At 46.6% G+C, this 133,548-nt stretch overlaps 6 protein-coding genes across 6 annotated transcripts in view; 4 read left to right on the top strand and 2 right to left on the bottom strand.

Annotated features, from left to right (window-relative positions):
- Positions 1-29,807, top strand: part of NTNG2 (netrin G2) — a 56,196-nt gene extending 26,389 nt beyond the window's left edge. Inside the window, exons 4-7 of the mRNA XM_081967341.1 lie at positions 6,470-6,490; positions 25,411-25,578; positions 26,305-26,442; positions 26,873-29,807. Coding sequence (XP_081823467.1) covers positions 6,470-6,490; positions 25,411-25,578; positions 26,305-26,442; positions 26,873-27,096 — 551 coding nt within the window. The 3' untranslated portion in view covers positions 27,097-29,807. The remainder of the gene's footprint in view (positions 1-6,469; positions 6,491-25,410; positions 25,579-26,304; positions 26,443-26,872) is intronic.
- A 1,693-nt stretch (positions 29,808-31,500) lies between these two features.
- Positions 31,501-67,824, bottom strand: SETX (senataxin). The gene is made up of 25 exons (XM_081967192.1): positions 67,670-67,824; positions 63,177-63,357; positions 61,341-61,548; positions 60,002-60,111; positions 59,014-59,233; positions 58,193-58,309; positions 57,687-57,858; positions 56,240-56,330; positions 51,437-55,270; positions 50,905-51,007; positions 49,844-50,017; positions 49,062-49,288; positions 47,794-47,961; positions 46,313-46,463; positions 45,129-45,230; positions 44,445-44,560; positions 43,725-43,796; positions 42,783-42,932; positions 42,117-42,224; positions 39,781-39,968; positions 38,588-38,680; positions 37,155-37,319; positions 36,024-36,122; positions 33,233-33,320; positions 31,501-32,651 (listed from the first exon to the last, which is right to left on the bottom strand). The coding sequence occupies exons 2-25, from the start codon at positions 63,354-63,356 to the stop codon at positions 31,998-32,000; spliced, it is 7,590 nt and encodes a 2,529-aa protein (XP_081823318.1). The 5' UTR covers position 63,357; positions 67,670-67,824; the 3' UTR covers positions 31,501-31,997.
- A 456-nt stretch (positions 67,825-68,280) lies between these two features.
- On the top strand, positions 68,281-80,572 carry TTF1 (transcription termination factor 1). Its single transcript, XM_081967241.1, has 11 exons — positions 68,281-68,411; positions 69,783-70,813; positions 71,699-71,928; positions 72,525-72,710; positions 73,486-73,564; positions 74,386-74,516; positions 75,612-75,822; positions 76,278-76,364; positions 76,877-76,942; positions 78,114-78,199; positions 78,900-80,572. Exons 2-11 carry the CDS (start codon positions 69,789-69,791, stop codon positions 79,109-79,111), a joined length of 2,313 nt encoding a protein of 770 aa, XP_081823367.1. The 5' UTR covers positions 68,281-68,411; positions 69,783-69,788; the 3' UTR covers positions 79,112-80,572.
- A 947-nt stretch (positions 80,573-81,519) lies between these two features.
- CFAP77 (cilia and flagella associated protein 77) lies at positions 81,520-122,579 on the top strand. Its single transcript, XM_081967313.1, has 6 exons — positions 81,520-81,966; positions 102,020-102,119; positions 103,005-103,233; positions 112,246-112,351; positions 114,534-114,635; positions 122,301-122,579. Exons 1-6 carry the CDS (start codon positions 81,772-81,774, stop codon positions 122,424-122,426), a joined length of 858 nt encoding a protein of 285 aa, XP_081823439.1. The 5' UTR covers positions 81,520-81,771; the 3' UTR covers positions 122,427-122,579.
- Positions 122,580-130,073: 7,494 nt separating this feature from the next.
- Positions 130,074-130,583, top strand: BARHL1 (BarH like homeobox 1; the record flags this gene model as incomplete). Its single annotated transcript, XM_081967096.1, has 1 exon — positions 130,074-130,583. One exon carries the CDS (start codon positions 130,074-130,076, stop codon positions 130,581-130,583), a length of 510 nt encoding a protein of 169 aa, XP_081823222.1.
- Positions 130,584-132,166: 1,583 nt separating this feature from the next.
- Positions 132,167-133,548, bottom strand: part of DDX31 (DEAD-box helicase 31) — a gene marked incomplete at its 3' end in the record, with an annotated part of 32,892 nt that continues 31,510 nt past the window's right edge. The window contains exon 20 of the mRNA XM_081967095.1: positions 132,167-132,488. Within this exon, the coding sequence (XP_081823221.1) occupies positions 132,167-132,488 (322 nt within the window). The remainder of the gene's footprint in view (positions 132,489-133,548) is intronic.

Below are 133,548 nucleotides of genomic sequence, written 5' to 3'. Positions count from 1 at the left end.
AAAATTCTTGCTTCCTTGCAAGAAATGTCCAAAACCAATTCTCTTTCACTAAGCGACACCAGAACGGCAAAAAAACGATGCCAGACTATTGTTCTGCTTGGCACAAGAAAGTTTTCAGCCAGACTGATTGCAGTATGATTGTGAGCCTCTCCTTTAAAGGACATGTTATTTTTACCCCTCCTATGCTAGTCCTTCCATCCTGCCCCTATTGATCTAATAAGTAACAGGAGGAGGTGCCAGGCATGCGACAGGAATAGAAACCAAAAAGCCCATCTTGGGTGAGCAAGGGCTGGCACATCACCAGCAGAATGGAGGAATCCAAGGTGATGGGGAAGAAAAACTAGTTGTTGTGGCCCACCAGCAGCCAATGGAGCTGTGAGGAGGTTGGGAAGGAAGATGGGCCAGTCCTGGAGTCTGGGGAAGGCTCTGATGAGGGCTCTGCCTTCGGAGTCAGACATCAGTGGGGCAGAAGAACAGCTGGAGCCTGTTCCCAGTGTGCGCATGCGCAGAAATGGCCCCTCCCAGAGGAAATAAAAGAGGAGCAAAAGGGGAGTGGAGTTTGCAGGAGACCATTAGTTCGCTTAATCCATTCATGATTCTCCAAGACACCTTGGCAATTTTTGCAAAGATCGGCCTGGCAGCTCTCCAAGCCAGATAAGGTCTGTGACCGTAAATCCTCCCTCGAAAGACTTTTCTGGATGTGAATGAGCAGAATCCACAGTCGATTAATAAAAGGGGTTTTTGTCAGGACCAGGAGTTATAGTCACAGACCTTCTTTGGCTTGGAGAGCTGCCAGGCCAATATCTGCAAAACTTGGCCAGGAGTCTCGGAGAGTCACGAACCAATGAAGCGAACTAATTGTCTCCTGCAAACTCCACTCCCCTTTCGCTCCTCTTTTATTCCCTCTGGGAGGGGCCATTCATCGTCCACCTGTGGCCGTACTCCCAAGTCAACCCCTGTTCTTTAGCTGTTCCCTTCATCTGGCAACTCTGCGCATGCACACACTAGGAACAGGCTCCAGCTATTCCTCTGCCTCACTGATGTCTGACTCTGAAGGCAGCTGATAACTGTCAGACGGCCCTGGCCCCCTCTCTGCCTCCGACACAGAGCCCTCATCAGAGCCTTCCCCAGACTCCAGGACTGGCCCAGGTTCCTCCCCAACCTCCTCACTGTCCGAATCTGCTGCCAACTACACTGGCCGCTGGCAGACCACAACAAAATGATCATCTCCTCCTTATTAATGTGTAACATCCCAAAGGTGACACGTTTCTCCAGATGTGACTTGATGAGAAAAAAGAGAGGTGGCTCAGGTGTCGGTGGCAAGTCCCAAATCTTATTAAGATCCTGCAATGAGCCTTCGTTAGAACAGTGATGGGGGGAAAGGAAGGGGGGGGGAACGAGTTAATATTTTATCTCTTATATAACCTGGAAAACACAGAGTGCTTTTTTGTTTCATCTTATTTGCTGGTTGTGTGTGATGTTTCTTTCTCCCCCCCCCCCTCTCCATGTCATCTTTGCTACTGATCTATCGGGAACGGTAAATTATAGTTTGTTCTCGGAAACGCGGCGCGAAGCGAAATACGGATGGGTTGCGAAGGGATCGACGCTGAGTGTTAACAGGCCCCCGTGCAACGGCGAGGAATTGTCTGATCGTTGTTTAAATATGCATTGATTATTTGATTTGGAACAGCAATTATCTGTGTTAAGAGACGGCGGACTCCCGAGGAACTTGTCAAATACGGGGAGATAAGGGGACAGCGCAATGAGACGGAACGAAATCGGTTAAGGGAGGGAGGGGGACATCTACTTTGTCTGGTTGTGCATTCTCCACGCAAGCTCCAGATTAGGGATGCTTGAGCTGTAATTAAGGAGGCCGGGCCGAAGGCGGAGAAGATAGAAAGAACTTCCTTTAGGAAGAGACGGTTGATGGTTCCAGCTGGAGAGAATTGCTTGAGACGGGGACCACGGTAGCGGACAACAAAACTGGAACTGAATTTGGGGGGTGCAGCACTTGTTGGCTGTGTGGTTGTCTCCAAATTCCACGACCTGAGGTGGCCGTTTTAGTAGAGGGTGATCAATTAAATCTTGGTTGTCTAAGATCTCATGAGGTTTTGGACCTCATAATTGGTTGTCGTTCCAGAGAAGTCCTCCAGTTAAAAGTTCCTTGCCATCTATCCATCCATCCATCTCCATCCATTTTATCTATTTATCTATTTATCTATTTATCTATCTATCTATCTATCTATCTATCATCTATCTATCATCTATCTATCATATTCATACTGATTCTGTCTCTCTCTCTCTCTCTCTCTCTCTCTCTCTCTCTCTCTCTCTCTCTCTCTCTCTCTCTCTCTCTAATAATATTCATAGAGTCTGTCTGCCTGCCTATCTGTATCTATCCATCCATCCATCCATCCAGCTATCTAGCCAGCCAGCCAGTATCTTCTCTATAATCTATCTGTAATCCATCTATCCCCATCCATTTTATCTATTCATCCACCCACCCACCTATCTATCTATCTATCTATCTATCTATCTATCTATCTATCTATCTATCTATCATCTATCTATCATCTATCTATCATCTATCATCTACCTACCTACCTACCTGCCTACCTACCTACCTACCTACCTCATCTATCATTTCACTCTCTCATCTATCTATCATCTATCTATCTATCTATCTATCTATCTATCTATCTATCATCTATCTATCATCTATCATCTATCTATCTATCTATCTATCTATCTATCTATCTATCTATCTATCTATCATCTATCTATCATCTATCTATCATATTCATACTGATTCTGTCTGTCTGTCTCGCTCTCTGTCTCTATCTATCTATCTATCTATCTATCATCTATCATCTATCTATCTATCTATCTATCTATCTATCTATCATCTATCTATCTATCTATCTATCTATCTATCTATCTATCATCTATCTATCTATCTATCTATCTATCTATCTATCTATCTATCTATCTATCTATCTATCATCCAGCCATCTTGGAATTAAATCCCAAACAAGCAAAGTCCGTGGTCCCCAAAGCAAACTGGTAAAATTGACACGGTTCTTCTCATCTATATAAATGCGCATCATTTGCAAAACTGCACAACGACACAATTAAACATTTGGCGTAATTAGAAAAGAGGCATAAAAATGTCAACCGTGTAATTACGAAGTGGATGCAGTTTTGCACGTTGGCATAAATTCTGTCAATTCTCCCCGGGATAATCCGTCCGCCCCCAAATTGTCAATTAAAAGAAGATGTCATTGAATTTCTATACATTTTTGTCTTTTCAAGATAACCTGTTTCCCCTCGTTTGGAAGATCTCTCAGGATTTTGACCCAATGATGGCAAGATTAATTTGCTGTTCCTATAATTTGTTGCGCATGGATTTGCTGTCAATGAACTATTTGCTCGCCTGTCTAACTTTTTTAGAGAGCAGCTCACGGATGTCATTCTTTTGTTTAGATCTGGTTGTTTGGGGAGGCATGAAATAGGGACTCCCACACACACACACACACACCTGACCCCCACAAAAACACAATTTCAAAGGGACATACAGCTATTTCAAACATGGCTGAGCTCCTCTTCCTTAGAGGATAATGGAATTAACAGAGTTGGAATGGATCTTTAGAGGTTTTCCGGAGTCTCACGGAGTTTTTTGAATATTGCATGACTTCCATGAGGCCGGTGCGGTCTAGAGGGAAACTTGCTCCCAAGGGCCTCTGCCAAAATAAGGAGAATGTCAGGGTTCCAAATAGCATCCAAAAGTAAATCAGAATCTGAGACAAAGTATTGCTCAAAGTTCCAATTTATAAAGAGAGCCATGTTGGCACATCTGGGAAAACCCGAATCTGAAAGCTTCCCGGTTTTTTCCCACCCAGTTGAAAGTTCAAGATCTTGCCCCCACACCCACAAGTCCATCACATGGTCCAATCCCTCACTACCACAAAGACAGAGTTCACCCATCCAGGTCCGGTCAGGTGTAGAGACAAAGGATGACCTTGGCTTTCTGGAAAGAATTTTGTTATGGCTAGACATAGCGTCTAACTCCGTACAATCCCCCACTCCCATTTTCCCACAATAGAAAAGGCATAGCAGAATAATAGAAAGTCTGGCAAGCCAAAGATCCAAGAGGAATATGGTTGCAGGCCTGAGAGAGAAACTTTTAACTTGGTTTTCCTAAACGCATCCCTAAACTGCAGAACTTGTCATACATTTGAATCAACCAGACAAGTGGCTGTCCAATCTATTCATGAAAACCTCCAGGGATGGAGAACCCACAACGTCTGGAGGGAGGTTGGATAATAACAGAATAACAGAGCTGGAAGGACACCTTGGAGGTCTTCTAGTCCAACCCACTGCTTAGGAAGGAAACCCTACCCCACTTCAGGCAAATGGTTATCCAACATCTTCTTAAAAACATCCAGTGTTGGAGCATTCACAACTTCTGGAGGCATGCTGTTCCACTGGTTAATTGTGCTTGCATCTTTCAATTTATATTGTTTTGATTTGTTTCCTAGTATGATTTGAGAGCTTATTAGTAACCTTGACTATCACTAAGTTTAAGGTTGAAACTGTGGGGGATTTGAGGATGTAACAATAGAGGCAGGTAGAGCATTCCAGGCATTGACCACTCTGTGGCTGAAGTCGTATTTTCTGCAATCGAGTTTGGAGCAGTTTCCCTTGAGTTTGTATCTATTGTTTGCCCGTGTATTATTGAGGTTGAAAGCTGAAGTAGTCATTGATAAGTAGGACGTTGTAGCAGACAATTTTGTGTACTACACTTAGGTCCTTCCTAGGCGGCGTAGTTCCAGTTGTCAAGCCCAAAATTTCGAGCCTGGTGGCACAAGGGATTCAATTGTGAGCAGAGGAGTGGAGGGCTCTTCTCGTGAAATACCTCTGGACTTGCTCAATTGTATTAATCTCCGATATACAGTGTGGATTCCAGGCAGACGAGCTGTATTCAAGGATCGGTCTGGCAAAGGATTGTCCAATAGGACTCCAAGATTCCTCTCGCGGAGACTTTTATGTTGCCAGTTTTTTCCCCCCTAAACTTTCCTTTTTAGTTTTCGGAGACATCTTGGCTTTAGTTCCTGAGAGTTTGCGCCTTCATTCAAATGCAGGTCCCTGCTTTGGATGTTCTTCTATTTAATGACTTCTGAATGCTTTTCTGTTTTAATATTTCTGCGACGCCAGTGCAAGCTGCTTTGAGGATTTCAACTCAAAAGAGTCTTGGCATACATTTTTAAATACCTCCGCAGATAGCTCCGAGGGTCACACCTCCTTGCTCTCTTCTGTTTCCCCCTGCAGGTGTAAATGTAATCTCCATGCCAACCAGTGCATTTTCAAGGAAGGAAGTCTCCAGTGCGAATGTGAACATAACACAACAGGGCAGGACTGTGGCAGATGTAAGAAGAATTTCCGGAGCAAGTCTTGGAGGGCCGGATCCTACCTTCCCCGTCCCAACGGTTCTCCTAACGTGTGTAAGTATGGCAGGAGAGACAGCTATGAGCTGAAGGCCACCACCAGAAGGAGAAGCATTATCTCCTTGAGGTGTAGCCTCATCTCAACCACCAAAAGCCAAAGCAGTTCCATGGGAAGCCAGCAGGGATGGAGACAGGGAAGGAACTTCATGCAGGGATGGGATTCAGCCGGTTTGGATCGGTTCAGGCAAACTGGATGCTGAGTTTGCATCTGGTTCACTGAACCAGTTGTTGCAAGGACCGGTTGGCCCCACCTGGCCCACCCTTCCCAGAAGTCTCCACGCGGCCCGTCCATCATGCCAGGTAAGTACAGGGCCTGTGTGAAAGTCCAACCCCTCTGCTCAAGCAGGAGACTCTATCCCATTTCAGGCAGATACGCAACGTAATCGGAATAGAGCTGGAAGGGACCTCCTGCCTATGCAAGGGGTTGGACTAGAAGACCTCCAAGGTCCCTTCTGACTGATATTCTACATCTATCTATCTATCTATCTATCTATCTATCTATCTATCTATCATCTATCTATCTATCTATCTATCTATCATCTATCTATCATCTATCTATCATCTATCTATCTAGGTATAGGGTTTCCTGCCTATACAGGGGGTTGGACTAGAAGACCTCCAAGATCCCTTCTGACTGATATTCTACATCTATCTATCTATCTTCTATCTAGGTGTAGGGTTTCCTGCCCATGCAGGGGATTGGACTAGAAGACCTCCAAGGTCTCTTCCAACTCTGTTATTCTTAATAATCTCCATCCATTGTTTCTGCTTTGGAGGAGAGGTGTACCCCCTCTTCTTTGTGGTAGCCCCTTAGATAGCAGTCTTTTAATTAATTGATGGATGGATTAAATTTTTATGCCGCCCGTCTGTCCTACAATTGGACTCTGGGCAGCATAATTAGGCTCCTGTCTGGACTCCTTATCTTTTTTTGACTGTCTCCTTCTCTCTCTTTTCTTCTCTTCCAGGTGCAGCTCCAAATTTTGGCAGTAAGTAAAACGAAACGATTTTTTTTAAAAAAAAAACAAAAAAAAAACACCCTCCCAAAACCGCCAACCCAACTTGAAATGCGGGAAGGCTCGCTAGCACGGTCCCGGCGGATGCCGTTTGATGACAAAAAGGAGCTTAAAAAAAAAGTTTTCCCCGTCCCTGTTTTTCAGTCTCCGTTAACATCTGTCGAAGCATAAGTCTGCCTCTCTAATTGTGCCTCGTTTCCCCGCCTGTCAAACCTCCCTCTTTAAGTACAGTTGGAAAGCTCATTGTCTTTGTCGTGCCGGTGTGTTCTCTTTACCCCCATGAGGTTTGTTAGCAAGGCGTAGAGGAAGGAAATAAAGTGTTTTTCGAAGAATGCTAGGGAGGGAGGGAGGGAGGGAGGGAGGGAGAGAGAGAGAGGGAGGGAGGGAGAGAGAGAGAGAGAGAGACGGAGGGAGGGAGGGAGGAAGGAATGGCTGTTCCTCATCGCCATCTTAAGAGCCTTGCAGGCAGTAAATTAAATTCTTATAAATCAGAGAGACTGCTTTAGATGACTGAGGTCCCCAGCCTTCGGCTGAGATGTGCGATACTTAGGAGTGAACCTAAGAATCCTCGCTATATGACCATCGTGAAGCCTGGCAAGCATTATTGTCTTTTAATGACCCCATAATCCCTTGTGGGGCGGAGTCTGGGCGACTGAATGAAGCTGAGTGTTTACTGCCCTTCCTGTTGCCAATGAGGAGTTTTGTTCAGCAGATACATTCTCATCGTGCCTGGAGAGAGAAATATCTGCCTCTACCTAGGATCGAACCCACAGAACTCCTGATTGTGAGGCAGGAGCTCCACCCCTAGGCCAGTTGGATAATGAAATCATCATCATCTTCATTTAACAATCCCACAATCCCTTGCAGGGTGGAGTCTGGGCGACTGAATGAAGCTGAGTGTTTACTGCCCTTCCTGTTGCCAGTGAGGAGTTTTGTTCAGCAGATACATTCCCATTGTGCCCAAAGAGAGAAATATCTGCTTCTACCTAGGAACAAACTCACAACCTCCTGATTGTGAGGTGAGAACTCCACTGCTAGGCCACTGCACCATTGTCGTGAAGCCTGGCATGACGGTCATAAATTGGAAAAATAGGTAAAGCAGGTTCTATTGACTGCATCTTCTTAATCTTTAGAGGTTTGAGGTTTAAGTCATTCAAATATTGGTGTGTTCATATTCTCCAATCAATACCACTGGACTCAAATCATTATCATCATGATAATGGGCAGGAGAGCCAATATAGGTAGTCCTTGACTTACAATAGTTCAACATAGTGACCATTCAAAGATATGAGAGCACTGAAAAAAAGGGATTGATGATCAAAATTCAGATGCTTGGGACCTGACTCATATTTATGACAGTCACAGCGTCCCCTGGGCTCATGCGATCCCCTTTTTGACCAGCAAAATCGGTGGGGGAGCCAAATTCACTTCACCACGTGACTCCCTTCACAACGGTAGTGGTTCACTTACCCACGGTGGCGAGAAAGGTCAAAGCGTGAGGCGAAACCATCATAAATACGAGTGAGTCGCCAAGCGCCTGAATTCAGATCCCGTCCCCACAGGAATACTGCAATGGTCGTGAAAATGGTGATAAGTTATTTTTTTCAGTGTCGTCGTAACTCCAGTCACTAAACGAACGTTGGTAAGTTGAGGGCTACCTGTGTTTCTCTTGTGTTTCTCTGCTCCCTTAAAAAAAAGAAACAGCAGTTTTTTGCCAAGTTAACTTCAGGATTATCCACTCACAAGGCTTTTTTAATTGGCTGTGGAAAATAATTTGATTGCTGGGGGAAAGGCAATGACAGGGAAATGAATTCCTTACATCTCCGCCGGAGTTTTGTTTTTGCTTCTAATGCGTCTTGCTGAAAAAGACCCAACTGGCTAGAAGGAGGCGATCCATTAAATCCTTCGCACCGCCACATTAATTTGCAAATTACGATGGTTGAGATTATACACCCAATTGAAGCCCGAGAGAAAAAAACAAGCTTGACAGTTACGGAGCGATGAGAACATTTGAAGGTTCCAGCGGACTCAAACAAAACTTTCATTTATTGGGGCTTTCAGACTCATTGGACAAATCGAAGAAGCGGCTTCGATTCCTCACCGCTCACTGAAAGCGCCCCAAAGTGTTTCGGCCCAATTGGGACTGGCGCCTGAGCTTGCTTTGCAGAAGCGCCTGAACGTTTTTAAGGAATCGGACTCGATTGAATCCCATCCTGTCTCGCTTTAGAACCAGATCCAATTGATCGGTTTTCCAATTCCCGTTGGTGATGGGATCGGGCTCAGTTCGGGTAGTAAGAATCCAATTGCGGCGTTTTAGGGGCTGCTCTTCGTTTCTAGGTCGAGCTTTGGCTAAAAGAGATCGCCTGGGAAATTTGGGTTTCTTGGATTACATTAAAGAAGCGACTCAAAGATTTCCAATAGCTCAATTAACAGACGAACAGGGTTGGAAGGGTGCCTTAGAGGTCCAGTCCCCTGCTTAGGCAAGAGACCCTATGCCATTGCAGACAAATGACAGATAATCCTAACAGAATAAGAGAGCTGGAAGGGACCTTGGAGGTCTTCTAGTCCAGTCCCCTGCTTAGGCAAGAGACCCTGTGCCATTGCAGACAAATGACAGATAATCCTAACAGAATAAGAGAGCTGGAAGGGACCTTGGAGGTCTTCTAGTCCAGTCCCCTGCTTAGGCAAGAGACCCTGTGCCATTGCAGACAAATGACAGATAATCCTAACAGAATAAGAGAGCTGGAAGGGACCTTGGAGGTCTTCTAGTCCAGTCCCCTGCTTAGGCAAGAGACCCTGTGCCATTGCAGACAAATGACAGATAATCCTAACAGAATAAGAGAGCTGGAAGGGACCTTGGAGGTCTTCTAGTCCAGTCCCCTGCTTAGGCAAGAGACCCTGTGCCATTGCAGACAAATGACAGATAATCCTAACAGAATAAGAGAGCTGGAAGGGACCTTGGAGGTCTTCTAGTCCAGTCCCCTGCTTAGGCAAGAGACCCTGTGCCATTGCAGACAAATGACAGATAATCCTAACAGAATAAGAGAGCTGGAAGGGACCTTGGAGGTCTTCTAGTCCAGTCCCCTGCTTAGGCAAGAGACCCTGTGCCATTGCAGACAAATGACAGATAATCCTAACAGAATAAGAGAGCTGGAAGGGACCTTGGAGGTCTTCTAGTCCAGTTCCCTACTTAAGCAAGAGACCCTATGCCATTCCAGACAAATGACAGACCATTGTCATCCTTCAGTCTCCAAAGATGATGGTATTGTGTTCTGGGAAGAGGTCAAAGCTGGAGTGTCCTCTCCAGAGCACGAGGCCTGGGTAGATTGATATGGAGGATAGACTGTTATCCAAGCAGCAGGTCTCCCCTCTCCATGTGGTTGAAATAGTCCAATGGAAGGGCAGAGCCGATACAGTTGGTTCCAGCTGCGTCGCAGGAGTTACCAAAACATGGTTGTACACAGTCACGAACTGCTTCCGGGACTCCGGCTCCGGATTTTGCCTGGAGGTTGACTCCTGAAGCCTTTTCCAGGAGTGGATGCAGCCACAAGGCAGTGGAGGTTTGTCATCGGAGTTTCCCTTCTCCTAGAACAGTGGTTCTCAACCTGTGGGTCGGGACCCCTTTGGGGGTCGAACGAGCCTTTCACAGGGGTCGCCTAAATCCATTGGAAAACAGGTATTTTCGATGGTCTTAGGAACCGAGACACCAATTTTATAGTTGGGGGTCACCACAACATGAGGAACGGTATTAAAGGGTCGCGGCATTGGGAAGGTTGAGAACCACTGTCCTAGAAGATGGCTCGGCCGCTTGATCTGCCGTTGGGGCGTAGAGCCCTCTTCCACCTTCCAAAACCGTTGACCGTCTTCTCCCGTAACCCTGGGAAGGGGCCCTTACGAGGTGCTCCCAGCCGGGCCAGCTGGACCAAGGTTTTTTAAGGAGGTGTTACTCCTCCATCACTCACCCTTTGTCCTGGCTTGTGACAGGCAGAGCCTGGCTTCCCAAACGTTGGGCCCAGGATGGCGGGTTTAAACGATACTAATAACAGAGTAAGAGAGCTGGAAGGGACCTGGGAGGTCTTCTAGTCCAACCCCCCCTCTCCCTCCGCTCAAGCAGGAGACCCTATACCATTCCAGGCAATTGGTCGTCCAATCTCTTCTTCAAAACATCCAGTGATGGAACAGCCATAAATTCCGGAGGCAACGGATTAATTGTTCTCATCGTCAGGACATTTCTCCTTAATTCTAAGTCAGAGGTGCGTTTCTGCCAGTTTGGCCCAGATCGGGCGAACTGGTAATGGGAGTGGCAGGAGCCTCCGCTCGCCCGCCTGGGACGCTTCTGCGTGCATGCACCCGAGCGAACAGGTAGTAACAAAAATTGGAAACCCATCACTATTCTAAGTTGCTTCTCTCCTTGATGAGTTTCCATCCGTGGCTTCTTGTCCAACCCTGAGGTGCTTTGGAGAATAAGTTGACCCCCCCCCCTCCCCTCTTCTTCTTTGTGGAAGCCCCTCAAATATTGGAAGACAGCTAGCAATAGTCCAACAAGCAAATTCTTGTTCGCGTGATACAACTAAAGGGTGTTACTGACAATTCTGTAAAGAGATGTACGTTTGCTAATTTTGCAAGAACTAAGCCGTGTCTTTTAAGAAGCATCTTTTAAGGACACCGATTGAGTGGATTGGTAGATCAGTTTGCTAATCTCCAATAGGATTCAGGTAGTCCTCAACGTTCTGTGGTCCAGTGAGTTTCGCCCCCTTTTGTCACTTGCCGTGCGATGGTTGTTAAGTGAGTCACGGCAGAGGTGAAGTGAGTATCGTTGATTGTGAAGCAAATTGGGCTTGCCCGTTGACTTGGCTTTTTGGAAACCACACACACAGATGGGACATTGCGACCGTCATAAATACGAGTCCAAGACTCTCCATTTTGATCCCATGACTACGGGGAGGCTACAGCGATCCTAAGTGTGGAGAAAAACGACCCCTCTAAGTCACTTTTTTCCCGTGCCGTCGTAACTTCAGACGGGCCCTAAACAAAGGGTCCTAAGTGGAGGAGGACTACCTGTAGTAGATGAGTAGACAAGATTAGTTGATTCATTTCCCAAGGCTGCAGAACCTACTTCCATCTGTCTTACGGGATTGACGTTCTGATTGTTTATTTATTTTTCCCCCCCTTCTGCCATCTTTATTTCTCTCTCTGATAGCAAAGGAGCCGCCCAAGCCGGTAAATAGCCGTCCAATTATCGTCCTTACAACTAGCATTTCCCAAACCACGATTAGCGCCACCTACACCACGGAATCCTCTCGGGTGCCCACCGCTCCCCTCGTTACAACGCAGCAACCAGGTGGGTGCTGAGCGTAGTTTGAGACTCCCGTCCCTAGACGAGTAGATGTAGCCTAGCTCTGAGCTTCCTTTGCCAGCTTTGGCTTCCTGCTGCACAGGTTGACCCACGTCGTGTCGGTGAGAGAGGTAAGGTGGGAAGATGCCGACACCCCTTCCCTCCCCTTCCCATGGCTTGCTAGTCTCTCCCCTCCTCGTAGGGGGATCGATGGGGAGGGCTGGATTTTTAAAAAATTGGGCTGTTGGCTGGGGCAAGGCTTCCCATTTATCAACGGGAGAGCTTGTGCCCTGGCCCAGCTAATTAATGAAGGGGAGATCAACCGTGTGCATAACCCATTAATAACGCCCCCTCCACCCGTCCCCGCTGGGGAGCAGGTGCATGGTTCTCCAAGAAGGGCTGTATTAGCGGTGGAAGAAAAGAGGATGGAGATAGATAGATGATGATAGATAGATGATAGATAGATAGATGATAGATAGATAGATAGATAGATAGATAGATAGATAGATAGATAGATGATAGATAGATAGATAGATAGATAGATAGATAGATAGATAGATAGATAGATAGATATGCATGGATGGATGGATTACAGATAGATTATAGAGAAAATACATATGGATGGATGGATGGATGGATGGATGGATGGATGGATGGATGGATGGTCCTTACTCTTTCCTGCTGAGTAGAAGGTACACTATTCTCCAAGAATGAGTTAGGAGTTATTAGCAGTGGAAGAAAGGAGGATGGATAGATGGATGGATGGATGGATGGATAGATAGATGAGAGGGAGAGAGATTGAGAAAGATATACAATAGAGATAGACGGATAGATATACTGGGGGGGAGACATATCAATAAAAGAGAATATTTGTATCTCGGGGTTCAACCGTATGGTCTTTAGTGCTCTTTGAGCTTGGTCATTTTCTTGCCGACGTTTCCTGACCCAACTAGGTGACATCATCAGTGCTAGGAACGTGACTTGCTCCCTCTTTATATACAGTATCTCTGAGCTTGGCTGTTTTCTGATGTTTGGTAACCTCAGCACCAACCCAAGACCATAGAAATGGAAGCTTCCTTTTGCAGAAAGGTTTGTGAGTGGAGACAATGAGTGGATCACGATCGGTGGGCCTTTTGATAACTGGAAGCCTTGTCATTGGCCAAGGTCAAAAATGGAAGCCATTTTGAGAGCATGCCCATTACCTGCTCACTAATTTCCCAATAGATGGGAGAAGTCTTCCCTACTATAATTCTTCTGAGTAATAGTGGGGAGGGGCAGAGAATGTCCATCCAACTTGAGCCATAGCATTCTGATTATTCAAAAAAAGGGAGAGAAGAAAAGGAGGAAGAAGAAGGAAAAAAGAAGAAGCATAAAGTTGGTCGAATGTGGTATTTATAAAATCTCTTTCCCCTAGAGACGCCCTTTTCTGAAATAACCTGCGCTAGAACAGGCTACCAGCTGTTTTCCAAAGCTTCAGAAAGAAGGCGGAATAATAAAAGCGAACACATAAATTGCAGCTCAATCGATAAAATTAATCCTTAGCTCTGTTTTTCAACCAATCACACCTCAAACTTCGGTGGTTACGAAAAAAACGGTCCCTGCCCATTAATCATCTGAAGTGGAATTGATTTATCTACCAGCTAAAGGAGTTACATCGTGCAAGACCCATTAAGTTGCAGGAATTGGCTTCGATATTGCATGCAAATTAGTTTTGATAGATTATGTGCCATCAAGTTGATATTGAGTCTCAGTAATCACAGCCATAGATTTTCATCAGGATGATCTGTCCCTCACTGGTCCTTCACATCTTCTTCCAGCGTAACTTCTCTACTTTGGTTGTCCTCTTCTTCTCCTTCCTTCCTTCTACCAAGCTTCTAGTTTTCTTCTTCTTCTTCTTCTTCTTCTTCTTCTTCTTCTTCTTCTTCTTCTTCTTCTTCTTCTTCTTCTTCTTCTTCTTCTTCTTCTCCTCCTCCTCCTCCTCCTCCTCTTCTCATTTCTTCCATCGTTCCTAGCATCACTGCCTTCTGTTTCCTTAATCAGCTTATTTTTAATTGTCAGTAGTGTTATCAATGATGTTGCTAATGAAATTTCTCTCTTTAAATCCATAAATTTTTTTGTTTCTTCTTCTTCTGTATCTTGCCATCTGGGGTAGATTTCCCCTCCATTTAATTCCTCTTTCAGTATTCCACTCTTTCCATTTCCAGAAACAAACCAATCATCATAAATATCAGCAAATTTAATTTCTTTATGGTCATTTTCCTCTTCGGTTTTTAGGATTCTAACCTCCACTGTTCTTCATATGTTTTAGCCTCCAATCCCCTAATCCTTATTTTTATTTTATTTTCTTCGAATTTCTAGACCGCCCCCTCTCCCGAAAAGGACTCGGGGCGGTGTTGCTCTTTGTTGCTCTTCTCTGCACTCTTTCCAGAGTCTCTGCATCCCTTTTTACACCGTAGCGACCAAAACTGAATGCCGTATTCCAAGTGTGGCCTTCCCAAGGCCTTATAAAGTGGTATTAACTCTTCAACGTGATCTTGATTCTATCCCTCTGTTGATGCAGCCTAGAACTGTGTTGGCTTTTTTGGCAGCTGCTGCACACGGCTGGCTCCTATTTAAATGGTTGCCCACTAGGACTCCAAGATCCCTCTCGCAGTTACTACTATTGAGCAAGGTACCACCTATACTGTATACTGTGCATCACTTCTCCTGATCTAGATGCTATCCCTCTGTTGATGCAGCCTAGGACTGCATTGGCTTTTTTGTTTGGCAGCTGCAACACACTGCTGGCTCATCTGATATGAGTCGATACCTTTCAACGGGGAAGGAGTAGCTCTGCTTCATTCATGCTACTCCTATTCCCTATTTGGCTTTTTTTTTAAAAAAAGTGGCGTCTTTCATTTCAACTCTTCACAGACTTTGCTTTCTACTTTTTTAATTTCTCAACCTTTATGGCTGTTGAGAGGTAGCTGATCTCTTTCCCACCCTCTGGAGGCGATGCAAAACCCATCCCTAAATGTCTGTGGGATTCCTGGCTTGGCAGCTCAGGGCTCGTTTGAATTAATAAGGCTTTTCGCTCTGTATAAGCTGAACTGGGGAAGGTGTGTATGCAAAAAAAAAGCGAAATGCCTTCAGGGCAGCTTCTTTTATTGTAACTCTAATTAAGCCCTTGCCAATTTGTGCTGGGCCATCTCCCTATCCTAGTTGAAAGCCCCATTAATATCCGTGGGTTGCCGTTTTCCCTTCATCCAAGTTCATTAAAATATGGCTTTAAAAAGGGGAGAGGAGGAGGAGAGGAGAGGAAGAGGAAGAAGAGGAAGAAGAGGAAGAAGAAGAAGAAGAAGAAGAAGAAGAAGAAGAAGAAGAAGAAGAAGAAGAAGAAGAAGAAGGAAGGTTGAGAAGAGGAAGACAAAGAGGAGGAGGAGGAGGAGGAGGAGGAGGAGGAAGACAAAGAGGAAGAAGAGGAAGGAGGAAGAGGAGAAAAGGAAGAGGAGGAAGAAGAGGAAGAGAAGGAGGAGGAGGAGGAGGAGGAGAAGAAGAAGAAGGAGAAGGAGAAGGAGGGATTCCTTTTATTAAACAAATGTGAATTCCCTCATTCACAGCAAAGGCTGTCTTTCAAAGGAGTATTTATGACTACAGACTTCATTTAGCTTGGAAAGTTGCCAGGTAAGTAATTTCCCAATGAGGTGCTGTGCAAGGAAAGGCTGGGCACAGAGTCTCTGAGATTCACGGACAGATCTTCACACTCCTGAAACGAATCTAACGACCGACCGACCGAATTGTTTTCTGCAAAAGCCCCCTCCCCTTTGTCCCCCTCGCCACATGACCACGGAGACGTCTTCGGACAGCGCTGGCTCTTCGGCTTTGAAACGGAGATGAGCACCGCCCCCTAGAGTCGGGAACGGCTAGCACGTACGTGCGAGGGGAACTTTGATCTTGACCTTAAGTCCTGAGTGAATACCATGAACATGGTTTGGGGGCACAGTCACTGTACCATAATTGCAATTTTGTCTTTGCAAGAAAGGACCACTTCTCCTGGGGTGACCTCCTTGAAAGATGACACCACCCCAGGCAAGACTGATGTGGACCCAGAAGGTAAGAAATACCTGCTGTGGCCAACTTTAGCTTCCTGTAGGAACTGGGCCTGGTAGCAAAAATATCTCCTTTCTCCTTTTCCACCTGCTAGTGTCCACTCTTCCTTGCTTCCTGCTCTATGGTGTGTTGATGTGAGCTGACATGGCTAGAGGGAGCTTCAGAAGCAGTGGTAGACCTCACAAAAGATGGTGCTAATGCTAGGATGTTTTGAGAAGTAGAGAAGGTATTTTCTCCATCACAGTGTTTCCACAAAGGAAAGCCAAGCGATGTGTAGATTAGGAGATGTTGACTTGCTTTGTGCAGTGTGTTGTGTTGTGCTGATAGATGTGGCTTCCACGATAACACGACCTTAAAATGCCTTGGGAGAATGTCAAATTGCCTTTATGCGTCAGGAAATATGGATCAACACGGCGCCCGTATAAATGGTGTTGAAGTCCATCTCTCCACACTTGTCAACTTTGAAGACTCGTGGACTTCGACTCTCAGCATTCCTCCGTCAGCCACGCTGGCTGGGCAGTTCTGGAAGTTGAAGTCCATCAAGCTGCTAAGTTTGAAGAGCCCTGGCCTTCACCCTTGCAATCGTTCTGAAGGTTCAGGTTGTCTTCCGGGATGGTCATAGCTCAAGAAGAGCCAGTTGGGTGATCTCCAGAAGCTCCGAACGTTGGCATGTGAGGTTCTAAACATTTGGAAGGAACCACCTTCTTCACCTATTATCAAGTTGCAAAGTATATAGATCAGGTGATTTTATGGGCATCCGAACTTTATGATTAACCCATTCCATTCTCAAGATGTAGACACCAAAACAGGCTGCTTTCAATCATGAATGAGTGAATGAATCCTCATTGCAAGGACTGGCACTGAGCCGTAAGGGTGGCTCAGCGGCTAAGACGCTGAGCTTGTCGATCAGAAAGGTCAGCAGTTCGGCGGTTCGAATCCCTAGCGCCGCCTAACGGAGCGAGCTCCCGTTACTTGTCCCAACTAGCCGTTCGAAAGCCTGTAAAAAAATGCAAGGAGAAAAATAGGGACCACCTTTGGTGGGAAGGGAACAGCTTTCCGTGCGCCTTCGGCGTTGAGTCATGCCAGCCACGTGACCACAGAAACGTCTTCAGACAGCGCTCTCTCTTCGGATTTGAAATGGAGATGAGCACCGCCCCCTAGAGTCAGGAACGACTAGCACATGTGTGCAAGGAGAACCTTTACCTTTATAAACCAGGATGGGACAGCTTTTTTGCTTGTCTGGTTTTAAGGATGGCTAAATTTAAAAAAAAATAGGTTGAGGTTAACTCAATTTAATAGGTGTATTTTGCCTTTCAACACTCTCCTTCTCCCAAGGCAGACATGTTCGGCCATGTCACTTTCGTTAATGGTGGCACTTCCTGGCTGTCTGCAACTTTTTTTATATAAAAAGCTGTTTGTGAATGAACCTCCAGGGAACATTTCAGTTAAGAGATGTCTTAGCAAGCATCGAGGGGGTGAATCGCAGGCCAGATGTGAGGTTCCTGCAATGGTCATAAGCACGAGGACCGGTTGTAAGTCAACTTCTTCAGTGCCACTGTAACTTCAAGCAGCCATGAAACGCAAGGTTGTAAGTCAAAGGCTACCTGGATTCAGGTAGAGCTACCAGATTGGCCTTGCAAATGTCCAGTAGAACAGGGGTCACCAGCTGGTGGTCCATGGACTACTGGGGGTCCAAGAGAAAATGTTGGTGGTCTGCAGAAAAATTATTTGTGTTTTTTGTATTGCACTAAATCAGGGGTCCTCAAACTACGGCCCCTGGGACGGATACGTGCAATGGACGCTTGTCTTGCTGCAGAGAGTCTCCCCCTTTGGGGTCTTTTTGTGGGGGTCGGAGGGGGGAAGAAATTCCCACTTGGGGTCTGCTTCAGCCTCCTGGTGGGGGGCTTTGGGCGAAGGCTGGAGGGAAGAGCCGCTGGTGGCGAAGAGCCAGAGGGCCTCATTCCAGTGGGACTGCATCAGGGCCTGGAACTGGCTGACCATCTCAGCCCGCTGAGCCTCCAGGCGCCGGTACCTGGCCTTGCACTCCCGCAGGTCTTCCCTCTGCTTGGAAAGCCCATGCTCCTAGTCCTCAGTGAGGTGCTTCTTCTGAGCCTCCTTCTCGGTCAGATCCAATTTGAGCTGTTTTGCCAACTCTTTCTCCTGGTGGATGCTCAGCTCCAGCAACTGCGTCCTGTTGGGTCCCTAAGGAGCCCGAGCGGGCAGGCGAGAAATGGCTGGGAGGGGAGGGGCGAGTAGAGGCCAACAAGACACCCCTCGACATGAGGGACATCAAGTTGGCCACGCCCACCCAGTCACATGACTACCTAGCCACGCCCACCCAGGCGGTCATTAGACAGGTCATACTAAGTGGTCCACGGGATTTAAAATTATGAATTTAGTGGTCCTGAAGTCCAAAAGGTTGGGGACCCCTGAACTAGAGGGCAGCAGGGAACTATAAAAAGATGCCCCCTAGTGGTTGGTAGGAGTAGTGAAGGCTAAGAACAAACTTTGTTAAACGGAACGCCTCTATATTTAGCCGTGTTCTAAGCAATCTATCGCAGGTTTTCAACTCACGGGTGACAGAGAAGATGAAAAAAAAGGAGAAATATGGCTGCAACGCAGCCAGGTGTTCAAATTGCAGGCAAATATGCTTTATTTAGAAGCAATTTCACAAGGCGTCATTTCCAAACACACTCCGAGTGATCTAAGGGCAGATGTAATGGAGCACCTTGGCATCCTGTTTTGACACATTCAAGGCTAATTAGACGACACTTTGAATTTTTAACCAGCTTTCTCTCCTGCATGGAGTGGTTTCCCAAATTCCCCCCGGGGATAGGCAGGCGGATGGGTGGGTGGTTATGATAATGGCAGTCAGGGTCTCCTACATGTGGGGGGGGGGAGACAATGATGCTCTTCGAAGACCAGCTGCAGAGGCCGATGGCTGCCTCCTCTCCTCCCTGCCTTTAAATAAAATGCTAAATCAATGGAAATCATTCGAAACGGGTAAGATTTCGGCCATTGTAAGGGAAAGTTCTAAAACATCTCAGGTGAGAAACCTGCAGGGTGATAAGAAGGCTGATCTTGAGAAGTGGAATGGAATGGAATAGAATAGAATTAGAAAGAATAGGAAGAGGAAGAGGAGAGGAGGAGAGGAGAGGAGAGGAGAGAGGCGAGAGAGAAAGAAAGAGAAAGACAGAGAGAGAGAAAGAAAGAGTGAAAGAGAAAGAGACACAGAGAGAGACAGAGAAAGAGAGACAGAGAGAGAGAGAAAAAGAAAGAGTAAAAGGGGAAAGAGAAAGAGAGTGAAAGAGAAAGAGACACAGAGAAAGAGGCAAAGAGAAAAAGAGTAAAAGAGAAAGAGAGTGAAAGAGAAAGTGAGAGAAAAAGACAGAGACAGAGAAAGAGAGAGACAGAGAAAGAGAGAGAGAAAGAGAAAGATACAGAGAGAGAGAGAAAGAGTTAGAGAAAGAGAAAGACAGAAGAAAGAGAAAGAGAGTGAAAGAGAAAGAGACAGAGAGAGACAGAGACAGAGAGAGAAAGAGAAAGAGTGAAAGAGAAAGAGACAGAGAGAAAGAGAATGAGAAAGAGTGAAAGAGAAAGAGAAAGAGAGTGGAAGAGAGAGAAAGAGATAAAGAGACAGAGAGAACGAGTGAAAGAGACAGAGAAAGAGACAGACAGAAAGAGACAGAGAGAGAAAGAGAAAGAGTTAGAGAAAGAGAGAGGAAGAGAGGGAGAAAGACAGAGAGCGAGAGACCTTTTCCAGCGCACAATTCTGTTTTTCCACCCACGCTTTTGGGCGAGCACCGGCTGGCTGATGCTCAGCTGGGGCGCGTGGTTTATGTGCTGTCTCATTCAGAGGCTTTCAGAACAGGAGCGCTGGCAGCAAGTCGTCTCGGGGAAGAATAAAAGCTGTCAGGCCCTGATCACAGGGTGATCAAAAAAAGATACCCAGGCAGAGATTGGCAGGCAAGGTGTACCGCAGCGATGCCCAAGTAGCCCGGCATCTGTTCTTCTCTCGTGTGAATTATATCTTGCAGCACGCACCTGTTCTAAGGATGCCAGGCGCCAGGGGGACACCCAATTCACCTCCAGGCTGCCCGATGTTTTCAATTTCCTTCTGATCTAAAGAGGCGACTAGAAATCAGGACAGGATTTGTGAGCGAGCCCTTTGAAGTCCAGAGTGAGAGAGGTTTTATTTTCTTGGGCTCCAAGATCACCGCAGGTGGGGACAGTGGCCAAGAAATGAAAAGAGGCTTGCTCCTGGGGAGGAATGCGATGGCAAATCTAGACAGCATCCTAAAAAGCAGAGACATCACCCTGCCAATCAAAACCAAGGCTGTGGTTTTCCCAGTTGCAATGTACGGTTGTGAAGGTTGGACCCTAAGGAAGGCTGAGCACCAAAGAATGGAGGCCTTTGAACTCTGGTGCTGGAGAAAACTCCTGTGAGTCCCTTGGATGGCAAGGCGATCCAACCGGTCAGTCCTAGAGGAGATCAACCCTGACTGCTCTTTAGGCGGCCAGATCCTGAAGAGGAAACTCAAAGACTTTGGCCACCTAAGGAGAAGGAAGGACTCCCTGGAGAAGAGCTGAATGCTGGGAATGATGGAGGGCAAAAGCAGAAGAAGGGGACGGCAGAGAAGGAGGTGGCTGGATGGAGTCACCAAAGCAGTCGGTGTGAGCTTCAATGGACTCCAGAGGATGGGAGAGGACAGGAGGAACGTTGTCCATGGGGTCACAATGGGTCAGAGATGATTTCGCAACTAACAAAAAAACCAGTGAGAGAAGAAGGACGCCTCTTGTGACCCTAGATAATTTTGCCATGGGGCTTGATGAGGGAAGAGGGGAGGGCACAAGGAGCCAGAAAGTCAGCCCGGCCAACTTCTCCATGGGCTCAATTTTCAAATTGGCCAGGAAGGAAAGGACCTTGAGGAGATAAGGATCGGGCGGTGCAAAGGTCGCGCCTCGCCTTCTGGGTTGTGGGAGAAGCTTGGGAGAAATGGATGACATTATCCTCCCCTCTTTCTCTACCTCCCAGGGGGCATTAAGAGAGACAGTTTGGTCTAGTGGTGAAGGCACCAGGCTGGATGGTGAGTCCTACTCCCATCTTAGGTATGAAAGTCAACTGGGTGACTCTGGGCCAATAACTAGGAGATGGGGAGTTCTAGTTCCGTCTTAGGCTTGAAAGTCAACTGGGTGACTGGACCAATAACTAGGAGATGGGGAGTTCTAGTCCCATCTTAGGCATGAAAGTTGACTGGGTGATTTTGGGCCAATCACCAGGAGATGGTGAGTTCTAGTCCCGTCTTAGGCATGAAAGCTGGCTGGGTGATTTTGGGCCAATCACCAGAAGACGGTGAGTTCTAGACCCACAAGCCAGCTGGGTGACTTTCAGCCAGTCCCTCTCGGCACAACCCACCTCACAGGTCTGTTGTTGCAGGGGGGAAAAGCAAGGAGGAAGCTGGGTGGAATACGTTCCTTGCCTTGAATTATTTGCAAAACTAATGAAGGTTGGATACAAATGAGATTGACGAATTAACACGGAGCAGCTGTCATAATCCTAAGAATTGTGGGAGCACTTGGGGTTCAGCCGAATTCAGAGGGAAGGATGGAGCGGACGTGTCTTAAGCAGTTGCTCCTCCTGCCCACGAGATGCCAAAGTTGGCACTTCTAAGAGCCCGATGGGTGCCAGAACGGACTCTAATGGAATTACTGCAGTCATAAAAACTGCTTCAGGTAGCAAATGTTAAGGAAGGCAATGCCAGGAGAAGAGGGCAGCTAGGGTCACCAGCTCTTGGCTGGCGTCTCTTTCCTCGCCCTGTGCCAGCAGCGTAGTTACAGAATCACAGAGTGGGTAGGGACCTCGGAGGTCTTCTAGCCCAACCCTCTGCTTAAGGCAGGAGACCCTACACCACTTCAGACAAATGGCGATCCAACATCTTCTTAACAACTTCCAGTGTTGGAGCATTCACAACTTCTGGAGGCAAGTTGTTCCACTGATTAATTGTTCTAACTATCAGGAATTTCCAGATTCCAACTCAACCTCTTTTAGAAGATTCATAGGGCTGGAAGGGACCTTGGAGGTCTTCTAGTCCAACCCCTTGCTCAAGCAAGAGACCCCACACCATTTCAGACAAAGCGTTGTCCAATCTCATCTTCAAAACCTCTTCCTTTCGTTGCATAAATTGCCTGTTTTCTGAATGTCTCCAAAATCGGGCTTCCCCCCCCTCAAATGTACAGACCGTCCTCAACTTAAACCCTTTCATTTAGGGACCAATCGAAGTTGCAACGGCACTGGAAAAAAGTGACTGGGGACCTGTCCTCGCACTTACAACCTTCCCGGCATCCCCATGGTCACATGAGCGAAACCTGGACGCTAGGCAACCAGGGTGTCTCTTTCACACTTATGATCGTTGCAGCATCCCCACGGTGATCAAAATCCAGACGTTTGGCCACTGACGCATATTTACGACGGTTGCATCCCAGGGTCATGCGATCACCATTTGTGGTGATCTGATCAAGTCCCTGGGGGCTGTCGGATTTGCTTAATAACCATCTGATTCACTTAACAACTTAAGAAAAACCTTTATCTATTCGTTTAGCACAACGGTTGTCATACAGGTAGTCCTTGACTTACAATCGTTCACTGAGTGACTGTTCACCATTACGCCGCTGAAATAAGTGACTTATGGCTATTTCCCCTCCGCCACAGTTATGACCACTGCAGCATCCCCGTGGTCATGGGATCAAAATTCAGACCCTTGGCAGCTGTCTCGCGTTTAGGACGGTCGCAGGCGAACTTCTGACGAGCAAAGTCACTAGGGGAAGCTGGATTCGCTTAACGACCGTGGTACAAATTTCGCAAACGGCGGTGATTCTCTGTGGCAAGAAACGTCGTAACGTGGAGCAAAACTCGCTTCAACAAATCTTTCACTTAGCGACAGAAATGTTGCCATTCTAAAAATTCTTAGCTAAGAGCAGAGGAAAGAGATATTCCCACCCCTCCAAAAGAAGAATAATTACAGTATTTTTCGGAGTATAAGATGCAGCAAGGTTTTGAAGAGGAAAAATTTTTTGTAAGTTTTTGCACTCTGCAAACATCCCAAAAACGGCCCGTTTTTCGCAAAAAACGGCCCGTTCTCCCCCCCACCAACAAAAGGCATGAATAGCCTCTAGGGAGCTTGCAGAATACTCCTGGGGAGGGGGGGCAAAAACAAGAAAAAAATGGCCCATTTTCTGCTAAAACGGGCCCGTTTTTCATTGTAAAAAAGGCATGCATAGCCTTTAGGAAGCTTGGGGGGGGGTAAAATTGAGCAAAAAGCGGCCCATTTTTTGCTCATTTCTGCCTTTCCCAGCCCCCAGGAATTCCCTGAAAGGCTATGCATGGCCAGTTTGGTGAAGGGGGCGGGGTATCGGGAGGCAAAAAATGCTGTATTCAGCCTCTTTTTTGAGAGGAAAAGGTGTGTCATACTCTGAAAAATACAGTAAAAGGAGAAACCCCAGTTTGACAAGAGCTTGTGTTTGTGGACAAGGGGAAGAGGACGAGAGAAAAAATATATTTGTTTTGGGTGGGTGGGTTTTTTTTTTTAACGTTATTCTCAAGTTTTGCCCGAGATTTCCAGAGCCATCGAGGTCAAACCGGAATCGGAGGTCCGGATTCCTATTGAAACTTTTCCAGGTAAGACTTAAGGACAGGTAGGGCAGCCAAGGTGTTGAAATGGAAAAACCGGCGATGTGTCCAGAGAAAATGGAGCCGTACGGTCTCCTTTGCTGACTATTTTGATTTCTCTGATGTCATAAAAGTCTGACGGCGGGTGGTGCGGTGGCCTGGAGGTGGAGCTCTCGCCTCACAACCAGGAGGCTGTGAGTTCGACCCTAGGTAGAGGCGGATATTTCTCTCTCTGGGCACGATGAGAATATATCTTGCTGAACAAAACTCCACATTGGCGACAGGGAAGGGCATCCGGCCAGTAAACACTCAGTTGCCCAGACTTCACCCCTGCAAGGGTTATGGGGTCATTAAACGAAGATGATGATTTCATTATCGCAACCAGGAGACTGTGAGTTCAATCCTAGGTAGTGGCAGATATTTCTCTCTCTGGGCACGACGGGGTTCTTGCTGAACAAAACTCCACATCGGCGACAGGAAGGGCAACTGGCCAGTAAACACTGAGTTCCATTCAATTGCCCAGACTCCACCCCCACAAGGATTACAGGGTCGTTAAAAGACAACGAATAAAGTCTGATGGTGGGAGTTCATTGGAGCTCTGTTTCTTATGTGTAGGAAACTAACATGTCCTGCCTTAACATGTTACGTGTTCCCTGAAAGTCTGGGTGAAGAACGTGAGGATTTATCATCTTGTCTTATTTGAGTTTTGAGGGAACCTGGTTTAATTCTCATTTGTTCGTTCTCTCTTCCTCCAACTAAGGGGAAGAATTCAGCCTAAACCTTAGAATAATTTTGTCTGGAGGTCACATCAAGAATTTTCTTTTAAGATAATTACCTTGTCTTGAGAATGTTTTGATGGCAAATCTCTTGTTTTAAAGCAAAATAGCCTCATAACCTCGGCCAAAAGGCCACTCTGTCTCATGTTGGCCAGCCGTATATCGTGGGAGGGGGATGGAGATGCAAAGATGACACGATACAAGTGGAGAGAAGAGTCTAACATCCCTTCAACTGATCGTCTTAAGACACTGTTCTGGCCCAGCCTTAGCAGAAGCAAGAAATAGACTCCTTGTCACGAAAAAAACCCTCTTTATTTACCTCTTGTGAATTAATGCCATTCACCCACCGAAAAGGCCAAGCAAGAGTCCTGCAAAGAGTTAACAGCAGCAACAGACCTTATCAGTTCCTTGCGATAATTGCAAGGCTGAGAGCTCCCAGCCGAAAGGCTGCAAATTAAGTTCTGGCAAGCAATCTTTGTGGCACGAAACACAATGAGCAAAATCTTCAGAAATACGAACTGTTGTCTCCTACAACAGTCACTCCCCTTTCCTTCTATTTATTCCCCAGCCAGGGAGGGGCCATTCAGCATCCACATGTGCCTTGCTTCCCAAGTCGACTCCTTGTCCTCCGTTGTTCACCTCTCCTAACAGCTCTGCATAGTCTTTGAACATAGTCTTCCTCAGGTCAAGGCTGGTAGGATGTTTCTTTTAGAGAAGCTGCAAACTGTGGGGAGGAAAAAAAACACACAGGCGTGGCCCTTCTGATTGATGGCTCCCTCAAATGTCTCCCAGATGTGTCTTCTCCTCCTGCCTTGCTTCTTTTGTCTTTTCCTGAGTTTCTCAACAAAGCTATGGGTGAAAGAAAACCACCCAATGGAAAGTATAGATGGGTGTCTCCACAGCTCGGTTCTAGGAGCTCCAGAAGGTGTGTTTGATTTCTCAACTAGCTTTCACACAACCTGATGAATCAGTCCATGTTCTTTCTCTCTCTCCTCCCCCCCCTCCCTCCGCCCCTGCGGCTTTGCAGACTGTGAATGCTATGGACACTCCAACCGGTGCAGCTTCATTGATTTCCTGAACTTGGTGACTTGCATTAGTTGCAAGCATAACACCCGGGGACAACACTGTCAGTACTGTCGGCTTGGCTACTTCCGAAATAGCTCCGCGGAGCTGGACGATGAGAACGTGTGTGTAGGTGAGTAGCCGCGGAAGGCGCCAGAGTGGAAGAAGCCTTCTCGGATGAGAAGCGAAAGGTCTTCAAAGGAAAAAGAGAAAGCCCAGCTGCCTCTTGAAAAGATAATAATAAAAACACCAGGGCAGCTTCATATCTGTTTGGCAACGTTCCAGAGCCATGGTTGACTTCTGGTTGCATGATCAATCAATCAATCAATCAAACAATCAGAATAGAGTTGGAAGGGACCTTGGAGGTCTTCCAGTCCAACCCCCTGCTCAAGCAGGAGTCCCTATACCATTTCAGACAAGTAACTGTCCAGTCTTTTCTTCAAAACCTCCAGTGATGAAGTACCCACAACTTCAAGTAGCAAGCTATTCCATTGGTTAATTGTCCTCCTCCATTCCAGGTTGCTTCTCACCTTGATTAGTTTCCATCCACGGTTTCTTGTCTTGCCCTCTGGTGCTTTGGAGAATAAGTTGACTTCCTAGTCTTTGTAGTAGCCCCTCAAATATTGGAAGACTGCTTTCGGAATAATAGAGTAACAGCGCTGGAAGGGACCACAGAGGTCTTCTAGTCCAGCCCCTGCTCAAACGGAAGGGTGATGTAGGATGGCGAGTACACATTATCGAAAACTTAGGAAGAGAGTTTTCAGAGTTGCTCCCCAGTCTCATCACCGTCAGAATTAGGGAGAACTTCCTCATTTTCCCTGCCTAGATCTGACTTTCCTGCAATCTTTGTTTCTTCCAGATTGCAACTGCAACCGAGTTGGCTCGCTGGCTAACCGTTGCAACGACACCGGCTATTGCGAATGCAAAGATGCGGGCGTGACAGGGCCAAAATGCGACGATTGTCTGCCCGGCTACTACTGGAGGCAAGGTTGCTTGCGTAAGTATGTCCCCCCTTTCTGAAGGGAGATGGGGGAGTTGATTTGCTGGATCTGAATCCAGTCCAATTTGAAACAAGGAGGCCCGAAGGCAGCGTTTCTCGACCTTGGTGATTTTTAAGACATGTGGACTTCAACTCCCAGAACTCCCCAGCCAGCAGGATTTAAGATGAGTGGAGTTGAAGTCCATACATCCTAAAGCAAACTTTAGGCTGGGAAATTCTGGGAGCTGAAATCCACATACCGTAAAACATACTGGCTAGGGAATTCTGGGGCTTAAAGTCCACTCATCTTAAAGTCACCAAGGTTGAGAGATATTGTCTTTGAACCCATCCATAACCGTCTCTCATTCCTGACTCCATGTGACTCAGTTCTCCCTCTCCACTCTGGCTCCCGACTCCTAGCACTTCCAACGCCTCCCTCTCTCCACAGCCAACGTCTGCGACGACGAACTCTTGATTTGCCAAAACGGAGGGACGTGTTACGAGAACCAGCGGTGTCTCTGCCCGCCGGGTACAAAGGGCATCCTGTGCGAACAAACAAAGTGCGATGGGGAAGACACAGAGTGCGACTCGGTCTCCACGACGTATCTCAGCCTTTCGGCCTTGGTGGCCAGCGCGGTGAGCTTACACATGCAACAACTCTTGGACCTCTGAAGGACAAAGGAGGAAAGTGTTCAAAATCCCAGGCTCGAGCGGAAGCGAGGAAGGATTGGGACAGCGTGAAAATGTTGGGAGCTCAGAAGAACCATCATCCAGCCGAGAAGGTGTCTCTTGGTCGTTGTTGGCCAAGCATTGAAGGATTCAACAGAAGTTCTTGAAGAATGTCAGATCTTCGGTTGGACATAAGTTGGAGGAATATACAGATACTATCCGTTATGGGGTCCACCAAGCCAGGAAAGGATGCCTCAACAGGACTTGGGGGTGGGGGGAATTGCAAAGTGTTTTGCCATTTTCCAACTACCTTTTCGAGTGAGAAATTGTCCAGAGGTCTCCTCGGGACAGGGGTAGCTTCCAAAAAGGGGTGGGCTTGGGGGCAAAACGCCATCAATTATCTTGCGTTTATGTTGCACTACTCTTTCTCTTCCAAATCTCTTCTTCCTTCAAGCCCGATTTTTTTTAGGAAGATGTTGAGGAAATCGGTTAAACGGAGGCTGGCAAGTACAAAATTGGGGGGGAAAAGAACTTTATGGGGCCTTTTTCCTCTTTTGCTCAGGCCTCAAAGGATAACGAGGCCTAAAAGAATCAAGTTGCTGAATTTATTAAGTTTTCCTTTCTCTTCCTTTCTTCCTTTTTGGACTTGTTTTCTTTGGTTAAGAGTCTTCGGCTTTCAACACTGGTTTTTATTACGCCAAAAATACACCGCATTCCTCCCAAACTTTGCCGAACAGATTACCGTTCAATTTTTTTTTCTTTTTGGTAGAGAATTACGTTTGTTGGAATTATCGATGTCCTAAAGAAGAGTGGGGAAGGGGAGATAGAAAAACAAAAACCAATCAGGTGAACTGCTGCAGCCTTTAGGGGGGAAAAAACATTTTACCTGAAATATTATGGTGTTATAATCCATTATATAAAAGCAACTTATTAATTGCTGATAGGTCTCGGATTAATTTTTCTCTTCCAGCGCTGCAGATTTAACTCTTGTTGGTTGGTGGGCATCCTTCCAAAAAGATTGTGACAAGGACGAGTAATTTCGCGTTTCCTGATGCTAAAGATGGAATTGGGGGTTTGTTGAAAGGGGATTTCCTTTAAACAGACTCGCTTTCCTTATTATGATGGTTAGGTGCTCCTAGTTTTTAAACCAGGAACCAACCCTCTTTTTAGCTGCGAGAGGAGAACTCTTTCAGTCTGGATGTCTTTCGATAGGAAGGCAACAAACTCTTGAATGCGCAAGGGATGATCAAGACAGGATTTGAACCCCATGCCCTGATACTGTCGAGCTGATTAGAAGAGAAGAATGGAGAGAAGAATGGGTGTTCTGATCTCGGCTTCCCCAAAAAGCACAAAGCAGATTCCTGGTCCCAGCAAAACTCCTCTTATTAAACGAATGTGAATTCCTCTTATTTCACCTTCAGCAAACAGTCTTTCAAAGGTGAATTTGACCTTATCTAGCTTGGAACGCTGCCATGTAAATATTTTCCAAGCGCGGTGCTGTGCAAGGAAAGACTTGGCACAGAGTCTCAGATTCACGGACAGATCTTCACACTCCTGAAACGAATGAATTGTTTCCTGCAAACTCCACTCCCCTTTTGCTCCTCTTGTATTCTCTATGGGAGGGGCCATTCATTGCCCACCTGTGGCCTTACTCCAGTCGACCCGTTCTTTAGCTGTTCCCTTTGTCTGGCAACTCTGTGCATGCACACCTGGGAACAGGCTCCAGCTGTTCTTCTGCCTCACTGATGTCTGACTCTGAAGGCAGCTGATAACCGTCAACCGGCTCTGGCCCCCTCTCTGCCTCCGACACAGAGCCCTCCTCTGAACCTTCCCCAGACTCCAGGACTGGCCCATCTTCCTCCCCAACCTCCTCACTGTCCGAATCCGCTGCCAGCTCCATAAATCTATAAATACAGAATAACAAGGAGTTTGAAGGGATCTTGGAGATCTTCCAGTCCAGCCCCATTCAAGCAAGAGACCTTATACCATTCCAGACAAATGGGTTGTCCAATCTCTTCTTAAAAACCTCTAGCGTTAGAGCACCCAGTGTCTGGAGGCAAGTTGCCCCACTATATCTTAAAAGTAGGCAAGATTGGGGGGGGGAGGGGTAGAATAACACCAAGGCAGTGTAGTAATAAGACTGGGAGCCTTGGGTGAGAAAAAATCCCCAAAATTCATTCACGTCACCCTATTTTGCACAATTTGCACACAAACCCTAACCCTTATCCCTAAGCCCTCTCGCTCTAACTCTGTGAAGTGGTAACGGCACGAAGGGAGGTCGACGTTGAAGTGAATCGCCCGGTCTAAACACGACAGGAATTGGTTGCCAGATCTCTGCAAAAAATCATAAATAAATAAATGAAATCACAGGGAATCCAGCAAAATTTGCTGGGTTGTGGTCCTTGAGGGAAAAAAACAACCCAAATCCCTACCCCTCAACCTTTGATGCTTTCAGTTCCGCAGCCTGAATAAGAGATGCAAAATTCAGTTCTCCGTGCCCTAATTCTGCATCATATAGAAGGATGCTTGGGAGGGAGGGGAGGGGAGGGGAAACACGGGACGAATCCGAGCCTTGAGAGAATTTGTTACAGGTAAATAAATTGCCTTAGAAGAGGATCTGGGGTTTGCTTTTAGGTGGATTTCAACACCGCCGTTTGCACGGGAGAAGGCGCTACTGCGGAATTGAGAAGCACTTTGCAAAAAAAAAACAATAACCACTACACACTGATGTTCTAACAGGAAAATTATTATATGACATTGATAAGTGTTCCGTCATCTAGTCTCAAAATTAAGCGAATGAGACTCATAAGTCTACAGATCCATCCCAAATTATGGGCTTTTTTAAAATTTAAAGCTATCAAGAGACAGGTAGTCCTCGACGTACGACCACAGTGGAGGCCCAAATTTCGGTGGCTGAGCGAGACGTTGGTTAAGTGAGTTTCGTCCCATTTGATGGGACTTTCTGGCCTTGTTGGTTAAGTAAACCACTGCAGTTGTTGGCAACCGGATTGTTAAGTAAATCCGCTTCCCCGTTGACATGGTTGGAAAGGGGGGGGGGGGAATCACGTGATACACACACACACACACAGACCCCAGGACTCTGCAACCGTCATAAATACATGCCAGTTGCAACTTGCCCAGCGTCTTGAGTTTTGATCACCTGACTGTGGGGATCCAGCAAATGGCCCTAAGTCATTTTTGTAACTTTGAACGGTGCCTAAATGAGCGGTTGCAAGTTGAGGACTGCCTCTCTCCCCAAAATAAGCCCTAGAATGTTTTATGCCTGCCCCTAATTAGAAGCCCTTACCCAAAAATAAGCTGCCCATTCCGTCCGGTTGCTGACGGTGCTCCAGCCAGCCAGAAGTGAAGAAGCTTCTTGGATGAGAAGTGAAGCGTCTTTAAGGAAAAACAAAAGTCCAGCGGTCTTTTGGGGGGGGGGAGCACTTTGGGGACTCCAGATCTATAGGAGATACTCTATTTGCTGTGCAGAGAATGGGGATTTAGGTGTAATCCGAGAACTATTAGGCGTCTTTGTTCGGGAAAAATTGGCCCACAGTTAACTAATTCACTTGCTTCTATGCAGCAGGGCCCTGATCCAAAGCCCTGGGGGGGGGGATATATCACGTAATTCGCTCTCACTCTAATTCACAAGTCCTTAACTCACCCTCCCGAAAGCACGAATCAGAAAAAGCCAAGTGTATTTTTGAAAATACTACCTGAATTATTTATTTAGGGGAAAAGGGGAGAAAGATCTTTAAAAAAAGGTCTATTTTAATGTATTTACATTTAGCTTATTCATAACAGAAGGGTGTATATATATGCAATATATATATATATATATGCTATATATATATTGTGTATATATAAACACAAACAACTTTTTTTATCAAACCAAGAAGGGTATATAGATATATAGATAGATGGATATATATATATATATTTATAAACAGAAAGAACTTTTTTTTATCAAACCAAGTGAAAATGCCCAGGGTTGAGTGGCAGTGAGAATTAAGCAACCTGGTTGGGACCCTCCTCCCCCAAATGTTGAGGGTGAAAGAGGCCGGGGAAATGTAGATTGCAAACTGCCAAATTGCAAGATTTTAATAAAAGATTTACCACAGAGTAGTGGGGCAGGCAGAGAGAGGGACTTCCCCCCCCTCTTCCCCAGACAAGTTGAGAAGGTAACCCAAATCTTTCCATAACTTTGCAAAAAAAAAAACACACAACAACAACCCAGAGGCACTTTGATCAGAAAACGGGCGAGGGAGGTGAAGAGAATTTTGCAGAATCTCTCGACCAAGTTATTTTGTTACTTGCAGCGCAAAGGCTTTTCCGAGCCCATGTCCGCTACAGCAATTCTCCCACAAGCCCCCCCCCCCCCCCCCGGCCCGGAATTGAACAGGGCAAAGTTGCCCCCACACACCCCTGTTGTGTTTTGTGCATCCCGAAGAAATCAGCCATCCAATAAGCAGGATGTCAGGCCTGGGATGGGAGGGCTTGCTGAAGTAGGAGTGGGGTGGGTGGGTGGGTGTCCCAAGCATACCGGCACAGTGACTGACGGAAGTCCTTGATTGATGGGCGCCTGCACGGCTAAATAGGACACTATACACATGGAAGCATTTAATGGGCACTCTAGAGTTTCCTGGCCTCTAAAAAATAAAAGATTTCTTTGCTATACAAATGTACATGGCCTCCTAAGGCTTACAGAGTTTGGAGTTCTTTCAATATATGGCTGTCTCAAGGCACATATGCCTCGTGTCAGGACATTTATGCATACAGACCCAGGTGTGCAGAGACTCTCTCTCTCTCTCTCTCTCTCTCTCTCTCTCAAGACTTGCAGGCAAGAGGTGATGGGAAGACTCGAATACAAGACACCTGGCAAGGAATGGAGGGGTCTCGGGAGGTCAGAAAGTGGTGCGTCTCTTCTTGGGCTCGGTAGAATCGCCCTTCTCCTGGGGCACCTCCAGTATCCTCCGGGGATAACTGGGGTGGGCTTTCCAAGTCGGGAGGGAGGTCTCGGTGGAGGGGCCTCTGCTCGGCAGAGGGGCGCTAGGCACGGGTCCAACGCGGCTCGACGTTTCCCCCAGAGTGCTGGTGGAATTGCTACGGCTCTGAGCGGTCCAACGCCCTGAGGGTTTTTGCACCGGCGAGGGTCCCGAGGCAGGAGCCTGACCCTCCTTGCAGTCGGTGGCTTTTAACCCCGACTCCGCTCGTCGGAAGAGACGGGGGTCCTGCGGTCTGTCCTGGATTGGTTTCACCTGGGTGACAGGGGGCGGCCGGTGGTTTAGCGTCTCTTGAGGGGTCCTTTTGCCGGCCGGAGTGGGAAGGGAGACCGGAGGGCGCTGGGTGTCTGGGCTGGGGAGGGCCTGTGGTTTGGCTCCGCTGAGGGCCGCTGGGGCTTCTTGGCCGCCTCTTTCTAGAGTTGCCTTGGCGGAGTGGGAAAACGGCCGGGATTTGAGGATTTTCATGGCGCTGGCTTTGTACGTGTTTTTGGAGGTCTGGATGATGTTCCCCCTCCGTTGGGCGTCCTGGATCATCTCGTTCCAGTCTCTGTTCTCCTGCAAAATGGACAATGGGAGGAAGGTCACAGGAAGTCTCCAAGCTCCAGGGTCTCCAAGCCCAGTGGAGTCTCTAAATCCAGCCCTTCCCTTCTCCAAACCTCCCCGACCTTATGGGGCACCCAGCTCTTTTGCGCGGGGACAAGACCCCTTTATCGCCCAACTGTCTAGGACAGGGGTCGGCAACTTTCAACCCTCAAAGAGCCACAAAGGTCCTAACCGGAAGCCTCCTGTTCAACTCTGGAGTCGACCGGAAGTCCAATTTCCCCACCATAGAGTCTCCTCCTAGGGCGGCGTCCTTTTTCCTCTACCCGTCCTAACCGAAAGCCCTCTCCATTGTGGAGCCGAACGGAAAACCCACCCCTTGTCATAGAGTCTCCTCCTGGCGTGCCCTGCTTCCTCACCCACCCACCCAAACGGGAAGCTCTTCTCAAAATTGTGGGGCCCGACTGGGGACAGGGAGCCGCAGCCGAGGGATGGAAGAGCCACATGCGGCTCCGGAGACACAGGTTGCGGACCCCCTGGTCTACAAAAGAAATTTCACCCTCCGGTAAAGCTTCATTTCGCCCTTTTCCACTTACCATGAGCGTTTTCAGCTTCCCAAGAATGAAAAGGCTGTATTTGGCTCGGGTGATGGTGACATTCAGACGCTGTAGGCTTTTCAGAAACCTGGAGAGGGGCAGCGAAAAGGGCACCACAAGGTGAAGCTTATTTATTTATCCATTCATTCATTCATTCATTGAATTTATATTGCCGCCTAGTCGCCCAAGGCGTCTCAAGGCGGCTTACAGAATATAAAACCACATTTAAAAACAATAAAACTAATAAAAAGAATCAAACACATTGATATAAAGGAAAAGGTTCCCCTTGCACATACGTGCTAGTCGTTCCTGACACTAGGGGGCGGTGCTCATCTCCGTTTCAAAGCCCAAGAGCCAGCGCTGTCCTAAGTCCCCTTTTTTTGAAGCAGGTCATAACTTCAAACGATCATTAAGTGATCGGTTGTTAAGTCGAGGACTAGCTATAAATTTTTACTGATCATCGCTCTAGCCCATGATGGGCTAAGGACGCGTTTTCTGGATGTACCAACCCCAAGGGTGACTATGATAGCGGTGCTCCAATATCTCAGGGGCTGCCACAAAGAAGAGGGAGTCAAGCTATTCCCCAAGGCACCTGAGGGTAGAACAAGAGGCAATGAGTGGAAACTAATCAAGGAGAGAAGCAACTTAGAACTAAGGAGAAACTTCCTGACAGTGAGAATAATTAATCAGTGGACTAGAAGGCCTCCAAGGTGCCTTCTGTTACGCTGTTATACTGCATACACCTAAGCGGAGACTTACTCCCACGAAACTCCATGGGGGGAATTTGCCCAAGGTTCCATTTTTAAGCTGCCTGCCTTGGAGTTTGGCGGCCGCTTATTGGTCTTAATTTTGAAACCCGGGTCGCCATGACTGGAGATGGCAGTGCGGGGGGGGACGGGGACACGGAGTGCAGGAAGGCGCTGGATTCGTTTCGCCAGCCGAGACCTTGAAAGACCTTCCCCACACAAGGCATCTAGAGACTTGACGCTGTTCTGATTCATGCACAAACAACTCTTATTAATATTTCACGTGGGGCCTGAATATTTCATCCGTTCCAAAGGTGACTTGCGAAACGGGAACACGCTTCCCCCCCCCCGCCCCCTTTCTCGGAGGAAAGCTGTTAAACCAAAGCTAAAAGGCAAGGACTTGTTTTTGAAACGGGGGGGGGGGGGGGACTGGTCTGGCCTGAGGGGACGAGGTTCTCGGGACGGAGTTGTTGCAGGCGGGGATGATGGATCGGAAGCTCACGGGAGGACGGAACTTAAAAGCTTCCTGAAGAGGCTTTTATGAACTTTCGAGGAAGTTTGGTCCAGTGGGTAAGGCGTCAGGACAGAGGAGAAGCCTGACGCCAGGAGATGTGAGCTCTAGTCCCGCCCTAGGCATGAAAGCCGGCTGGGTGACTTTGGGACTATCACCAGAGACTGGAATTCTAGTTCCATCTTAGCCATGAATGCTGGCTGGGTGACTCTGGGCCGATAACCAGGAGATATGAGCTCTAGTCCCACCCTAGGCATGAAAGCCGGCTGGGTGACTTTGGGACTATCACCAGAGACTGGGAATTCTAGTTCCATCTTAGCCATGAATGCTGGCTGGGTGGCTCTGGGCCGATAACCAGGAGATGTGAGTTCTAGTCCCACCCTAGGCATGAAAGCCGGCTGGGTGACTTTGGGACTATCACCAGAGATTGGGTGTCGATCCCTGTCTCTCTCTCTCTGTCCACCCCCTCATCCCCACCCCACAGGTTTGTTGTGGTGGGGAAAATAGGAGTAAGGTACGTTGGATAGGTTCGCCACCTTGAATTATTTATAAAATTAATAAAGATGGGATATAAAATGAATTCCCTAGGCTAGCTAGAGAATTCTGGGAGTTGAAGTCCACCCATCTAAAAGTGTCTCTGATTGACTGCTGAGAGGTTGCCCAGCCATAAATTTCATTTACTACTCTTCGTTGCCACCTGGTGACCACAAAGCTTTTGATTGCTACAGGTGGTGGCAGGGAGGGCTTCTGAACCTAGGAATGTGGGGACAGCCCTCCCCGGAAGTAGAGAGGGGAGGGCAGTTCTCTGACCTTGAGGAACTCAAGGAGAAAACATTGGTTCTCCCTTAAGAACAGGGTGGTCTCCACTCCGCTGTTGTTTGGAAGAGTGGTAGGGACCTTCTGGTCTACTCAGGAGGTGGAACGGGACAATCTACTTCCTTTCCATCCAGTCTGCCCTTCCTCTCCTCCTGTTTTGGAGCCTTTTCCTCCCTTCATTTTATTTTATTGGAGCCTTTAGGAGTCGGGCGCCATTCGAGTTGATAACAGAGAATGGAAAACTAAAAGTGGATCAATTCAACTTATCGTGTCCCTGATCCTAGTGATGTGTCCGAGCCAGGGAAGGTCATCGCTAGCCGTCTAGCATGGAGTGATCGTTTTGGAAACCTCTGAGAAAAAACCCTGGAGAGTGAACCCGTAAATACCCAAGCGATTTAGAGAGGGAAGGGACTGAATGAAACTTTGGGATTTGCCAGAATTCCCCAGCCAGTTGGGGCATCTTAAAGCCTGCTGGCTGGGGAATTCTGGGAGTTGAAGTCCACATGTCTTAAAAGTGGTCCAGCTTGAGAAAAAAAAACCATTCTAGACATACACAAGGATAAGAGAGTTTTGCTTCATTCTATTCCAGAATTGGGGCTGAAGCCCCTCCAGCTGTCCAGGAGTAAAGCTTAACGTGGACCCCCCCACCCCACCCCATCCCTGCAGTAAAATGGCACCAAGTCCTGGCACTGAGGGGGTGGGGGGGGGGGAGACCTACCCAATCGATCCTTGCGGGCTGTTTGCCCGCACACAGGTGACAATAATGCAATCTTTCTCGCGGCCTTGGAATCCGTCCACGGTGTCAATTTCCCCGACACTGGAGAGGGGGAGGGGAGGGGGAGGAAATAACAGGACAGGACAGGAGGATGAGTCAGGAGGATATTTTTAATCCACACCCCACCTCCAAAACAAAAAAAGTCAGAAACCCCAAAAACCCTCTTGGAAAACAAGGGAGGAGAAATGAGTAATAATCTTAATTTAGGAGATTTTACGATCACATGGGATGGGGATGGGGAGGGGAGGAATCAGGAGGTCAGCTGAACATTAAAAAAAAGCACACACAAAGGTAGTCCTTGATTTATGATAACTGGGACCAGAATTTGTGGCAAAGCAAGAAAGTTGTTGTTCAAGCGCCCAATTTTATGACCTCTTTTTAACCAGTCGTTAAGCGAATCACTGCACTTGTTAAATGAGTTAAATGAGCCGGCAGGGAAGGCCGCCAAAGAGGATTACATTACATCACACACACACACAGACCCACAGGCAACCGTCATAAATGTGAACCAGTTGCCAAGCGAGTGTGAACCATGCGACCACAGGGATGGTGCAACGGTTGCATGTGTGAAAAATGCTAAGTCACTTTTTCTGGTGACGTTTGTTACTCTGAACGGTCAGTCAATGAACTGTTGTAAGTCAAGGACTACCTGCATTCCATCATTTATTTATTTATTTATTATTTATTTCTTAGCGCTTATAGACCGCCCCCTCTCCCAAAAGGGACTCGGTTCAATGATCCCATAATCCCATTTGGGGGTGGAGTCTGGGTAACTGAATGGAACTAGCAGAGCGTTTCACTGGCCGGATGCCCTTCCCTGTCGCCAGCGCGGAGTTTTGTTCAGCAGATTTATTCTCATCGTGCCGAGAGAGAAAAAAACATCTGCTTCTACCTAGGATCGAACTCACAGCCTGCTGATTGTGAGGCAAGAGCTCCACCTCTAGGCCACCTCGCCACACTGCTAGTACCTGTATTCCATGCTGTGATAAAAATAAAGCAACTACCGCTCAGGGCATAGGGTAATTAGATGGAGGGGATGGTGCAGTGGCCACCATTCAAGCTTCCTGTCCTCACCTGTTTTCTCCAAATTCTTTATCCAGCTGCCTCTGTATCCTCCTTTTCTGCGCGTTGTAAGGGGTGATGATCCCAATCTGGCGCGAGCCGATATCCTTCTTCTTCCCTTTAATGACCTTCATGAGTTCCGCCAACAGCTTCACTTCTTGGGGGTTACAATAGGAGCTGAACAAAGGGAAAGGGGGGGGGGAGATTTAGAGGAGAAGAGGGAGGGAGGGAGGAAAAGAATGAGGGAGGCATAAATTAAAAGTTGTAAAGTAGATCGTGGGGATGCTGCAACAGTCCCAAGTGTGAAAAAACGGCCATAGGTCAACTTTTCTCCAGTGCCGTTGTAACTTCGAACAGTTGCTAAACGAACTGTGGTAAGTCCAGGATGGCCTGTATTCTAAACTCGATGTCATTGTCAGGCCTGCAGCCATCTTTTCTTTTGGATCCTTGGCCTGCCACACTTTCTATTATTCTACTATGAATTTTCTATGGTGGGAAAATGGGAGGTGGGAATTGTACGGAGTTAGATGATATGTAGCCATAACAACATTCTTTCTAGAAAGCCAAGGTCATCCTTTGTCTTTGCACCTCTGCACCTGAACTGGAATTGGATGGGTGGAAGCTGCCAGCATGGCAGTGGAAGATTGGACCACGGGATGGGCTTGTGGGTGTGGGGGGCAAGATCTTGAACTTTCAACTGGGTGGGGAAAACCAGGAAGCTCTCAGATTCGGGAGCCAACATGGCTCTCTTAATAAATTGGGACTTTGAGCAACACTTTGCCTTGGACTCTGATTTACTTTTGGATGCTATTTGGAACCCTGACAGTCATATAGTATGTCTTGTTTTAATTGTGAGGCTTCCCACGTGAAGAAACCAATCACAATTTGGGGCCAGAATTCCCCTCGTTAGGCCAAAGCACCCGATTTTGTAACCTTTTCACACCACAGTTATTCGGCCAATCGCTGCCATTGTTAAGGAAATCCTACAGATGCTGAGCCAAGCCGTCACTTGCCAGAAGCCAGCTGGGAAACTCAGACATGACAGTCAGGTGACCTGGGATTTTGCAACTGTCATAAGTACATGCCAGTTGCCGAGAGTCCCTATTTTGATCGAAATGATCCTGAGGATGCTTGCGACGGTGGGAAGGGCGAGAACCGATTGCAAATCATCTTTTTCAGTGGCTGTTGTGCCTCCAAACGGCCACTGTACGAATCGTTGTAAGTCAAGGACTACCTATGCATGAACGTTTGTTGAAAGGGAAGTTTCCAAAGATGATATCGACCTATTTGAGCAGGGGGCTGGACTAGAAGATCTCCAGAGTCCCTTCCAGCTCTATTCCATTCTAGATACTATTTCCTTGCTGTTGCATCTGTGATTGTTAACTTTGCTTAGTTGTTGCACCTACCAGAGGCAGACAAGGCATCAATCAATACAGACAACTTACTCATTCTCTCGTTCTTCGCGGCTGTCTAAGACATCAAAGAGCAAGTAGGGCTGGAAAGGCCACGCCAACGAGAAGCGATCTTCCGCTATTTTCCTGCCATGGGATTAAAAAAGATGCAAAGTAGAATTACGGATTTTAAACCAGGTCGTTTTTCAAAAAGAGATAGCTGAATGGCCAATTTTTTTTTAGCTTGTCACACAAACACAAAAAAGCTTGGAGAAAGTGTGCAGAAATATTGCAATGATTGAAGCCCAGGAAGTGTTAGGAAGAAAACTTAGACTGGTTCCATTACTATTTGACTGGGGAAAAATAGGGAAGGAATGGAAAACACCATTCCAGGCTTTCAAAATATATCAATTAGTATAAGGTAAAGGTAAAGATTCCCCTTGCATATATGTGCTAGTCGTTCCTGACTCTAGGGGGCGGTGCTCATCTCCGTTTCAAAGCTGAAGAGCCAGCGCTGTCCGAAGACGTCTCCGTGGTCATGTGGCCGGCATGACTCAACGCCGAAGGCGCACGGAACGTTGTTACCTTCCCACCAAAGGTGGTTCCTATTTTTCTACTTGACATTTTTAACGTGCTTTCGAACTGCTAGGTTGGCAGAAGCTGGGACAAGTCACGGGAGCTCACTCTGTTACACGGCACAAGAGATTCAAACAGCTGAACTACCGACCTTTCTGATCGACAAGCTCAGCATCTTAGCCACTGAGCCACCTCATCCCTCAGCAATTAATTATAGCTCCGGTCAAACTTGTGAAGTCAGGTTTCCTAGTCTGGCCTATCTCAAAAGGCTGATAATTTTCTCATTGCAACTTAGAAAAAAAATCTACTTTTTTTGGGCAAGATTGTCTATTCAATTTTTTTAAAAAGGGGAAAAGTTAAAAGACATCAGAAAAAAAACGGAATTGCTAGATGAAGATTAATGATGGTGACAATTTTACATACAAGACTACCCCCCACACACAAAATAAATAAAATAAAAGCTAGGGCAAATGATCAAGACAGAACAACGTAAGACATTTGTGACATGACAAAAAGGAAGGCACTTTGGGGCTGTCCAAACACCCCTTATAATAAAATAGGCAAAAGTGACACATTTGGGGGGGGGGAGGGGAAGCAAAGATCTGGAATAAAAAGGACATCAGACCTACTTTTAAAAAACTCATTTAAGGAAGAGTCTTAGAATTGCCTACCTGTCAGTGGTCAAGACCCCTTCGTAGATATATTTGGATGGAAAAAGGCAGATTTCTGGGTGCATCCGATACTGAACGGTGAGCTGAAGGACTGGAAACTTTCCAGAGATATTTTCTTGGTCTTGTTCCTTGAGATGCTTGCAGAGACGGCCTATCAGCGACTGGTCGTATCTGTAATCCTGAGCTTTCTAACAGCATGGGAAGACAAAGACATTCAGAAAGGGTGTTCTGACTTAGGCTTCCCACAAAAAGCACAAGGAAGAATCCGACAAAACCCCTTTTATTAAACGAAGGTGAATTCCTCCCATTCCCATTCAGCAAAGGCCTGTCAAACAGTCTTTCAAAGGAGTATTTATGAACACAGACCTCATCTAGCTTGGAAAGCTGCCATGTAAATATTTCCCAAATGAGATGCTGTGCAAGGAAAGACTGGGCAGAGTCTCTGAGATTCACGGGCAGATCTTTCCACTCCTGAAACAAATCGAACAACCGAACAAACGAATTGTCTCCTGCAAAAGCCCCCTCCCCCTTTCGCTCCTCTTTTATTCCCTATGGGAGAGGCCATTCACCGTCCACCTGTGGTTTTACTCCCAAGTCGACCCTGATTCCTAACATGTTCTTTTCTCCTGGCAGCTCTGTGCATGCGCACACTGGGAACAGGCTCCAGCTGTTCCTCTGCCTCACAATTCGTTCCTTCAGTCGTTGTTTCAAGAGTGGAAAGTTCTGTTTGTGATTGTAAGAGTTAAATGCCAAGTTTTGCCTTGCCCTGCGGTTGTAAACTAGTTATCTGGCAGCTCTCCGAGTGAGATAAGGTTCGTGTTGATAAACACTCCTCTGAAAGACTGTTTGCTAAGTCTTGCGTACTGTGAATGAAAGGAATTCAGTTTTGTAAATAAAAGGGTTTTTCCAAGACTTTGCTTCTTGCTTTCTAAGGAAGCCTGGGTCAGCACAGAGCAAACATTCTTGATCTAAGTTTTCGTCGTCTTTTCCTGCCCAAAAAGATAGGATTGGGTTCAAAACAGACTTAACAAAGGCCACTAAACTCCAGATGTACAGGTACACTGGCTCAGAGACCGTAAGTTAAGCTTAATGTCTTCCACCTTAATAGCTTCCCCCCAAAACGGCTGGCTACCAGGGAAATAAAAAAAGCTCCTGCAATTATCTCATTAGTCAAGCATCCCTGAATTCCAGACCGTGAATTCCCCTGCATGTTTTACCGTCTCCGTATCGTTGATTTGATTAGAAAGGAGGCGGGGAAGCAGTCCCCCCCCCCCCCGCCCAGTAATGGTGAAGGCGGTGACAAAGAACTAAAAGCAATTAATTTAATCCTGCAATTAATTTGAAGGCAGCCACGAAGGCGGTCTGTAGAGTGTTAGGAGCTGATTAAAAATAATAATGATGTTGATAATATTATCCCCACTGGAGGTAAAAGGTGGGAATATTATGAAGAGACAAAAAGCAGAGCTGGCCACTTTGGGAAATAAGAAGGGGGAATTCAGAACCCCGACACATCTGGGTGGTGGGCTGGGCAGAGCAGCCTGCAGGAAAACAGCTGTTGGCCAGGAAGAGAATAGAATAAGGCCATCTAGTCCAATCCCCTGCTTAGGCAGGAAACCCTATAGCATTTCATACAAATGGTTATCCAATATCTTCTTTAAAACTTCCAGTGTGTTGTGGCCCCCAGCAGCCAGTGGAGCTGGGGCAGATTCAGACAGTGGGAAGGTTGGGGAGGACGATGGGCCAGTCCTGGAGTCTGGGGAAGGCTCTGATGAGGGCTCTGTGTCGGAGGCAGAGAGGGGGCCAGGGCCGTCTGACAGTTATCAGCTGCCTTCAGAGTCGGATATCAGTGAGGCAGAAGAACAGCTGGAGCCTGTTCCCAGTGTGCGCATGTGCAGAGTTGCCAGACGGAGGGAAGAGCTAAAGAACAGGGGTCGACTTGGGAGTAAGGCCACAGGTGGACAATGAATGGCCCCTCCCAGAGGAAATGAAAGAGGAGCGAAAGGGGAGTGGAGTTTGCAGGAGACAATTAGTTTGCTTAATTGGTTTGTGACTCTCCGAGACTCCTTGCCAAGTTCTGCAGATATCAGCCTGGCAGCTCTCCAAGCCAGATAAGGTTTGTGACTGTAAATCCTCCCTTGAAAGACTTTGCTGGATGTGAAGGAGCAGAATTCACAGTCAATTAATAAAAGGGGTTTTTGTCGGGACAAGGAGTTTGCTTCATGCTCTTGGGAAGCCTCGTTCAGAATAAATGTGTGGGAGCACATTTACAACTTCTGGAGGCAAGAAGTTCGGCTTTCTTGCACATCTGGGGATGTCTTAAAGGGGCAACTACGTACCAGGGACTTGATGGTGGGAGGCAGCTGTTTGGGGTCACCGACCAGAACCAGCTTCTTACAGCCATGAATCAGAGGGATGAGGGTTTCGATTTCACACGTCTGTCCCGCCTTTTAACAAACAAATAAACAAACAAAGTACCAGAGTGGGAAAAATAGGTTAGAAATTGCGAGGAGGAGATAAGGAACAAGCACAAATGGAAAGACAGGTAGTTTTCGGTTTATGGATGGCCGCTTAGCGACTGTTCAGAGTTACAATCAGACCATAAAAGGTACAGGGAAGTCCTCGACTTACAACAGTTCACACTTACTGACCGTTCAAAGTTACTAAGGCACTGAAAAAGGCAAACCGGGACTGTTTTTCATACTTATGATTGTTTGCAGCAACCCCGCGGTGATGTGATTTACATACGGCCCCTTAGCAACTGACTCATGTTGAGAGCTTCCGATGAGCCACATCGACGGGGAAAGCAGCTACACTTAACAACTGGGTTACTAATTTAACACCTGCAGCGATACGCTTAATAAACGTGGCAATGTGGGTCCAAATTCTTTTAGCAACCGTCTCGCTGGGCAATGGAAAGGGCTTGGCTGCAAGACGAGGACTGCCTGTACACGGGAGGTAGCTAATTTTTCCAAGGTGTAGTGGCCCCACGGCCGGGGTCTTACCTCGTCCACAATCACGCAGCTGACAGGGTCCCCGCCCAGCCTCCGGAAAGCCGATTTCAGCAGCACCCCTCCGCTGGTGCTCAGGGTGCAGCAAATGATATGGGATTCCAAAATGATGCTTGCTTTCAATTCCTGAGATCGCCCGCGAGCCTAGGATGGAAAAGAATCCATTTTGGTGCTGGGGGGTCGGTCCGGGATGAGTAACAGTCATGCAGTCGTAAGTGGGAGGAGATGGGCGATAGGAACGATGAGAAGATTAAAAGTAGTGCAGACTTAGTGAATAGTTTGACAGTGTTGAGGGGATTATTTGTTTAGCAGAGTGATGGCGTTCGGGGAAAACCTGTCCTTGTGTCTAGTTGTCTTGGTGTGCAGTGTTCTATAGCGTTGTTTTGGGGGTGGGAGTTGAAACAATTTATGTCCAGGATGCGATTTCCTGAGTTTACTTTGTGTGCTGAACTATAAAGTGAGGCACCAGGTTCAGATTCACTTAATATCCACGTCTTTAACTGTAGTAAATCTTAACTACAGATTCGCCTCATAACAGTGGCAAAGAAAGCGTTGTAAAATCACTTAACAACTGCCTTGCTTAATGTGGATGCAAGTCGAAAACTACCCCTAGTGGCTTCCTCAAATGACTCAATCCAGGGGCTGAACTGGCTGGCAAAGATTCACACTGTGCTAGCTTAACCAGGATAATTCAAAGCTTGATTCCATTCGGATCAGGGACGGATCAGCGTCCTAGATTCCTCTCTATCCACCATTGCCAGAAAGACAGATCTGCTCCAGTGGCTGAGGCACAATCAAGACCAAAATCAGTTTAAAACAACGACAACAACAACACCAAACTCAGCCCACTTCCTAATTCTCCCAAGGCAAAAAAGGATTTGGATTTTTCTGTTGGAATGACAAACTGTTGCGGATTCTACGGATGTCGTTGCTGACCTCTTTGAGTTGAGAAGCCAAGCGTTGCCTCTCCTTCGAGAGCTGGCAGATTTCGTCCTCCAATTGTTGTTTCTGAAAGAAAACAAATAAAAAAACAATCCTTGTTTTTTTCACAACCGAGACTAATCGTTTAGCCAAGCCATGTTGGTCAGTTCCTTTCAGAGAACATCAAGGACCCGATTCTCCTCTCCCCACTTCTTCTCCTCCTCTCCACCAAACCCCATTCTCTTCTAGCCCTGATGATGTTACCTAGCTGGGTCATGAAATGTCTGCAAGAAAACAATCCAGCTCAGAGTACCAAGGACAATGTCTTCCTCCTCTTCCACTCCACAATCCCCACTCCCTTCTAGCCCTGATGAGGATACCTAGCTGGGTCATGAAACATCTGCAAGAAAACTACTAAGCTCAGAGAGCACTAAAAAGCCCACAGATTTTGGCTTTTTAGGGGAAAGATGTAGAAATGACGAAGTCTATCTGAAATTTCGGAAGCTCTTCCCAAAATACTATTTTTACCAGCCTAATAAGAGCCTGCTATGTTTACCGTCCAAATCTCTTCCCCAGACTTATTCCAACGACCAACTAACTCTGTTTCAGTGGTTTAGTGGGGGGCGGGGGGGTGTTTCCTCCCAAGAGACTGTTGGTGGAGTCAGAAGCCCCCACTCATCTACTGCCACTATGATCCCAAAGCTAACTTTTCCATCTGGGATCTGGTGGGGTTACCTTCTCCCCCTTCTCGCTTCTGTCCATGGCCCGCAGACGAGAAAGCGCGTCCAACCGCCGATCTAAATCTTCCTTCTTTTTTTGGAGGTCTTGGTCTTTACCGAGCATGGCTTTATCTACAGAATCAAACAGGGAGGTTGGAATTTTTGGGGTGGGGTCCTAATTTTGAGCGGTCACTAAATGAACTGTCGTAAATCGAGGACCGCCTGTATTCAAGAGCCAAGCCAAGTTTTACATGCAAATCTGGTTTCCGATTCATCCATATCTTTATTCCTAAATTTATCAGTTCCTGCTTTTCTCCCCTTATCTCCTGTTAAGAGATCTTTCCTTCTTTAATAGTTTTACTTACTTCTATTCTTCCTGTTCCCTCTGGAACATTTTGATTTAGATTCAAGGATTTATGATCCTTTTTCTGGATCTCTAAATGGTTTGCGGGGATATTTCTACATAGTAGATTCCATTTGGTTGAGTATTATATCCTAACAAACATCGCTCTGCTTTTCCGATGCTACGTTAAGAGCGAAGTGGCTGGGGCCTTTCTGTTATCCTTTGTCCCCTCAGCCGCGAGGGGAAAATAATAATAAATAAATAAACAGGGCTGCCAAAATAGACACCCGGCACCATCCAATTCCTAACCCAAGAAAGGAGCTTGAGGAAAAACAGTCAACACAATTTCACACTCACTGATCTTGCGATCAATCTGATCATCCAAGCTGAATTTCCGGACTTCGCTGTTGATCGATTTCTGTTGTCCTAGACGGACCAGGTTGATGTCACCACAATTCCCTAGAGGTGACAAAAAGGCAAAAGAGTTGTGTTATTTCTCAAGACAAGGGTTAGCAGACACCAAAATCCTATGTTGTTTGCCAAGGTATCAAATTTTAGAAATAATTAAGTAAATTGCAATAGCACTGTATTCTAACAAGGAAGGAAGGAAGTTAGAAATAGCAATAGCTCTTAAGACTTATATACCGCTTCATAATGCTTTACAGCCCCTCTCTAAGTGGTTTATAGAGTCAACCTCTTGCCCCCAATCAATCTGGATCCTTCTTTATCAACCTCGGAAGGATGGAAAGCCAAATCAACCTTGAGCCAGTCAGGATTGAACTTCTAGTTGCGTTCATTTTGTTCATTTCACTGGGGTGATGTCTTAAGTATGAAAAAGGGCCAAAACAAACACAACACATCCTTCTTTACATATTGTAGAAAGTGTATCAGTTGGTTACAAAAAGGCTTTTGTGCATCTCTTCCACAGTCAACAAACATAATTCATATTAACTCAAGTATTTTAACTCATATTTATACATGTTACCGTCATCATACCTCCATTTTCATTTGACTATAATTGTTTAAACGTCCTTCATCATAAAATATACCAAGATTTAATACATAACCACAAACTGGCATTTCATCTACTATTTCTAAAATCCTCCAATGACACTGAATCCTTACGTCCTATTCTAGCTAAACATCCATAATATTTAATAAAGTTTTCTAATCCTCCTTTCCAAATCACTGTTTACAATTTACATCCAGTGGCCTTATGTTGTACCCATACCTGTATATACGTTATCATTATCCCTCCTTTATTTAACTATATCCTGCATCATAACATTTTGCCCCTAATAATCAAGACTTAACTGTATCTAACTTAGTTCTTTTTTGTTAACTTTTTTTGCTGCCATTGTAACTTTGAATAGACACTAAACAAACCATTGTTAAGTCAAGGTCTACTTGCATGGCAAACTGGCATAACACATAGGGTTGTTTCGATGCCTTAAGCCTTGTGCGGCTTCTCCTATTGTCTCCCACGACAATCACAAAGAATTCAAATTAAAATTTGGGGGGGAGGGGAGTCCCGATCATACCTAAAGCGTTTTTCTCCCGGAATTTTTTGAATTCCAAAATTATTTTTTTCATGAGGTTATCGATGGCTGCATTGGAAGGTGCGCACACCAACACGCGGTTCGTCTTGATCTTGGCGTTCAGCCTCTGGACGGAATTCTCCTTTCCTGGTCTCTGGAGATTAAAAACGAGACATGGATGTTGGGTTTCAAGCTTTTGTGAGATACGAAAGGAACAACATGTTGCCAAGGGAGGTTTATACAAGATTTATTAAGAAAGCAACTAGAACATCAATGCTACAAATGGAAAAAGATGATAAGACCGTGCTATTGCTGGAGGGATACAGGTTGATGCAATGAAAATTTATAATAAAAATTAAGCTAAATTTAGTTTACTCATAGTATGTATAAAATGAAGCGACAATAGCTATAGTTAAATAATGATTAATAATGACAACAACACATATAGATATATCAGTTTGATCATATGAAATTTTATAAAACAACACATGGAGATTATGGGAGGAGGTTTAAAAGTTTTATCTAGAATATGTTATAAAGATATATTGTGATTGGATGATTTTAGGATGATTTAATGGAATGTTATCATATAATCCTATATCTAGATTTATGAATATTATATATAAAGGACGTAAAAATAATTATAGTCAAATTAAGGTTGAGATATAATAATTGTGATATACATGAATATAGGTGAATTTAAAATATGCGATTTGATATGAAAAGCAGGTGGTGACTATGGAAGAGATGCATGGAAATACTGTAACCAACTGACATACTTTCTACAATTTGAAATGGAAGAGGGGTTTTTATGTTTGTCAAACACAAATAAAAATTGTTTTAAAAAAAACGAGACGTGACAGTCTTGGCTTTGGAATATAAACGTAAGAAATCATAAAACTCTTTCAAATATTTGCGCTGGGAGGAAGGCAATAGCAAACTACTCGGGCACCGATGCCAAGGAACCTATGGGTACATCCATACGGGCAGTCCTCAACGTACGACCACAACTGAGCCTGGAATTTATGTGGCCAAATGAGAAATTTGTTAGCTGAGTTCGGCCCCGTTTTACGATCTTTTGTTGCAGATTTGTTAAGCGAATCACAACAACACCGTTCTTAAGTGAATCTGGCTTCCCCATGTCAGAAGGTCGCAAAAGGGGTCATGTGACAACCCCCACCTCAGGACACTGCAACCGTCAAATATGAACCAACCGCCGAGCATCTGAGATTCAGTGCACTTCAAATGAGTATAAAGATTTATTGCAAGCTTGAGGTCTCCACAAGAATCTGACCAACTAACAGTTAAGGGAAATGAGCGGGAGATAAGAAAGGCATTCAAGGCGGACTGGACTTATATCTCTTGTGGGTGACTTATGACATGTTTGACTCCTTCTTCGGGCTCAGCCCGGTCATCCCCTGCACCACCCTCAGCTCACCTCAAAAGGACCATCAGAACCTTCAAAGGGGTTCCCCACGGCCTACCTCACCAAGGATGCGGTGGAGAAGTCCAACGATCACCTTCGACTTTCCCGTCCCAGGTGGCCCATGGATTAAGCAGACCTTGGGCGAAGATGGATGCAGGGTTATCATGGCGTAAGCACTTTCAATAGCTCGCCTCTGCCCTTCATTGAAGTCCTTCATGTAAGGAAGCTGGGGAGGGAATAGGGAGGAGGAACAGAATCGTACCAGGACATCAGAAGACACGCTCCATTCTCCATGATGTCTTCTCCCCCAACACACCCAGGTCTGAATCCTTCCTTTCTCCAAATGGCAGGAGAAGTCAAGTTTGGGGAAAAGAGTGTCTTATTTCATATAAGACACAGATTATGAGAAGAGAAAGCTGGGGCTTAATGGTTTATACCGCCATGATATAAAAAAAAGTTGTTGAGACTCTAGAACCATGATGGTGGCCAAAGTGGCACACGAAGCCATGTCACCCAGCATGTGCAGCCTCGCCTGTTCGTCTTCTGGGTTTTTGGTGCACGTGAGCACATGACGATCAGCTGACCTTCATGTACGTGGCAGTGCCCAAAACCAGTGTTTGCATGCATGCCAAAACCGGGAAGTTCGGCTTTTCCGGAGCGTGATTCCTTCGCGTGTACAGCAGTGCCAAAAACCAGCCTGTGCATGTGCGTGCCAGCTAGCTGATCATCAGGTGCCCATGTGCGCTAGAACTCGGACATTCGGCTTTTCCACAGCGCAGCCTCAACAAACACACTTGCATGTGACATTTCCATGCAACCTTTTTGGCACTTGGTGCCGAAAAGATTCACCATCACTGCTCTAGAAAGAGGGCAGAGAAGAGCAACAAAGACGATTAGGGGACTGGAGGCTAAAATATGCAAAGAACGGTTGCAGGAACTGGGTAGGTCTAGTTTAATGAAAAGAAGGACTAGGGGAGACAGGATAGCAGTCTTCCGATATCTCAGGGGCTGCCACAAAGAAGAGGGAGTCAAGCTATTCTCCAAAGCACCTGAGGGTAGAACAAGAAGCAATGGGTGGAAACTAATCAAGGAGAGAAGAAACTTAGAACTGGGGAGAAAATTCCTGACAGTTAGAACAATTAATCAGTGAAACAGCTTGCCTCCAGAAGTTGTGAATGCTCCAACACTGGATGTTTTTAAGAAGATGTTGGATAACCATTTGTCTTAATGATTTCGTGCCTGAAGAGGGGGTTATGCTAGAAGACCTCTAAGGCCCTTCCAATTCCGTTATTCTCTTATTCTGTGAACAGCCATTCACATTCTTACCGATTTCTCAGACTCGGTGTTCAAATCTCTCGGGGAGAAGTAGGGGGCGCTTGGAGACAGGATGGGCGCGGCTAACGGGCTGCGATTCAGCATCAAGAGGGCCTGGAACCTCCGGTGGGTTGTCGCCAAGGAGCTGACCACCATGCACTTCACCTCTTTCTCGACGCGCGAGAGATTTCCTTGAGTCTGGATGGAGAGGTGACAGGTGACCTGTTGCTCCTTCTTTTCTGTTTTTGGGAAAACAGACCAACAAAGAAGATTTGCTCAGGCATCACGCTTAGGCAGAACCTGTCGACGTTAGGACGAAAATCATGGTTTGATCTTCCAAGCGCTTAATCAGAATTGGTCAATGTTAGGACACAAATCATGGTTTGATCTTCCAAGCGCTTAATCAGAATTTGTCAATGTTAGGACACAAATCATGGTTTGATCTGCCAAGTGTTTAGTCAGAACTCGCCAGAAGACAAATCATGGTTTGATTTTTCAAAGCGCTTAACCAGAACTCGTCAGACAAAAATCATGGTTTGATTTTCCAAGCACTTAAAGTCAGACCTTGTCAACATTAGGAACACAGTCATGGTTTGATCTTCGAAGGAGGCATTTTTTTACGGGTGGAGAGAAAGAAGAACTAGGGTTGTTGGCCATACCTGGAGTTATTCGTCGTAAAACTGGGATATAAAGAAATAAATTACAATTCTTCGGACCGCTGCTAGAATAGACTTTTTGTGACATCAAAAAAAAAAAAAAAAAGTCCCTCAAATCAACAACCCAGAAATACTTACTAGTATTATGGATGGAAGGCTGAGAAAAACGAGTCACGAAACCAACATGCCGGACGACACGGTTCTCCCCATCTCGTTCATCGTAGTAGAACCGCTTGTCAGACACTATCAGGAAAACTAAATCATCTTCTTTGGGATATTGCTGATTTGCTAATTCATGCTGGGAAATATTAGCTGGGGGGAGGTGGAGAGAAGACAAACACAGATGATTGCCCAGTTCTATAGGCAGTCCTCAACTTAGGACCACAATTGAGCCCAACATTTCCGTGGCTAAGCAGAACAAGTTGCAAAGTGAGTTATGCCCCTTTTTTGTGGCCTTTCTCACCACTGTGGTCAAGTGAATGACTAAGAAAGCTAAGATCGTGGCATCCGGCCCTCTCAATTCCTGGCAAATAGATGGGGAGGAAATGGAGAAGGAGGCTCAGCAGAAGCACCTCACTGAGGACTAGGAGCATGGGCTTTCCAAGCAGAGGGAAGACCTGCGGGAGTGCAAGGCCAGGCTCAGCGGGCTGAGATGGTCAGCCAATTCCCGGCCATGATGCCGTCCCACTGGAACGAGGCCCTCCGGCTCATCTCCACCAGCAGCTCTTCCCTCCAGCCTTCACCCAAAGCCCCCCACCAGGAGGCCGAAGCAGACCCCAAGATGGAATTTCTGCCCCCCTCTGCCCCTCACAAAAAGACCCCGAAGGGGGAGACTCTCTGCAGCAACACAAGCGTTCATTGCACGTATCCGTCCCAGGATGCATAGATTGAGGACCCCTGATTTAGTGCAATATAAAAAATGCAAATCATTTTTCTGCAGACCACCAACATTTTCTCTTGGACTCCCAGTAGTCCACAGACCACCAGTTGGTGACCGCTTCTTTAGATTACAAGACACCTCTGTGTCCTAAAGTGAGACGTTTTAGGGCGCTTATCTGTTCAATTTTATTTAAGGCCGTTTTGCTAACCATTCGGATTTTTTTCCCCCCCTAATCAAATTTCTCACTTAGCGACATCAATTTGGGGCTCAAGCTGTTATTTGTCTTTATCTCTTTATCTCACATCTTTTGTTTCCTGACCTGTGAAATCTGCTTTGTTTAAGTCCATGTTGAAATTCAGCAAGGTCAAATGAAAAGGCTTTGACTCTTTCAGCTTGAGATTCTCCAGCCATTCACACGTGACCTGGAAACGGGGGGCGGGGAGGGGGGAAAAACCCACATTGGTTTAACGTTATCATTTGTGGACTTAAAATGCACACAATCCTCGACTTACGGTCACATTTAAGCACCAAATTTCGGTTGCTAAGCAAGACAAGGTATTTAGCTCCCTTTCTACAACCTTCCTGGACGCAGCGGTGAAGAGGATCGCTGCAGTCTTTCAGTTAGTTACATGGCTGGGAAGCAAATCTAGCTCCGCCAGTGGACTTTGCTTGTCAGGTCGCAAAAGGGAGATTGCGTGACCCCTGGGACACTGCAGCCGTCGTAAATATGAGCCGCAGCTCCTCAAGAAAGTCCAGTTTTCCTTTGGGACAACCATGACCCGGAGGATTGAGAATCTCCAGAGACATTTTAAGACATCGCAATGGTCTTGGGAGCAAAGAAGTCCGCTTACCTCTTCAAAGGCGTTGAGCATCATCAACGGGAAGAAGATCTTAAAATAGTCGTCGTAGTTCTGAAACTTGACCGGGACAGAGATAACAAGGGCCTGCAAGAGATGGTTTGGTGGTCCAAACTCCTTGAAGTTCGCAAACATGTCGTAACTCCACTTCAGGATTTCTTTGGTGAAAATGCTGTGGTCTCTAGGCTGGTTGACTCGGTCAAAGGATGGGCGCGGTTCCCGACCGGTGTCAGCGCACGGAGCGGTCATCTTGTTGGCGCTACCCGCAACGTGGAGGTTTGGGATGCCGTGGGGCTGTGCGGAGACGTTGTTCCCATTCCGAGGGCAAAGGAGGTTGGCCAGAGTTAGCTTGGCCCTCACGTCATTTGCCTTCAAGGCAGCAATGAGGGTTGGGTGGGGTTTGGCCTTCTCCGGGGGGGCATGCGCGGCGCTGGTCTCGAGGTCTTTGGAGAGGCTGGCAATCCGCGAAGAAGCACTGGAGCTGAAGATTTTCTTGGTGGAAGGCTTGGGCAGCACGCACGGCTTGGCAAAGACGTGGTCCAGAGGGTTAGGCAGAGAATGACCTCGGCAGAAGGGACCTGCTCCTTCCGCCTTTAGAGGGCATCCGAGGTGCCTGCACTTCTCAACGGCCTGAGGTGGATCCTGTAAGGTTGGGTGGACATCTAAGACTTCTGGGCAACTGCTGCTTTCCGTTTGGGAGCAAAGCTCCATGTCCACCGGATCTCTCTGGGTGAGGAACAAGTCATCCTCATTTTCTCCTGGGTCAAGATCCTCCTTCAAGCCAGGCGCATCCTCACTCAAGTTCTTGGAAGAAGAAGCCGAGTTGACCCCACCAACTTCACTTGAAGGGCAGGCGCTCCCTGGAGCAGAGGTGGAACACCCTGGAACATCTGATTCGGGCTCGACAGTCTCCTGCCTTGATGGTGGAAGAGCCTCTTCTCTCTCCACGGCTGCAGAGTGGGACCCATCATCCTCTCCTGAATGCTGTGGCAGAAATTTCTTCAAGTGGTGAGAAGAACTGCTGGGCTGGCTCGGCTTTCTTTTTAGATTGTCCACTTTCTTCTTGCCAGAAGGGTCCACAGGTGGCTTGGGGAAAGTCTTCTTGGCTCTGGGGAGGTCCCCCACTTTCTTCCTCTTCTCGGATCTTGACTGTCTGAAGAACTGGCGTTCTTGGCTGGCCAGCAGCGCTTTGCTCCGGACGACCATCCGTCGAGGTTCAATCAGTTTGGCCTTCCTGCTCTTCTGGGGAAGCTGCCCGGCGCTTTTCCCATAGCTGCGCAACTGGGCGAGGACGTCGTGGGAACGCTGGGAGAGCTCCGCGGCTCTGCGGGGTTTCTTCTTCAGGCCCAGCTTTTCGACAGTGGACGTTGGCTCGGGAAATTGGTGAACTTTATCAGGAGGGACCACGAAAGGGCGAGGCGATCCAGACGGCGTGGCCTGAGCCGATTTCTTTTCGGCCACGGGCCTTCTTTCCTCAGGACTCTGTGGAGTGGTGTTGAGCCACTTGGATTTGGCCAAGCTCTTCTTTGGCGCGGGAGTCGATTCCAGAGATGGGGTCAAAAGTCCAGCAGGCGTTGAGGGCGAGGGTGGCGCAGGGGAATCTGGACTCTGTCCGGGAGGCTCCCAACCGTCATCGTGCGTGGCTGTGAAATACTTTGAACAAACAGTGGTGTTTCCCTCTCCGACATTCCCCTCGTCGTCCTGGACTGGAAGTTTCGGTTTGATTTTACCGCCTTTCGCCTGCTGTTCCATTTCTTGTTCGGCTTTTTCGATAACGTCATCCCCAAGGACTTCTGTATCATCATCCCGCTCGCTACGGCGCCCCGCCAGCTCCAAGTCAGACGAGGTGGACCCGCCAGCCGTCTTCCCTGGAAAAACATCCGCCTCTGCCGCCTTGTCCAGCTGGCTGTCATCTTGCCAAGCGGAGTAGACCTCGTCTTCGGTTTCAAACTCAAAGCACTGGGATTCACATTCCCCGTACATGAAGGGAGAACTGGACACGGTTATGACCTCTTGCTCGTTGGACTTGGGGTCCTTCTGACGGGACCCGTTCTCGTCTTCTTCTTCTTGGCTCCTCCGGCTCAAGTTGACTTTGTTCTCTTCTTCGTCGGAAGACGTGTCCGAAATGATGATGACCTGGTTCGAAGGTCCACCTGCTTCAGAGGACAACGTGTGAGTTTCGCCCCCAGAGAGAGACCTCAACGCCCCTTGAACTTTCCTTTGAATAGGATTCTGGTAAGTCAAGTTACTTGAATGCAATTTGCCCTCTCTGTTTACTTCGGGCTCCGTCGCTTGGGCCATCGATTTCTTTCTCACCAGCTCCTTCCTAATCTCCGTCAAGGGGACATTCAGATCATCATCTGTGCTACTTTCTTCTGAATCTTCTCCACTTTTCCAAGCGCTCTTAAACTCGGCCAAACTGTCTCTGGGTTCCTTCTTTATGGAAAGGATTTCGGCGTGGAAGCCGTTCTCCGAACTTGGTGCCGGTTTGCAGGGCAGACCGCCGGATGCGCTGCTCCCATCTCTGGACGTTCTTCTCGTCGCCCCTTCCCAGTGATCCTGCTTTTCCTCCTTGATGGACGGCTGCTTTTCGCTCTCCGGCCCCAACAGCCTCTTCCTATTCTCCACGAACTGTTTTAATTTCAAAGTGAAGTCCGCTTTGTTCGACTTAATTTTCTCGGCGATCATTTTTGGCATCTGTTTTCCTTCCAGAGCAGAACCGGTAATTCTGGGCTTTTCTTCTTTCCCGTCGGTGTCTTTCTTTTGGAAGTCTTTGTCAAAACTGCTCTGGTTTAGGAAGCTATTCTGGTTCCCCAGTGTCGAGTGGAAGTTCCCACTGTTCTGGGTGGGGGCCCCTGTTGAGGTGGAATGCAACATGTGGTCCTCATGTATTAAGCTCTGTTTATGTTCCTGCTTAATGTTGGTCAAACGGAACTCCGAATTTCTCTGACAGCTTTGCTCTCCACAAACTGCTCCTTTGCCTTCCTCATCCAAGCTGCATTTTTTCTCGGACAAAGTTCCTTCTTGGAAAACTTCAGCCTGCCTTCTTGACGATTGATAGACGGAGTGTTCTTGGGGAAAGTATCCTGGGCTTTTCCCCCCTTGTTCTCGGAAGAGGCTGGTCGGACAGTCTCCATGGGAGGAAGCGCTCGACGACTTGGTCCAGAGGCTTCTTATGATCTCAATCAAGGTGGTCTGTAATTCCCGCGCCTGTTGGGGGCTCAGCTTCCAGTCTTCGCGGCTGCGCCGAAGCAAATTCAGCTCGTCCAGGAACGGGGAGGCCTTCTGCCCCATCTGATAGCCTTCCTTTAGGAGAACCCGGATCAAATTCATACAAACAGACTGTATAGAATCCGGTTCCCACAAGGGGACTTTTGTGAGGCTTCTGGGTCCGTTTCTGGCCAGGTCCCCCTCAGCTCCGCTGGCGAACGCCATGCTCGGAAGCCCGGCGCACGTCACCACCACCTCCACCCAGTTTTGAGAGCTGACCCACAAAGTGTTGAAGCATTTCTTCTTCCAGCTGAGCTCCACCACCGTCACGAGGATCCAGATGAAAAACTGAGACACTTTGTCGCAAGGCGGGACGGCATGGTGGAGGACCTCCTTGACCTCGGAACACAGGTGCTGGATGACCACCATGCTGTAGGCGACGCCCAGCCCCTTGAGGTCCATCAGGGAATGGACGAAAGGAATGAACCAGAGGAAAGTGCTGTGGTGCAGACGCATGTCCCGCCCGATGTCGTACTGGAACATGTCGGTCAGGGTCTGCATTTCTTCATAAAAGTTGGGGCAGTAGTCCAAGCAAGCGGTAGTCTTCAATCGTGAGTCCTGAAATATAATCCAGACCAGGCGTCACCAACCTTTTGGACCTCAGAGGGACCCCTAAATTCATAATTTTAAATCCCGCGGACCACTAGTATGATCTGCCTAATGATCGGGTGGGCGGGGGTGGCTAGGTGGTCATGTCACTGGGTGGGTGTGGCCAACTTGATGTCACTCATATCCAGGGGCACCTCGCTGGCCTCTACTCGCCCCTCCCCTCGCAGCCCCTCCTCGCCTCCCCGCCTGGGCTCCTTAGGGCCCCCAACAGGAGCAGGTTTTGTAGCTAAGCAGCCACCATGAGAAAGAGTTGCCACAACAGCTCAGTTCAAACTGGATCTGATCAACAAGGAGGCTCAGCAGAAGCACCTCACTGAGGACTACGATCATAGGCTTTCCAAGCAGAGAGAAGACCTGCAGGAGTGCAAGGCCAGGTACTGGCGCCGGGAGGCTCAGCGGGCTGAGATGGTCAGCCAGTTCCAGGCCATGATGCAGTCCCACTGGAACGAGGCCCTCCGGCTCTTCCCCACCAGCGGCTCTTCCCTCCAGCCTTCGCCCAAAGCCCCCCACCGGGAGGCCGAAGCAGACCCCAAATCAAAATTTCTTCCCCCCTCCGACCCACACAAAAAGACCCCGAAGGGGGAGACTCTCTGCAGCAACACAAGCGTCCATTGCACGTATCTGTGCCAGGGGCCGTAGTTTGAGGACCTCTGATTTAGCGTAATATAAAAAATTGAACTTTTTGGCACACGATTCTCAATTCTGGCAAAATTATATAATAAAATTATACCTTTCTCAACAAATGGAGCCAAGGATCGTTTTTATTTAGAGGTTTAAGTGGCAGCAGGTCTGACACAGTCAGTGAAGGCTTCCACTCATTCCTGGACCATGTCTCTCAATCATGGCAAACTTGTCATAACTTCTAATGGTTGCTAAGTACTGAACTTAATAATACCATTTAGGATGTTCCGATTTTACCTTTTGGGGCCTTTCTGGGTTGTAGTTATATACAATCTGGCTGCAGGTAATTGCTACATCCTCGTAGTCTGATGGTGGTTCTGATTTTGTCCTGCAAAAGGAAGGGGGGGAAAAAAATCAAAGAAAGCAGAAAAGTAGCACATCATTTTTAAATTCTACATCCCACTGTACAACCATGAGTAATAAAAAATTACGCTCACCTTCCTGAAACCTTTGAATTCACTGATGATCTGGTTATTGGCCAATTGGAAATCTATGACTTATGTATTTCCCGCCTGCGCTAATTTTACAAATGATTCAAGGGAGCAAACATGGACACAGCACACCCAACAATGACAACCCTATGAGGTGAGTTGGATGAGCGTGTGTGACTGGCCCAAGGTTATACAGTTGGCAAAGGTGGGACTAGAATTCACCACCTCCTAGTGATTGGCCCAAAGTCACCCCAATGACTTTTGGGTCTGAGGTGGTCCAAAGTCACTCAATCGGCTTTCATGACTAAGGTAGGACTACAGCTCACCGTCTCCTGGGGATTGACCCAAAGTCACCCAGACGGCTTTCACGCTTTGAGCTGGGACTAGAACTCCCAGTCACTTGCTCTGTAGCTTGGTGCTTTCACCACTAGATCAAACTGGCTTTCGATTTGCAAGAAATGAAATTTAGGGATGTTGGGGGAAACAAGTTGAGGTTATTCATAGATTATTCCATGAGCAGAAGAGGCAAGAAGCTTAGGGACCAAAGGCAGCGTTGCTTGTTTTCGATTCAGAACAAAATGATATTGTTTTGAGTGGGATCGAGATGGAGAGAAGAGAAAGAGAAGAGAAAGGCTTGCAAAATTTGACAGTGAGCATACAACACCACGGAGAAAGCTGCTTGAGAATTGTTTGAGATAAGGAAACGACATAACCCTGAGTGAGATACCCCCCACCCCACCCAAAAGAAGGTGAAAATTTGTGTGAAAGGGTCTGTTTGCTGCAAGGCAGCAAATTGATGGGAGGCAGATTTTTTTTCTTGTGCTAATCAGGCTGTTTGCTGCAAGGAGGTAAGTCACTAACTATAAATGCCTGTAGAATGTTCAAATTATGAGACTTATTTTTAAAGACTGCTTTATTATTGTTCTAGACAGCTTTAAAAAGAAGAAGCTTTTTAAAATAAATGCTTGATCTGAAGATGCCCAGTGCTATTGTATCTCCTTTTAAATAGCAGAGAATAGTGCAGAGAAAGCCATTATCACTTTTAACAGCATCTGTACAAGTATAGTCTGAAATGTAACACCACAAACAGTGTATTATCGTCTGGGCTGTTTGCTGCAAGGAAGCAAATTGCTCGGAGGCGGAGGCAGATTTTCCCCCCGCCCTTGTTTTCCTCCCCAAAAGCTAAGTGCGTCTTATACTTCGGAGCACCTTATACTCAGAAAAATACGGTATATAAAGCAAAAGGCACAGACCTGGAGCAGTTTTGTCGAATGCTCTCTATTTCCTTCTTATAGCTCGCATTATTGATGATCGTCTGGAACGCCTGGACGGGATCCACCAACTGACCCCACACTTTGGACCCCAACTTATCCAGGATCACCATGAAACAGTGGAGGACGGGCCAAAAGGGGTCATGGATTTCACCTGGAGCAGCAAAAAAGCAAATGTAACTATTATGCTGGCTTCTTTGCTAAACTTTACGATCAAAAAGGTCAGCGTCTTAGCCACTGAGCCACCGTGTCCCTTCATTTAACTATAGTGACTCCTTTAATGACCGCTGCAAATATGTTGGAAAATGAGGTTGGAGATGTTGACGGTGACATGCTTAAAAACTGGCGTGACTTACAACTGTAATTCCAGGCTCAATTGCCCTCCTACATCGACCACTACACGTTGTCTGTTATGAAATGAACCACTCGGCCTAAAGGAATAACCCCGGCCTCTGATCCCAGCCTCCCAAGTTCCATTCATGGATTACCATCTGTCTGCTTCCTCATGGTATTCATGATGGACTGCATGAAGTTCTGCTTGTCTGGCCCGAGCAGCAACGAATCCATTGCTTGTTCCTCCAGCACCGAGAGCAGCATACAGAGACCTGTATGGAAATCGCCCGAAATCAAGACGTTAACTGCCCGTTTCACACAAGGTTTGCCAATCCACAAGGCTCAGAATAGAGCTGGAAGGGACCTTGGGAAGGGAGGGAGGGGAAGTGAGAAAGAGAGAGAGAGAGAAGAAAGAAAGAAAGAAAGAAAGAAAGAAAGGAGGACAGAGAAGAAAAAGAAAGGGAAAGAGAAAGAAAGAAAGAAAGAAAGAAAGAAAGAAAGAAAGAAAGAAAGAAAGAAAGAAAGAAAGAAAAGAAAGAGAGGACAGAGAAAGAAAAAGAAAGGGAAAGAGAGAAAGGAAGGGAGAGAGAAAGGAGGGACAGAGAAAGAAAAAGGAAGGAAGGAGGAAGGACGGGAGAGAGAGAAAGGAAGGGAAGAAGGAAGAAAGAAGGAGGGAGGGAGGGACAAAGAAAAAGACAGGAAGGAAGGAAGGGAAAGAGAGAGAAAGGAAGGGAGGAAGAAGGAAGAAAGAGGAGGGAGGGAGGGACAGAGAAAGAAAAAGAAAGAAAGAAAAAGAGGGAGGGAGGAAAGAAGGAAGGAGAGAGGAAAAGAGAAAAAGGAAGGAAGATGAAGAAAGAGAGGGAGGGAGGAAGAAAGAAGAAAGAAAGAAGGGAGGGAGGGACAGAGAAAGAAAAAAAGAAAGGAAGGAAGGCTAAAGCCAAATTCTCATCATAACCTCTCCATTCTCTCTCCTTACCAAGCCAATAGTTCTTGTAATTGCCGGTGTCGTACAGGTGGGGGGGCAACAGGACCAGTCTGGTTCTCTCAACCCCCGATGAGCTGTAGATATCGGGGTTTTCAAAGAGGCCCAGTTCTACCACTTTGAATAAACAGATCAGCACTTCTTGGATATCGTAATAATCGTCTCGGTCGACTTTGCCCAGGTTCCTGGCGGTCAGGATGGCCCACCGGCGGATCTACGGATTTGAAGCACACACACCCCTTTCGGATTACATACGTACATAGATCACATGACCCTTGGGATGGCTGCAACTGTCATAAATGCATGCCAGTTGCCAAGCAACTGAATTCCGATCGCGTGACTTGGGATGCTGCAATGGTTAAGTGCGAGGTCTGATTTTAAGTCACTGTTCCTGGCTCTGTCGTAACTGAACAGTCATTAAAGGAATGGGTTTTAAACCCACCTACGTATGCGCCCAAACTTATTTTATTTATTAATCAAATGGATCTGATAAGGTGGCTCTGGGGGGTTTATTGGGCACTGAATGAAATGCAGCATAAAACACATCCAAAGTCCCTTCCAATTCTGTTATTCTGTTCATCGATAAGGGCTTTAAAATTTAAAAATTCAATTAAAATTGTAGCCTCCTGCAAAAGCAAGAATCGATGTTCTTTTCGCCTCTTTCTACAAGAGCAACCAGCAAAAAAATAAGGCTCCCTCTTTAAACGTTGACTGCTAATGCTACAATCTTGGAACTCTGTTGCTCCCAAGGAAGCCAGGTTTACAAACCAAGATTTGCTGTCGGCCTATGGATGCAAATTGGCTCCCCACCCCATCAACCTTTCAAATTCAAATATTTAAATAGGGAGGAAGAGGTTTACCACACTAAGATCTTGCTGGGTGCCAGGGCTCACTGCGTTTGCAGCAGAAATGCAAAGAATTTTGGCTCTGGAGATGACAAACGTCAGCAGAGACAAAGGAAATAAAAACCAGAGCAACTCACCGTTTCATTGGAGTGCACCATGAGTAAATAGATACCGGGATGTTTGCCAACTACTTGGTAGGAGTAGTTCATTTCCTCCATTTTGCAAAGAGCATCTGTGCACAGCTCGCCTGCAAAAGAGAGAGGAAACTGCAAAATCAGGCAGGCACGCCACAAAAATAACAAGATGTTATAGGCATCCTTCGGAGATTAAAATTACACTCGGGGCAGGGTGTGTGTGGGGGGATGCTATTTCTACAGCATTAAGCATTGTTTTTTTAATTCATCTTCGGCCTTCCAAGGTCACCTGCTCCTAGATCTTTGCTTTTCAAAAGACAGAAAGCTCCTTTTTCAGTCCCCCTCCTCCCTCCAAAAAATGCTTTGAAAACTTTGCATTTCAATTGATGGGATTGCTGAAAGGAGGGGGGGGGGTAAACATAGGTCAAATAAACGGGAGAGGAAATATTATCTGTCATTTCACACCGCCTGTCTACTTGGCAGAAGAAAGTGGCAGCAATTTTCCAAGCTCTATTTTGAGTTTATCTAAAGGATGATTAGAAGACTGAAGGGATGCTATGAAGCAGGAACATTGAAAAAAGGTTTTATTTAAAAACCTACAGAGATAATGGTAGGGAATGACAAAATAGGAACCCACAAATGCTCAGGTGCAAACATCAATCTTTAGTGCTGGATTCAGGAAAGAAAGCCCCTGGATCCAGCGATTTGGGAAGCTAAGAAGAAAAGCAGTAGACGACTTGACTCTTACCCCTCGAGGAATTCTGGGAGCTGAAGCCCACAAGTCTTAAAAGATACCAAGTTTGGAGAGCCCTGACTTGGATAAAACTGTTCTGTCTACCGCAAAACAAAAACAAAAACTTGGGGGGAGGGAGGGGGGAGCCAAGTCACGTTCTCAAAACTTCTGCCAAAGTGCAGAGACGTTTGACAACAGATATAAGAGCATCAAGATATAAATTGGACAGGTCTGAGAATGTACATAAATAATGCCTGGGAAATGACAGGTAGAGTCTTTGGACCTTAAAGTGCTTTGGGGAAAAAATAATAAAGATTTGCTCTTCCCTAGTCTTGTTTCATGAGGCTGCATTATAATATCTCTGAGTTTGATTGCTTTTTAGCAGACTAGGTAACATAATCAGTGCAGCAAGGACCTCACAGTCCTCCTCCTCCCCCCCAAACCCCACTCCCCTCTAGCACTGGTGATGTTACCTAGTTGGGTCATGAAACATCTGCAAGAAAACAACCAAGCTCAGAGAGCATCAAGGACTCGATAAATCTTGGGTCAATCGCAAGCGATTGTGGTGATCTCTGCACGTGGGGTCAAGAGCCTCCCTTCAAAACTCACTGAGGTGTTCATGAAGTAGCAGGTAGGGATACTTGAGGACTTCCAGCAAGGGCACCCGGAGACGTTTCTCAAAATTAGGGCCGGTGTAACAGGAAGTTAAGGGCGTGACTCTGTCTTCCTCCACCAAGTAGAGATCGTTTTCGTCGTCCTCTCGCATGGACTTCTCAAAGTGGTCGACAAGGCGGGAAACTTCCCAATCCCACAGGATCTACAGTTGGGAATGTAAAAGGGCAATTTTAGGAGGAGCCTTTTTTTTTTGCTAGGAGGAGGAGGAGGAGGAGGAGGAGGAAGAAGAAGGAGAAGGAGAAGGAGAAGGAGAAGGAGAAGAAGAAGAAGAAGAAGAAGAAGAAGAAGAAGAAGAAGAAGAAGAAGAAGAAGAAGAAGAAAACAACAACAACAACAACAAATAACTGGTTTATGGATCTGAAGATTAAGAAAGACATGGATTGGGCGAAGGGATTTGCAAAATATTGAAGAGGTAAGAGGAGGAGCAGTATAAATCTAATTATCAGTTGAAAGGGAGATAAGAAATCAATGATACCTTTCTTCAGTTTTTCTTTTCGTTTGCCTTTTATTATAGGAACACTCTCTAATTATCTTGATAAATTAAGTACAATTATTTATTGTCTTTTATAAAACAGTTTGATACATATCTTACCACCCAGCGATTGAAGTTCTTTATAAAAGTCATCCCTCTTGCAGAGATTAAAGGGGGGGGGGGGGGGAACAACCAGAAAAGACTTCATAGACATTTTTGAAAATGCATTACTTGAAACAAACACAATGTTTTTTTTAAAAAAAAATCCACTCCAAACTTTAAACCAAGAATAAATAAACGGAAGTATCAAAGTGAAAGCAACTAAGCAGCTGTCTTGAGTCTTGCCAAGATACAAGATTAAATACCAAGATTAAGATCAGGTTATTCATTAAAAATAAAAAACAAGGTTTTTTTTTCAAAGTATAGTGGTGGTTGTTTTTTTTTAAAAAGAAAAAAAAACTACTATTTCTGAGTTGTGTGTCAGAAAAAAGACCAGAGAACAACGACAATAAGAATCTGCAAAATGCCCTGCTATGATAAAGGAACAATATACCTAATACTACAGATCCTGACCGCAGCAAAAATGGTGTATATGCAGCAGTGGAAGAGTGAAAACAACCAGTCAGAGGAGGAGATAATAAGGAAGATACTAGTCTGTGCAGAAATGGATAGGCCAACATTAAAAATAAATGACAAAGGAGAGAGAGAATATGATGACACATGGAACAGATTCTATCAATGGTTACCCTGTTTCCCTGAAAATAAGACCTCCCCGGATAATAAGTCCAATCGGGCTTTTGAGCACACGTGCTAAAATAAGCCCTCCCCGAAAATATTACAACACAACAGCAGCCCTGAGGGGACCACGCTCGCCGCCTCCTGCACCTCAAAAATAATAAGACCTCCCCGAAAATAAGGCCAAGCTCTTATTTCGGGGGTCAAAAGAAAATAAGACCCTGCCTTATTTTCGGGGAAACACGGTAGAAGCAACAGGTGGAAGTTGGAATAGTGAAAAATTAGGTTAGCTGGAAAGAGATATTATATATACATTGGTGTATTAGGATGAAGATGATGGCCAATAATAACTGTACAACCCTAGCTGTTTAAATATATTTCAATATATTTAATACATGTATATATGTTATTTGTTTTTCATTTTGGTTTTCAAGACAAGTGAAACGCCAGGGCAATCACAATGTACTCAATGTATTTATATGCAAATAATAAAAAATATATTTCGATTTTTGGGGGCAAAATGCCAACCTCGCCCGAGCAGACAGATGCCCGGATCAGAGTACCTGGTGCAAAGACGGGACCTCATCTCTCGCTTTATGGTACTCCTCCACGCATTCCAGGCAGTAGCAGAGGTCATCGTTGGCTGCAGATACGTCCTTCGGAGACAGGCCAGCGGCGGCGTAATTCGCTAGTAGCTTGACGGTGGTGGGACCACCTGGCGTACACCAGCAACATGTACTCATTCTACAGGGAGGACAAAAAAAAAAGTTGGAAATAGGAGATTTGCAGCTCAGGGTTCAAACTGAGCTTGGGTGCTTTCTTGCAGACGTTTCAAGACCCAACTAGGGAACATCATCAGTGCTAGAAGGGAATGGGGTTTGCAGAGAGGAGGAGGAGGGCAGCTGTGGGTTCCTTGATGCTCTCTGAACCTAGAGGTTTTCTTGCAGACATTTCATTACCCAGCTAGGGAACATCATCAGTGCTAGAAGGGAGTGGGAGGAGGAGGACTGTGGGCTCCTTGGTTTTCTCAGAGCTTGTTTTCTTGCCGACGTCTCATTAGGTAGCACTGATGATGTTACCTAGTTGGGTAATGAAACGTCGGCAAGAAAACCACCAAGCTCAGAGACCACCAAGGACCCCATCAAGAAGTTGGTTACTGGATGGCACGGAAACATTTAGCTATGATTGGGCACATTAACTTTGGGAGATCAGCCATTACACACCTCTATGGATGCCACCTGTGCCCCATTTAAGCCTTGGTTCCCTTTTTATCTAGTTCTGGGTCATATTCTGCCCCATACATCCCTGCGACCAATCCGCTCGCACAGAGAGGGCCTCCTCCAGGTGCCGTCCACTAGACAGTGTCGGGGGGCGGCGCCTAGGAGTAGAGCCTTCTCTGTGGCGGGCCCAGCCCTGTGGAATGACCTCCCTCCGGATATTAGGAATACCTCTGACCTCCGCTCCTTTCGTATTAAGCTTAAGACCCACCTATTCCAAGTAGCTGGCCTGGCTCAACTTTGATCTAACCATATCGCTCCTGACGGGTTTTTAATTGGGTATTTTAATTATATTTAATTATTTAGGGGTTTTTTAATCACTGTATTCTAATTGTTTTTTATTCATCAGCCAATCTCCTCGTGTATGTCTCGGTATATGTCTCTGTTATATGTTTGTTTTGTCCACATATTTATTTCATATGTTTCATTGTACGCCGCCCCGAGTCCTTCGGGAGAGGGTGCGGCTAAGAAATAAATATTTATTTATTTATTTATTTATTTTAATGCCGAATGGTTTAATGTTATTGTTTTATGCTATGTTTTCCCACTGTTGCAAGCTACCCAAGGTCCCTTGACAGTTGCAACACAACTGCTCCTGTGGTGTCAACGCAAACCCCCATACCTTGAAACATGATTTGTGCAGAACACACACACACACAAACAAAAAAAAAAACAACCAGATGCCAGCCCATGAAAACAGTGCACAGACAAAATAATGAAGCAAGTCTTTGGGGTCTGTAAGGCATGGCAGCTTGTCCAGTTCATTACCATCACGTGGCAAAGGAGTCCCTTGAATGGATTACAGTAATCACCACCAGTCCAGGCTAGTCTGAAATGATGCAATATTTGCCCCATGGCAAAGAAACTTTCCTTAATGACAAGATTTATAGCCAGTGGTGCATTTGATTCAACAATTGACCAGGAAAAAAATAATTAAATTCCCTAAGGGCATCTCAAGTTTCTATTCCTTGCAGCAGAGAGAGAAAAACAGTGAATCTGTGACAAACCCTGGCGGGGAATGCTAAGGAAAGGCTTCATCACCGGAACAAACAGAATTCCTGCGACTAAAGGAAAGCAAACCACAGAGGGATTTCTGCTCCTGGCAACACAAGTTTTGACCTTAATTCAGTCTGTTCTATATAAAAGCACGGATGACAATTCACACCATTTAATGTCAACCCCACACAGCAGAACTGAGGCGGAGGGAGAAAAGCTACTATTAAAAAAACAGAAATTGGACAGATTCTAAATTTCAGAATAAAGTTCAAGATCAGAGAAGGGAAGTTGTCTGGGGGATCAAAATGTACTTCCGTATTATAAGGCCGAAAAATGTCTGTGCTTGTCTCCTTCAAGTGCAGAGAAAAAGAGGAAGAAAATATTTCCCCCCCCCCCCTCTCATCTGGCAGACAGACAGAAAATTCTGCACAAATCCATTTTAAAATCTGTCCCAGTTGCTGGACTGTTGCCTGATTTTATTAGCAATGTATTTCACCTCATTGCTTTCGGATTCCTTTCTTCAAAAAAGCCACAATAACCAACTTCATACATCACACTAAGCCACAAACTAATTCACAAAGTGTGACATCCGACCACTAAAACAAATTATATCTTCACTTTGGATTGAGGAATCCAGTCCTTGCATCTGTTACAAGTAATCCTCGACTTACAGCGGTTTAGTGACTGCTCGAAGTTAACAATGGCATTGAAAAGAGGGACTTTAACACCCTTGCAACCAATGCAGCATGCCCATAGTCACGTGATCAAAATTCAGACGCTTGGCAACTCACGTTTATTTAGCAGCTCCAGTTCATTCTTCTACGAGGTGGCTTCTGAGCTCAAAAAGAAATCTAGCAAAAGTGACTGGCCCAAATAAAAACTTACGTAAGTTTCTCTCTTGGGAATCCTTCACCGTTTCCTTCCTTGTACAGATAAAAATTCATATTATTTCTAATTTGTTTTCTTTACCCTCTATGACAGAGGGGGCAATGTGTGCACGCATGTGTGTGTATATATGTTTATGAGAAAGAGATTAAGTGTGTTTCTCTCCATAAACGAGATTGGATATATAGACAGGAGTGCATTTAATTTTATGAGTACAACTTAACGCCAAACAGTAAATAACTGCTGCGACCTTATCTCTGCTGTTTCTACTCTTTGTTGTGGGAAAATTCAGCTCTAAGAGGGACACTGCAGTGCCTCTGGGAATTTTCTATTCTACAAGGTCAAAGTGATGAGATAGAATGCAGGTAAGTACTATGGGAGACGCTGTCTCAGATTGGACATAGTTGGCTTTGATAATTGGACAGAGAGAGAAACAGAGGGATGGGGGAGAAAGAGGAGAGAGAAAGAGGGAGAGAAAGATAAGAGAAAGAAAAGGGACGAGAAGAGGGGGGGAGAGAAAGAAGGCAGAGAAAAAGAGAAGACAAAGAGAGAGAGGAAAGGGAGAGAAGAGAGAAGGAGGGAGAGAAAAAGAAAAAGAGAGAGAGGAAAGAGAGATGGAGAGAGAGAGAAAGTCAGAGAGGAAAGAAAAGGTAGAAAGAAAAAAGAAGAAAGAGGAAAGGGAGAGAAAGAGAGAGACAAAGGAGAGGAAAGAAAGATGGAGAGAAAGAAAAAAGGGAGAGAAAAAGAGAAGAGAGAGAAAGACAAAGAGAGGAAAGAAGGAGAGAAAGAGAAAGAAAAAAGAGAGGAAAGGGAGAGAGAGAGGGAGAGAAAAAGGAGAGAGAAAGAGAAGAAAGAAAGACAAAGGCAGCGAGATTCCCTTGCAGATTAGGGGCCCAATTTGCAGAACTTGGGAGCCCTTTCCTCTCCCCTTCCTCGCAAAAGTGTCTGTGTGTGGACTTGCGTGCCTTCATCCTCCTCCTCCTCCTCCTCCTCCTCCTCTTTTCCTGCAAAGGGGGAAAAACGCACAACTTCCATGGGGGTCTGCCTTCCTTCACCCTTTCCCCTGCATTTGACCCCCCCCCAAAAAAAATTCTCTTCCCTGCAAGGAAATTTCAATTCTAGCTTTTATGTTTATAGTTCTAATGTACACCCAAAGGCGGCATTTTCGTTTCGTGCTCCCAGGCGCGCTGACTATCAATAAAGGGAAGGAAACTAAAAAGAAGCCATGGAGTACGAAAGGCAGCATTTCACTTTACGACGGCAACCGTGAGCCCAACATCTCTCTGGTTAAGTGAGACATTGGCTAAGTGCATTGTGCCCCGTTTTACGACCTTCCTCCTTTCAGCGAATCCTTGCAGCTGATAAAAACCTAGTAACCCGGTTGTTAAGCGAATCTGGCTTGTCGGAAGGTCGCAAAAAAGGGCAATGACAATAAACTAAATGGCAAGGGAGGGGGGGGCAGCTTGGCCTCTATGGGGTGCAAAGGGGGCCCCTCAAGGGGGGGCATTCCCCCCCAGACAGATCCTTCCTCCCCCCCCCACGCCCTGGAGGGGGCAAACTAAACTGAGGAGGGGAGAGGCTTCCCCCCCTTTTCCTTGCTCCCTCTCCCCACATTCTCTATGAAGACACGTGAATGCAGTTTCGTGGGAAGAGGGTTAACTCGGGTTTGGGGTATTGTACGCATGCAATAACCTCCATGAGGGGGTAGGAGGAAGCCCCTCTGAGGTAAATAAGGAAATAAGGAGGGGGAAGCGCCCCATTTTCTGTGAGGGGAGGAGGAAGCCCCTCTGAGGTAAATAAGGAGGGGGAAGAGCCTCATTTTCTGTGGGGGGGAGGGGGAGGAGGAAGCCCCGCCCACTCGGCCCCTCAGGTGGTTTACACCCCTCCCCTCGCCTCACCTCTCCCTCCGGGTCCTCGGGTGGGCAGCCGCCGGCGCCACACCGCTGCCATGGGCCCGCACGCAAACTCAGCCGCCGTTTCTCTCACGCCGGCGAGCGGGCCCGGCCCCTTCTTCAGCGCTCCTTCCGGCGCGGCAGGCCCCACCCTCGGCCTGGCTTCCGCGGCGGCAGGCCCCGCCCCCCAGGTCTGGGATTGGCCGCCGCGGCCTAGTCGTGCCTTCGCCGGCATCATAGAGACGTTGGGGGGGGGGAAGAACGTTCCGGCCACGCCCGCTTTTTATCGGCTTGGATAGAGCGTGGGAAAGCGTAGAGCTAGGAACGTGAAGAGGAAGGGTAAAACGCCTACTTCCGGGATTCACTCTTCCACAATCTCCATAGACGCATGAAAACTGTAGACAAGCCCTTTTCAAAAATCGAGGCCTACAGCAGCCTTTTTCCAAAATCGAGGCCCAGAGTCGAAAAGGTCCGCTATTTTGAGGCCGGGGCTCATGTCATGAATGGTTAATCCCCCCCTCCGCTCTAATACATGAAGCTTAAAAAGGCTTTTTCCAATATCCGGAAACAGTTTCTATCAGTCAGAGGAAAAAAGGGGGGACGCTCTTGCCTTGCCTCCTCTATGCTTCCTCAGCTGAAAAGGCTGCAGTGGCATAAGCCGGAAGTTCAGCAAAGCAGCATGTTTGCCTCGCAGGAATTCTCTCTTGGTTTATTATGAGTGGGGGGCGACCCTAAGGACCGGCAGCGTGTAAGTCTCACTAATGATCGTTGTTTAATGTTTGCAATTGCAAGGGGGAGTTTATATTTGCAGAGGCAGCCTTGGGATTCCTCATGGCAAAGAGAGCATTTTGTGTGATTCCCAATAATATGGGCGGCATATGCTTAATTTTGCATTTATTTCTTTTGTCTGTGTTTATGTATTTATTTCTTTTGCGTTTATGTATGCATTAATTTTGTCTGTATATATGTACCGCGTCTTGGAGGCGGGGACCCTTGGGGAGCTTCATGCAATGAAATTTCATTTTAACATGTGCCGATTAGGGTGCAATTCAAAGCGGCAATAAAGTTATTCTAAGTCCCAATTGCAGAATCGAGCATTATGATTCACGATTGCAAATCGAGCATTTTGATTCACGATTGCAACTCGAGCATTTTGATTCACGATTGCAAACCGATCGTAATGATTCACGATTGCAAATGGAGCATTCTGATTCACGATCGCAAAGAGAGTTACTCTCACTGTACACCGCCCCGAGTCCCTTCGGGGAGAGGGAGCGGTTTATAAATCTAAATAAAGTAAAGTAAAGTAAAGTTGCAATTCAGGATTGCCAACCGAGCATTGGCAGTGCTTGCATTCCAAATTTAAGCGTTGCAAATGCAGCCATTGCAATTCAGTCCTTGCAAAGTGAGTTGTGGGTGTTAGGCTTCGTAAGAGTGGAGGAAGGAAGGGGTAGAAAGAAGGAGAGAGGGTAGGAGGGGGAAGAGAAGGAGGGGAGAGAAGGAAGAAAGGACAAGTGGAGGAAGGAAGGGATAGAAAGGAGAGAGGGGAGGAGGAGTAAGGGAGAGGGAAGGGAAGAAGGAAAGGGAAAGGAGAGGAGGAGGGAAGGGACAGAAAGAAGGAGAGAGGGTAGGAGGGAGAGAGGAAGAGAGGAGGAGGGGAGGAAAAGAGAAAGAAGGAAGAAAGAGGAAAGGAGTGGAGGAAGGAAGGGATAGAAAGAAAAGGAGATGGTAGGGGGGGAAGTAGGGGAGAGGTAAGGGAAGAAGGAAAGGGAAAGGAAAGGAGAGAAGGGAGGGAGGGTGAAAAGAAAAGAAAAAAATAGGGTTGGTGATAATACAAAATAGGCGTATGGAATGGTAAGAAAAGCAACCCAGAATGTCTATTTTAACTTTTCATATGGAAAAGCAAATATGTAAAAATGATAAAGATAAATAAGAACAATATCTATGTGAATGTATACCTGTAACTATATATAAGAGAATAAATTTTTTTTTAAGTTCTCACTTAGCAGCAGAAATGTGGGGCTTGGTTGTGGTCATAAGCCGAGGGCTACCTGTAATATATTTTATTTCTTTAACCCTGTGTGAGTTTTTAACCTCCCTCTCTCCTTGCTTTTTAAAGAGAACGATGGACGAGGAAGGTATTTTCCTGGTAGAGGACACTCAACTCTCCATCTATGAGAAGAAGAGAAGAAAGTCACGGAAGCGCAGCTGGGAAGAGCAGCCCATTGCGTCCTCTGGTCAGATATCCTATTCTTCCCAGGATACACAAGACTTTGGGACCAGTACAAAAAAACATAAGAAGAAAAAAACCAGTTCGGAAACATCTGATGCTTCCTGGATCATCCCCGAGACGCAACTGATCGATGAGTCTGAAATAAATGATTTTGTGCCCAAGAAGAAGAAAAAAAAGAAGAAACACAGACATAAACATGGTAGTGAAGACGAGTGTGGGAGCCCATCGACTCCCCAAAAAGCCAGCAAACTCTCCCCCCAAAAAGCTTTGGAAAATGGGGGTGACAATGCTGTTGGAGATGGGTTTTGCAGCGTGTCAACTCCCAAAAAATCCAGAAAACTCTCCCCCAAAAAGGCTTTGGAAAATGGGGGTGACAATGCTGTTGGGGATGACTTTTGCAGCGTGTCAACTCCCAAAAAATCCAGAAAACTGTCCCTAAAAAAGGCTTTGGAAAATGGGGGTGACAGTGCTGTTGGGGATGAGTTTTGCAGCGTTGCAACTCCCCAAAAATCCAGTAAGCTATCTCGGAAGGAGGACTTGGAAAATGGAAGTGTGGTTGAGAGTAATAGGTCCTCCCATAAGAAGAAGAAAAGGAAACGAAAGATGACCTGTGTCCCTGATGGGCCTGTGAAAGAGAAGGCTGAGGCCACAAGGTCATCAAGAGAAGGTCAGGTGAACCTCGACCAAACAATAGACACAGAGATGGATCTCTTCGCCTCCTCGCCGTTATCCTTCTCAGAGGGACCACAAGTGGGCCTTCTCCCAAGGGATGATCAAGAAGGAAGCCATTGTCCCACCGCCGAGGATTCTGATGGTACTCAGGTGGACCTGGAGATGGAAGGAACATCAGCTGGAGGCCACCGACAGAAGCAGCCTCCGTCACCGTCCAAATCGCTCACGTCGGAGGTCGACAAGAAGTAAGCTCTTCTAGTACCCCTGAGCTGTTGTCATCTAGATTAGAAGAGATGGTAGAACTTTGGGATTTGAAAAGGGCGTCTCTGGGGAGTTTCTGGTGCGAGGAAGAAGGTGGTGGACCTTCGCTTCATCTTCCCCCATTCACATCCAGGACAGCGGAGTGGAGTTTTTGCTCTGTCACATCTCTCTAGTCCTTGTACTAAGGTTGTATTGTATTGAAGGTGGGTGGGGAGGATAGTCTGCTGGAGATTGGTTAGACCGTTGCTTCCTTCCAAACTCTGACTGGCCCTGAAAGGCTCTGCTAATAGGAGATGTTTACACCCCAAAAAAAGGGGAATGGAGGGGAAGCAAAAAGGAGAAGGCAGGTTGGGAGGCTAATTCTTAAAATTTACAGTTTGTCAGCCCCCCACCCCAACTCAGTCTTTTAGGCAAGGAAGATCCTCGACTCCCAAGATATGCTTTACTAAAAGTCAAGTGGGATGCAGGATGCAGCAAAGCCAGAACTGACGTTCGCGCGTCAAAGTTTCACAGTTAATTTTCCTTTGTCCAGTCCGTCTCCTCTACTGGTTATTGAGTGTCCAATTAAATAGTTTTGGGAACGGTCTCTTCAATGGCATCCTGGGAAGGTACGAGGAGTTGTTAACTTGCCCCCCCCCCCCCAACTCCCATCCAGTTCCATCCATTGGAACTGGGAAAACCGTAGCCTTGACTAGACACCTTTTTATTAGCAGGGTGATGTCTCTGCTTTTTAGGATGCTGCCTAGATTTGCCATCGCTTCCCTCCCCAGGAGCAAGCCTCTTTTAATTCCTTGGCTGCCGTCCCCGTCTGCGGGAATCTTGGAGCCCAGGAAAATAAAGAGCAATGTCCAATTTTGATCTCCCAACAGATTGGATCAATCCCGAATGGGTCGGAAACTCCGATCTTCACGCAAGCAGCCCCCGTCGGAAACAAGTTCTGAAGAAGAAGAGGATGCCTATGTTCTGTCTAAGGAACAACTGGAGAATAACCGAAAAGAATTGGAGGAATACATCCCTCGGGCGAAGACTTTGTCTGATTCCGCCATCAGGCAGCTGGCCACACGGGATCTATCCAGGTTTAGGGAGATGAAGAAAAAAGGTGAACCGTTACACCAGTGGTGAAATTCAATTTTTTTTCCCTACTGCTTCTGTGGGCGTGGCTTGATGGTCATGTGAGCGGGTGGGCGTGGCTTGCTGGTCATGTGAGCGGGCGGGCGTGGCTTGGTGGTCATGTTGGCGGCTGAGCTGCACAACTGACTCACAATGCAGAAGCAGCTGGACCTCACACAATGTCCCCTGCAACAAGCAGGAACCTCACAGAGAGCTCAAAAACCCAACTATCACAAAACCTGACACAAAAATAACACAAAAGCTGCACAACCGACTCGCACGCAATGCAAAAGCAACTGGACTTCACACAAAATGGACCCATTTCACCCTTGCGTTACCCTTCCCAGCAAAGGTGGCTCCTATTTTTCCACTTGCATTTGTCGAACTGCTAGGTTGGCAGAAGCTGGGACAAGTCACGGGAGCTCACTCCGTTAGGGATTCCGCTAGGGATTCAAACTGCCGACCCTTCTGATCGACAAGCTCAGCATCTTAGCGTCCCTTGCTGGCCAATTATAAAGCTAGCCAAAAAGCTTTTCCATTGGGCATTATTTCATTCTCCCAATTTCCCTTTTGCTTTTCTTGCAGGCGTGGCGGTGAGGTTCGGCGTCTTCTCCCAAGCGGAAAACGACTTATTAACCAAAAACGTCGAAGCGTTTCTGGAAGAAAGCGGGATCGAGACGGCCGAAAAACTCCTGTTTGCCCACCGGTTTCCGGAGGAGCAAGCCGAAATCAAGCGGCTGAAATGCCGATATCTGTTTTGTGAAAGAATCTGTGAGTTGTTGCCGGCTTTCCTCCCCGTAGGCGGGAAAAAATTCTCATTCAAGATGAGAAGGGAAGCTGTTAAAGGAAGTTTGCCTTTTCATGTCACGAGTAGTCCTCGACTTACGGCCACAGTTGCGCCCAACGTTCCCGTTGGTAAGCGAGACAGCTGTTAAGGGAAGTTTGCCCATTTTTTTTTGCCACGGCTGTTAAGGAAATCCCTGCAGTTAAGTCAATAAAAGTGTTGTTAAGTCAATCTGGCTTGTCAGAAGGTCGCAAAAGCGGATCGTGTGACCCCGGGACACTGCGACCGTCGTAAATTCAAGTCAGTTGCCAAGCAGCTGAATTTGGTTGACCACAGGGATGCTGGTCGTAAGTGTGAAAAAATATTCAGTGCTGTTGTCCCGAGGGTGCTTTTTTTTTTTCAAGAGGCAACTGGAATTTCTGTTTTTTCTTTGAAGAGGTTTCGCTCCTCATCCGAGAAGCTTCTTCCGCTCTGAAGAAGAGAGAAGAAGAGGTGAAGAGAGAGCCAAAGAAGCTTCTCGGATGAGGAGGGAAATGTCTTCAAAGAAAAAACAGAAAGTCCATTTGCCTCGGGGTTGTGGGGCGGGCAACCACGACCCGATAGATGACTGTGACTGTGGTACCTTTAGTAACCAGTCATTAAATGGACGGTTGTAAGTCGAGGACTGCCTGCAATAATTCCGAAGACGTAATTCTGTGTCTTGCTTGCGTGGTTCGTTCAGGTCGTTTGTACGATTTCTAACTTCCCGTCGTTTGTCCACAGCTCGGGGTATCGCTCGGCCGTGGAGGCTAGTTTACTATCGAGCCAGGAAAATGTTTGATCCTCAGAATTATAACGGACGGTAAGGAGGGGGGAGGAAATTATTCTTTAGCAGAAGTCACCTGTTGTGGCCTTCCAGCAGCTGGCAGAGCTAACCTAACCTGCCTCAACTCACACAGACAAGGAAAGGCACCGGAATATAAACTGACAGCAAACAGTACTCCTTACTAGCACTGATGATGTTACCTAGTTGGGTCGTGAAATGTCTGCAAGAAAACCACCAAGCTCAGAGCTACAATATTTAACAGGGAGCAAATCACACTTGCTAGCACTGATGATGTTACCTAGTTGAGCCATGAAACGTCTGCAAGAAAACAAGCTCAGAGAGCACCAAAGGCCACACAATCTTCCTCCCCCTTCTCTCCCTCCTCCTCCCCCTTCTGGCTCTGATGATATTATCTAGCTGGGTCATGAAACGTCCACAAGGACGCAACCCAGTTCAAGGAGCACCAAGGAGCTTATAGTCCTCCTCCTCCTCGCACTGATGATGTTACCTAGTTGGGTCATGAAATGTCAGGGACAGTCCTTTTCTTCTCCCCCCCCCTCCCTTCTAGCACTGATGATATTACCTAGTTGAGTAATGAAGTGTCTGCAAGAAAACAAGCTCAGGGATCTCCTCCTCCTCTTCTCCACAAACCCCACTCCCTTGTAGCACTGATGATGTTCCCTAGCTGGGTCATAAAACGTCCGCAAGGAAGCAATCCAGCTCAGGAAGCATCAAGGAGCCCTCATTACAACTCTGGCCTGCAAACAATATTCATAATTGTTTTCTTTTTAAAGCCAAGGTCATCTCAAGGCAGCATGCGGTGGCTTTAATTCTCCCGACGTCCTTTTTTTTTTAAGGTATACAAAGAAGGAAGAGAAAAAGCTCTTAAAATATCACGCCATGTATGGGAATAACTGGAAAAAGATCTCGGAGCTGATGAACAGAAGCAGCCACTCCATCGCCTTGAAATATTCGCAGCTGGTAGAGGGTAGGTTGATAACGTCTCTTCCCCTCCACTCCCTTTCCTCAAACCCCCTCCTAATTCTCTGCACAGGGAATCCTCGATTCGTTTAGTGGCCGTTCAAAGTGACAACCGCAGTGGGAAAATGCCACGGACGAGCGGTTTTTCACAACCGCGGGTAGCACGCCCAATGGTCGTGGGATCAAAATTCAGAGGCTCGTCGTAGAGCGGGGCAAAAGACACTGGTCAGCTGTCTTGCTTAGCCACGGAAATGTTGGGCCCAATGGTCATAAGTCAAGGACGGCCTGTGCCCTCGATTGGTCCTTGACAGCACAAAGAGTTTATCTCAGTTTTATCGTCTTGGCTTTTCTTTAAAATTATGAGTCGGATCTTTCCTTATTCTTCACTGAGAATATTTGTTGTGGCCCACCGGCAGTCAGCATAACTGGCAGCAAAGTCGGACAGTGAGGAGGTTGGGGAGGAAGATGGGCCAGTCATGGGGGCCAAGGGAAGCTGAAACGAGGGCTCTGCGTCAGAGGCAGAGAGGGAGCTCGACAGCAGTGAGGCAGAGGAACAGCTGGAGCCTGTTCCCAGTGTACGCATGAGCAGTGCTGCCAGAAGACAAGAGCAACTAAGAAAGCAGGGTTGACTTGGGAGTAAAGCCACACCTTGGAGGTGATTGGTCCCTCCCAGAGGAAACAAAAGAGGAGGGAATGGGGAGGGGGCTTTTGCAGGAAACAATTCACCCCTTCACTCGTTTCACGAGTGGAAAGTTCTGTTTGTGACTATAAGAGACTCTGTGCCAAGTTTTGCCTTCCCCTGCCGTTTGGAAACTTAGTTATCTGGCAGCTCTCCAAGCGAGATAAGGTTCGTGTGGATAAATATTCCTCTGAAAGACTCTTTGCCAAGCCTTGCGGACTCTGAATGAAAGGAATTCACAGTCATGTCAATAAAAGAGGTTTTGCAGGGACCAAGACTCTGCTTCATGCTTTCTAAGGAAGTCAGAACAACATCTGCTTTATGCTTGTTCAACAAACCTTCCCCAAGTCACGCCCCAATTTTATCCTGACAACCCTCCTCTGTCTTCCTTTCTCGTGTGTGCCCGTCCAAATACGTGTGCAGATTCCACACTTGGCCCATGGACAAAAGAAGAGACTTCCAGACTCCTTAAAGCGGTCGAAGATATCGTGAAGATGAAAATGAAGGGCTTGGAGAACAGGGAGGGCAAAGGGACACTTACCCTCCTGCGAGAAAACCTCTACAAGAACATCCGATGGATGAAAGTAGCAGCCCAGGTGGAGACCCGTAGTTGGCGACAGTGTAAAAAGAAATGGTGAGGTTTCGCGGAAGACGGGCACCGAACAAGGATAGGGAAAGGACGTTTTGCCAGCAAATTCGGGCAGTGAGGAGGTTGGGGAGGAAGATGGGCCAGTCCTGGAGTCTGGGGAAGGCTCGGATGAGGGCTCTGTGTCAGAGGCAGAGAGGGGGCCAGGGCTGTCTGACAGTTATCAGCTGCCTTCGGAGTCGGAGATCAGTGAGGCAGAAGAACAGCTGGAGCCTGTTCTCAGTGTGAGCATGCGTAGAGTAGCCAGACGAAGGGAACAGCTAAAGAACGGGGGTCGACTTGGGAGGAAGGCCACAGGTGGACAATGAATGGCCCCTCCCAGAGGGAATAAAAGAGGGGAGAAAGGGGAGTGGAGTTTGCAGGAGGCAATTAGTTCGCTTCATCGGTTCGTGACTCTCCGAGACCGCTGCTTATGATAACTCGCATTTTCTTCCTTTTTAAAGGATGTCGATCCTCACGAAGAGAATGATGGGGAAATCGCGTTCCGGCGGACTGAGCAACTTGCAGTTTAAGATCGACCTGATCGAAAGGTGCGGGGAAGAGTTAGCGCTGTCTTTCTTGATGTTTTTACTTAAAGCAAACGTTATATGTTTTCAAGCCGGGGCATATGAAGGCCGACGGATAGACCCCAGATGGCAAATCTCTGGGCACGCATGCCGTTGCAATCTGCCCATCTGGTTCCCGGCACGCGGGCTGGTCTTGGCGGGCGCCAGAGTGCTGGAAAATGGCCCCAAAACAGGGTGATTGAAAACAGCCCCCCAAACGCTCTGAAAACGCCCCCCAAAACAGGTTTGCGCATGCAGGCCAGCTGGTCTTCGGGTTTTCGGCGGATATGCATGCGCTCGTGTTTCAGTTTGGCCACTCGGTGCCGAAAAGCTTCGCCATCACTGGAATAGGCAGACGACGATTGGAGGTAGGCGGTTAAACACTTGCGATAACGTTCACGGAAGATAAAATAGGCGATGGACAGATAGGCATTCTGTCTTGGGTTAAACCCTTTTAAGTTGGAAGTATTAACAAAGACTTGTTTTGCGCATTTCAGATTGTATGACTTGAACGTTGCAGACACGAATGAAATAGACTGGGAGAGCATCGCCGATGTTGTTGGGTAAATAGCTATAATCTGTATCAACCTAGATCAAATAAAATGGAAAACAAAAAATAGACTAGATAACATAATTGGTGGTGGATTGTCGGTAGGTTTGTCCGTCTGCCGAATTTTGCAGACCGTATGATCAAATTAAAGGGTTTGGTGGTTAAGGCGCCAGGTTAGAAGCCTGGAGGCTGGGAGTTCTAGTCCCGTTTTAGGCATAAGAATTTGGCTGGCTGACTTTGGTCCAATCACCAGGAGATGGTGAGTTCTAGTCCTGTCTTAGGCATGAATGTCGACTGGGTGATTTTGGGCCAATCACCAGGAGAGGGGGAGTTCTAGTCCCGTCTTAGGCATGAAAGTTGACTGGGCGATTTGGGGCCAATCACCAGGAGATGGGGAGTTCTAGTCCCGCATTAGACATGAAAAGAGTTGTTCTGAAGGAAGAGAGGAGCAGGAAGGAATATTAGGTTATGCTGGCCACCTTGAGTTATTTGTAAAAAAAAAAAAAAAGGCGAGATATGAATACCATATTTTTCGGAGTCTTAAGACGCACCAGGATTTTGAAGTGGCAAATTAAAAAAAAAAAGCTTTTGCACTCTGCAGACCTCCCCAAAACAGCCCTTTTTTTTTCAAAAAACAGGCGTAAATAGCCTTTAGGAGGCTTGTAGAGTGGTCCTGGGGGGTGGGGGATTCCAAAAATGAGCATAAAATGGCCCGTTTTTTGTCAAAAAAGGGCATGCATAGCCTTTAGGGGGCTTATAGAGAATTCCTGGGGGCTGTGGGGGAGCAAAATTGAGCAAAAAAACGGCCCATTTTTCGCTCATTTCTGCCCTCCCCGGCCCCCAGGAGAACTCTGAAAGCCTCCTAAAGACTCTGCATGCCATTTTGGTGAAGGGGGCAAGGTTTCAGGAGGCAAAAATATGCTTTATTCGGTGCATAAGACGCACCTAGATTTTCACCCTCTTTTTTGAGGGAAAAAGGTGCGTCTTAGACTCCGGAAAATACGTACAGTCTGCAAAGGGTCCCTCAAGAACGGATGTAAGTCAAGAGCTACCTAGAAACTGAGAATTGCAATCTATCGCACCAGAGATGTGATGAGTTAAGCCAATTTTTTTTCCCTTCTGTTCGTCCATCTGCTGCCCTCCTTGTGACTTTTGTTTCGGCCTTTCTCATTCTCTCCTCTCAGAAACGTTCCCCCAGATTACCTCAAAAGCAGATATTACCAACTCAAGTCCCTATATGTTCCCTTCTGGTATCAGAAGACTTTCCCAGGTGAGTTTTCTTCTTCGCACCCTGTCCTTAATTCCCGCCGGTCTCGCAAAAAGCAGACGGAAATTTGATGGGTGGAGAGAAGTGTCCTCTTTCTTGCCTTCTTCTGGTTAGCAGTTGTGCTCGCGGGATGGGTTTGCACATGTATTCGTGCAAAAACGTTCAAGGCCCAGAAGCTAAAATGTAGCTGTGAGGCTCGAGGTGATGCATTCCAAATCCTCGTTTTGCTCTTGTTCTGACCGAGGCTTCCCGAGAGCATGAAACAAACTCCTTCTCTCTTTTATTGATTGACTGTGAATTCTGCTCATTCACATCCAGCAAAGTCTTTCAAGGGAGGATTTACGGTCACAGACCTTATCTGGCTTGGAGAGCTGCCAGGCCAATATATGCAAAACTTGGCAAGGAGTCTCGGAGAGTCACGAGCCAATGAAGCGAACTAATTGTCTCCTGCAAACTCTGAAAGTACAGGTTTCCCACCGTCGTCTTTACAGCCTGAGCATTTTTCTATTCCTTTTTCTCTGTCCATTATGCAGCTGTGGGCTTAGCAGTCTCTTATCTGACCACTTTCGAGGCAGCGTCTCCTCGCTCTGTCTTCCGAGATAGTTCTCCCATACTCTTCCAATCACGTCCCGTGTGATCCTTTATCCAGAATCCTCATCCTTCCTTGGGAGATCCTGACCACACTGTCCTTTTCTTCCCGTAGAAATTATCGACTACCTGTTTGAAGAGACGCTGCCCGTCTTGAAGGAAACCTTCCAGAAGCTGTCCCGAAGGCAGAGGCACCCGCAGGAGGAAACGAGCTGTAAAAAGTCCTTCCAGTTCAATGACATTTTCCGAGATATGCTGGAAGATGAGCTGCTAAACGCCATGGACAACAGCGACGGCGAGACCGGAGAACCAAGCCAGGCCGAATGACTGAGGTTCCCCGCCCAGTTTCTTAACCGACGATAGGAAGTGGGAGACGGGGACCCTCCTGGCTATCGCAGAATGGGAAAAGAACGCTGGGGTCCTTCTTTTATTTTTTTTTACAGAGGAAAATAATATATAAATCTATTCCTGCCTTTTTGTAGCCGCTGCTGCTTCGGGGTGTTTAGAAGAACGTCTACAGAAGATTTTAAAGACTTCATCTTTGTGTGGCTCGCGGTAGAATCTCCATTGCTGGCAAATGGAGTTGCAACACACGGCGCATCCCTGGGGGGAAATGGGGGGGGGTGTTAGGAAACCCCCAAAGGGGACCCTAGAGCAGATAAGATATTCAGTCATTGGGAAAGGAAAGTGTTCTGTCCCAGCTCCCCAAACGCAACAAGTCCTCTGAAATGAACTCAACGATTCCTTTATTAAGAGCGCTGGCAGCCCTGCCAAAATGTCTCTCTCTCACCGCAGGCTGACAAGTCCGGCCGGCCAGGAGATGAATAGTTATCTGCCATATCTATTCATCTCCGCCCCCTTCCTTTTATCTCCAGAGGTAGGGTTCCGTTTGCAGCAGTGGCTCTTCTGTCCCAAGGACCGGCCCATAGATTTCCACTGCTCTCCTCTCCACCCCCTGCCTTTTATCCCCAGAGATAGGGGTTCCGTTTGCAGCAGTGGCTCTTCTGTCCCAAGGACCGGCCCATAGATTTCCACTGCTCTCCTCTCCACCCCCTGCCTTTTATCCCCAGAGATAGGGGTTCCGTTTGCAGCAGTGGCTCTTCTGTCCCAAGGACCGGCCCATAGATTTCCACTGCTCTCCTCTCCTCTGCCACATCTGCATGTCAGGCCCTTGACCCAGCTGTTCCTTCTCTCTCTCTCTCCCTCTCCCTCTCTCTCTCACACACACACCGGTCAAACACAACCGTGACATCGACATTTGAGTTTGTCACACCCCTGCCTTAGAAAAATTTTGGCGTCTCTTGCCTCCATCAGCCATTTTGCTTTTCTCCCAAGTGCCAAACTTCCCATCTTCCTCGTTGCCAGAAAAGGCTTAAATGAAACGGCCTCTTCCCGTCTTCTTCGTTTGAGACTCGCTCGTGAAAACAGAGGAATTGGGGGGTTCTTTTAGGTTCCGGTGGTGCCTTCAAAAGAAAGTTGCTAAGTTTTTAAGTTCTCCACGCAGGGAGGGGCTCTCCGATGCTCCCTTTAGACATTTGGTCCCAGTTCGCGCTCAGGAAGGAGGAGAGAAGTGATGCTTAAAATTGCACAAGGCAACGCAAAGTTGGATCATTCTGTTTTTCTTTTGTCAATTTTTTTTTTTTTTTTTGAATTCATAAAGGACTTCAGTCACGGACTTCAGGACTTCAGTTTTATTTTTTACCAAAAGTGTTCTGTTGTTTTTCTTTCCTGGTGGGTTCAAACTATTTGTATGTGGGGGTTATTATTAAAATTCTTTTTAAAAAATAAATATTTTTTTAAAAAAAACAAAATCTGCCTTGAAACAGACTCTTTACCTCTTCGATCCTTTCTCATTTTTTGGGGGGTGAGTTACTCCAGAGCGCTGGTACCCAGGGGCCTCTGGGTAACCCCAAACTGCTTTTCTAGATCAATCAATCAATAAATAAAACAATGCCAAATGGGTAGCCCTGCTATTTTCTGATTATATTAATCACCAGGAGACGGTGAGTTCTAGTCCTGCCTTAGGCATGAAAAACCAGCTGGGTGACTGCACCAATTGCAGTCTTACCTATGGGCAAGTCACCAGGAGGCAGTGAGTTCTAGTCCCATTTTAGGCCTGAAAGCCGACTGGGTGACCCTGAGCCAATCACCAGGAGACGGTGAGTTCTAGTCCTGCCTTAGGCATGAAAACCAGCCGGGGGACTTACTCTCAGCCCAACCAACCTCACAGCATCGTTGTGTTTGGTGGGTTGGGGAGGGGGGGGAAAGAGAACGAGGTAGACGCCTTAGATTCGCTCGCCCCTTTGCCTTGCAAAACAAGAAATGCCGCGTCCAAAATCTGACGCTATACCGTGCTTAATTGACTTAAGACAAGGCGCCTTCCCCTTTAGAAGAAGCGCCAACTCGACGAGTAGAGAAACAACTCATCCTGCAAGGAAAGGAAGGAAGAGGGAGAGACGCAGACTACGGGAATTAATTGCATGTTTTTCCCGCCCTCCCCCACCCACCCCAAAAAAGGGAGGGGGACCCAGAAAGACAAGGTGGCCTCTTGCTCCAAAAGAGTTAATTCTATTTGGCAGCCTGCGATTGGCTGGCAATGCGGGCAACCAAGATGCTTTTCCGTTGGATGGAGGTTGCTATCAGAACTTTGTTAGCATCCTGGTTGCCGTAACAACCAGCCTCTCCATTCCTTGGCTGGGGAAGGGGGGTGGGGAGAGCCTGGCAACTGGAGACGATGCAGCCAAATTTATGGACCGGCTGAATTTTCACCCTGCTGGAGCCAACTGTCTGTTTCTCCCTTCCAAGGTTCCTGCCATGCTCAAACGGGGGGGCTGGTCCACCTTCTCTCCTCCTCCCCCACCAGTCCTTGGGATACGCCCCCCCCCTCCTCTCCCATAGTGGTACGTCCCTCAGGAGTTGGGATCCAGGAGCATCCCACTGGCTTTGCAAAGGAGACACCTGGAGAGAAACAGCAGCAGTAGCCGGGGATGGCTGCCGTGGCTGCCCCCACCGGGGCCAAGAATGCCCCCGCCAAAGTGGGCCTACCTCGCCGGCGTAGCGTCAGCCAGATCTGCCCACCGGCCCGGCGGCCTATGACCCTGGGTGACCTGTACCCAGGCTGTGAGAACGAGCGGCTCGGGGTAGCCAGGGAGAGTATGCTCCAGAACCATCTCATTGCCAAGGTGAGAAGGGAGAGAGGGAGGGAAGGAAAAGGAAAGGAAAAAGGAAAGAGGGAGGGAGGGAAGAGATGGGAATGAGGGGAAGGAAGGAAGGAAGGAAGGAAGGAAGGAAGGAAGGAAGGAAGGAAACAGAAAAGGGAAAGGGAGGGATGAGATGGGAATGAGAGGAAGAGAGGAGAAGGGAGGGAGGGAGGGAGGGAGGAAGGGAGAGGGAGGAAGGAAGGAGGGAGGGAGGAGAAGACGGGAAGGAAGGAAAGAAAAACAGAAAAAGGAAAGGGGGAGGGAGCAGATGGGAATGAGAGGAAGGGAGGAAGGAAGGGAGAGGGAGGGAGGAAGGGGAAGGGAAGGGAAGGGAGGGAGGGAAGAAGGGGAGGGAAGAAGGAAAGGAAGCAGAATTAGAAAGAAAAAGAAGGAAGGTGAGAAGCATGGGAAGAAGGAAATGAGAAGGAAGGAACGGAGGGAGGGAGAATGAGAAAGGGAATAGGAGGGAGGGAGGGAGGGAGGGAGGAAAGGACAGAAGAAGGAAACTCTGCCCTAACATTTGACCTCCGCCCAATGTGGCTGAGACCAACGGGATTTGGAACTGAAAGCCTGTTGCCTCCACACCAGACATTTTCCCAAGATGCCATAATTGTATTTTTTAAGACACAATTGTGCGAATTCTAAGTCTGTGAATTCTAAGGTTGGGGGGACAACATGGGCTTTGCAATCAGCCCCCCGCTCTGCCCTCCCATGCCCTCTAGCCAGCATTAAGGATGATGGGAGAGGTAGGAAGTCCCGAGGCTCAAAGGGAGCAAAAGAATCCACTTAAAAGGGATGCAATGAACTTTCAACATCAGATAAAATGCAAACTTTGAACTGCGGTGGTGGGAGAAAAAAACCGGTGTTTCAACACTAGAGGGCAGCACAGAACGCTGCAATCTTTGCCTACTGCTTGGAACAGCTGATCCCAACCCTCTCCAGGCCTCTTGGCACTACAACTCCCAGAATTCCTAGCAGGATGCTCATGGGGGAATTCTGGGAATTGTGCTCCCCGTGCATTTGGAAGGCAGAAATGGAGGGAAACAGGTCTTGAAACAGGGAAGATTGGTAGCGATGGGGAAAGTTTGTGCCAGGTTCTGTAACAATTGTCTTTTACTGAAAGATTTGTGTTGAAGGATGTCAACGATAAAAGCAGGACAGATTTAAGACAGAGGAAAAGGGCAAAGAAAAAGGATGAATAGGTTAAAAAGAGAAAAAGAAGGGGAAAAGTTCAAAGAACTTTCCCCAATCTTTACAGTAGTTGCACAAAAAATTATCACCTCTTCCTCTTTAAGATTACCCCATGATTCTTCCTCTGTTTTATCTTTCTAATCAACAAAAAGAGACACGGTGGCTCAGCAGCTAAGATGCTGAGCTTGTCGATCAGAAAGGCCGGCAGTTCGGCGGTTCGAATCCCTAGCACCGCTTAACGGAGTGAGCTCCCTTGACTCGTCCCAGCTTCTGCCAACCGAGCAGTTCGAAAGAACGTCAAAAATGCAAGTAGAAAAATAGGAACCACCTTTGGTGGGAAGGGAACAGCGTTCCGTGCGCCTTCGGCGTTGAGTCATGCCGGCCACATGACCACGGAGACGTCTTCGGACAGCGCTGGCTCTTCGGCTTTGAAACGGAGATGAGCACCGCCCCCTAGAGTCGGGAACGACTAGCACAGATGTGCAAGGGGAATCTTTGCCTTTACCTTAATCATCAAAACTGCTATATAAATAATTGCATGATATACATGGAGTTGCAGGAATCCGGTTCTTAAAGCATACTGTTCAGATAGTCCTCCACTTGTGACCACAACTGAGCTGGTTGTGTGTGGAGTGAAAAAAATCTCGTTTGAGAATCCTTAAAGGCATGCAGGTATAATGTGCACTTTTCTTCTCTGCCCACGAGAGGGCAGACTCTCGCCACTTTTCTTTTTCAAACCTTTTTTTTCTGGGGAATCTTTCAGATAGAAGTTGCTTCAAAGGGGAGGGGGCGACTTTTTTGGGGGGGGGCAAGAGCCCCCTCCCCTTTGGCTTTTGATTGATGGGCCAGGGGCTTCTCTTCTAAAAAAGAGAATTGGCCCAAGAGAAAAGACTAGGAGAAGACCAAATTTTAATCAACCTTAAAGAGGGATGTTTGTCTGATATATACTATATATCAGACAAACATCCCCTCCCCTCCCTCCCTCCCTTTTTTCTCTCTCCTCTCCTTCCTTCCCTCCCTCCACCCTCCCTCTTCCTTTCTTTCTTTCTTCCTCTTTCTTTCTTTCTTTTTCTTTGCTTTTTCTCTAATCTTCTTATCTCCCGACCCTACCCTTCCTTTCCTCTCTCTTCTCGTCTCCTCCCCCTTCCATCCTTCCTTCCTTTTCTCTCTTCTACCTTCCTTCATCCCTCTCTTCCTTTTCTCTTTCCCCTCTCCTTCCTTCCTCCCTTCCTTTTCTCTTTCCCCTCTCCTCCCTCCCTCCCTCCTTTCCTTCCTTCTTCTCTCCCTCCCCCCTTCCCTCCTTCCTCCCTCTCTTCCTTTTTTCTTTCCCCTCCTTCCTCCCTCCCTCCCTCCCTCTCTCCCTCCCTCCTTCCTCCCTCCCTCTCTTCCTGATGTACCATTTGCCATCACTTTTTAATTTGCTCTTTGGCTTAATCCACATTATTTCTGTTTCCCATCCACCGAATACAAGCCAGGGGAAGGGGAAAAAGGGGGATCTCCGATTCCATGAATTATTCCCTGCGTGAAGATTTGTCCCCGCACTCCACCCCACGCAGAAATTTCAAAATTGAGAGGACAACTTGTTTTTGAGGACGGGTCGGCTTGCAACAGCAAATGAAATCAATTCCTTTTCCCCCGTGACGAGCGACCAGAAAGTTATCTGATGTCATACCGCAAAATTCCATTTCAGATCAGCCAGTGAAAAATGCATTAGGTATCACGGACAGCTGCTTTGTCCACGAAATTGGGATGGATGCAAAATTGATTCCTGCTTTCCGATGATTTAAACGATTGTTGTGTTTCTGTGGCATAAAAGGGTGATAAATCAGCAGCTCGGCGCCAAGGTTGAGAAATCTGCGCCTGGTGACTCACTTTTTTTAATATTCAAACATCCCCAGAAACTCTGATGGAGTTTGCGCAACGCTTTAAAATTCCAACCTTGAGATTCATCCAACGGAATCGCTCTTTCTCCATAATCCGCCATGATAAGGCCTAAGATTCCATATTTCGCCCCACTGTCGGGCCTGCAGCCATCTTTTCTTTTGGATCTTTGGCCCTTCCACACTTTCTATTATTCTGCTATGCATTTGCTATTGTGCGAAAATGGGAGGGGGGGTGTTGTACGGAGTTAGATGATATGTAGCCATAACAACATTCTTTCTGGAAAGCCAAGGTCATCCTTTGTCTTTGCACCTCTGCACCTGACCGGAATTGGATGGGTGGGAGCTGCCAGCGTGGCAGTGGGAGATTGGACCATGGGATGGACTTGTGGATGTGGGGGCAAGATCTTGAACTTTCAACTGGGTGGGGAAAACCGGGAAGCTTTCCGATTCGGGTTTTCCACAGATGTGCCAACATGGCTCTCTTCATCAATTGGAACTTTGAGGAATCTTTTGCCTCGGACTCTGATTTTCTTTTGGATGCTATTTGGAAACCTGACACCCACAATGCAAAAGTGAACATGGCATTCACCAACTTTTCTAAGCTGTCTCTGTTCCAACTTAGTCCGTCCTAGCTTCTCCTGCACATCTGGATTTTAAGCAGGCATCGCCAGCTCTCCGTTTGCTCTTCCTTCCTGCCCTCTCCTTTCTGACAAGGGGGCGGGGGGAGGTATGGGTGACAACTTCTCTGATCGCTCTTACCAAAAGGAAAAATAAAATAAATATAGAACATAGTCACAAAAGATGGAATCCTTGGGCTGCAAAGAACCTCGGAGGTCTTCTAGTCCAATGGCCTTGTGCTCAAGGTATTCCAGACAAATGGCTATCCAACATCTTCTTAAAGACTTCCAGTGTTGGGGCATTCACAACTTCTGGTGGCAAGCTGTTCCACTGATTAATTGTTCTCACTGTCAGGAAATTCCTCCTTAGTTCTAGGTTGCATGTTTCTTTCATGAGCTTCTACCCCTTATTTCTTTTCTTCTCATCCCCTTCTTCTCTGTGGCAGCCCCTCAAATAGCGCTAGCGCTTGGATTTAACTACCGCTTCCCAGCCCTCTCTAAGCCTCCTGCCCCCCCAACAATCCAGTTCCTCATTTTACCCACCTCGGAAAGGTGGAAGACTGAGTCAACCTTGAGCAGGTCAGGATCGAACTGATGGCAGTGGGCAGAGTTAGCCTGCAATGCTGCATTCTAACAAGAAGGAAGGAAGGAAGGAGAGAGAAAAAGAGAAAGAGAGAGACAGAAAGACAGAGAGAGAGAAAGAGACAGAGGGACAGAGAGAGAGAGAGAGACAGTGAGACACAGCACGAGAGAAACAGAGAGACAGGGAGAGGGAAAAAGAGAGAGACAGAGAGAGAAAAAGAGAAAGAGAGAAAGAGAGAGACAGAGAGAGAAAGCACGAGAGAGGCAGAGAGAGAAAGCAAGAGAAAGAGAGACAGAGAGAGAAAACAAGAGAGAAACAGAGAGAGAAACAAAGAAAAAGAGACAGAGAGAGAAAGAGAGAGACAGAGAGAAAGAGAGACAGAGAAAGAGAAACAGAGAGAGAGGGAAAGAGAGAAAGAGAGAGAAAGCAAGAGAGACAGAAAGAGAAAAAGAGATAGAAAGAAAGAGACAGAGAGAGAGAAAGAGAGAGAGAGAGAGATACACAGAAAGAGAGAGAGAGAGACAGAGAGGGAGAAAGAAAGAGAAAGAGAGAGAGAGAGAGAGGGAGGGAGAAAGAAAGAGAGAAAGAGAGAGAGAAAGAGAGAGAGGTCGAACAGGAGACAAATAGACGATGTAGGTCCATCTCTGGGAATCAGAGATCATTGGAGTGGATGAACCCAACGGATAAAATAGTTATTATCAGATTAGCCTTTGGCCCATGAAAAGAACAGCTACTAACGGGACGTATCTCTCGTTAGTTAGCATTTAGATAAGGTTGAAGCCTGGGCATCAATAGGCATCAAAGCCCAAATCCTTTTTGTGAAGGGATTAATTTCTTGAAAGCCACAACCTCAATCCTGGCTCCTCTGCTCATTATTCGCTCTCGTCATTCTCGAAGTTAGATTGGAGATTAGATCATTTAGGCTTTTCGGCCGCCACCTCTGGAAGAAAAAAAGAGAGAGAGAGAGAGAGAGAAAAGAAGAGAAGGTGGCATTCTTCGCACGGCCCCCCAGTCAATTTGGGACGTCACTCAGCCTAATTCTGCTTCATTTAAACTTCATCAACTTTTGCAATCAAGTGGAAAGATCTTGAAATAGGTTCCCCCCCCCAGCTTTTCCCCTTTTTTGTGAGTTAATTTATTCTGCGGTGGGTTTTTTTTCCCCTCTCCCCTTTCTCTTTTGCCCCCTCCTCATTCCACCCTTTGCTCTCTCTCTCTCTCTCTCTCTCTCTCTCTCTCTTTCCTTTCCGTCGTCCTTCGCTCCCTCCTGATTATCTTTCTAATTCGTCCCCCCCTCCCTCCCTCCCTCTTTTCGCTCTCTTTCCCCCCTGATGTCAAAAAATGAGATTACAGTATTTAAATGACTATGATAATCAATGCAGGGACCTGGAGCCAAGATTGAGGTTAATTTTTCTTAGCAGAACAAAGAAGCGTGATGCCGGTGGGAAATGGGAGAGTGCAATTTGTATTTGGGAAAATCTCGGCTCGCCCGCTAACTAGATTGTCGACAACTTGTGGGTTGCGTGTGCCGTTTGTGCGTTTGCGACCCTCTGGGGAGGGCGGAAATGTAATTTGGAGCTGATAAACAGCTAACGGTCTTCGATCAGCAATTTTAATAGGCAGAGAAGTCACTTAAAGGTAAAGGTTTCCCTCGCACATCCGTGCTAGTCGTTCCCGACTCTAGGGGGCGCTGCTCATATCTGCTTCAAAGCCGAAGAGCCAGAGCTGTCCGAAGACGTCTCCGTGGTCATGTGGCCGGCATGACTCAACGCCGAAGGCACATGGAACGCTGTTTCCTTCCCACCAAAGGTGGTGCCTATTTTTCTACTTGCATTTTTGACCTGCTTTCGAACTGCTAGGTTGGCAGAAGCTGGGACAAGTCACGGGAGCTCACTCCATTACACGGCGCTAGGGATTCGAACCGCTTTCTGATTGACAAGGTCAGCGTCTTAGCCACTAAGCCACCGCGTACCTAAGTCACTTACATGCCATAATAAACAATGATAGGATGGAGTAGGCCTAGCTCTCCCATAGTCCTCAACTTATGACTACAATTGAGCACAAACATTCTGTTGCTAAGCGGGACACTGGGTTCAGTGAGTTTCTCGACCCATTTGATGGCCTTCCTTGCCATTGTTGTTATAAGCGAATCATTCAGGTCGTTAGGTTAGGAACACGGTTGTTAAGTGAATGTAGCTTCCCCGTTGACTTTGCTCGAAAGGGGGAAACCACATGACCGCAGGACCTTGTGACCGTCGTAAATATGAGTTAGTGGCCAAGTGTCTTGATCACTTCAGTGCTGTTACAACTTTCAATTGATTGGTAAGCAGGGATATTCTCTCTCTCTTTTTTTTCTTTCTCTGTCTTTTTTCTCTCTGTGTCTCTCTTCCCTTTCTATATCTCTTTTTCTCTTTCTTTGTCTCCGTCTCTCTCTTTTTCTCTTTTTTCTTACTTCGTTTTCTTCCTCTTTAGGAAAAATTATCTTTATCAGTGCCGTTATAACTGCAAACAGCCCTAAAAGAACTGCCGTGAGTCGTGAATTTATGTGTATATTATTATATCAAAGAAAAAAAGTTGCGATTGCACGTTATTAACTTATTCTATTGCGCTAAATAAAAGAAGTCAACGCATTTCCTTTTTCCCCTTTTTGCTCTTTCCCCATTTTCCCCTTCCCGTTTTCCTCCCCTACACTGTGTTTTTCTTTGTATAAACTAGTTTTAAAAAATTGGAACCTGGAGAAAAAGATTGCATCTTCTGACCTATTTCATTCAAATTTGCATCAGCCCAGTGGAGTTGGGGGAATCCATAATTTTCATAAATTAAATCGAGTAAATAATACGGTAATACTCCAGTGAATTATTCAAACGTTTCTTTCTTTTGTCCGTTAGAAATTACACTTGGGTAACAGTGTTCAAAGTTTTCCAGGGCCCATCCTTAAGGGTGGTTTTTTCTGAGCCATGATATAAGCCCATTCACACAACACTTAAATCCATACGCGGGGGGAATTGTGTGAGTTCAGCTTCTCCATTTGGAAAGTTGATCTTTGTAAAATGCCACCCGTTCTTACTAAAGACATGGATGAGCCTTGGAAGCAACATCATGTGAATTTGTTGATCTTCGTTGACTTCTTCTGCGCAATATCCAAAATCCAGGCATACCAAATTTCATTGTAAAAGAAGATGGGGAAGGAAGGAAGGAAGGAAGGGGGAGAGGAGGGGGAGAAAAAAGAAAGAAAGAGGAAGGAAAAGACAGATGAAGGGGGAAGGGAAAGGAAGAAAAGAGAAAGAGAAGAAAGAGAAAGGAAATGACAGATGAAAGGGGAAGGGAAGGAAAGGGAAGGAAAGGAAGGGAAAGGGGATGAAATAGGAAGGGAAGGGGGAATAGAAGAAGGGAAAAGGGAGAGGAGGGAGGGAAGGAGGGAAGGAAGGGGTAGAGGAGGAGAAGAAAGAAAGAAGAAAGAAAAGAGAAAGAGAAAGGAAAGGAAAAGACAGATGAGGGAGGAAGGGAAAGGAAGAAAAGAGAAAGAGAAGGAAGAGAAAGGAAAAGACAGATGAAAGAGGAAGGGAAAGGAAGAATAGAGAAAGAGAAGAAAGAGAAAGAAAGAGAAAGGAAATGACAGGTGAAAAGGGAAGGTGTGTGGGGGGGAGGCAACAGAATAGCTTGTATGAAGGAAACCTCTTCGTGTTAAGGACTGTTTGTTTTATTACCGCAGCCTGCCTGCTTAATCGTGTTCTTTTGCGATAGGCTAGTTTCAGCTAATATTGACTTGCTGGAGGGAAATTAAAACACCATTAAGAAAGGTGTACAGTAGCTGCTTCTACCTCCAACAAATCTCGTCCTTAATTGGTTTTGTCAGATATCACTTAACTCCGGAGAAGCAATCGAGGGGGACAACGAGAGAGAGAGAGAGAGAGAGAGAGAGAGAGAGAGAGAGAGAGAGAGAGACAGAGAGAGACAGAGAGACAGAGAGACAGAGAGAAAGAGAAATAGAGACTGAGATAGACAAAGACAGAGAAAGACACACAGAGACAGAGACAGAGATACACAGAGAGAGGGGGGGAAAGAGAGAGAGAGAGAGACAGAGACAGAGACAGAGACAGAGAAAGAGATGGAGCTAAAGAGAAAGAAAGAAAGAAAGAAAGAAAGAAAGAAAGAAGAAAGAAAGAAAGAAAGAGAAACGAGAGAGAAAAAAGAGAGACAGAGAAAGAAAGACAGAGAAAGAGAGACAGAGAAAGAGAGAGGGAAAAAGAAAGAAAGAGAAAGAGAGAGGCAGACAGAGAGAGATACAGAATGAGAAAGAGAGAGATAAAGAGAAAGAGAGACAGAGAAAGAGACAGAGAGACAGAGAAAGAGAAATAGAGAGAAAAGAGAGAGAGAGAAAAAGAGAGACAGAGTAAGAGAAAGAAAGATAGAGAAAAAGATACAGACAGAGAGACAGAGACAGAGAGAGAGAGAGAGAGAAAGAGAAACAGAGAGAAAAAAGAGAGACAGAGAGAGACAGAGAGAGAGAGAAAAAGAGAGAGAGACAGAAAGAGTAAGAGAAAGAAAGAAAGAGAGAGAAAGAGAGAGAGAGAGAGAGAGAGAAGACAAGGCAATTGGTGTAGGGGGGGGAATGTCATACATACACCTTCCCTCTCCCCCCCCCAAAAAAAATTAAACGAACAAGGCAATAAAACAGATCTTTTCCAGAGTTGGGAAAGTGGGACGCACCCCCTTCAAGGAGGAAAAATTAAAAATTTTAAAATAATTAATAGCCAGGATGGGTTGAGACACCCCAGACGTCAAATCAGCATATGGCTACATTAAAAAAAAGAAAGCAAAAAACAAAGGAGGGGGGTATTGTAACCTATTAATTATATTTTATATAAACAGCTGCTCCCTTTAATGGCGAGACTTGTTCCACCGTTTTCTGCTGCAGTCATGTCTCTTTTTTTTCCTCCCTAGGGCTGGTCCCCTTCTATCAAATCAGTGCTAGATTTCCTATTTTTATAAAAACGGGACTTGGGTTCAAAAACACGACGCAGAATTTCCCAGAGCATAGCTCCATCCGACTTTCTTGAGCTGCAACTTATCTTTGGGGCTAAAGTTGTGGTTGCTGTTGTTACTATCATTATTACTATTATTTTGCAGTGGGCACACTGAGGTAACGGAATGTGAGGCAAGTGGCAGTTGGAACAGAGTTCTTTTCAGGTGGGGAGGGGGAGTAGAACGCCTTAGCATCAGAGCGTGTTAATAACTGTATAAGAAATACTAATGATCTGATGGTCATTTCCAAAAATCCTTTCTTAGCGAGCACCTAGTAGCCAAGAGGAACATACGTGCCAAATTTCAAGTTTGTAGGCGTTACGGTTCCGGAGATTTCGTGATGAGTGAGTGGTATTTGGCTTTTACATATCCATATCCATAGACTGCGTCCTGCAGATGTTGGATTTGCTCCAGATTTCAATTATTCTTTTTCTGTATGAGTATTCGGCGCGCGAGATGTTTGTTTCCACACCTCACAATACCCCTCCATGCTATCCCAAAATCTCCTGGAATTGGAGTACGGTGGCAAGCGACGAGAAAACGGCAAGAAAGAACGTTTAGAGAAAAGATGGAAAGTTGTCGAGATGAGAAGTTGGAAAGAGACATAGAACGTATCATTAAAGGACATTATAACGGAATTTTGAAAGCCTGAGGGAGACGCCTTCTTCCCCCTCTTAGGCTTCAGACAAGGATCAACAACCTGCAGCTCTGGAGCCACATGTGGCTCATTTATCCCTCTGGTGCGGCTCCCTGTCATTGGTGGGCTCCTACCGGTTTGGATCAGTTTGGCCGAACCGGTAGTGATTTGGCCTAAGAGAATCAAGGAAGGGCAATCATGAGTTTCTTTCGAACTCTTTCCTGCACTCAGTCAGTGCTTGTATCTATTCTTCTTCCCCCTCTTATGCCTAAGAGAATCAAGGTAGAGCAATCTTGAGTTTCTTTCTCACCCTTTCCTGTTTTCTACACCTTCTTCATGGTGATCTCTGCACTTTTCTACACAACTGCAAATGGACAAAATCTGAGTAACTCATAGAGGGGGTGGGCTAAGGCTTTGTAGCTAGCAAACCCTTGACCCAAGTACAACGTCGGCACTCACGGCTCAGGCTTTGAACCCACAGCATCTGGCCGAAAGACGCATTTCCCCGCCGCCTGCCTTGTTGTCAAAGGCAGCCCTCCCCACCATCAGCTCCCAGGAGTTACGCTGGGCTTGTACCTGTAATTACTGGGTAAAATCAACTTCTTAATAGAATTACGTCGGGGCAGCGCAGTGTATATTAAATGTAAAAACCAGCCATAATTCACCCGCGAGGTGTTGCCGGTGGGGAAAAACGGGAGGCATTTCAGGCTCGCCGAGTTTAAATGAAGGCAGGGAAGGCCAGCCACATGCAAAAGAGCGCGCCGAAAACGCACCGTAGATTTTTGCATTATTGTTTTAGCATTTAATGACTGGGAAAGCAATAAATTGACCCACAGGGGAAGCCGCGGCGATGTTTGCCACGCTTGTTTTGCAATTTAGCGCAAGGAGACATTTCCCTGCATTGCTTCTCTTCCTTTTCCTTGTTAAGGGGATCTGGGGTCTCTTCTGTGCCCCCCCACCAACTCATCAAGGTATATACACCTGGAGAAGACTCAAAGCTCATGTAGCCTAGCAGTTCTCGACTTATGACCATAATTGGAACCGTCGCTAAGCAAGGGTGGTACCTGATTTTATGACACTTTGGGGGGGGGGGCAAGGTTGTTGTGCGTATTACTGCAGTTGTTAAGTGAATCATGTAGTCGGTAAGCCAAACTAGCTTCCCCCAATAGGCTTTGCTTGTCAGAAGCTGGCTAGAAAGGTTGCAAGAAGCAGGAGAATGGAGGAGGAGGAGGAGGAGGAAGAGGAGGAGGAGGAGGAGGAGGAGGAGGAGAAGGAGGAAGAAGAAGAAGAAGAAGAAGAAGAAGAAGAAGAAGAAGAAGAAGAAGAAGAAGAAGAAGAAGAAGAAGAAGAAGAGAGAAGGTTGAGAAGAAGAGGAAGACAAAGAGGAAGAAGAAGGCGGAGGAGAAAAGGAAGGAGGAGGAAGAAGAAGAAGAAGAAAGGAGAAGGTTGAGGAGAAGAGAAAGGCAAAGAGGAAGAAGAGGAAGGAGGAGGAGAAAAGGAAGCAGGAGGGAGAAGGTTGAGAGGAAGAGGAAGAAGGAGAAGGAGAAGGAGGAGGAGGAGGAGAAGGAGGAGGAGGAGGAGGAGGAGGAGGAGGAGGAGGAGGAGGAGGAGGAGGAGGAGGAGGAGGAGAAGAAGAAGAAGAAGAAAGAAGACAGGGTCTTATTTTCTTTTGACCTCCGAAATAAGAGCTTGGCCTTATTTTGGGGGAGCTCTTATTCTTTTCGGGGTGCAGGAGCCCCCTTAACCTCGGCCCACAGATCAGCTGATCCAGAGAGGGCCGGAAGTTCTGTCTCGGTTCCTGGCACACTCTTCCCAGCCTTAGCGTCGCTTGTCCCGCCTCTCTTTTTGCGGCCGCCACTAAGAGAAGTGGCGGTGCTAGCTAGGGTTTGCGGGGGGCGGCCTCCACCAGGTCATGTTCTCCCCTTCCCTCCAGGAAATGGCAGGGAGTAACTGCGCATGCATTTAAGTATTTTCGTGGTGGGCTTATTTTCGGAGGAGGAATTCTTTCAGCGCATGCTCTCAAATGCCCAATCGCTCTTATTTATCCAGGGAGGCCTTAATTTCGGGGAAACGGGGTACCAAACCGAACCGCAGCAGTGCTTCGCTTAACAACGGCAGCACGAAAGCTGGCACCACGGGGCAACATCTCACAGAACAGCCATCTCGCTTAGCGACATAGATTTTGGGCTCCGTCACGGCCGTACGCCGGGGACTACCTATACCGTTACCCTCTCGCGCTCTCCCTGCTGCTTCTGGAAAGCTTTTTGTGCTTCGGCTGCTGTGCTTTTCCGCGGCCTTTCCTGAGCTTCGCTCGCTCGCTTTGATCTACGAGTTTTCGGCAGAAATGGGGTTTATAAATCACCCTAATGCGCCCGCAGGAAAGACGGTGCTTAGTGTTAGGAGATCTACGTCAGGGTTACTAACAGCCTGAGCCCCTTTCTGGACCAGCAGGGGGTTTGGTGACAGGTTACAGATAGGATCGGAGGCCTGTGTGTGTTTGTGTGTTTGTGTTTAAGGTCTTGCTGTGCCCCGTCGGGGCTGAGGGTGGAGGGAGCCACTCAGAGGCCCCTTGGTCATATATTCTCTTGGCTTGCAAGACAAGCTGGCAAAAGCAGCGGGTGGAGGGCGAGGACCCAGGAGGTCGGAGGGGAGGGGGCACGGAAGGAAAAGCCGGTGGCAATGAACGGGCAGGGGGAGGGAGAGGGTCTTGGGAGAAATGGGGAGCAACATTTCTCTTCCGTCCGTTGAGGACGGTTTGAGCAAACGCGAAGAAGGAAATGAATTCATTGGCTGCTGCTGCTTTTCATGCCTCCTTCTCCTCTTCCACCATCCGTATTTTCTTCTTCTTCTCTTTCTCCCTCCTTCGTCACTGTTTTTTTCCTTTTCTACCTCTATAACCACTGTTGTTTCTTCTTCTTCTTCTTCTTCTTCTTCTTCTTCTTCTTCTTCTTCTTCTTCTTCTTCTTCTTCTTCTTCTTCTTCTTTTCATGCCTCCTTCTCCTCTTCCACCATCCGTATTGCCTTCTTCTACTTCTCCTTCTCCTCTTCCTCCTTCCTCACTGTTTTTTCCTCTTCCTCCTCCATAACCACTGTTTCTTCTTCTTCTTCTTCTTCTTCTTCTTCTTCTTCTTCTTCTTCTTCTTCTTCTTCTTCTTCTTCTTCTTCTTCTTCTTCTCATGCCTCCTTCTCCTCTTCCACCATCCGTATTGCCTTCTCCTTCTCCTTCACCTCTTCCTCCTTCCTCACTGTTTTTTCCTCTTCCTCCTTCATAACCACTGTTGTTTCTTCTTCTCCTTCTTCTTCTCCTTCTTCTTCTTTTTTTTCTTCTTCTTCTCCTCCTCCTCCTTCCTCCTCCTCTTCTTACATCCATCCTTCGCACTGATTGACCACTGCAGTGGTCAACGATTACTCATGATTACACAATCTCTTGATGGCCAATTCTATTTCTGATCCCCATTCCTTTCTTCTCCAATCAGCCACCCTACAGTTGCTCATGTTACACGAACCCAGAAAATTGGAAATCCAGACTTCAGGTTCAGTTGCCCGAAAGCCAGCAACTGAGACGGGCACGCATTATGTCCATTAGGGAGGCTAAAAAAAGTGGGGATGGGGAGCGAAACAAATCTCTCCCCACCTTCTCTCCCTTTTTCCTGCCTTATTTTAGTTTCCTGGTGTTAGCGAGGCTTACCAGACACATGCTACCAATTAACTGCTTCTCTTAATTTAAATGCTTCATAAGTTATCTCTTGCGCTGGCGGATTATCACTTCATAATGTGAGTTAGCATTTAAATAAATAGAGACGATGTTGGAAATTAAGAAGGTTTACAGCCTGAGATGCTGGCTTAATGAAGGGGACAACTTGGCCAGCGGAACAAGGTTTTCCATCCTTCCAGGAAAGGGGGCCTCTCTGGTTCAAACTATTCTCCAAAGCACCTGAGGGTAGAACAAGAAGCAATGGGTGGAAACTAATCAAGGAGAGAAGCAACTTAGAACTGAGGAGAACTTTCCTGACAGTTAGAACAATTAATCAGTGGAACAGAAGTTGCCTCCAGAGGTTGTGAATGCCCCAACACTGGAAGTCTTTAAGAAGATGTTGGATAGCTATTTGCCTGAAACGGTATAGGGTTTCCTGCCTAGGCAGGGGGTTGGACTAGAAGACCTCCAAGGTCCCTTCCAACTCTACTATTGTATTGTATTGTATTGTATTGGTGCATTTTAGCACAGGAACATGCAATTGATTGGTTGATTTTTATTTAGTTTGTCAAACATGTAAGAGGTAGCAGCTATAAGTGCAAATATATAAATATGAACACAGTAAATGGGGACTGACCGAAAAGGGGGCTCAGCAGAAGCACCTCAATGAGGACTATGAGCATAGGTTTTCCAAGCGGAGGAAAGACCTGCGGGAGTGCAAGGCCAGCTACCGGCGCCTGGAGGCTCAGTGGGCTGAGATGGTCAGCCAGTTCCAGGCCATGATGCAGTCCCACTGGAACGACGCCCTCCGGCTCTTCGCCACCAGCGGCTCTTCCCTCCAGGCTTCGCCCAAAGCCCCCCACTAGGAGGCCGAAGCAGACCCCAAGTTGGAATTTCTGCCCCCCCACAAAAAGACTCCAAAGGGGGAGACTCTCTGTAGCAACACAAGCGTTCGTTGCCCATATCCGTCCCAGGGGCTGTAGTTTGAGGACCCCGGATTTAGCGCGATATAAAAAAGGCAAATAATTTTTCTGCAGATCACCAAAGTTTTCTCAGTTGATGCCCGCTGGAGTAGAAGACCTCCAAGGTCACTTCTATATAGTTCTAAATATTCTATATTTGATTCTATATTTTATAGGTCCATGTGCTGTCTTTATAGCTAAAAATCACTTTTATCTCATCGTTCCTTCTCAATTCACGTTGCACCAAGTCCCAACCACTGAAAGAGTGAATGGTAGATCCAAAGCTAAGTCATCAAGGATGAAGCTTGAGGATGAGGATGATAAAGACTTTTTTTTAAAAAAAAAAAAAGTCCCAGCTGCATTCTCGCAACATGCCAAGCTAGAGGGGAAGGGTGTTTGTTGTTGTTGTTGTTGTTGTTGTTGTTGTTGTGAATTTAAGGGGCAAGGTACATTTCTACCAATCTCTTTTTTTTCCCCCTCCTTTTCCAATGGATTTTTAAAAAAAAAATCAGGTTGTATTCTGTTGTTGTAAAGGGATTGCAAGCCAAATGCATTTTAAGCTGCGTTTGAAGAAACCGGCGTGTCAGCTCAAAATTATTTAAAGCTCCTTAAATAGGATTATATTTGATTTCCTGTGAGAATCGAGGGGGATGCAGAGCGGTGGAGACGGGGACTTCTTTATGGAGTTATGAGGGTAGTGAAGGATGCTATCCAGGACCCAAAATCCCTTGGGGAAAAGGTCCATGGACCAGGCCAAAAGGAACATCTTGATTTTTTCTTTCTTTCTTTGCAAGCAGGTGGCCTTGTGCCTAAACTACTCCAGAAAAATAAAATTTCCTCGTCTACGTAGAGGTGGTTGAGTAGTGGGGACTTTGTGGTTTTCTGAGCTGGGTGGTTTTCTTGCAGACGTTTCGTGACCAAGCTAGGTAACGTCATCAGCGCTAGAGGGGAGTAGGATTCGCTCTGTGTATATAGTCCCTTCTAGCAGTCCAAAGTTGCCTTACTTTTCTCCCTTCTAGCACTGATGATGTTACCTAGTTCAAGGACACCAAGGAGCTCACAGTCCTCCTCCTCCTCCTCCTCCTCCTCTTCTCCACAAACTCCACTGCCTTCTAGCATTGATGATGTTACCTAGTTGGGTCATGAAACATTTGCAAGGAAGCAACTAAGTTCATAGCTACAATATATAAACAGGGAGCATGCCTCAGTCACTAGCATTGATGATGTTACCTAGTTGGGTCACAAGATGCCCGCAAGAGAGCAAACAAGTTCAGATCTACTGTATATAAACAGGGAGCAAGTCACACTCACTAGCACTGATGATGTTGCCTAGCTGGGTCACGAAACGCCTGCAAGAAAGCCAACCAGCTCAGGGAGCACCAAAGCCCCCCCCACCTCATTTCAACCCCCAGCTACAAATATTCTCTTCTATGGGTCCAATGAAGGGAGCCCCCTCCCCAAATGACTTCCGAGCAAGCCTCGTAGGCAAGGGGAAGGTCACCAACCTGTGCCACTTTCCCAGGGAAATATCCTAAAAGTTTCAATCACAAGCTATGAATCACCCAGCTGTTTTTTTTGCTGGGCTCAAAAGTGAGGACGTGAAACAGACCCGCAAGCATGTTAGAAAGCTGGCCCATCGTTGTTGTTTTTCCTCTCTCTTTCCTACACACTGACACACAGACCCACACTTAAGGACTTTTTTTTTTAAAGTGCTTTCTCCAGAAATCCTCCCTGTTCATTTGCATTTAAATCTCTTTGGCGTTCTTCTCTTGGGCAGGCAAATCCTCACCAAGGCTGCTTAATTAGACCAAATTAAATTTCCACTCAGTAGCTTGTCATTCATTAAAAAACCCTGCTGTTCTTTTTTTTTCCCCTTCCTTTTTCCCCCTCTCCCCCCCCCGCGCCCCCTTCAATAATCGCAGCCTGGATTCCCACCACCCCCTTTCCCCCCCAAAGCATCACTTCGTGCTTCCAAGGGCTGGTTCAGTCTGGTGGAGCGCCAATAGACGCCAGGCAGGCTGTGGTTGTCTCATCTTTGAAGAGTTAGTGAGGTTGAGGAAGAGTTTCCTGGAAGAGGTTTATTTGTTTGTTTTCCCAAAGCCGTTTGGAATGCTTTTCTTTTTTTCTTTTCTCTTTCTTTCTTTCATTCTCTCTCTCACTCTTGTTACTCTCTTCAAGGAAAGACACTTGCTTATAGCATCCCCCTCATACCATCTTTCATCCACCCACCCACCGTATCTATCTATCCATCCATCCACCCACCCACCCACCCACCTATCTACTTTACCTATCTATTTATCTATCCATCCATCCATCTCCCCCGTCCCTCCCTCCCTCCCTCCCTATCTTTCTATCTATCTATCTATCTATCTATCTATCTATCTATCTATCCACCCACCTACTTACCTATCTACCTACCTACTGTATATCTACCCATCCATCCACTTACCTACCTACCTACCTAATATATTTATCTATCCATCCACCTACCTACCTACTTAATCTATTTATCTACCCATCCATCCATCCATCCATCCATCCATCCACCTACCTACCTACCTACCTACCTAATCTATTTATCTATCCATCCACCTATCTACCTACCTACTGTATATCTACCCATCCATCCACTTACCTACCTACCTACCTAATATATTTATCTATCCATCCACCTACCTACCTACTTAATCTATTTATCTACCCATCCATCCATCCATCCATCCATCCATCCATCCATCCATCCACCTACCTACCTACCTAATCTATTTATCTATCCATCCACCTATCTACCTACCTACTTACCTACTATATATCTATCTACCCATCCATCCATCCATCCATCCATCCACCTACTTACCTACCTACCTACTGTATCTATCTATCTATCTATCTATCTATCTATCTATCTATCTATCTATCTATCTATCTATCTATCTATCTATCATCTATCTATCTATCTATCTATCTATCATCTATCTATCTATCTATCTATCTATCTATCTATCTATCTATCTATCCATCCATCCATCCATCCATCCATCCATCCACTCACCCACCCACCCACCCACTTACTTACCTATCTACCCATCTACCTTCCTTATCTGGCCTTTGGGTGCTTTGTAAAATAGGTGCCATTCCAGTTCCCCCTAGGGTTCACTCAATCGAATGCCCCCCCCCCCCCCGGTATCCCCCACAACCCCCCCCCGGTGTATTGTTGCCGAGACCCGCCTTCCCTGAATGTAATCAAACATCACGCTAAGTAGCAAATAAATCTCTCCATCTCTTTAAGCCGCACAGCGAGATCATGTAAATGCAAATGAGAAGCAGGAGATCAAGCTGTGGTTGGGGTGGGGGGATATGTCGGAGGGAGGGAGCGGTTGGAGGGGAGCAAGACATCCCTGGAAGTGCTCTGCTCACCAGGACCCATAAATCAGGGGACGATCCTTGTAATGGGGAGGGACCCCTGATGAGGGGCTTTAAGGCCTTCTCCTTTTAAGTGAAACCAACACTTAAGGAGGAAGGAGCGATCATAAAGGCTGCATTTGTCCTAAAGGGAAAAGTTCCCCTCGCACATCTGTGCTAGTTGTTCCCGACTCTAGGGGGCGGTGCTCATCTCTGTTGCAAAGCCGAAGAGCCAGCGCTGTCCAAAGACGTCTCCGTGGTCATGTGGCCGGCATGACTCAATGCCGAAGGCGCAGGGAACGCTGTTCCCTTCCCACCAAAGGTCCCCCAATTCTCAAATCCTCAACAAAAAACCACGTACTTTCCTGGAAGTTTATATTTTGCTCCTCCAGTACAATCATTCATTCAGTGACCGTCTAAAGTAATAACGGCACAGAAAAGATCCAAAGCTAAGCCATCAAGGATGAAGCTTGATGATGATGATGATGAAGAAGAAGAAGAAGAGTTGGAAGGGACCTCGGGAGGCCCTGTAGTCCAACCCCCTGCTTGACTCGGAAGAATCTACCCAGAAGGGCAGCAACAGAACACAAAAGGAGTTGCGTCTTGACGAATCCCCTGTGCTTCTTCGAACATCCCTTTGACGGATGGGCCAAGTCAGGAAAAAGTTCAATGGTTGAACAAGATGAAAGTTGGCTTGGCCAAGACAAATATGTCAAGCGTTGAATGAATGGCTTTAATGAAGCTTGAAGAGACACGACAGCCAGCCACCACCGACTCGCTTTTATTTAGTTTTCAAATTAACTCCCTTTCTTTCCCCGAGGTGTGTCCCTCCACCCCGGGGGTGTGGGATGGGGGTTGTGGTGTCTGTGGGATTCATTGTCCCCCCCTCGATTGTCCTTTTTGTCTTGACCGAAGTCTCCATGGTGAAGCCAGGCCGAGATTAGCTGCTAGGCTTTGAAAATTTCCGTCTCTTTTCGTCAGAAATGGTGGAGGAGGAGGAGGAGAAGTGCGGTTGGGATGGCCGCTCGGGCCACATCTTTCTAAGCTCAGAGTGGGGTCAACGCACAATGGGGAAATCAGTTTTTTTGCTTCTTCTCCTCCTCCTTCCCCCCCTAAGCAGGCTGCAAATCCCTCCGGCCAAAAATGCTTAAAATGTTGGGGGGGGTTTCCCCCCAATTTTCAAGACAAGCCCACCCACAGGTTGTTAAGAAAAAAAAAAACCACACAACTCGGTGTGACAGATAGGGCTAAAAATCTCTCGGAGGGGTTTCCAAATTAGACGCCAGGAAGGGGGTCTGGTGTAACACGATGGGATCGAATCCCCTTTTTTTTAAGCCACGGAAAACCAAAAGTGCAGATGTGCACCAGTTGTGCGAAGGGAGTCCTCGAATTACGACCACAATTGGGATCCTGTTGCTAAGCGACATGGTTGTTAAGTGAGCCGGGCCCCAGACAACCCTTTTCCCCACAGTTGTTAAATGAATGGCTGCAGAAGATGAATAACAGAGTTGGAAGGGACCTCGGAGGTCTTCTAGTCCAACCCCTCACTCAGGCAGGAAACCCTCTGCGTTTTGCTGATCCACTAATTTGGTCACTTTGTTGAAACATGAAATAAGATTTGTTGTTCTCTTCTCCTCTCCTCTTCTGTTCTAGCCATCCCATTATTCTATTCTATTCTATTCTATTCTATTCTATTCTATTCTAATTGCTATTCTAATTGCTATTCTATTCTATTTTCTATTACTGTACCGTTTCTCTTCTGTTCTGTTCTATACAATAGCTTGTGTTGATTAAAATCTGTTCTGCAAACAAGCCACTCACTTAAACAACTGCAAACAAATCCGTTGGCTTAACAACCCTGGTCAAAAAGAAAAAGTCGTACAATGGGCAGGTCTCACTCCACGACTGCTTCGCTTAGCGGTGGAATTTCTGACCGTAAGTCGAGGACTAGCTGTTCAATCCTAGCGGTTGAGGGGGGGGGGGGCTGCCGAAGATACACGTGGATGGTCAAAGCTCTTGATGAATTTGTGTCTCCCGTTTGCAGACCGAAATTGGGAAGCCGCGTAGAAGTAACTACACTCTCCCAGGCTACGATTTCAGCTACGGCTTGTATTTACACGGAATGGATGGAGGCGTCCCGGAAGGTAAGGGGATTGATAAACGCTGATCACGTTTAGATCCGTGCATGAGAAAGAAAAAGTCCCTTCCACCGCCAGCAGCTAGAGAAGCATTGGGGCGTGTTTCTCGCCCATCTTCAAACTCCAGAAAGTTTCTTTTAAAGAAAGTTTTTTATTTTTAGACAGACATAGACAAACCAAGCATAAAACATAAAGCCATCTTCCATTACATACAGGGTGTCGATTGGTTACAAGGTTTTTGTGCGTCCTTTCCATAGTCCTCACTTACAATTTATAGAAGGGGACCAGGGGAGACAGGAGAGCAGATAGCAACCAGAAGCTTCTTCGCGTTTGCTCAAACCGTCCTCAACGGAAGGAAGAGAAATGTTGCTCCCCGTTTCTCCCAAGACCCTCTCCCTCCCCCAGCCCGTTCATTGCCACCGGCTTTTCCTTCCGTGCCCCCTCCCCTCCGACCTCCTGGGTCCTCGCCCTCCACCCGCTGCTTTTGCCAGCTTGTCTTGCAAGACAAGATAGCAGCCTGCCACAGAGAGGAGAAGGGGACAAGCTATGTTCCAAAGTGCCAAACAAGGAATAATAATGGATGGAAACTGAATAAGGAGAGATTCAACCTGGAAATAAGGAGGAACTTTCTGACAGTGAGAGCAACCAACCCATGGAACAGAAGTTGTGGGGGCTTCATCACTGGAGGCCTTCAAGAAGAGGCTGGACTGCCATCTGTCGGAAATGGTGTGGGGTCTTCTGCTTGGGTGGGTGGGGGTTGGACTAGATGACCTACGAGGTCCCTTCCAACTCTGTTACTCTTGTCATTCTCCTTTCCTTGGTTTGGGAAGGAGAGGCACTTTCTTTTAACGCCCACGCTCTCCTTAACTTCTCCTCCTCCTCTTTTTACAGCCATTTGCCACTGGCACGTCCTGAAGCCAAGAATTATCTTGGAGAAGGAGAAGCCCCGTGACTACATGACCACCAACGTCCACGCGGTCAAGGACGGCTACGTCACGGCCCACGAGCAGAACCTGTACCGCAAGATGAAGGATTTCCACGTCAACATAGAGGACGAGCGTCGGTTCAAGAGGACACCTCCCAAAGTCCCCCCAGACATGACCTATGGAAGACCAGCACGGTGAGAGGCAGAGGGGCTCCCACCAAAGAGTTTTGGGGGTTCAGATCTAAACCCCATCGTTTTTGTTGAAATTCGTTTTTATTTATGGAGTCTTACGCTCCGTTGGGGTCACAAGGAACCTCTGGTTGGGTAGGTTGAGCTTTCCAGGGATCAGGAAGTCCTCGACTTAGAACCAGGGGTGAAATCTGCTGACCTTCGCGACTGGTTCGCAAATGTGAGCGCGCATGCACGCCCACACTTGCTCCACCTGCAGGACCTTCCGCGTACAGCATCAAAAATGGACGTAGCAGGTGGGTGGAGCCGGCTACCGAGCGCACCTGCAAAGGTGAGCGAACAGTGAGATAACTAGGAGGCTGAAGGATAAAACACATGAAGAACAGTTGCAGGAACTGGGCATGGCTAGTTTAATGAAAAGAAGGACTAGGGGAGACATGATAGCAGGTGTTCCAATATCTCAGGGGTTGCCACAAAGAAGAGGGAGTCAAACTATTCTCCAAAGCACCTGAGGGTAGAACAAGAAGCAATGGGTGGAAACTAATCAAGGAGAGAAGCAACTTAGAACTAAGGAGATATTTCCTGATAGTTAGAACAATTAATAAGTGGACCAACTTGCCTCCAGAAATTGTGAATGCTCCAACACTGGAAGTTTTTAAGTAAAGATTAGATATTCATTTGTCTGAAGTGGTGTAGGGTTTCCTGCCTAGGCAGGAGCTTGGACTAGAAGACCTCCAAGGTCCCTTCCAATTCTGTTATTCTATTCTATTATAGATAGATAGATGGATGGATGGATGGATAGATGGATAGATGCGTAGGTAGGTAGGTAGGTAGGTAGGTAGGTAGGTAGGCAAGCAAGTGATAGATAGATAGATAGATAGATAGATAGATAGATAGATAGATAGATAGATAGATAGATAGATAGATAGATAGATAGATATAGGTAGAGTTATAGTTAGATAGATAGATAGATAGATAGATAGATAGATAGATAGATAGATAGATAGATAGGTAGAGATAGAGGCAGGTAGGTAGGTAGAGGTAGGTAGGTAGGTAGATAGATAGAAATAGATGATAGATGATAGATAGATAGATAGATGATAGATAGATATAGATGGACAAGTAGATATATAGATATATAGATAACGTTGATTATTTCGCCCAGCCAACGGCCTCTTTTCCACCGTGGAAAATTCCTGGCTCCTGGTAAAAGTGCTCGGTGATAGATTTCATTTTAAAAAGCTAATTGGTACTAAAGATTTTATTTCCCTTGTTTAAATAAAAAAGTACGGAAAGGTAAAAGGGAAGAGCTATTTGCGGGGGGGGGGGAGGGAAGGTGATTAAAGAGGCAACCCGCCAGCAAATGGCACCGATTTGCATATGCAAATGGGATGGATTTTAAAATGGTCTTTAATGACCATTTTCATCGCAGGCATTAACATTAATTGCAGCCATATGAAAATGAGGCATCGGGGCGGCTGTTTAGCCGCCCGAACCCCTGGCCATAAAGCTTTATCTTGATTACCACTAGACATCATGGCTACCACTAGGATTTCTGGTCGGGATGGCAAACAAAGAGCTTTTAAGCTGGGTGGGGGGGAAAAGTGGTCTCTCTCCCAACAGGCTGCCCACCAAATTTGCTTTATTTCTTCATAAACGGAGGTTAAGTGACTGCCCAGGGAAAACCGCCCAAGAGTCGCCTATCCCCATCCTTGTTTTCATATTAATAAATAACATGGACATCCATCCCAACCCGGAAAAATGGCAGAGTTTTTTTTTTTTTTTTTTTGCCCAACATCTGGGGAGGGGGGAGAAAAAGGAGGGGAGCTATTCATTTTCCAGTTATTAGAATCCGTTTCCAATCTTCTTTAATTGTTCCCTTTTAGGTCGGATGGCCTGCGGGCATTTATTCCCCCACTTAAAAAAAAAAAATCAGGGTGTAGATCAAAGATAATTATTGGATTATTAAGGCCACTTTGGGTTAAAAGGAAAAAAAACCCGGGAAGGAGGAAGGAGTGGAGGGGGGAGGAAGGGGGTTTAACCCCTTATTCTGGATTGGTAAATTTAGGAGCTGATCCCCCATTGCTGTGTAGGACCTGCTAAAAATCCCAGCTACAAAGAGATTTGGACTCTAGAAAGAGTGCGGAGAAGAGCAACAAAGAGGATGAGGGGACTGGATGCTAAAACATACGAAGAACGGTTGCAGGAACTGGGGATGTCTAGTTTAATGAAAAGAAGGACCAGGGGAGACATGATAGCAGTCTTCCAATATCTCAGGGGCTGTCCCAAAGAAGAGGGAGTCAAACTATTCTCCAAGGCACCTGAGGACAGAACAAGAAGCAATGGGTGGAAACTAATCAAGCCTGGAATTAAGGAGAAACTTCCTAAGAGTGAGACTAGACTAGACTAGAATAATGGAATGTAGAACAGAACAGAACAGAGTAATAGAATGAAGAATAGAATAGAATAGAATAATGGAATGAAGAATAGAATAGAACAGAACAGAATAATGGAATGAAGAATAGAACAGAATAATGGAATGAAGAATAGAACAGAATAATGGAAAGAAGAATAGAATAGAATAGAGTAGGGTAGGGTAGGGTAGGGTAGGGTAGGGTAGGGTAGGGTAGACTGGACTAGACTAGAATAGAATAGACTTGAATAGAATATAATTCTTTATTGGCCAAGGTGTGATTGGACACACAAGGAATTTGTCTTTGGTGCAGATGCTCTCAAGTGTACATAAGGAGAGTAAAATACATTCATCAAGAATAAAAACACTTAGTGATAGCCATAGGTTACTGCTAAGCAATCAAATCATACTAGGAAACAAACAAAACAATATAAATTGTAAAGATGCAAGCACAATTAACCAGTGGAACAGCTTGCCTCCAGAAGTTTTGGATTCTCCATTGCTGGAAGTTTTTAAGTGACTAGACAGCCCTTGCCTGAAAATGGTATAGGGACTCCTGCTTGAGCAGGGGGTTGGACTAGAAGACCTCCACGGCCCCTTCCAATCCTGTTCTTTGGGTTTTTCGAACTCCTCCATCGCTTTTTATCAAGTTATCTTCCTTTTCGCTGTTGAGGTGGAAATAACCAGGTTTTTCAAAGAGGGGGCTTTCCTCCCACGGGGTGCGTTGTTTGCCCCATTCACCGCTTCCTCTGCAGTTCTCCCTCTCACCCCAACCTGCAATCCCCCTTTGGGGGATTCCATTCAGATTCCTTTTGTCACGAGGTCTCTTAGAAATGACATTGTTCACCTCCTCCTCCTCCTCCCCCCCACCCGCCTTCCTTCTTTTCCTCTTAAGTTTTGGACAGAGATTTATGAACAGGGATGAAAGCCGGGAGGGGCGAGGGAGACACAGATGGGACGATAGCAGATAATATGGCTGTTCCCCGGAGTCTGATTGGAGGGGTGTGTGTGATCGTAGCCTATTCATCAGCTGCCAACGGCCCCTACCAAGGTCAGCACTAACAAGGAAGAGGTAAGTTTTCCCGCGGACCCCAAGGGGCTCCCTCCAGTCAGTGGCGCAGTGAGCACTGGTTTGTGATCTTGGCAAGGGTTGCCTCGCGCAAAACCCAGATTTTTGCAACACAAACTCCTTTCTCCCGGCTGGCCGCCGCGTTTGCAAACAGGCTGCCATGTGTTTCTAAAGAAGAGGTGGGGGGAAACACCCAAAAGGCCTCTGTGAGAAAGTGGGCTTCCATGTTCAGCACATGGCTTCCATTGATTAGCATTTGAGATGGTTGAAGTGGCCTGCATACTCTCTCTCTCTCTGTCTGTCTCTCCCTCCTTCCCTCTCTCTCTCTCTCACACACACCCACACCCACTTTCCTTTTGAAGGACTGGTGAGACCACACTTGGAATACTGTGCCCAGTTCTGGCCACCACGATAGACGGACATCCTTAGTCCTTCATGACTCCAAGCTTCTCTCCTTGATTAGTTTCCATCCATGGCTTCTTCTCCTGCCTTGTGGGCCTTTAGAGAATAGCTTGATCCCTTCTTCTCTGTAGAAGCCTCTTAGATATTGAAACACTGCTATCATATCAAGACACCAAGCTGACAGGAACAGCCAAAACTCCAGAAGATAAGCTTAAGCTAAAGAAGGATCTGGACAGACTTCAACATTGGGCGCTATCTAACAAAACGAAATTCAATAGTGACAAAAGTAAGGTTCTACATTTAGGCAAGAAAAACGAAATGCACAGGTACAGTATAGGTGGTACCTCGCTCAACAGTAGTAACTGCAAGAGGGATCTTGGAGTCCTAGTGGACAACCATTTAAATAGGAGCCAGCCGTGTGCAGCAGCTGCCCAAAAAGCCAACACAGTTCTAGGCTGCATCAACAGAGGGATAGAATCAAGATCATGTGAAGTGTTAATACCACTTTATAAGCCCTTGGTAAGGCCACACTTGGAATACTGCATTCAGTTTTGGTTGCCACGATGTAAAAAGGATGCTGAGACTCTAGAAAGAGTGCAGAGAAGAGCAACAAAGAGGATTAGGGGACTGGAGGCTAAAACATACGAAGAACAGTTGCAGGAACTGGGTAGGTCTCTCTTACCAACCCCACTTGCTCAGTTGCCCCCAACCAGGAGTACGACGACACAACGGCACACAATGTGGCAACCTGTGGCCCTCGCATCGGACCTCAGAGAGGTTGATATGATGTGTGACGTCAACTCTTGCACACGTGTGATCCTTCTGACTGGTTTGTTACAGACACAGCTGCCCCGGTGGGAGACTCCAGTTTTCTCTTCTTGTTAAGAAGTGACAAATTGCTTCTTCCACAAGTCAACAAAGCTGCTTATTTTTGCCGTTAAAGGTGGGAGTGTGATCTTGGGAATGTGACGAGCGACAAAAAAAAAAGAGAGATAGTTTTATATCATTGCCAGTGAAATAATCTGCGGGAAGAGAAGGAAGAGGGTGGAGAAGAAAAGAGCAATAGCGCTTAGACTTATATACCGCTTCACAGTGCTTTTACAGCCCTCTCTAAGCGGTTTACAGAGTCAGCCTCTTGCCCCCCAACAATCTGGGTCCTCCTTTTACCCAACTCGAAAGGATGGAAGGCAGAGTCAACTTTGAGCCTGGTGGGATTCGAACTGCCAAATTGCAGTCAGCCAGCAGGCAGCAGAAGTAGCCTGCAGTACTGCGCTCTAACCACTGAGCCACCACGGCTCCTACGTAGAATGTTGTTGTCTGTGAAGAGCTTATTAGTTTTCACTTGTCCTGGGGAGAACCAGATAATGGATCTTAGAGGGAGTCACATTTATTGCCTTTTGTGGCCACGCACGGACTGGAGGCTAGTTCCCTGCTTAACTCCCTCCTTCCAGCCTCAAGTGGCAATTTCCCAACATCAAAAAAGTTCATTCCAGCTACACTTAGTTTCCCATCGCTGCTACCTCTTAATTCTCCTTCGCCGGGATTCGTTTGCTCTTGGTTATCTCTACGCTGGGCCAGGAAACCCACCCTATGCCATCGACTCAGGCATCAACTGTCAGGTGTGGGGGGAAAAAGATGCTTTTTGTAAGTTTTCCCGCCGCGAAAGTTTCTCAGAGGCAGCTGAGACATCCTTGCTCCCGAGCGCTGTGATGCTGCGTTTGTTCCCAGCTCCCCTCTCCCGCCAAGGTTTTAATTTTAACAAAACCGCTGTCTCTTGCGAAAGCAGCCTCAACATCCATCCTCTGCAGCTGAGTACTTTCTCTGCTGTCACAAAATTTCCCAGGAATTTTAAGAAAGAGGAGGAGGAGGAGGAGGAGGAGGAGGAGGAGGAGGAGGAGGAGGAGGAGGTGGAGGAGGAGGAAGAGGAGGAGGAGGAGGAGAAGAAGAAGAAGAAGAAGAAGAAGAAGAAGAAGAAGAAGAAGAAGAAGAAGAAGAAGAAGAAGAAGAAGAAGAAGAAGAAGAAGAAGAAGAAGAAGAATAGCCTCTGGCTATTCTTTCAAATTAATACCCACTGATGATGAATTATTTTGCCCGCCCGCACACAGGGAGGCGAAATTAAGATCTGGTTTGTCACACCCAAGGCTTTCCCCTTGAAACCCCTTGCAACCCCCCGTGTTCCGAAGCCCCCATGGAAGATAGATGTTCCTTGGGAAATTTCATCCCCCATTCAAGAAAATAAAATTAAAATTGGGGTGGGAAAAAAAAAGTTTTAATGAGCTGCAAAACTGTGACGGGCCCGTCAGTGGGAAGCTGTGTTCTAATCCCCATAGAGATCTGTTTCGCCCCAAAAGCGAATCATACCTGCCAAGGACAAACATATGTACGCCCCCCAAAAGTGTCAGCTTTCTATTTTGCAAATTATAACTATTGTTCCTTTTCATCTCGGATTCCATTTTTAGAGAGAAAAGGGGAGGGGAGGAGAGAGAAGGAGAGAGCGAGAGAAGCTGACTTCTTCCTATCTAATATATATATACATATATGAGACTTTGTCATTCATTTCGAACTCCTGCAATTTTGATTTTAAAATACTGTTAATAGTTCATTATGGATTTTTTTTTTTAAAAAAAACAACTTATACGGCAGCGAAAGGAAGCTCATTATAAAGAGAGAGAGAAAGAGACAGCAGGAAGATTTCCAGAAAGCTCATCTTAACTTCTTTGCTGCTACAACCAGGGGGAAAAGGGTTTTTAAGTTCCTCGGCTAAAGACTTGCTGCCTCTTGAAAATTATTTAGCAGAGGAGTTTATTAAAAATGGAAAAGGAGGGAGGAAGGGGTGCCTGGTGAAAGGGAACAGTTCTTGAAAGTGTGCAGAAATACATTTTAGAGGGTCTAATGAGAAGGGGGTCTGGATGGAGAAAAGAAAATCAATAAAAGATAGATAGGTAGATAGATAGATAGATAGGTGGGTGGGTGGGTGGGTTAGGTAGGTAGGTAGGTAGGTAGGTAGGTAGGGTGGATGGATGGATAGATACACACAGACAGGCAGCTAAATGATAAATAACTAAAATGGATGGAGAGAAGAAAGAATTAATAAAAGATAGATAGGTAGGTAGGTAAATAGGTAGGTAGGTAGGTAGGTAGGTAGGTAGGTAGGTAGGTAGATAGATAAGATGGATGAATACACACAGACAGACAGCTAAATGATAAATAACTAGGATGGATGGAGAGAAGAAAGAATCAATAAAAGGTAGGTAGGTAGGTAGGTAGATAGAAAGAAAGAAAGATAGATAGATAAGATAGATAGAGGTAGGTAGGTAGGTAGGTAGGTAGGTAGGTAGGTAGGTAGGTAGGTAGATAGATAGATAGATAGATAGATAGATAGATAGATAGATAGATAGATAGATAGACAGACGGGTAGATGGATGGCTAGAGGGATAGATGGGAAGGAGATAGACAGACATCCAAAAGGCCTGAACTACATCCCCAAGATAATAGTCCAAGGTTGGATGAAGGACCAAAATCCATAAATAGAGGAAATTTGGCTAGGATCTGGAACCCAATCCAGAAGAAGAATCTATATTGTTGGCTCTTTGTCACAGTCCCCCCAGATCAGCAGACATCCAGAGAAGGTAGATTGGGTGAAGAACATGCGGAAGCAACCTAGAGAAGTCACTACTATTGCTCAATAAATTCCTCCTTAGTTCTAGGTTGCTTCTCTCCTTGGTTAGGTTCCATCCGTTGCTTCTTGCCTTTGGTGATTTGGAAAATAAGTTGATATAACCTCCCCACCACCACTTCTTTCTGGCAGCCCTTCCATTCTTTGCAGAATTTGGCAATGTGGGGGAGGGGGAAGTGGTGGACCGGGATTGTGGACAGGCTCCAAGAAATATTCTGCACCCCTCCGCCTGGGTGTGATCCGTGTGGCGCCCAGCCCCTTCCGCACACCAAATCCCTCCAGCTTGTGGAAAGAGCCTTCTCCAAGAGCATCCTCTCGGGACGGATAGGCACTTGATCAAGCTCGTAACATCATTAGCCAACATGAGCAGAGATTAAGCCTCTCTCCGAAGCTTGTGGCAAGACATAATTAGCAATAAAAGTCACGCCAGGAGCAGAATAAGCTGTGGGGTGAAAGAGGAGAAGGGCAGCTATTTACATGCGTGCAGAAAAGAGCCGAAATGAAACCGCAGTTGCGGCCCCTGACATGTTTGCGTTGTAAGGCCAAGGAGGAGAAAGAACGCTAGCGTTTTTGTCTTCAAGGGCTTTCCTTGACGTTGCATTCTTTGGTCAACGGAGAGTGCTTGTAGAGAGCAAATGGTCAGTATTTGTAGGATTGTTGTAGATTTCTTCAATGTAAGGAACCCAACTAGGCCCAAGATATCTGAGATCGCAAGGGATGGTTCAACACTTTGTCACGTGGTCTTTTGGGATTGGGAAATCAACAACCTACTTGGCCGCATGGAAATGCCTCAAGCTCAGCAGCCAGACTGTTGGTAGGTTAAGAGTGTTTGTAGGAGGAGAGGAACATTCGTTTAGGGCAATCAAAAATCAGGAGGAATTTGTTCCCGCATTCTCCAATTAAAATACGTAAATGAACGAACGAACGAATCCATACCAGGTGTCCCTTTTGCTCTTACTAAGTATTTGAGATAAAAGTAGACATCTCTGTGTATCAAGTGAAATTAAAACTGGAGGGGGGGGGGACAAGGAGTAGAAAGAAGGAACAAAACAAGACAGGGTCTTATTTTCTTTTGATCCCCCCGAAATAAGCGCTTGGCCTTATTTTCGGGGAGGTCTTATTATTTTTGGGGTGTAGGAAGCGGCGAGCGTGGCCACCTCATGGCTGCTGCTGTGTTGCAATATTTTCAGGGAGGGCTTATTTTAGCGCATGCGCTCAAAAGCCTGATTATCCGGGGAGGTCTTCTTTTGGAGGAAACAGGGTAATAACTTGGCCGACGGAGTCAAAGTCCCATCGTTTGAAGTCCGTGGACCTGGCCGAGAAGATTTCCTGAGTAAGATGCAGCGAAGGGAATTTCAGGGGTTGGATGATTCCAAGATCAAACTCACTGCATTCGTGTGGGCTGCGGTTACGGACAGGACGATGTCGTCGTCACTTTCCTTCCAAAATCTTTTTCAGGCCCTCGACGCCTTTCTTCGATCTTCTGCAGCACAAATACAGAGAGATTTGGATGGACGAGCAGAGGGCGGTCATCAAAGCTGAGAAAGCCGAGAAGAAACAGAAGGTGAGATGACTTTGAGAAGGCCTTTCAGTTCGCTGACCCCTTTCTCAAGACCTTTCTCTTGTATTGCACAGGTTCTCCATCCGTAAGCTGGTTCATCCCGATGTAGGGAAGACATCCCTATATCACAGCTTCTCAATCTTAGGAACCCTAAGATGTGTGGAGGGACGCAGTGGCTCAGTGGCTAAGACACTGAGCTTGTCAATCAGAAAGATCGGCAGTTTGGGCGATTCGAATCCCCAGCACTGCGTAACGGAGTGAGCTCTCGTTAGTCGTCCCAGCTTCTGCCAACCTAGCAGTTCGAAAGCACGTAAAAAATGCAAGTAGAAAAATAGGGACCACCTTTGGTGGGAAGGGAACAGCGTTCCGTGCGCCTTCGGTGTTGAGTCATGCCGGCCACATGACCACGGAGATGTCTTCGGACAGAGCTGGCTCTTCGGCTTTGAAATGGAGATGAGCACTGCCCCCTAGAGTCGGGAACGACTAGCACATAAGTGCTTCACCTCTTAAGATGTGTGGACTTCAACTCCCCCGCCTGAGGCATTCTGGGAATTGGAGTCCATACACCTTAAAAGTTGTCAAGGTTCAGAAACTCTTATCTAAATGGACTGGTCTCTTCTTTGATGGAACTACTTTCTGAAGAAGATCAGCAAACGTCTCTTGGGCTTTTGCTTTTGTTCTTGTCACTCGTCCTTTAGAGTTAATGGTGTGGATTTTCTTTATTCTTGTTCATTTATTACTTACATCCTGTTTGATGTCCTTTGAAAGGAAAGATGGGGTCTACAAATGACCTGGTTATCAAATGTGTTAGATGATCCCAGCATGTGTGGCAGGGTAATTATGTAGCATAAATAGAAATAAACAGATATCTTAGAATCTTAGAATAACAGAGTTGGAAGGGACGTTGGAGGTCTTCTAGTCCAACCCCCTGCTTAGGCAGGAAAACCTACACCACTTCAGACAAATGGTTATCCAACATCTTCTTTAAAACTTCCAGTGCTGGAGCATTCACAACTTCTGGAAGCAAGTTGTTCCATTGATTAATTGTTCTGTAAGGAAGTTTCTCACTAGTTCTAAGTTGCTTCTCTCCTTGATTAGTTTCCACCCATTGCTTCTTTTTCCTGCCCTCAGGTGCTTTGGAGAATAGCTTGACTCCCTCTTCTTTGGGGAAGCCCCTGAGATATTGGAAGACTGCTATCTGTCTCTCCTAGTCCTTCTTTCTCTTAAGCTAAACATACCCAGTTCCTGCAACCGTTCTTCATATGTTTTAGCCTCCAGTCCCCTCATCCTCTTTGTTGCTCTTCTCTGCACTCTTTCTAGAGTCTCCGCATCCTTTTTACATCTCCTTCCAGGAGTATCTCGTATTTCTGAGGAACTGTCAAGCAACCATACTGTAAGGCCCCTGCCATGATTGGGAGATTTCTTAGTTTCCAAACATTCAGCATGGGAAGCAAACTTTTGTGTCCCCTGATTAAGTTTCCAAAACCTCTCCTTCCCAGCTTTGGAAATGTCTGCTCTCCTGACTCTGTTTCAATGATATTCCATATTCTTCCCAACCATGTCTGTAGAGAAGAGGTCATCAACTGGTGGCCCACGAGAAAATGTTGGTGGTCTGCAGAAAAATTATTTGCATTTTTAATATTGCACTGAATCCAGGGTCCTCAAACTACGGCCCCTGGGATGGATATGTGCAATGAATATTTGTGTTGCTGCAGAGAGTCTCCCCTTTCGGGGTCTTTGTGAGGGTCGGAGGGGGGGGGCAGAAATTCTGACTTGGGGTCTGCTTTGGCCTCCTGGTGGGGGCTTTGGGCGAAGGCTGGAGGAAGAGCTGAAGGGCCTTCTCCTCCTTCCTGCAAACTCCACTCCATTCTATTACTGATAATGTTCCCTAGTTGGGTCTTGAAACGTCTGCAAGGAAACCACCAAGCTCAGAGCTTCTGGATATAAACAGAGAGAAAGTCCCACTTCCTTCGATCACTGATGACGTTCCCTAGTTGGGTCATGAAACGTCTTGCCAGAAAGCCACCAAGCTCAGAGAGCACCCTCTGCACATGTCCTTCCTGCCCATCCTACCTCGCAAGGCTGTCTCCCCAACTAAACACCACACCGGTGTTGTGTATATTTGTGGTATGTATTCTCCTTGGTGACTTTTCTAAGTCCGGCGTGTTCGCTTGATATGTTTCAGAAACGCCGGGGGAAATTCTACGAGACTCGCACTTGTTTGCTGAGGAAGTTCCAACCACCGATGAAAAAGGAGGACCTTTGGCGTATTCCCCATTTCCAGAAGGTGCGTGTGAACCTGGAAAGGGTTTATTCTAAGGGCTTATTAAGAGCCGAGGCGTATGCATACTTTTATTTTCCTTTTTAAAAAAGGAGGAGGAAGATATTTTTTAAAATTAAAGATGTCTATTGAAATGGAAGTGTAGATACCATCCACATCAAACGGAGGCTGAAATACACCAATGAGATGAAGAGTTAGGCGTAGAGGGGAGAGGTAAGGGAAGAAGAGAAGGATAGGAGAGGGGGAAGAGGAGGAGAGAAAGAAGGAGTGGAAAGGGGAGAGAGAGGAGAAGGAGAGAGGAAGGGGAAGTAGGGAAGAGGACGACAGAAGGAAGAAAGGAGGAGGAGGAGAGAGGGAGAAGAAAGTGATGGGTACAAATACAGTGTATGGAGAGCAGAAGAGCCATTAATCGTTTTTGGGGAGTTGATGGTAAGACAAATTGATGTAAACATTTAACAATATAATTGTTGGTTATGTAATAGTATACATGGGGTTATTTGTTACGAAAATAAAATAAAATAAAAAGCTTTATTAAAAACAAAAAAGAGGCAAGGTGGCCCAGTGGTTAGAGTGCAGCACTGCAGGCTATTTCAGCTGACTGCTAGCTGCAGTTTGGCAGTTCGAATCTCTCCACGCTCAAGGTCGACTCAGCCTTCCATCCTTCCGAGGTGGGTCAAATGAGGACCCAGATTGTTGGGAGGCAAGAGGCTGACTCTGTCAACCGCTTAGAGAGGGCTGTAAAAGCCCCGCGAAGCGGTATACACAGCAGCCATCCCATCTTCCCTAAGTAAGGGAAAAGGGAAAGGCTCCCCTCGCATATATGTGCTAGTTGTTCCTGACACTAGGGGGTGGTGCTCATCTCCGTTTCAAAGCCAGAGAGCCAGCGCTGTCCGAAGACGTCTCCGTGGTCATGTGGCCGGCATGACTCAACGCCGAAGGCGCACGGAACGCTCTTCCCTTCCCACCAAAGGTGGTCCCTATTTATCTACTTGCATTTTTACAGTGCTTTCGATCTGCTAGGTTGGCAGAAGTAAGTCAGTCAACTCCCTAAGTAAATTCACATTTAAATCGCCAAAATACACCAGATCTTGCCAATACAAGCACTCATGGACTTAATGGCCACAGCTCGGAACAGTCGCTAAGCGAGATGGCAGTTAAGCGAGCCGTGCCCGACATCGTGACAGTTCCGTAGCAAATCGGCGCGGTCTTTAAGTGAAGCCTGAGATCCTTACAGCCCATCTGCGTTCTGCCGTTGTTTTGGCTGGTCGGAAGCCAGAGGCAATTCGGTTTTGATGAATGGTTGTTGTTATGATTTAAAAAGAAGCAAGCAGATTTGTGACAGTTGCTCGTCAAAGGGGAAAGGCGGAGACTGGATCATTTCAATGAAAACGTCACCTGTTTGAATGTCACGCCAGCAACCAGGGCAAAAAAAATCACCTGGAATTTTTCTCAGAGGCGACGTTATTCAGCACAAAACGTTCCTTCTAAGGAAACAGAAGGAAGTGCAAAATATTTCCCCGAACGTTATGTTCTAAAGTGTTTGGTTTGAGTTGCCTGGAGGGGTTTTGTCTTCTGTATGGACTAGATGACCTGCAAAGTCTCTTTCCAACTCTTCTGTTATTCTGTTATTCTGTTGTTGTTGTTGTTTAATGAAAAAAAGTCAGGCGGTGAGCTCATATCTGTCAACTGTCCCCGCGGGAGTATCGAATTGAGAAGCCCAGAACTGTCTTTCAAAATTCGATACAGTAAATTACTCCTTAATGGCTCCCTCTGGATTCCATTTTTTTTAAAAACGGAATCTTCAACAGAATAACAAAGTTGGAAGGGACCCTGGAGGTCTTCTAGCCCAACCCCCTGCTCAAGCAGGAGACTCCTTACAATTCCAGACAAATGATTGTCCTTAAAAGCCTCCAGTGATGCAGCACCTACAACCTCTGATGGCAAGCGGTTCCACTGGTTAATTGTTTTCGCTGTCACGAAATTTATCCTTAGTTCCAGGTTGCTTCTGTCCTTGTTTAGTTTCCATCCATGGCTTCTTCTCCTGCCTTCTGGGCCTTTAGAGAATAGCTTGAGCCATTCTTCTCTGTAGAAGCCTCTTAGATATTGAAACACTGCTGTCATATCCTCCCTAGTCCTTCAAGACACCAAGCTGGCAGGAATATCCCACATTCCAGAAGATAGGCTTAAGCTACAGAAGGATCTGGAGAGACTTCAACATTGGGCGCTATTTAACAAAACGAAATTCAATAGTGAAAAAAAGCAAGGTTCTACATTTAGCCAAGAAAAACGAAAGGCACAGGTACAGTATAGGTGGTACCTTGCTCAATAGTAGTAACTGGGAGAGGGATCTTGGAGTCCTAGTGGACAACCATTTAAATAAGAGCCAACCGTGTGCAGCAGCTGCCAAAAAAGCCAACACAGTTCTAGGTTGCATCAACAGAGGGATGGAATCAAGATCACGTGAAGGGTTAATACCACTTTATAATGCCTTGGTAAGGCCACACTTGGAATACTGCATCCAGTTTTGGTCACCACAATGTAAAAAGGATGTGGAGACTCTAGAAAGAGTGCAGAGAAGAGCAACAAAGAGGATTAGGGGACTGGAGGCTAAAACATATGAGGAATAGTTGCAGGAACTGGGTATGTGTAGTTTGATGAAAGGAAAGACTAGGGGAGACATGATAGAAGTGTTCCAATATCTCAGGGGTTGCCACAAAGGAGAGGCAAACTATCTGAAGACAGGATAAGAAGCGATGGGTGGAAAGTAATCAAGGAGAGAAGCAACTTAGAACTAAAGGAGAAATTTCCTGACAGTGAGAACAATTAATCAGTGGAACAACTTGCCTCCAGAAGTTGTGAATGCTCCAACACTGCATGTTTTATATACCATTTGTCTGAAAGGGTACAGGGTCTTGTGCTTGAGCAGGGGGTTGGACTAGAAGACCTCCGAGGTCCCTTCCAACTCTGTTATTCTATTCTATTTCATTCCATTTCTAATTTCTAATTTCTCTTCTCTTCTCTTCTCCTCTTCCCTTCCATTCCATTCCATTCCTAATTTCTCTTCTTTTCTCTTCTCTTCTTTTTCTATGGATTTGCAAAGCCACATGTGACCCAAGTCCACTTGTTTACTGCTGTCCTTCTGCATTGAGGGAAGCCAACTAGGATGTTCTAAGCTTCCTTGCTCGCTCATTTTTTTTCCTGGCACAAGACCCGTGTCTGGAGGGGGTTTTAGCCTCCTCCCCGAGCGCCTTGCTCACCTGTCTCCTTCTCCTTGGTTGACAATCCTATCAAAAGCAGCCGGGGACCCAGACACGATCTTTTCGCTCACAGGCAGTTTATGAAAAGGAAGAGAATTTGAAGCCACGGCGAGGAGGAGGAGGAGGAAAGGAGGGGGGGGAGAGAGAAGAGAATGCAAATAAAGAGGGGGTGTGGGAGAGAAAAAGAAGGAAACCATCATTGGGAGGGAAATGGAAAATTAAAGGGGGGGAAACCCACAAGCTGATGAGGTATCTCACCTGGGTACCCCCCTCCCTCCCGCCAATTAAATCAAAACGGTTTGTTTTTAATGGTCTTTTACATTGACAAGTGGACGATCATTTTTAGGGTCTGAAAGCTGTCAGGCAGCGGAGGCGAATCCTCGGTTGATAATGCCCAGCGGTTCCAATTAGGCACCGAGGCCGTTCCTGGTGCGTTAATGACTCCCCCGGCACCGGCTTGGCCCCTTCGGCGCTGCCTAATTCCTCTTCTTCCCCCTCTTCCTCTGACACCACAAATTACCGACACAAAACGGTGACACTCCTGGCCGGGCCAGGCCCAGGCCTGTGGGCTTAATGAGCAAGAGTAGTTGTTGGGAGGTTTTTTTTTTCCCCTTCTCCTTTTTCTTCCTTCTTTTTTTTTCCCTTCCCTTTCCCCTCTTCCCTATTTTTCAGGAGGGGTTGCCTTCTCCGCTAAGTTCTTTTCTTGTTTGACAGCTGCTCGCGTGTTGACCTTATAAAAGATTTAGCATCTCTCGTTATTTCCCTGCCAAGTGTTGACGACCGAAGACAGGTGATGGGTTGCGAAGACGGAGAAAGAGGGTGGGTGGGGGGGGGGAGAGAAAACGGTTGGTCTGTAAAGATGGGTGAATCAGCTCGTACGCCCAGCGGTGTGCGACCATACCGGGAGAGTTGCAAGAAAGGAGTTGCAGCCGCAGCCCTGAAATCTGAGCTTTGCTGCGTTTAAACGTGTGAACAAAATGCCAAAATGAGACGCCGGACAAGGGACGGCAGTTGGAAAAGATGCGCGTAGAGGCTCAGGTTGGTGCCATCGTGCCCATGAAAAGTTTGGTGGGAGCAAAGAATCTTCCGAGGGTGTCCCCAGAATCTGTAGCCACCAAGGAATTCTAGAAACCAGGATTCAACCGAAAGAAGGTCCATCTTGGGCCAGGATTTTGCTTTCTCTCTGTGATCAAATATAAATGCAATAGCAGAGTTGGAAGGGACCTTGGAGGTCTTCTAGTCCAACTCCCTGCCTAGGCAGGAAACCCTATACAGTTTCAGACAGATGGCTATCCAACATTTTCCTAAAAGACTTCCAGTGTTGGGGCATTCACAATTTCTGGAGGCAAGTTGTTCCACTGATTATTTGTTCTAACTGTCAGGAAGTTTCTCCTCAGTTCTAAGTTGCTTCTCTCCTTGATTACAAGGAGGCACCAAGGACCCTGCAGTCTCCCTCTGCCTCCCTCTTCCTCTCCTCCTCCTCTTCCTCCTCTCTGTAAACCCCTCTCCCTTCTAGCAGTGATGGTGTTACCTAATTGGGCAATGAAATGTCCGCAAGGAAACAACCAAATTGAGCTACTGTTAACAAACAGGGAGCAAGTTACCCACTAGGACTGATGGCGTTACTTAGTTGGCCAATGAAATGTCCTCAAGAAAACAACCAAATTGAGCTACTCTCAGAGAGAACCAAGGACCCTTGCGATAAAGGATTCAAGAAAAGGGCAGCACAACCCAACTCAACAACAGAGCTAGTGTATAACAAAATTGTGACTGCTCCATTCATCAGGAGCCAGGGGAGTTCCTGCCCCCGCTTTGTCCTCCTCCTCCTCCCCCCACCCCCAAATAAAACAAGCCTACTTAAACAGGAGCCTAATTATGGATTTAGATGTCCAATTCGGAAAACGCCAACTGATCTGCGTTAATGAGATCTGAGGACTTAATACCTGCGTGTCCGCAATTATCTCGGCGGCTGGAGATTTGGTGTGCCAATCAAGAAATTACCTTTCGGCGTCTGAATGGTTCATTAAGCCTCCTTGGGAAGTGCCGGATGAAGGGTTTTGGAGGTGGACCGGGCGGAGAAGACTTAATCAACCATCCCCAAAGGACGGAAGTCCTCGGAGACGTCGCGTCTGAAGAGCAGGAAGCAGGATTGAAAGGGAAGAGATGGAGAGGTGCCTTCTTAACTCCTTCTGATCCTTCGCAGCACTCTGAAGACCAGAGGGGTCAAGAGTGGAAGGTGGGATCCATGTTCCTTATCCTCCATGAGGCATGGAAGATGTCTCTGGAACATCTCGGTCATCCAGGTCAAGGTGTTTCTATTTTTTCTCAAAAGGCAACTGGACTTTGTTGAAGACGTTTCCTCAACCAAGAAGCTTCTGAAGTTCTGAAGAAGCTTCTTGGATGAGAAGCGAAAGGTGTCTTCAAGGAGAAACAGCATCCAGTTGCCTCTTGAGAAAGCACCTTCAGGTTAAGCCTGGAAGCCAGCTGAGCAAGTTGGCTCCTAAGATTGAGAAGTCAAACAAAGTCCACCTACGTACTACCACCACACACAAACCCTATTGGACCAACATGGTCGTTTTTGGCCCATAACCATCCATGAAGACCTGGCCTTCATCCCGCAGTGGATAGATGGGGATGTTGGCGATGATGAAGATGATGGTGTTTGTTCCCCAAGTTTGATATTTCTCCACAGCTTCCCTGGATGCTCTCATCTGAACAAGACTCCTAGGAGGAGTTTCCTCTTTGAGATCTTCTCAGGACCAACACCCTACTTTTCTTTATTCTGTCTCTAGCCGTCCGCAGCCTCCTTGGCCTCCAGTTCTTCCTTTCATCCCCAAGGAAGGATCTCCAGAAGGAGGTCCACCCAGAGGGCTTTTTCCTACAGGGAAGGGCAGCGAAGGAGGCTGCAGAGGTATGGAGAGATGGGGAACAAACGGTTCTCTCTTCAACAACAACCTCCATCCTCCCTGATATGTTGTCATTGTCTATAGATCATAAGTTCTAGTCTTGCCTTAGGCATGACTTTCACCAGGAGATGGTGAGTTCTAGTGCTATCTCAGGCATGAAAGTCAACTGGATGACTTTGGGCCAATCACCAGGAGATGGTGAGTTCTAGTCACATCTCAGGCACGAAAGTCAACCGGGTGACTTTGTGCCAATCACCAGGAGATGGTGAGTTCTAGTCACATCTCAGGCACGAAAGTCAACTGGGTGACTTTGGGTCAATCACCAGGAGACGGCGAGTTCTAGTCACATCTCAGGCATGAAAGCCAACTGGGTGACTTTGGGTCAATCACCAGGAGACGGTGAGTTCTAGTCCCATGTCAGGCACGAAGGTCAACTGGGTGACTTTGGGCCAATCACCAGGAGATGGCGAGTTCTAGACACATCTCAGGCACGAAGGTCAACCGGGTGACTTTGGGCCAATCACCAGGAGATGGCGAGTTCTAGTCACATCTCAGGCACGGTCAACTGGGTGACTTTGGGTCAATCACCAGGAGATGGTGAGTTGTAGTCCCATGTCAGGCATGAAAGCCAGCTAGGTGATTTTGGGACAGTCCCTCCCTCTCAGCCCAACCCACCTCACAGAGGAGGAGTTGTGGGGAAAACAGGAGGAAGAAGGAGTATTAAATATATTTGCCACCTTGAGTTGTTTATATAGTTGCATTGGCATCCTTCAGCCTCCAAAGACGATGGCATCGTGCTCTGGGAGGAGGTCAAAGCTGGAGTGTCCTCTCCAGAGCACGAGGCCTGGGTGGAGGCTAGGCTGCTATCTAAGCAGCAGGTCCCTCCTCTCCACGTGGCTGAAATAGTCCAATGGAACGGCAGAGCCGATACAATTGGTTCCAGCTGCGTCATACGAGTTACCAGAACATGGTTGTACATAGTCACGAACTGCTTCCGGGATTCCGGCTGTGGATTTTGCCTGGAGGTTGACTCCTGAAGCCTTTTCCAGGAGTGGATCTAGCCACAAGGCAGTGGAGGATTGTAATCGGAGTTTCCCTTCTCCTAGAAGATGGTTCTACTGCTTGATCTGCCCTTGGGGCGTAGAGCCCTCTTCCGCCTTCAAACCCGTTGACCGTCTTCTCCCGTAACCCTGGGAAGGGGCCCTTACGAGGTGCTCCCAGCCGGGCCAGCTGGACCAAGGTTTTTTAAGGAGGTGTTACTCCTCCATCACTCACCCTTTGTCCTGGCTTGTGACAGGCAGAGCCTGGCTTCCCAAACGTTGGGCCCAGGATGGCGGGTTTTGTTTATATATAGTATCAGTGGCATATTACATGAACACAAAACACTTTTAAATCTATTGGCCATTACTCATGTCTCTAGTGAAGGTAAGACCTCCCATCTATCTGGATCCAAGAAGTCACTTGATATTTCTCTCTCTTCCCCTGCCCCACTCTCTCATCTTCTCTAGGTTGACCCACACCTCTCGACCTTCCCAGATCACACTTCATACAAGAAGGCGCTTGAGGTCTTCCGTTCAGAAGTTCCTGTGAGGATTGGGCCCCTGGCTCAAGGCCTTTACACCACAGCCTGTTAAGACCTACGTAGAGGGAAGAAAGAGAGAGGAGGTTAGAGAAGGCTGAACCACGAAAGTAAACAAAAAAGAACCCAGAAGACTTAATTGCAGATTTCTATTTTAGGATTGGAAATTGGTTTGTTCGCCTGATGATTAAACTTATTTTTAACCCGATGTGTTTATTTGGTCTTTAATGTTTCTGCAATGAGTTGATCCGGAGGCTCAGAATTTGCACCCTGTGACATTTTTGAGACAACCCAGGAGCAAAATACAGTAAACAGAGGTTTGCCTTTCAAATAGTGGTTTATCTATGAGGAATATATACATACACTTACTGGACAAAGTCAGGCAATCAATCATCAATTATAGCACGGAAGCACACAGGGAGAGAGAGGGACGCCCTCACAGGGCCTCTCTTATATATACAGCCTCTTAAAGTCATATCAGTCCAAAAACCTTGCTGACTCATTCCCTGCCTTAGATCATTGTAGCTCTTAAAGCCTTTCTCTGACAATCTGAATTCTAGACCATTTTTGGGACCGTTTATCTCCCATTGGGAAATTTGCAAACCGGTTCCCGTCCCCCTCCAGTGGACAATCCCAAAATTAAGTGATGGGTTGATTAGATCACTGGTTCTCAACCATTTCTTCATCACGGATCCCCTTGAAATATCTTTTGTGGCCATAGTCAACTTGCTGTGGTCAACTTGCCACAGCCAACAATTCCACCATTCCATTTAATAATTTAAAATGATTTTTAAAATATTTTAATTTTTTGGGGTCATTTGCCTTTTGTTTGCATCCTTCCTTTTGCATCCTTTCTTATTCCCCAGTCTGGTAGATCCCCTGTGACGACATCATGGATCTCCCAGGGGTCAGAAGAACACAGGTTGAGAACCTCTGGGTTAGACCATCCATCCTTGGTTAGAGGACTTTCAAATGACCTCCTTAAGAAGTGTTAAATATGGTCAGCAAATCTACTGGCACATACCTGCTAGTCGTTCCCGACTCTAGGGGGTGGTGCTCATCTCCATTTCAAAGCCGAAGAGCCAGCGCTGTCCGAAGATGTCTCCGTGGTCATGTGGCCGGCATGACTCAACACCGAAAGCATACAGAAAGCTGTTACCTTCCCACCCAAAGGTAGTTCCTATTTTTCTACTGGCATTTTTCGAACTGCTAGGTTGGCAGAAGCTGGGACAAGTCACGGGAGCTCACTCCGTTATGTAGCACTAGGGATTCGAACTGCCGAACGGACGACCTTTGTGATCGACAAGCTCAGCATCTTAGCCACTGAGTGTCCCTTAAATCAATTGGGGGGGGGGTAGGCTTGTAAATGCCCTGAACTAGAAACTCGAGTTTGTCTCACACACACTCAAGACCCCAAACCACAACTTGTCAGCGATGTGCCAAACGCTGAACGTTGTATGAAGGCAGGAAGTCAAGATCAGGTGACTTCCAACGTTGGGTTCTTCCATGCTTTGTAAGAGAGCCTTTTCTTTTTAATCGCGTCATGTAGCTTTATCTTCTTCCTCTTTTCCCAAATGTGTTTTCGCTCCCTTCCTTTTCCTTTTGGCCCGGATGCTCCTTATCTTAGAGTGACACCCACTGGCAATTCCGAGAGCCTCGTGAAAGATTTTGTTGGACTGATTCCTTCCCATCTCTGACTTCTTGGAAGGGAGAAGAAGCAACCTAGCTTAAACCCAAACTTCCTCTCGACCTTCCTCTTTTATCTCTCTTGGTTCCTTCCTTCACGCTGATGGCTTTTGACTTCTCTTCCCCCCCCCCCCCCCCCACACACACCTCCCATGTAAAATCCTCCAACAGTTGAACACATCAAAACAAATTGAGGTAATCACGGAAACGGGGAGAAGCACATCTAAAGATTTGGGGAGCATCTTCCTTGTCTTTCTTGAAAAGGAGGACCAGAGGACAAGGGGACTTTGCGAGTCTGAATGAGTAGTTGGCTTGGAAAGTTGGAAGAAGAGAAAGAAGAGAAAGGAAGGAAGGAAATGGGAAGAAGAGGAAGGAAGGAAAAACGAAGGACAATCCCCAAATACCCCCCACCCACCCACCCAAAAATTCCCCGCTCCTAAACCACCCAAGCAGCCACACAACAGACCAAGAAATGCTGTCCATTAGCTCAGTGATGGTGGCCCTTTAGTTTGCTATAATGCTTGAAAAATCAAAAAGAGAGAGATTTCACCGATTCCAAATTCCACTAAAGGTCACACGAGGGGCATTTGCACAACCCACTTAACCTGGGTGTGTGTGTGTGTGTGTGTGTGTGTGTGTGTGTGTGTGTGTGACTGTACTCATTTTATACCTTTGCATAAGGCACACAACCCTAAATTAAAGCAGCCCAATCAAGAGGTGAGTATCCTGTTCCTTCCCCTTCTTTTTCTTTTTTTACACTTTCCGTCTTTTACACTTTTTTGGTTGAGCGAAAAGCGTGAAGAGGAGAATCGGGTCAGATGAGAAACTTTAGTTGGGGGTCTGGCTGTCGTCCCGACTCTCTCTCTCTCTTCCTCCCCGCCCCCATCACCACAATTCTTCTCCCCATCCCCACCCCACCCCAGTTGTTCTCCGACAGCTTGCAACCGGCCTTGGTTTCAGATGGGAGCTGTGCAAACTCCCACAGGGGGACCCACCTTCCCGGGCCCCGCTTACAAGCTGCTGAGTCAAAAGGAAAGTCTTAAGAAGGAGGTGCAGGAGAGCTGTCAGGAGGGAGGCAGAGAGTAAGGGGGGAGGGAGGGAGGGAAAGAGAGCGGGGGGGGGGGGGGAGAGAAGAAGGATTGTTCGCAAAGGGAAAGAGGTGAAGATGGGGGAAAGGCAGGAGAGAAGGGAAAGAGAGGGAAAGGAAAAGGTAGGAAAAGAGGAAGGGCAGAACGAAAGGGAAGAAAAAGGGATTGGAATAAGATAGAAGAAAGAAAGAAAGAAAGAAAGAAAGAAAGAAAGAAAGAGGGAGGGAGGGAGGGAAGGAAGGAAGGAAGGAAGGAAGGAAGGAAGGAAGGAAGGAAGGAAGGAAGGAAAGAAAGAAAACAATTCCAAGAAGACATTAATGATCACAGCTGTCCAAAGCAGGTTAATATAGAATTTACTCATTTTATCTCCTTCCTTCCTTCCTTCCTTCCTTCCTTCCTTCCTTCCTTCCTTCCTTCCTTCCGTCCTTTCTTCCCCTTAGTGCTCTCTGAGCTTGGCTGTTTTCTTGCAGAAGTTTCATTACCCAACTAGGTAACATCATCAGTCATCTTCCTTCCTTCTTTGCTTCCTTCCTTCCTTCCCTCCTTCCCATCATTCTTTTTCTCGCTCCCTCATAATCTCTCTTACTCTTTCAATCTTCCACATTTTATCTCTCTTAATCCTCCCTCCCTTCCTTTCCTTTCTCCTTCCATTTTTCATTCACATCGACATCATTCTCTTTCTTTCAATCTCCTGTGTTTTTCTCTGAATCCTCCCTCCCTCCCTTCTTCCTTTCCTCTCTCCCTTCCTTCCCAGCCTTACCTCCACCTTCCCTAAAAGAGTAAGGGGCTTCAAGCAAGGCAGACCTCTCCCACTTCAGTGACAAATAATTCCCGGGGGGGGGGAGAAAGACCTCTTGGGGGCTTTCATGGTTCCCAAAGAAGACAATTTCGAACAAAACTGTGGAGGGACAGACCCAGCTGGTGGGGGGGAGGGAAATAAAATACCCTACCCCTAAAAAATGAAGGGGCTGAAAGACCCCTCCCCTAAGCCTTATTAATTTTTAGTAGGTGTCTTCTCTTGTCACTGCCACTTAATTCCAATTTCTCTGTGCGGTTTTTTACAATAACAATGACAACAAACGAACCCTGTATTATTCTTGCAAGACTTGTGAATTGAATTGAAATCCTTTAGGGCAGGGGGAGCTTTTGTTTTGGGTTTAGGAGACACTTTGGAGGGTCCTAAGAATCAGCCCTTTAGCTACCATGGTGCGTATTTTGCAGTGTGTGCCTACAGAGGATTGGATGAAAAGAAGGGCGAGCTGCTGGGTTTTGGGGGTTTTTTCTTCTTTTTTTGAAAAAGGGGACGATTAAAAAAAGGAGACAATTTGTGCCCAAAGGCTGCAGAAAATCCACCCGGAATCTCCTTTCTCCATCCAGCATTTTCAAATGATTATTATTATTATAGTTGCCCCCCCTCACCCTTCACAAAGCCAGATGTTTAGACTGAATTGGGCATTTTGGTCCTATTATTATTATTATTATTATTATTATTATTATTATTATTATTATTATTATTATTATTATTATTATTATTAAAGTTTTCTTGTGGTTGCCCAACTCCAGGGCTCTTCATCCTCCTTACTTCTCTCTATTCTGAATATTATTTCATTGTCGAAGTTTGAATACCTCCAGACCTGGAAAGTATTCATTGTCCCCGTTTTTAATCTGGTAACTTTTCTTGAAATTCTGACTGTCTCTGTCTCTATCTCTTTTTATCTATCTATCTATCTATCTATCTATCTATCTATCTATCTATCTATCTATCTATATCACTATCTCTGTCTGTCTATATCTTTCTATATCTATCTATCTCTATTTATGTATCTATCTATCTATCTATCTATCTATCTATCTATCATCTATCTATCTATCTATCTATCTATCTATCATCTATCTATCTATCTATCTATCTATCTATCATGTATATCTATCTATCTATCTATCTATCTATCTCTATCTATCTATCTATCTATCTCTATCATCTATCTATCTATCTATCTATCTATCTATCTATCATGTATATCTATCTATCTATCTATCTATCTATCTATCTATATCTATCTATCTATCTATCTATCTATCTATCTCTATCTATCTATCTATCTATTTATCTATCTATCTATCTCTATCTATCTATCATCTATCTATCTATCTATCATCTATCTATCTATCTATCTATCTATCTATCTATCTATCTATCTATCTATCATCATGTATATCTATCTATATCTATCTATCTATCTATCTATCTATCTATCTATCTATCTATATCTATCATCTATCTATCTATATCATCTATCTATTTATCTGTCTATCTGTCTCTCTGTCTCTGTGTGTGTGTGTGTGTGTGTGTCTCTCGCTCTGTCTCTCTCTCTCCCCCCCTTCTCTCTCATCTTCCCACCCTTGTCCCTTCTGAAATATAACATAGCAAAGACGTTTTTCCTTCTTTCCTCTTCCATTTACTCCTGAGTAAAACCTCAATTTCCATCTCCCTGCTGGCTTCAGGTCTTTGAAAAAAACCCAGAGCCAAAATTAGCTTTCCAAAAAAAAAAAAAACCCATCCTTTTTCTGGGGTCTTGCCCTGGAGACGCCTTCCGTAATGAGGGGGGGGCTTTACATTTTTCACCAGTTGGGGCCCCTTCCGACGGAAAAGGCACAATGGTCTCAATGTGCTGTAAAGCGAGAGACTCGCTATGCCCAAACTTCAGGGTTGAGAAATCGAATGTTTGGCTTGTTGATCTGGGTTGCCTTCAGACCTTCAACATTGGGGGTCCAATGCCCAGTTTATTTGCTTTTAAACATATTTTGTTTTGACATATTGCCACGCGAGAAGAGGGGTGATGCCTAGTAGATGCCATAGAAGATTTTTTTTTTTTAAATTCTGGGCGATGAATCGATGTGCTATTTAATTGTTGTGCAAATTCGGCAAAACCTGAATTTCACCTTAAATTCGGTTGAACTTCCTTGCGAGTCAACCAAGAGGCCTTTTTTTTTCCAAAAGAAGGGGAAGAGCTTTAAAATTCCGAGGGAAAATCGTGATGATTTATTTTTGTTAAATAAAGGAAGGCAAGGAGGCAAGGAGGGAGGGATGTAAACGGAAGAGGAGAGAAATGAAAATGCTCTTTGCTAGAACAATTTCGGAGTTTTATTTTCTCGCGTTTTTAGCTGGTTTTCCCAGCACTTCATATTTTCCTTTAAAAAAGAAAAACATTGTAAAGATATTTATCGTCAGGGTGCTGTTAAGCTTTTTAACAGTCTAGCTTTCGTGGCCAGGGCGAAGAGAGAAAATAATCTCACTTTTCAAGAACTAAACACCGGTAGCTTAAAGCGCCCCCCCCCCGTTTTCAAGCAGACCCCCCCCCAAAGCACTTTCTCCTCTTCTTCTTCTTCTCCCTTTCCCCTCCCACCCCACATTGCTAATATCCCCATTTAAAACTTCATCAGCGCTGTAATGATAGCAAACAGAGCAGCAATTGCCTGCTAACCGTCGGATCTGCGCTGTAATTAATTCAATGTCTGTTTTAATCAAACCGAGGAGCGATCAAGTTTTTTTTTCCCCCTCCAGTCCGGGTGGCACGCGTGACGTCACCCTAAAAGACAGCCGGCCAATCCGGAGGGGGCCTGCGGGGCACGTGGGCTCGGATACTCGGTTAAATTTTTTTAAAAAAGCAAAAAAAAAAGCAACCGTAGGGGAAAAAGATAGAGGAGGTGGAGAAGAAAAAGAAAAGAAAGTGTGGCGCGAGTCGGAGCGGGTTTCCGTATAGAGAAAGCGGGACAACGAGGGGGACGCCTCCGGAGCTGTCCTTGGTGCTGAAACGGCGCGACGAGGCCGTTTCGGGGGGCCCCTCCCCCGAAATCTCCTCCCGAGCGATAGATCCCGAAGGATCCCGCAGGATCATGGGAGGAGACGAAGCGGAGATCCCCCTTGTCCGCTACTTCGAGCGTTTACTAAGGTGCTGATCGATTCTCACTGTATTAAGGGGGTCTTGAGCTTTGGTGTCCCGGGGCTGTCCATGTTGGATTGGATGCTGTCCATAGTGCTGAAACAACTCAACTTCCTTGCTCTCTCCATTTCTCTCTCCCTTTCTCTCTCTCTCTCTTTCTTTCTCCCTTTCTCTCTGTGTCTCTGTCTCTTTCTCTCTCTCTCTCTCTCTTTCTCCCTCCCTCCCCCCTCTCTTCCTCAGATCTCTCTCCCTCCATCTTTTCATTTCTTGAGGATGAGCTTCTTTCGCGTTGGGCTGTTGTAAAAGTTTGCTGCCATTCCTATGCTGGGTTTCGGACACATTGGATCGGAGTTGACTTGGTTTTTTATTTAAGATCTGGGCGGACCGAGGGGTGTTCAGGACCAGAGGTTGCGATGGGGACAATTCACAACCTTGCGGTCGCTTAGGGGAGAGTCAGATCGGTTGAACTCCATGCGATCCAACCGCCCAGCGAGCAGAAATGAACGGACAGCCGCCTCAAGAGCTTGAGTGGTTGAAGTGCTTTCCCTCATCCTTGGGAGAGTAAAGCACCTTTGAACCCCGGTGGGGCTCAATTTGGAGAAAGTCAACAGCTGTGTAAGTTGCGGTTGGGATTTAAGGCATGCTCAATTCCAAATGAATCTTGTTGAACCCAATGGGTTTGTTCTTTTTATAAAGCCTGATTAACGTCTAGTACCAACTCCTCAGTTCCTTCCTTTTTCCTCTTGCCTTTTGACATTTTTCCTTCCCCTTTTTCCCCCTCTTCCCGCTGCAGCCGATTTGGACGCTGATCGCGCGCCCCTCCCCCTCCGTGCCCACCACCCCAAAGTCGGGACCTTGGATGTTAAATGTGGGCCAGGAATTGTGCGTTTCCCAGTGGTGCGAGCGTGCCTCCTTCGCCTCTTTCCCCCCTCTCCCTCTCTGCGTCCATAACCTCGGCGGGTTCATGCCGTCCTGACAAGCAGCATGGAAAACGCCAACGGATTTGGGATCGACTCCCTCCTCTCCCATCGATCCGGGAGCCCAGCTGCGCCCAAAGGAGACCCGCCGCTCCTGGGAGACACCAGATCCTCTCTGGAACTTAGTCCTCGCTCGGAACTCAGCAGCGGCTGCCTGTCTCCCCCGTCCCCCCGGAGGGATTGCTTGGAAGCGGCAGCTCAGTTACCCGGCGGCTGCGGAGGCGGAGGAGGGGTGGTGAGGCTGGAGCCTCACCTGCCGGGGGCCCCCATTTCAGCCGCCTCGGCTCAATCGAGAACGGTGACCTCCTCTTTCCTCATCAGGGACATTTTGGCCGATTGCAAGCCCTTGGCGGCCTGCGCCCCTTATTCCAGCAGCCACGGGCAGGGCGCGCAGGAAGCGTCGGCGCCCATTCCCGCCAAGGCCGGCGGCGAGGACTTTCGGGAGAAAATCGAAAAAACTAGCAGCAATTCTTCCTTGGATTCAGAATACAAAGGTAAGGAGGGGAGGGAGTTGTAAAAATACGCGTGGTTTGCAAAGGGGAGCGGGGAAACCAGCTTAAGTTCCCCAAACGGGACCATCAATTTTTATTTTTAGAAAAGTCACCAAGTTTAGTTCTCTTTAGTCATTCTGTAAAGTCACCCAAAACTGAAACGGGGAGCATCTAACCACCTCTTCCCTTTGCTGGGTAGCTGACTTCCTCTGATCTTCCAAGCCTTCTCGTCTCCATTTCCTGACTTATGCTAATAACGCTAATACTAATAATAACAAGATAATTTGTGAAGTGTTAGTACCACTTGATAACAAGCCTTAGATAAGGTCTCACATTTGGAAAATTGCGTCCAGTTTTGGTCGCTGGGATATTTTTTTTAAAAAGATGTTGAGACTCTAGAAAGAGTGCAGAAAAGAGGATAAAACATAGGAAAGGCGGTTGCAGGAATTGAGTTTAACGGACAGAAGGACTAGGCAGCGCCCTTCCAATATTTGAGGAGCTGCCCCAAAGAAGAGGGAGTCAAGCTATTCTCCAAAGCAGCTGAAGGCAGGACAAGAAGCAACGAAAAGATCATTAAAGAGAGATCCAAGAATTATGGAGAAATGTCCTGACAGAGAGAACAATTAATCAGTGGAACGACTTGCCTCCAGAAGTTGTGAATGCTCCAACACTGGAGGTTTTTAAGAAGAGGTTGGATATCCATTTGTCTGAAACGGGGTAGAGTTTTTTGCTTCAACAGGGAGCTGGACTAGAAGGCCTCCAACTTTGTTATTCTCATAAAAACCAATAACAAGGAAAGAGAGGGCAAAGGATTCCCCCCCCCCCCCCCCACTTATAATTCTTGGATTGTTAGGAGCGATCAGAATGGAGTGACGGGAAGAGAGCGGAGAGAATTTGGAGGGTTCAATTAGCAACTTTGGACTTTGTTGGGGGAATCTGCTTTACATTACTTGCAGAATTTGGGACATTTCCTCAGCATAACTAATTAACCCTTCATTGCCAGCTTCTGCTGTATTCTCCAGTCAAATACTATATTGCAACAACAAAAATTAACATTATCCTCGTGTTCGGAGGGACCGCTCCTAGGAAAAATCCAGAGCCAGAAGGAAGGAGAAAATCCAACTTGCACCCAAGGTTTTTCTTTTTAATTAATAGATAGACTGCCTCTATCTAGGGAGGTTCCAGGAGAAAATTTCCCTTTTTTCAAATGGAAAGCTGGGTTGAATTCAGCCCCCTTGTAAGGCTGTGGACCCATCAAGTTGGCAACATGCGATGGGGATTTTTAGTTTCCCCAGGTGGATCCCCAGCCTTCCTACCAGGTTGGGGCTAATTAAGCATCGGGTACACCCTGAATCCGGCAGAGCTGATACTTTCTACCCCTTCCCACGGCTAGGGATAAACAATGGTTGAATTGGCTCGCTTACCAGTCATCTGGATCACTTCCCAGAGTCCAGGGGCCATTTCCTTCCCTCTGGAGGTCGGTTTGGTAGGTCTCCCGCCGGATTGGCGTTTCCAACTTCATGGCGGGGGTCTTCCGAAGTGATATTCAGCGGCCTGGTGCCCCTCCCTCCTTCCCACACTTGAAGCAAGTTGAAGCAAACCTTTGCGCTTAGGGCGGTTTGTGGTTTAAACGGCTCCCCTTTTCCCTTGGCGGGGTGATCTTCTCCATATTCGTCCGGCCCCGGTATTGGTTTCTGGCCATATCTATTTCAGCGTCCTCAGCTACGAGGTACCACTTGTGTAAGCAGTGAGGAGCCCCTCGGGCCAGGCAGGAGGTGTACAGATCATCGTTCAGCCTGTCTTTGAACCAGCTCACCAAGAGGTCCACCCGGCACGCGAGGTTTCGGAATCCCTCGGTGTATTCCGCTCCTGGCCTGCCACCTTGCTCCACCATCCGGATACGATCCCGGTTGGCCAAAGGGTCTTCAAATCTGTAGTCGTAGGGCCATCATGAAACAACGGTCAAAAATTCCGCAGCTCGGGAGCATCGGCCTTGAGGAGTGTCCCCGTCCAACGAGCAGCCGCTCCATTGAAGGCTAGGGTCCTCCCTCAAAGTCGTGCCCCTTGGGCTGATTTTGCCAGTACTTGTAGGACTTGGGCGAAGAAGAGTCCCAGCTTCTGGGGGGGTCTCCATTGTATTGGACACCTAGTGGGGGAGTCTTCCTCTCTAGTCTGGGTTGGCCGGGGACAATCATCTGGGGTGGCCTGATGGATGGCAGGCTCGTTTGGCGGCTCCGGGGGCCTGGGGTGGCGGCTCCCCCCATCTCTGGCTGGTGCCTCTTCCGCGCTCCTTCGTTGGCGGTCTCACGCACCTCGGACGTTTAAGTTCTCCAACGCTCTCTGCTCGCTGCTCTGTTTGGATATGATTTGCAGGATCCCCTCGGTAGAAGAAAAAAAAAATCTCAATCTCTCTCTCTCTCTCCCCGGGTTGATCACTTTTGCAGACCCTGCTTTATGGAAGACCCCTTAATCAAGGCAGTAGAGAGTCTTTAAACTTGGCATTTGGAAAAGAAAGCTGGGCGGAAAGGAAAAGGGCCTAAGGGCCTTTAAGGTAATTCAATAGGAATAAAAGAAGTTAGAATCCCCTCCCAACCGTCCATTCCGGTGTGGATTTTGGCCAATCCGCAGGTGTGAAGATGGTTTTGTTTTGTTTGTTTGTTAAGGGAAGATCTGGGAAAGGGATAAGAAGATTTTCTCAGTCTTGCTTCCTGAATAGGGCAGTCTGCATGGCTCTCCCTCCTTATCTTTTCCTCAAAAGGTGAGAAAATGCGCTGCCTCCGGACTAGCAGTTGTAAAGCGATTAATGACATGATATGGGACATATAGGAAAGAAGGGTAGAAAGGTCTGTTTATTTTATTGCATTTATCTATTCCGCCAAGCATGAATTAGATAGCAGATGTAAGAATAGACATGATTTTGGATACATGAAATGGATACGAATACAAGAGAATAATAGGACAGGGGCGGTAGGCACGCTGGTGCGCTTATGC

Source organism: Natrix helvetica (assembly GCF_964273705.1).
Source record: "Natrix helvetica genome assembly, chromosome: 15".
Classification (NCBI taxonomy): Eukaryota; Metazoa; Chordata; class Lepidosauria; order Squamata; family Natricidae; genus Natrix; species Natrix helvetica.
The sequence above is the reverse complement of the archived record's forward strand: the minus strand, read 5'-3'. Positions and strand labels throughout refer to the sequence as shown.

Bases quoted from the DNA above. Each gene is read 5' to 3' on its own strand.
- SETX (XM_081967192.1), bottom strand. From the start codon at position 63,356: ATGAGTACATGTTGCTGGTGTACGCCAGGTGGTCCCACCACCGTCAAG. The intron at 55,271-56,239 runs GTAAAATCGGAA...ATTATATTTCAG, and splicing joins ACCCAGAAAGGCCCCAAAAG to GACTCACGATTGAAGACTAC. The intron at 33,321-36,023 runs GTAGGTCTCCCC...GCCCCTCTCCAG, and splicing joins AGCCCGCAAGGATCGATTGG to GTTTCTGAAAAGCCTACAGC.
- TTF1 (XM_081967241.1), top strand. From the start codon at position 69,789: ATGGACGAGGAAGGTATTTTCCTGGTAGAGGACACTCAACTCTCCATC. The intron at 71,929-72,524 runs GTGAACCGTTAC...CTTTTCTTGCAG, and splicing joins TAGGGAGATGAAGAAAAAAG to GCGTGGCGGTGAGGTTCGGC. The intron at 72,711-73,485 runs GTGAGTTGTTGC...GTTTGTCCACAG, and splicing joins TCTGTTTTGTGAAAGAATCT to CTCGGGGTATCGCTCGGCCG.
- CFAP77 (XM_081967313.1), top strand. From the start codon at position 81,772: ATGGCTGCCGTGGCTGCCCCCACCGGGGCCAAGAATGCCCCCGCCAAA. The intron at 81,967-102,019 runs GTGAGAAGGGAG...TCCCGTTTGCAG, and splicing joins AGAACCATCTCATTGCCAAG to ACCGAAATTGGGAAGCCGCG. The intron at 102,120-103,004 runs GTAAGGGGATTG...CTCTTTTTACAG, and splicing joins GGATGGAGGCGTCCCGGAAG to CCATTTGCCACTGGCACGTC.